At 41.4% G+C, this 144,179-nt stretch overlaps 5 protein-coding genes, 1 long non-coding RNA gene and 1 other non-coding gene across 17 annotated transcripts in view; 3 read left to right on the forward strand and 4 right to left on the reverse strand.

Moving 5' to 3' along the window:
* Nucleotides 1-549: 549 nt before the first annotated feature.
* On the reverse strand, nucleotides 550-6,231 carry LOC141764921 (uncharacterized). The gene is made up of 6 exons (XM_074630613.1): nucleotides 5,756-6,231; nucleotides 4,417-4,532; nucleotides 3,954-4,059; nucleotides 3,107-3,188; nucleotides 2,906-2,984; nucleotides 550-1,963 (listed from the first exon to the last, which is right to left on the reverse strand). The coding sequence occupies exons 1-6, from the start codon at nucleotides 6,119-6,121 to the stop codon at nucleotides 1,723-1,725; spliced, it is 990 nt and encodes a 329-aa protein (XP_074486714.1). The 5' UTR covers nucleotides 6,122-6,231; the 3' UTR covers nucleotides 550-1,722.
* Nucleotides 6,232-7,002: 771 nt separating this feature from the next.
* LOC141764930 (E3 ubiquitin-protein ligase SMURF2-like) lies at nucleotides 7,003-78,265 on the reverse strand. The gene is made up of 20 exons (XM_074630631.1): nucleotides 77,913-78,265; nucleotides 47,622-47,660; nucleotides 45,108-45,216; nucleotides 39,121-39,254; nucleotides 33,020-33,085; nucleotides 32,067-32,151; nucleotides 31,458-31,541; nucleotides 29,737-29,948; nucleotides 26,832-26,916; nucleotides 23,890-24,048; nucleotides 22,904-22,966; nucleotides 16,323-16,536; nucleotides 14,159-14,262; nucleotides 13,957-14,071; nucleotides 13,328-13,506; nucleotides 12,224-12,361; nucleotides 11,840-11,960; nucleotides 11,522-11,723; nucleotides 10,538-10,613; nucleotides 7,003-10,356 (listed from the first exon to the last, which is right to left on the reverse strand). Exons 1-20 carry the CDS (start codon nucleotides 77,962-77,964, stop codon nucleotides 10,257-10,259), a joined length of 2,337 nt encoding a protein of 778 aa, XP_074486732.1. The 5' UTR covers nucleotides 77,965-78,265; the 3' UTR covers nucleotides 7,003-10,256.
* On the forward strand, nucleotides 23,048-39,063 carry LOC141764933 (uncharacterized). Its single transcript, XR_012593322.1, has 3 exons — nucleotides 23,048-23,137; nucleotides 23,285-23,352; nucleotides 38,987-39,063. It is a non-coding gene; the product is annotated as an uncharacterized LOC141764933 (long non-coding RNA).
* A 5,712-nt stretch (nucleotides 78,266-83,977) lies between the features above and the next one.
* LOC141764932 (importin subunit alpha-1-like) lies at nucleotides 83,978-93,452 on the reverse strand. 2 transcript variants are annotated; one of them, XM_074630634.1, is made up of 11 exons: nucleotides 93,434-93,452; nucleotides 92,994-93,111; nucleotides 92,757-92,897; nucleotides 90,340-90,428; nucleotides 89,515-89,783; nucleotides 89,181-89,275; nucleotides 87,856-88,119; nucleotides 86,626-86,859; nucleotides 86,078-86,260; nucleotides 85,026-85,175; nucleotides 83,978-84,230 (listed from the first exon to the last, which is right to left on the reverse strand). In XM_074630634.1, the coding sequence occupies exons 2-11, from the start codon at nucleotides 93,057-93,059 to the stop codon at nucleotides 84,141-84,143; spliced, it is 1,581 nt and encodes a 526-aa protein (XP_074486735.1). In that variant the 5' UTR covers nucleotides 93,060-93,111; nucleotides 93,434-93,452; the 3' UTR covers nucleotides 83,978-84,140. The 2 variants fall into 2 exon arrangements, with proteins under 2 accessions (XP_074486735.1, XP_074486734.1); XM_074630633.1 differs by lacking the exon at nucleotides 93,434-93,452 and having other exon boundaries at nucleotides 92,994-93,179.
* A 360-nt stretch (nucleotides 93,453-93,812) lies between these two features.
* Nucleotides 93,813-93,885, forward strand: trnar-ccg (transfer RNA arginine (anticodon CCG)). Its single transcript has one exon. It is a non-coding gene; the product is annotated as a tRNA-Arg (tRNA).
* Nucleotides 93,886-96,260: 2,375 nt separating this feature from the next.
* LOC141764923 (uncharacterized) lies at nucleotides 96,261-103,914 on the forward strand. Its single transcript, XM_074630615.1, has 5 exons — nucleotides 96,261-96,393; nucleotides 97,177-97,842; nucleotides 99,864-99,950; nucleotides 101,103-101,294; nucleotides 102,042-103,914. The coding sequence occupies exons 1-5, from the start codon at nucleotides 96,321-96,323 to the stop codon at nucleotides 102,227-102,229; spliced, it is 1,206 nt and encodes a 401-aa protein (XP_074486716.1). The 5' UTR covers nucleotides 96,261-96,320; the 3' UTR covers nucleotides 102,230-103,914.
* Nucleotides 103,915-109,767: 5,853 nt separating this feature from the next.
* Nucleotides 109,768-144,179, reverse strand: part of LOC141764929 (nucleosome-remodeling factor subunit BPTF-like) — a 51,728-nt gene continuing 17,316 nt past the window's right edge. For 4 of the 10 annotated variants that reach the window (XM_074630627.1, XM_074630630.1, XM_074630629.1 and 1 more), the window contains 28 exons: nucleotides 143,648-143,824; nucleotides 143,165-143,346; nucleotides 142,330-142,461; nucleotides 141,298-141,427; nucleotides 140,459-140,594; nucleotides 139,720-140,022; nucleotides 136,808-138,884; nucleotides 134,043-134,167; nucleotides 133,461-133,613; nucleotides 133,148-133,298; nucleotides 132,079-132,118; nucleotides 131,478-131,703; nucleotides 130,025-130,168; nucleotides 126,111-126,241; nucleotides 124,896-125,010; nucleotides 124,554-124,756; nucleotides 124,028-124,268; nucleotides 123,569-123,852; nucleotides 123,013-123,126; nucleotides 122,164-122,325; nucleotides 121,666-121,748; nucleotides 117,872-118,097; nucleotides 117,291-117,619; nucleotides 116,203-116,373; nucleotides 115,493-115,685; nucleotides 114,875-114,959; nucleotides 112,767-112,953; nucleotides 109,768-109,944 (listed from right to left, as the gene is read on the reverse strand). In XM_074630627.1, the coding sequence (XP_074486728.1) occupies nucleotides 109,908-109,944; nucleotides 112,767-112,953; nucleotides 114,875-114,959; nucleotides 115,493-115,685; nucleotides 116,203-116,373; nucleotides 117,291-117,619; nucleotides 117,872-118,097; nucleotides 121,666-121,748; nucleotides 122,164-122,325; nucleotides 123,013-123,126; nucleotides 123,569-123,852; nucleotides 124,028-124,268; nucleotides 124,554-124,756; nucleotides 124,896-125,010; nucleotides 126,111-126,241; nucleotides 130,025-130,168; nucleotides 131,478-131,703; nucleotides 132,079-132,118; nucleotides 133,148-133,298; nucleotides 133,461-133,613; nucleotides 134,043-134,167; nucleotides 136,808-138,884; nucleotides 139,720-140,022; nucleotides 140,459-140,594; nucleotides 141,298-141,427; nucleotides 142,330-142,461; nucleotides 143,165-143,346; nucleotides 143,648-143,824 (6,537 nt within the window). In that variant the 3' untranslated portion in view covers nucleotides 109,768-109,907. Of the gene's footprint in view, nucleotides 109,945-109,992; nucleotides 110,895-112,766; nucleotides 112,954-114,874; nucleotides 114,960-115,492; nucleotides 115,686-116,202; nucleotides 116,374-117,290; nucleotides 117,620-117,871; nucleotides 118,098-121,665; nucleotides 121,749-122,163; nucleotides 122,326-123,012; nucleotides 123,127-123,568; nucleotides 123,853-124,027; nucleotides 124,269-124,553; nucleotides 124,757-124,895; nucleotides 125,011-126,110; nucleotides 126,242-130,024; nucleotides 130,169-131,477; nucleotides 131,704-132,078; nucleotides 132,119-133,147; nucleotides 133,299-133,460; nucleotides 133,614-134,042; nucleotides 134,168-136,807; nucleotides 138,885-139,719; nucleotides 140,023-140,458; nucleotides 140,595-141,297; nucleotides 141,428-142,329; nucleotides 142,462-143,164; nucleotides 143,347-143,647; nucleotides 143,825-144,179 lie in introns of those variants that run through there. The other 6 variants (XM_074630625.1, XM_074630623.1, XM_074630622.1 and 3 more) reach the window with 6 other exon arrangements.

Here is a 144,179-nt window from a genome sequence, read left to right on the forward strand (position 1 = left end):
GCTGCTACTGGACCCAAAATGATAAAATAAGGTGTTTTGATTTGTTTATGGATGATGTGGACAGAAAAAACAAATGATTATGCATTGTTTTAACTATCTTGGCTCACATGTTGAGTATTTAAGCTTAAACTTTGGGCCCCATTTACACCTGGTATTAACATGTTATCTGATTACTGACATCCCATCCACAGGTCTTTGTATTTACACTTAGTATTAATAAGCACGGTCACATCTCAATATGCAAATATTGCATCAGTTAGTTTAAAATCACTTTTTAAAAGGGAAGCTACTGCTATTTGTAGTTTTTTTGCAGGGAGAGTTTGGGGACCTTTCAACTTTATTTATACCTGTCTAAAGTAACAATGCTAACCTGACCGCCTCCAGATGTGGTGGCATTATTAACATGCATTACCCAGACAGCGTATCCTGATACAGATTGCCTGTTCACGGCAGGTGTAAATGGGGTCTTGAGTTTAACAACTAACAATGAATAGGATGGGTCATTAAAACAATGTTCAATATTGCTTGAAAGATTGACAACAATCCTTGTTTGAGCTACTGTGTATTGTGAAACGACATATCAACACTGGTATGGAAACAGATCAAAAGCTCAATGATAAGGGTGCTCCGATCAATCGATCACCGATCATTATCGGCTGATGTTCATTCTAAATAGTTTGATCGGTGGTCTCTATAAAGGAAGATCAGAAGGGATTTTTGAGAGGCTAAATGCCAAGAAATATGGATCGAAGCAGAATATTTCGTTAGATAAAAATATATTGTTGAATTTTGGAAATGATTACATCCCTCTTTTTTCAATAAATTTTGACTTTTGGACTTTACAACGCTCTGGAGTTAATGGAAATGTTTGGATCCAACTGGAAACTAATAATACAATATTCACTACCGAGCCTGTTTGTAACCGATACCGACAACGTTATCTTCACTTCGCCTCTTCTCTGCTCCGCTCTCTGTGGCTGCCCCGGCAAACTCGGTGAAACACGAGAGCAGAGCGGTGCTGCAGAATGAATGTAAGAGAAAAACTTAAAGAATGAATAGACATGCAAAAATAGTGAATTAAAATTCAAATGTCGACGTTATGAATGAAGCTTCGAACTATTCGGTACAACCCTTCTGAAGTCAAGCAGGTCTAATGACAATGACGGCCAGTATGAGAAAGGCCGCTGATACCGTGACTCCAGCCGAAAGGAAACAAAAAGGTTGACCGCTCATGACGATGTTATTCTTTATATAGCCTATAACCTATCAATGCTTTTTAAGCTCAATAAAACACAGATAGGTCAAATATTTGACCAGAATTTGGGACTCGCTTCAAATAGACCCATGATCGGCTTCCAGCGAAAGGTGATCAGCCCTAAAAGTTCAGATCGGAGCACCCTTAATTAATGACATCTTGAAGTAAGAAATGTATACAAATAATTTCCTTGGAAAGAAAAGAACAGTCCATCTTTTTTTCAGGGAACCATCCATCTGTCTTACCAGCCAATCAAAATCAAGTATTCTCCCTCCCTCTCACTTGGCTGTGGTATGCAGGATGTTAACAGACAGATGCACCAAGCCGAAGCTAACGCCCTCTCACTTGCATCAGATGGCAGCAGAATAACCAGAAGTCCAGCTGCTTAGTCCACAGTGTCACAGGTTGAAAAACATATTTCTGCTTCAGCATAATCTCAGTACAACCACTGTCACAGTCCACTAGTGTCACTGCTTGGCTGAGTTGGTCTGTCCATGTGCTGTATCTTTCCCATTTATCTGCAAATCGCCATCGTCGTCATCTAGAAGGTTAATCCAGTTACTGCGGCTTTCACAGAAACAGCACACCTGGCTAACCACGAGCTTCAGTCCTCTGACACGTTTTTTGACTGTACATCGTCTGTTGCATTCCCGACATGACTTGAACAGCTGAAGGATGCACTCTTCATCGACGATGAACTCTGACGAGCTGAGGGAGTCAGAAAAAAATGCATGAATAGCAGCGAGCTTTTATTTAAATGAGTTCTGTTAAAGGAGGATTGAGGAAATCTTAATAAGATGCTGTTTGGGGCAAAAATCATACAGTTTTTCATGCAGTATAAATGTATTATTTTCGCCTATTCTAAAAATTATGTGTTTGGATATTTCTGCATACGGGGGTCCCTAAACAGTCTGGAATTATATGAATTGGGTATCACTGTAAAGATGAAACTTGTGGATCCAATGAGCCCAACTGTATTCATGTGTGATTATGTCAGTTTCATTGTAGTGAGACCATTTTACCTCACTGTATAAAATGACCTGTGGTGACCTCTAGGATAATCACAGCCTCATGAAACTTTACAGCCGCAAAGTACAGACCTAGAGCATTCAGAGGATGGATGGCTTTCCTACGTAGAGTGACAATAAGGGGGTTTCTGAGCAGTTTACACAACAGAAGTGCTCGCCATCAAATCACCGAAAAAATGCAATTCTTGTCAAAATCTCAAAATCTCAAAGTTTTTTAAACCAAATCACAGCAAGGCTTTTTCTCTGGTGTTCCTCAAGGTCTTGGTGTCTTAATGTGGTATTTTGGAGGGATTGTTGATCATTTTTATAGATTCTCGAGTGGAAAATAAATGGTTAAATTTAGCACCAAATCTTTGTAATAAATGGTATCAACCCTAAAATTTCTGCAACGACTTATGAGACATAATAGAGCATGGGGATGGAAATCATATACTTGACTATAACAATTTGACACACAGTGCTGAGCTGCATCTCAAATTAATCTTCAGGTTCCCAGCTTTCAGATGAGGTACACCACTTCTATGTGACATCTACTGTTGACCTGCTATCTCCCCATAAAAAACAAACAAAAATGGGTCTATGAAAAAGAGGGCTGCAGTGGAAATGGTTAATATCAGCATACCTCCCCAAATCCACCAGGTGGTGTCCGTCTCCCACACTTAATGAGGTGCTGAATTCTTCATCCTCGTCTTCTTCAATATCTGTGAGTGGATCCATTTAAAAAAATATATCAGTTAATTACTTCACTTTTCATGTTAATCTGCTTGTAATCCTTATTTTTTTTTGGCTGGAGAAGGACGTTGCTAAAGTGAAGGTGACTCACCTCTATTTTCTGACTGGTTGGTTGTCGAAAACTCGTCTTCACTCTTCACTCTCTGACAAGGAACATCTTTTTGCCCTGACTCCTTAAGAATGGGACAAGGAGCAGCAACTCATCAGCACAAAGCTTAGTTAAAAACAGGCAACACAATTTCATTTATATAGCACATTTCAACTTCACACAAATTAAATAAAAACATTATTTTTTATATTGTAAAAAGAATACATTAAAATCTATCAGCTAGTTGCATCACATCAAGGTGATACAGAGGTAAAAAATGTTTTTTTCCAGCTGCAAGCAGCAGCTCAACTCAAAGCGACTGAGTTAAAATCATGCATGCATATTATTATTATTATTATTGTGATGAAATTCAATGATGGTCGATGCGTTCACTTGCAGTGTACAATGTGTGTCAGCCAGAAAGGGCAGCATGTCAGACAGCCATCAACCTTAAAGGTGCTAAATGTGAGGATTGAGAGCATTTCTATTCGGATATAGCCTTCAGCAACATCAGTGCATCTCTAATTCATGCACTTGCATGAATGCGACCATGTGAAATTTTAACTTGCACACTCACAAAATTGGTCTCAGTCTGGAGCCCTGATGGTAGGAGTTAAAATATTCCTTATTCTGAGCACGGAGGAGCATGTAGATATTGAATAGAACAGGCCCGAGAATGGACCCTTGAGGGACTCCACATGTGATTTTTATTCGCTCAGATACACAATTACCAATTGACACAAAGTAGTCCCTATCTTGTAAATACGATTTAGCACAGTGCCAGAAAAACCCTGTGGATCGATTAAGCGACTAACTGTTTGTATGGGAGATGTGTCAGAGTCACATTTACCTTTCCATTTTCAGATGACTGGACAGAAGGAACAGCGGACGACGTTTCCCGCTCATCTTCATTCGGTGAATTCATCATAAATGGGTATTCCTGATCCACACTTTCACTACACAAACAGATTGCTTATACATAAGTAAAGGATCTAGAATATATAGGGCTTAATACTTCTTCCCCCACTGCTAATCACAACAGCAATGGTGGCAGAAGTATTCAGATCCCAATACAGCAACACCACACTATAAAAAATACAAAATTACAAGCAAAAGTCCAGCATGTCAAGTTTGAATTAAGTAAAAGTACATAAGTATAATCGATCAACTTTGTCAACTGACAGAAAATACATGTAAATCGACCATCATTTTCATAATAGATGAATCGTATGCTGAATATATTTTCATGCTTCTAAAATGTAGAAAGTTGTATGAGATGGAAACACTCAAGTAACGTTACGGGAACCTCAAACCTGTGATTAAGTAGCTCCTCGGGTGTCTTTACAGCCGGTTCAGGAGTTACTGAAGGTCTTTCCTCCATGTCTTCACAGTCTTCCGTCTTCACCACTGGTGCAGTGTTGGCTGGTAGCTGAAACATAATGAATTAAGATGAATGTTTAAATAAATATGTTTGATGTAATGCTATATTTTAGTCAAGATAAGATTGGAAATAACATGACAATTATTTATTATTTTTGGGGAAATTTCATATTCATATGAAAAAATTGTCACGAACCAAGCCACCTCCCCTGCATTTTATTAAAGGTCCCTTATTGTAAAAAGTGATATTTTCATTGCTTTTATATTATAAAGCAGGTTTAAGTTCTATATAAATACTGTGAAAGTATCGAAACGCTTAATCCACAGACTGAAAAAACCCACAGCCCGTATTCAGAAACTGAGCTTTTGAAACAAGCCGTCTGTCCATTTGTGATGTCACAAATCTACAATATTTAAGACCATTTCAAAGTTTTAAAAACGTAAACATTCTAAATGGGTCCCAGTTTATTTCCTGCTGCAGCGTATGTGACATGACATCAGGTGACAGGAAGTAAACATGGACCCAAGCTGTTGCTTAGCAATGCAATTCTGTTACAATTCCATTGAAATGTAATAAAACGGAGCGTTTCAGACAGAGAGGGTAAATACAGGTATATTCAAGCAGACAGTACGAGGAAGATAAAGGGTTTTTTAAACATTAAAGTATGTAAACACGTTCTAGTAGTAACCCAAAATACAAGTATGAACCTGAAAATGAGCTTGATATGTCTCCTTTAATAAATTCAAACAATATAGCACCATAATACCCAATGTTAAAAATAAAAAAAGCCATTAAGACTTTTACATTTTTAAATTAATATAATATGATATATGTAATATATCATATTATATTAATTTAATATATATTATATTATATTAAATTAATATAATATAACATGATATATATAATATATCATATTATATATATCATATAATATGATATATATATTATATCATATTATATAGCTAAATTATTAAATTAATATAATTATATTATATTATTAAATTAATATAATATGATATATATATATAAGAAACTCTTATGAAATGTATATGTAAATTGTTTTATTGTCTTGTTAATGATAATGTGTTTAATAAAGAAAGCATTATTAAAAAAAAGTCTGTTTTCAGCTTTTATTTTTTATATTTGTATGTGTTTACAAACAAATCTCTGATGTCACTTTACCCGGACTGACTTTGGTGTGTATTATAAGTAACATTAAGTAAACATTATCTACGTTGCTTTACAACATGCTATAAAACCAGACTCACGTCATCTCTCCGTGGAGCAGCATCACTCCCTCCGGCGGAGGACGAACCAGGAGCTCCTGGTGTTGGTGTCGGTGTGTGTATTGAAGGCACCGCCCCGGCCAGCAGCCTGACCCGGTCCAGACACCTGAACCCCATCCTGGACTCCAGCAGGTCTCCGGGGACGTAGTCCTCCAGTCTGAAGTGAGCGCTGCAGACCACCGTGTTCTTAGTCACAGACTCCGAGGAGAAGTCTTCTCTCTGCTGCTGGACGAAACTCACCCAGGACACAAACACAGCCTCGTTAGTAGTCCTGTTGGGGAAACAGTGGACCCGGTGGCCGGTGTGGCTGGAGTAGGTGCAACCGGCACAAATACAATACTTCACCATGGTGACAAGAACCGTTAAACTACCGAAACTACCCAGATACCGGAGGTATACAGAGAACTACCGGAACAACAAACTCACCGGCACTACCGCATAGTCCGCCATACTCTGCTGTGATTGGCTATTGCTAGTAGTACTGTGCTGTGATTGGCTACTATGACTAGTAGTACTGTGCTGTGATTGGCTACTATGACTAGTAGTACTGTGCTGTGATTGGCTATTATGACTAGTAGTACTGTGCTGTGATTGGCTACTATGGTTAGTAGTGTGATGGGCTAGTGGGCTAGTATGTCTTGTAAAACATAAAATCCAGCATTGACTTTGCAAATTAATACATTTCAGGAAAGGTTAATAAATTTAGTAAAATAAAATTACGTTATGATATTGCACAAATTGCTTTGTGCAATATCATTATCATTATTACTACTCAGGTGTAATTCATAAAGTGCAATATTTTCAGGTGGAATTTCATTTCATTCTCACTGTGCAATATCATTTTCCACTTGTGCAATTTCGTTAAGTCTGTTTGTCAATACTGTATATACTGCTCCTATTTTTATACTTCCTTCTATTTAAATGGTTCATATTTTGTTACACTGTGTTAGCTGATGAATCTTGTTTTTCTGCACTATCCCCTTTGCTGCTATACACTGCAAATTTCCCCACTGTGGGACTAATAAAGGAATAACTTATCTTATTTTCTACTACTACTAAATGTGTGTTGTAGATTCAATATAAAATATAAATTAGCTCCACCTTGATAAGCTACATTAAAATCAATAATATAACGCAACATAAAGTACAGTTTGCTGATAATATGTCTGTATTTTGACTTTCTCTTGTAAACTTTCAGCAGGAAAAAAAAAGACACGTAGTACACGTGGTTCTATAAAACATAATGCTGTGAGGTCCAAACAGCATAGTTTTATTGCTCAGCTTTCTGTAAGGGTACAAGAAGTTTATTACTTTGCTTCTTTATTGTCCTTATGTACAGGTGTCAGTTACAAGCTCACAGAGCAGCTGATGTGAAAAACTATGAACACATACAGTATACTGTAATAATAAATACAAAAACAGATAGGAAAACAAAAGAAATAAAACATGGTGCAGTTTAAAAAAAACGTTTTTTTTCTGTTTTGTACTGAATTCAATCAAGTCATTGACACACATATTTGCACATAATCCTGTAAATTTGTACTTGTGGGGAGAGAGTTAGCCAAACATTACACAGCTTGTTCTGATTTGTAACCAATTAAACCAGCATTAAAGTACATCATTTGGACCAGAAACGGCTCTCAGTCTGTTCAGATTCATCAGATCAATCAGACTAGACAAAAATGTCTTTATATCACAGGCGTTCAAAGCTTGAAAAAGTTAACAATTTAACTTTTTTTTTTTTGCACTGAAGACTGAACCAGCCAGAAAACTTGGTGCCAACAACAAAGTAACAAAGAGCAGAAGTCGACTGTGTGCACTGGACAAACATACATGTGTGCATATCAAGAACAAGTGTGTGTGTATATATATATATGTGTTATCTACTTTAAAAAAAAACTTGATCAGTCCATTAACTATTTGGTAAATAGAAGGAAGTGTCTGATTATAACTTGGAGCCCAAGTATGCATAATGTGTGCAAAAAAAACAAACATGTAATGCATTTCTTTTCTGCCTCTGAGTCAGGTTATTAAAGGTAAAATCAAATAAATTCTGTGCTGTAACTGTACAAAGACGACAATTTCATGTTGTGTTTCTCCGCTTTGTCTCATGACCACAAAATTAAAACGTTTCTGAGTATTAGCTAACAAACTGTTCATGGTTACAAATAAATGCAGGCAGTATACATATATATATATATAAAAAAAGAACATTTAACAGATTTTTCCAAGAGTAATAATTATGCAAATAAATAGGCTTTTATCTCTTGAGCGTCCATTCATGCAGAGGGGTTTTCTTTGGATGGAGGCTGTGGTGATGGTGATGGTGATGCTCCTCACTGCTGCCTCTCTGATTTTTAGTGACTTTTCATTATGGTTGAACATTTTCACCGTGTAGCACCCAGGAGTTCAGAAGCACTCAACCTCCAACATTTGCAGCTCTGAAGGTTTGAGGCCACCATCAGCGTTCAGTCCATTGCCATCGCTTTTAAAAAATTCATGTTGCAAACAGACATGTGCATATGAAATAATATTGTCGTCTGTGCCGTTTGGTACTCAGCGGTGTCACAGACCTCCAGAGCAGCAAATATGGCCATTCACGCCCTCCTATGAGGGTATGTGTGTGTTAATAAGTGAAAGTGATTAACCAAAAGAAAACCTCACTTTAAACTGCCAACTTTTACACTCAATTGTGGGTTTAAAGACAGTGCCTCTGAAATATAGTTTCCATTGCTACCAGTTTTACCCCTCCTCACACACTAGCCTGAATGTAAAATAAAAACAAAAAACTAAGGACAACTTCACCTGAGAATGCAGAGGTCTGTGACAGACGCCAACATGCTTGCATTTAAATTGAACAGAAAGAACAAGCAACCATATACAAAATAGCTATGTATTTGTACATATATATACTCCAAAATTACAGGTGTATAGATATTTTTTTTTGTCTGTATATTTCTAATGAAGTCGCATAGCAAATGAAACATGATATATTTTAATCTAACGTGAAGAAAGCACTCCTGCCATCACTGCTCAGTTTGTAAAGTGCTCAAAAGTGACGAGAGAGAGAAAGAAATACTTCTGCCTTTATAAACTGAGGATGTGACTGAAAATAGACGCCTGCCTTGAATAGCTTCTTATCAAGCCTGGTCCCGTGGACAGTTGTGCCCTTTTCACAATATGATCAGACAGGAAGTGTGCTGGGTTATTCCGGGTTGGATCAAATAAAAATAATTAAGAAAAAAAAAAACATGCATACTTGTAACTGCTGGAAACAAATGTGAGAGAAAAGGAAGACGAACCAGACTCAAAGAGTGAGGTTCAATCAGCTCTGCAGCTTTAAATACAGGATACTGTGCTAGTAGAGATGATGGGGAGCTCATCTATGAACTGTCTACCTTCCTGTATACACATGCAGAAACACGACTAGAAGAGCTGTGGCCACACTGCAGTGATTAAGGGGGAAAAATAAGATTCACACCTCCTTCTTCTTCTTCACCAGAGTCTGTCTCTCATCTCTAAACCCACCACGAGCTCGACTCAAAAACACCACAGAACATCAGACCCACATCCAAGTCAGTCTGCACGAGTTCCGTTTCAAAATGATATATTCACAATTTAAATCCTATGGTTTTACAGCTGCAAAATGACTACTGGTAAGAAAATCTGACTAATTGCTGAGCGTTGTTATAAAAATGAAAGCTTTTCTATTCTGAATTTGAATCAAATTGCGATTAATGCATCGCATTTTGGAATGAAACCCTTCAAATATGGAAAGCATTACACCGAGGTAGGATGAATTTGTGGCGCTCCTACGAAATATAGCACACCAACTCTGCAGCCATGAGGATTGGAAGGTGTACTGGTTGAGGTTAAGATGGCTACTAAAAGGGCAAGATATGGCTACCTGCAGTGTTAAAGATTCAGTAGCATGACATGGATCAATTCAATCAGTTTGAATCGCAAAACAAAATAGTGACTCACTGCTCTCGAATGCTTAGGGAGAATTTTGAAAACACTTTTGTAAGATGTTAAAATGCAAGTTGATAATATGCTTCCTGATTTGATTCAATTTAAAGTGAGACGACCAGGCAGTCTTTTTTTCTGAATGCAAAAGAAGCCGTAAAAAACAAACTGCTCACTCACAACAACTCAACAACAGCTGTTGAAAAGAAACACAGCAGCTCTTAAGTTAACAGCTCTTAACTTGCTCTCTCTGTATTTCACACAAACTACACCAAAACAAAACCCAAACAAATAAATGAATACAAATTAAATGACCGGGGGATGACTCTCTAGCAGCAGGGAAGAATGTGGAGAGCGGTGAGAGAAGAGGAAGACTGCAGGCTGGTCGAAGACGCGCTCATCTGGCTCCGAGCGAGTCTGTCGGTGCGTCGCAGTAACGATAATAGTCCATCAGAGTCCTGCACACAGTCACGTATGTTCACACACACAAACACAAACACACTCTCCAACGAGTCTCTCATTCCACTGCGAAGCCACAGGTCTCCTCGATCGCAGTCAGCAGCTTGTCGTATAGCTTTTCGTAGCTCTCGTAGGGCGGAATGTCGATCCGGTTGAAGCTGGAGAGAAGAGAAAGAGAGTGAGTTCATGTGAATGAAGCTATGAGAGACTATTGTTTTTGTGCATGTTGTGTGTGTGTGTGTGTGTGTGTGTGTGTGTGTGTGTGTGTGTGTGTGTGTGTGTGTGTGTGTGTGTGTGTGTGTGTGTGTGTCTGTGTCTGTAGGTGCACGTGACACACACCAGGTATGGGCTTTGGGCAGGTTGTTGGCGTTAGCATCGATCTGATGAATGGTGAAGAGTCTGGGCCCTGCAGCACCTGCAGTCAAAACACAAACGGGATGCATCAGGTGCAGTTCAGCATCAAATTGTTGAGTTACTCACCAACATCTCAGCTCTCATAAAGTCCTGACTCCTTTTTAATCCGGTCTCTGTTCCGTTAGCCACGACCAGATGAGTTTTTTTTTAATCAGAGGGTTTCTTTTGCTGCTCTAAAACATGCTCCTGTATTCTAAGATCAATAAAATTGCAGCAGATCATAACAGCAAAGAGAAATTAAATTATTTTCTTAGCATTCAACAACATATTCAACAATATACACCATTAGTCTTAATGGGAGCTGCAATTTTTCAATGCCAACGTTAAAGTCTTCAAACTTTACTAACAAGATTGCTAAAAGATGTGTGTTTATTTTAGAATAAAGACGGACTAGAATTACCGCCTCGTGGTTGAATGCCTTCGCCAAGCAGTCTGTCCAAAATGTCATCACTTCCTCATTTTATCCTATTAGACGTTTGTGTGGAATTATCATAATTAACATATCAATTCTAAAGTTATGGCCAAAAAAATCTGTTGTGAGGACACAGTGACCTTTGACCACCAAAATCTAATCAGTTCATCCTTCAGTCCAAGCGGACGTTTGTGACAAATTTGAAGAAATTCCTCCAGGTGTTTCTGAGATGTCGCGTTCACACTGGGTCGTACGTACAGTATGTCCGAAAACCCGAAAACGTTATGCCCCTGGCCACGGCTGTCGCTGGCCTGGAGGCATATAAACGATCATGTTTCAAAGTTTCTAAAAAGAATCCTTCTGTGAGCAGTGAAAGCTAGTGGAACAGAAGCTAAACCAGAAGTGGCGCAGGACCTCAACTCTTTAAAGTTAAGATTGAGAAAACCATTAGGACTGAAGACAGAGACAGGTTAACACACACAGAGTCCGATAAGTACCCTGTAAAGCCTTGAAGCCCTGCAGCGGGACTCTGGATGAGCCAGTAACAAACTGCAGTAGCCGGGCCCTCCTCTCCTCGTCAAACGTCTCCACGGCTTTCCAAAACCACTTGACGATGTTGCTGTCGGGGGTGCAGTGCTTCAGACGGGTGTTGGACTTCCAGTCAGCGATGTCGATCTTTCCCAGGCCGCACACTATCAGCTGAGGGAGATAGAAATATGAACTTGAATTAATACTATACCATAAAGGTGTACCTGAAGTCTTTATTGTGTTTTGGAAGGTGCAGAAGATGATATATTTTTTTTTTAATCTTGTACCTCCAGTTCTTTCTCATCAAAGGATTTGAGCAGGTGTTGAGGAATAACCTCATTGAAGCCTTTCTGCAGAGCCAGAAACTGAGCCTCGATGCCATGCAGGAAACGCCAGTTCACATACAACCTGCAGGGAACATGAGAGAGGACCGAGGGGGCGAAACAGAACAAGTCTGTCAGTTTTATTTAACACTTGAGGGACTGCAAATACAGATTCATCCCCATGACACTGAATTAATGACAATGTGACAGCCTGGACTGCCACAGAAAAGCCGTGTGAAAACAATGATTCATGGTACTTGTGTGGGCTGAAACTGAACTTGGTTGCTTCCTGCATGTTGTTGTCATATCTTTGTGTTTGTGTGTGTGTGTGTGCATCCCTCTCCTTACCGGACATACTCCTTCTTGGTGTCCTCCGAGACGGGGACACTTTTTCCGTTGGGTTTGAGCTCATGTTGGATGATTTCTCCGTAGGCGTTGTGCTCTACACAGAAAGTGTGGTCCAAGACGCCAGTGATGTCATTGTCCCTGAAGAGGAAGGAGGGCAGGTTAGAGAGAGAAGGTGTGCAACAGTCAGGACTCAGCTCTCAGCTTCTGCAGAAATTATTTCTCTTTACTCCATTTTTTCCTTATTCTTTTTAGGATTAAGTCCAACAGAACTAAAACACACAGCTGTCATCTGCACTCAACATCCTGCCCATGGGTTTTATTGCGATTATTTTTGGCAACTGTTGAGTTTCTTTTATTTGCTGTAATTGCTTTTATTTTCATTAAAAATCATCATCCTCAACCTCCACATGGTAATTTATTTAATACAGAGTCTGATCAGAAGTGTCTTCTATTAGTTTTGGTTTTCCACCTCTGATGAAGAGCAGCCGCTTCTCAAGCCTACGGGATCTATTTTAACCATTATATGCTATTTTAGCATATAATTATTAAATCATGTTTATAATAAAGTAATTTTCGATACATTTTGAGGTAAATATTGGGGTAATTTGGCAGTAATTTCAAAGAAATTTCAAATAGGTTACTTGCTTAATCATCACCTAATTACCATGGAATTTGCGGACCTGTAAAATGAAGTGTTGCCAAATCTCTATCAAAAGGAAGATCGATGCAGCGTCCTCGTGGAAAACACTGGGCGTCAAAACATGCAGGAGAAACCAGCAGGGATGTTCATTTTTGAGATCAGATGTCATTAGTTTCACTGGCAGCAGAGGGCGCCACAGCCATTAGAGATTTGAGGACAGTGTGTGCATCCTAAGTATATGTCCCTATTTGTCCTGTCTGTCCTGATGCTTTTTGTGTTTAAATATGTATGATTTTATATCCTGTCCCCCTTCAACCTGCAAGCAACCGCTTTCTGAAGGAAGTTAAATGTGAAAGCATCATCAAAGCAGCTTCAGTTCTACATGCGTTTCCTCTAACCTTGGGTTGCCAGCGAGAAAGAGTTTATAAAAATAATGGGTTGCCTAGAATAAAAAAAATTCTCACAGGATCCAGACGAGGCTGTTGTGGAGGTCGGGGTCGACAGACTCCATGTCGTCCAGCGTGATCGGTTTCCCCAGCAGCTGTTTGTAGAAGGGCAGAGTGAAGCCTCCGTCGATGTAGTGGCCGTGGAACACCGCCATGCCCATGATGCGACCCACGAAGTGGAAATACGACAGGTGCTCCTGCAAATTAAAACAGGGTTATTTACATGAAGGCTTTTCATTCATATCACATCTGTTTAACATTATATCATATCAGATTATACATCTTCAGTTTAAACCCGAGGGGAGTCATTGCTCTATCAAACTGCAGCATGATTTACAGCATGCAAAAAAATAAATCCAAATAAAGTTCTATTATTATGAAATTCTAATTAAAACAACAGATCTCTCAAACCCTTTTTAAAATCCACATGAAATTCATATAGTGTCACATGGTAGGAATTAGCCTGCTGACCTTTAAACTTTGCTGAGCATATTTAAAGTAATTTAATTTATTCTTAAGACATCCAAACTGCATGCTTGTAGAAAGAAAAGTCTTGTTTCTGTGTGCATCTGATGATTGGCTGGATACAAAAATTATCACATGTCTATTAAAAGTTTTTTATGATCATAAAACTATATAATTCCTACCGGGTTGACAGCAGAGTCCGGGTTAATCTGTAGAGTGTAGATGTCGTCTCTGGAGTACTGGAACAGGCCGTAGTAGGGGTTCAGCATCTCGTGGGACAGCAGGTATAACCATTCCCTAACACACAAACACAGATTTACTCAGAAAAATGTACATCAAACAAGCATAAAAAAGTCACAGAAAAATAAACATGTGACTAAATACCTTGCTACTCCGCCATAGTCCAGTCCCTCTTCTCCTCTAAACTTGATCATCAGTCTTTTCCAGAGATCCTTTGGACGCATCTTCATCACCTGCCGGTACGACTCCTACGATTCAACACATACAGCAAATTTAACACAAAAAAAGAGCTTTAATATCACAGATAATAACTGCACATTTGGGGCAGACTTGAGCCTAAACACAATAAACATTAGCTTGCTTTAGAAAGAATAAATTGATTCCAGTGCATCCTGGTAATTCTGTCCGTGCCTCTCATCAACGTAACCCTGCTCCACTTCTAGTTAAACAAATAGTCAGTGTGTTTCCTTTTGACATTACATAAGAGTCATCTCTCTGTCTGTCCTCTCAGAGGAGACCAAAGACTCAGAGGCCATGCCACAGTAAACAATATCCTGCTACAGCACTGCTGCAACAGTGAAAGCATGACGGAGTGAGGCTGCACAGAGTCGGCTGTAAGATGCTGTTAAACACACAAACGTTTTAGATACTCTAAACTGAAGTTATCCAACATGCTGGTGGGCAAAACTATTTGTGTGCAAAGAGTACACAACATTGAAAACCTTTAATCACATGTCAACTTGTGGCACAGAACACGTGTAGATAGAATATCTGAGTAGAACCACTGGAAGTACATGCACACACTTGCGTGAACAGACCGCCAGCGGTTAACTGTAGCACTGGTTCCTGCACAAAAACCTCAAGTGGATCTGCAGGGCTGGTTTTCACACTTAACTTTCCCCTTCCACAGCTGTCACGTCGAAGGAGGATGAAGTCATATTTTTCATTGCTCAACTTGTAGTTATGAAGTTATGTCTGGCCTCGAATTCTTGCCACTGCTGCCTTAGCTCCTTTCCTCACCCGCTCCTTCCCACCCTCCCTTCCCCTCTCCTCTCCCCCCGTTCCCCATCTCTTTAGCTGCTGAAATCATTCAGAAAGAATGCCTTGCCTTGGTAGAACAAATGATTGGGAGAGCAAGAAAAAGAGAGACAGAGGAGGAGAAGAAATCGTTTTTTTGTGGTGTTGTGAAGGCCTTTTTGTTCTGCTTTCCCTGGAAATCATAAAGCGGTTCTGAGTAGTGGTTCTGCGCTGCCCTGGGCCCTTTTCTGGTGCACATCGTAAACGGGGTGAAAAAATGCCAGTAAAATGCAAAGATCTGGGCTTGTGAGCATTCTGCTATTGTTTTCATGGACGTTTTGGAGTTTGCGTGTCAGCACGTGATGCTTTTGTGAATGCCAGATGGTGAAATTTTATGAACACGCGTTCAATGCGTATTATACACATTCAAGGAAAATTCTGTGTTTGCATTCATTTACGGGGCATGTGTTTGCATGCTGCGCTCACATGCCCTTCAACAGTCAACCAAATGTTTCCTTTTATGGCTTAAAGCACATCAGGAATGTTAGGTTAGGGTGTCATGTTAACAAGTATCAAGACTATTTTTAGATGAACATATGCAGTCCTGAAGTGGAGCCTTTCAGACAAATAAAGGTTTCTGGATCATGGTGGTTCATAATCTATAAACATGATGAAAGGAAGTGTTTGTGTTCCTCTTGTTTTCTATCAGGCTACTCAAACAAGTACGTCGTTAACATCAGGGCCGGCTTAAGGAATAGGACATACAGTATAGGCGGTCACCTCTTCAGGGGGGTGCTGGTCGCCCTCTAGAAAAAAATTAAATGAAATTTTGAAAGAAAATGCCAGTGGGCACCCTTCCTCATTTTCTGCATTAAGGTAACAAATGAAGAAAGAAAGAAAGAAAGAAATACACCTTTCACCCCTGTAACTCTTTTTTCATCTGCCCGGCCGCACTTATTTGTTAATAAAAGTGTAAATTGTAGTGAAACTGACTAAACACTTTTAAGCCAACAATATCAGGGACCAATTGTTTATTTATATTATAATAAACACAGTTGTTTCTGAAAATAAAAATCTTAATTTTTGTCTTGAAGCTATGTGATGTCTGATGTGTGTTGCAGCTTACAGGGCAAGGCTTGAGGTTCTGGGGGAGTTGAACCCTAACCATAATCCTAGAGCACCGGGGGGCTCCAAATCCAAATTTCGCCTAGGGCACCAAAAGGGCTAGAGCCGGCCCTGGTCAATATGCTGTTTGTGTGTGTTTTGAGTGTTTTTTTTGTGTGTTTTTTACCTCAAATATCTCCTCTCGGCAGACCTCGATGCGGCAGTGGCCGGCCTGGGGTTGTTGCTGAGAAAGCTCCTGTCGCAGGATCTTCAGCTTCTGCACCAGGTCTCTCTTGTATTTGGGCACCGTCAGGCACTCGGCCTCTTCAGGCAGCTGGGCTGGGGAGAGAACTTGTTGAGGGACCATGGGACCTCCCTGGTCCTTCGACGGAGGCGGATGACTGGATGGATAATGTGGTTGAAAGGGGGAGGCGTAGGATGAACAGCCAAGGAGGGATGGAGGAGGAGGAGGAGAGCAGATGGAGGGAGATCAACAAGGTGTGAATGGGAAGATGAGTGACAAGAAAGACGGGTAGAAGGAAAAAGACAGAAAAGAAGAGTCACATGTCAGTACGATTCACTTTAACAGCAAATATTAAACAGGTTGTCTTGAGCTGATTTCTATTTGGTGCATTACAGCCATTTACTGTCACATGGCCATAAGTATATTTTATCATTTTTCTTGTGTACTGCTTTGATTCCAGTTGAGGCAACATATTTACAGAAGAAGAAAGAGGAATATGTCCTGTAGGGAATTCCCCAACCCCTCCATCTCAAATATCCTCTAACCGCTGAACTAGGGAGTTTTGTAAGAAATTCCCTCTTGAGCCCTCCTCACTCCTCTCAAAGCACTAAACACAGCCCTAAGCCCTGAGTAAATCTGATCCAGACCTGTGGACAGGCTGGGCCTTTGACCAGACGTTTGGTAAATAATACCACCAGGAAAGACAGAGAGAGGGAGATAACCCCTGGGTAAGCAGAGGAAAAGAGATGCACACAGCAGGGAAAAGAAAGAGAGGGAAAGAAATATACAAACTAGAGTGGTGTAAGAACAGCTGGCGCCTCTGGCTAGCTCTCTTCAAGTCTAACATATCCAACTTTAATTATTTTAATTCCCCCTAAATCATTACTCCAGCTGTAGTCTCTTTTCCATCCCAAGACATCTTTACTTCCTGTGGAGCATAGAGAAGCTGACAGCCCAGGTTGTTTAGGTATCCCTGCCCACCACCAACCACAACTGGAACTTCCATCATCCGACCACTGGAGCTGCCACCCTTCCTCATACTTTGAGGTGAAGGTGGGAAGAAAAAAAAACACCAACATTTTTGTAAACTTCCAGTCTTGTTTCCCTTCGACGAGCACAAATACTGAAGATGATTTTCTCTAAGCTGCGAACGATGTTCTGATAAATGTAGATTACAGCAACGGCTCTGAGTTCATGTTAGCCAAAGTGCAGCCTTGTTTTGTGATTTTGCAATTTTCAGGACAAGAAGTGTGGGAAAGGTGTGAGCATGCCTGTTGCAAAGAGGAGCGAGGAATTCAACACAAGGAACTTGGCTACTGAACTTTACCCCCTTTTGCTCTCTTGTCATTCAGGGCCTGTGATTAAAAAAAAAAAAGACGAGACAACTACAAAATGCAATCTTGGCAAAAGTGAGCCATGGTCAATGTTCTAGGTCTGGTCTCCTCCAGCCCTCATTGTGGTGTCGGTGGTGGGATGCCTGGGTGGGCCTCGTAAAAACATAATCCATCCCTCCCTTCAACAGGACAGCAGCCCTCATTTTCCTGCGAGGAGACGCTGAGCCAGCAGAGGACGTCTTTAAAAGACGCTACTGTCCTCCGCTGGGAGAGGAGCGTCCGGGCTGCTGTTGGCCAAACAAAGACTGAATTGGTTTATAAAAAGGAAGGAGAGACCTTCTGAGGTAGCGGCACATAGCCACCCACTTATTCCGACACTTGTACATTTGGGTTCTCTGGTTCAGTGGGTTGAAAAAGGCCTCATCTATTTGGGCTTTCCAAACTAAACGGGTGCAGTGTTTCGCCAGTCTATCCCTGTATAATCAAGTCCGCCGCTATTTATTTTATTGGCAGGCGCTGGGGCTCCTAGCATGTCAAAGAAAGGGTAAGACTGCAGCGGAGCAGTCCTGAAAACCACTTTAGGAAGGAGGAGGGGAAGAAAAGATGGCCTTAAAACAAAATGGAATGAGTTGCTTTTGGCTGGGAGGCTGAAGAACCATATAATAAAGCGTAATTTCAGCGCATTTTTTTTTTCCTTCTGAGGGTACGGTGTAATTAAAAATACGTTTCGACATAGTTCATCGTCTCTGGTTTCCAAACGGGGACGAGCTCTGCATATTTGATGGTAAATATAGAAAATACAAGCACAGCAAGGCTGAAAATCTGCCCGAGCCAAAAGAGAGAAATGGTTCCTCTTGCTATGACAGCTTGGGTAAAATACTACTCGGGGAGAAATATAACTTTCAAATTCAATATAAGAGCCAGAGGATTTTATTATTGTTATTCCAAGGTGGAAGGAGCAGGAGGAAAAGAAGCTGGAGAAGTCGAGAAGAGAAGGAGTGAACATTTGCCAAGACTGGGTCACCTGCATGTGAACCTGAACCTGCAGAGTCATGATAGCCCTCCATCCTCTTACGGTATCTGCAGGGAGGCAGACTGGGTGTGTGCACAAGAGCCCAAAGCTGCGTGTTTGTGTGTGTAAGAGAAAATGTACTTCTTTTTCATGGCAGCTGACACAGGTGGGCTGTAATGAGTGTTGAGTGGGTGTAGTGGTGTTAAAGCCACACCAGCCACCCCAACACACCCCCTACCCGGCCTGGGGAATCAAAGGCCCCTTTATGAGTCTGAGTATCAGCTGGTGCCCTGCTATATAACGCTTGCCTAAAAAGCAGGAGAGGACAGAGAGGTCGGCCAAACACTGAAGCAGACTCTACAGAACGTGGAGTCAAAACTGTGCGCATGCGTGTACAGAACTATTTTTATTTTTAAATGTGTTATCTTTAACATTCTTGCCACCTACCAAACTACCACATCTGCACGCTTCTATTGGTTTCATACAATGCAGGAAGTACAGGAAACCAGCAGCAGACGACAGACTGCAATGATGAGACGGTCTACTGACAAAAATATGTTGCGTTGACGACACTTTCTGAGAATAACGGATGAGAGGTTTGTAAAATGTTGCCATTACAGAAAACAATCTGCTGTATTTTCTGCTTTGATTGGACTTATAAATAGGGCTGTCAATCGATTTAAACATTTATTCGTCATTAAACGCATGATTGTCCATAGTTAATCGCGATTCATTGCACATTTTTTATCTGTTCAAAAGGTACCTTATAGGGAGATTTGTCAGGTACTGACAAGAGTGCAGTACATTGCGCATGCAAATAAAACAGAAGGGATTTGGTGTGAGAGACATTTTTTTGGTATGGATTTAAGGTTTCAACTAGCCACACCGAGGTCCTGTACTCCTGTTCACTCCGAAACAGACAGCCCTTTAACGCACCACATGCAGACAGGTTTACCCTGCTATATATACTGTTTAGACGACTGCAATTTACTGTAGCATCAAGTCACGTGAGGTCTGAAAAGTACAGTATGATATGTCAAATACTGTATATATTGCATATATATATATATATATAGCTGATGATTTATCTTTCACAGGTTAAATACACCACACACCCAACTTGTACCAAATATAATATAATGACTTCTTAAAACATCAATGCAAATGTTGACATAAATGTCATGAAGATTTATAACTTGGTTGGGAAAATACCTGCTGATGCCCACTAAACCTCAATCCAGCGGCAACTAAAAATACCTTCAGCAAACACTGATGTAATCTTGCAGACATATATATACTATGTGCTGGTGCAAAGGGAGGAAGCTAAGTGTGCGAGAGACAGTGTGGCAGACCACAGTAATGTAGCTGTGTCTGACTGTCTGACAACTCAAGGCCTTCATTAGTCTAAGGTCGACGGCAGCAGGGCCGCCGCCTGAGTCACATTCAAACCAAGATGCATCCTGCAGGATCAGTAGACTGAGGTGCAAACTGCAGACTCACAATGTTGTAATGTCTAATCTGTACAGACAAAACACAAACTGGTTCTACAGACACAAGGTAAAAAATATACCCGCTAAAAAACAAAGCGGTACAAGTGTTAAATCCAAAGTGCCTCAAATTAAAAAGCTCTTAAAAACCACCTGTACAGACTGGTGTTTGTATAATATCTTTTAAAAATGTTTTTAATGTTGTTCTTTTACATTTTATATATTGCGATTATTTTAATCTAATGTTAGAAAAACTACAACAGTATACCAGCAGACGTGTAAGGTAAGTTTATAACATGGACAGCAGTCAAACAGACCAACGTTATCACTATTTGAGTTTGAGCTAATTTACCTTTACAGCTGGCCTTATTATACATTCTAATCTTTTTAAGATAACATAATTTAAGTGGCAGTACGCAGTATATTTTTGTCATCATTTGGCAATATTCCATAATAACCTTTCAGCATATTGTAATTCAAGTGTTCTGAGAGAAAACTAGACTTCTGCACCTCCTCATGGCTCTGTTTTCAGGCTTTAGAAAATCTAGCCCGTGATGGGAGACTTTGACCAATCACAGGTCATTTCAGAGAGAGAGCGTTCCTATCAGCTGTGCTCAGGTCATGTGAGCAGAATTTGACATTCCTTCACCAGATTTCACAATGGCGCCAGCGGCACAAACTTTCTCATTTTACAGCTAAACTGTGCACTACAAGATGATTCTGAAAACATTCGAGGAGAGAAATAGGCATTAACGTAACATAATATTGATTCATATTTGATCAGTGCTGCCTAGTTTGACCGTTTGGTTGGAGTTCGCGAGGGATTGACAGCCGGCTCTCATAGACGGCAGCTGGACAGCAGACCTCAGATCAGCTCTTACTGCTTGTTTTCCTCCGGTATGTGAAATCTTGCAGATGCCGTTAGGAGCACCGGAGGACACAGAGGCACATGATTTTTTTGACACATGACATTTTATAAAAATAACTTCTTTTTTTTTTTATCATATTTGCTCTAATCTCGCCTACTTCAGCTTTAACTAAATTATTTCTTGCCCAAATGTCAAGTTCTACTTTTTTACTCTGAAAAACAATAGGCTGATGGTCTTAAAGCCAGAAAAGAAAAATCTGATTTGCTTGTGGATTTATTAGACTTATTTCAAGGATCAGAAATACCATAACTCTAAATTTGGCTAAGTCCGCTCTGATTATATTTCTTCAGAAAAAAGGCCAAATAAAGTATATAGACACATACTTCACTCATGTTTCAAGAGTGTTGGACATTCCACATTTAATGCTATGACACGGACGGCATACAGAGTGTGTTTTAATTTTGTTTTCATTAATCAGTGCGTATCACGTAAAACTGAATTAGAAATTGGCTCGTTAATTTTGACCTTTTCAAAGTTCTAAAACTGTCTGGACTCCCTCAAACGTCTCCTAATAAGGAGTCAGACAAGCCGTTAATGATGCTGACTGGATAACATAGCTGAGCTTCAGCTCACAACCAGAGGCTGTTCTGACACATATGGATACTATTTGACCAAATGACCAGATGTTGATTTCCCAAACATGTCTATCGTGCCAGCCGCTGTTATTGAAAGAGGTTTCGACTGAGAATTTGCACTAAAAAAGCAAAGGGGGAAAATCTCTCTATGTTCCTCTTGTTCTAATGAGTCCTGCCTCACACACTGGCAGGCGGAAAGTACAGGGAGCTCCCCGACAGCCAAAACACACCAAGAACAATCCTACAATTCAGTTAATCATATCAGGGATTCACACACAACTCACAGGTTCCTTCCACACCAATATCACGACTCTGCTTCCTCTAAACTACTCAGTTGAAGAGCTAACGCACTGTTAACGTATGTATCCCATGTGTGTTCGGCGAGGATATGAGGAACTGGTGCTAAGCTAACAGCTGCTGTGCTAACACGTGTTTAGTATTATTTTCCCAAGTGGGGTCGGCTTCACCAGGCCTCTCTGCTGTCGTAGCTGCCTACAAGCTGATCTTCAGTGGCGGCAGACTGCTGACAGACAGCACAAACACACCGAAAGATGGACTGACAGCCCCCCGACACTGACAGCCAGACAGTGTGTGTGTGTGTGTGTGTGTGTGTGTGTGTGTGTGTGTGTGTGTGTGTGTGTGTGTGTGTGTTTGTGTGTGTGTTGAACTTGAATGACATCCACATGAAAGTCAACCCTGAGGAAGGTTATGCACATACAAAACGTAAACACATAATGGACATTGCCCCGTGGAAAAGTATCACAGTCAGCATTTTCTCTCATGATAGTGTAACAGAGTGTGTGTGTGGGTGCGGGTGCGGGTGCGTGTGCGTGCGGGTGTGTGTGCATGTGTGTGTGTGTGTGCGCGTGTGTGTGTGTGTGTGTGTGTGTGTGTGTGTGTGTGTGTGTGTGTGTGTGTGCTTGCGTGTGCGTGTGTGCGTGTGAGAGAAGCTTTTGAGTGACTGGTTGCTGAAACAGCTTTAAACAGACAGCTGGGGCGAGTGTACGAAAACCTGTGTGTGCTGATTGCATTGTTCACATGCATGTTTGTCAGAGACCATGTGCAAGTGTGTGCGTATACATACACAGATTATTGTCTGCATGCAAGTATGTGAACACACGTATGTCTGTACAAATGCATGTGTGCGTGCCTGCATGTGTTTTTGTGTGTGTGTGTGTGCGGGTTACCTGAGGTTAGTGTTTTGGCTGTCCATGGCCACACGGGAACCATTTGGACTTGGACTTGGTGGGCTGCGCGAGAAAACAGGAGGAGAGAAGGGAGGGAAAAGACAAAGAAGGGAAAAAAAAGGGCATGAAAAGAATGTGAATGACAGAAGATGATTGAAGCGTTGAAAACAACATGGGACGTGATTATAAAAAAGAGAGGAGACAAGTAACAGGACACAAAGAAACAGAATAAAGGTAGATTAAAAAAAAAAAAGAGAAGCAAGACAATGAGAAGAAAAGCAGAGGAAGAAGAAATAAAACAGTCAAACAGTGATGACGTCCAAGACATGGACAAATAAATAAATAAATAAAAACAGAGAGAGGAAATGGATGAAGAGATAGCAGCGTCAGTGAGAAAGACAGAAAGAGGAAGATAAGAAGGGACAAAAAGAGAAGGACAAACATATAAGGTGAGATGAATGAAACCAAGACAGTGATGATCTTACAGTAGATATACAGTATTCATTGCTGGTGGATTCATGACTGCAGTGTGTGTCAGTTTTATTCCCTCACTTAAGGTTATTCCAGCATCCCCAGACAGGAGTCATCAAGTCCATTTACAGGACGGATAGTGTGAGTGTGAAGCTACTTCTACTACGTCTGTTCACACCTGGCATTAGAATGCGTCTCCACTAGTGATCGGATCACTGAGGACGCATGTTAATACCGGGTCTGAAAAGGGCCTCTGTGTTTTTGTCCCCACTAGTTTGAGTACTCAGGGTAGAGGAGACTGTTAACATTTGCATGCAGCAACATTATTGACCATTTCTGTTTTGGAAGAGTTGTGTGTAAGTACCCTATTTTTTAGAAAGATACAATTACTGGAAATAAAAAGCTAAATTTGATATGTCCTTGGTAACACAAATCTAAACCACAGCCAAGGTAATGTCCTTGAACATTACCTAATGTCCTGGGGGCTCTAACGCATCAATGATTTATACACCTACTTGAGTACTCGATGCAGGTTAGCGGATAGTCGCGGGTCTGTGAACTGTGTTGTTCGATTGTTGTGATCAACAAAGTAGACGCGTCCTGTGGCTGTGTTTCTGATCTCCCAGCCTGGTGGCAGCGGGCCCAGCTCCTCACAGTTCACATTGCTGAGGTCCCTGAACAAAGAAGATAGAAACCATTAGCAACTGTAATTCTAAATTCAACTATAAATACATACATGTAGGCTAAAACAAACAGGCCTGCAGACCAAACAGCACCGATCATCACACTCTGACTAGCTTTAGTACTATATATAATTGATTGGTCTCAGATGGGAGAACATTTCCTCCCAACATGGATAATAAAGTAATTATGTAATTAACTTGCTGAACAAACTCCTTAGGTGCTGATCCCCATCAGAGTCATTGTCCTTTGTGGAGTTCAGATTTTATTGCAGTGCAAAATTAAAGGTACAGTGTGTACAATTTGGCGGCATCTGTGTGGTTGCAGATTGCAACCAACCGAGTACCCCTTCGCTCACTCCAAGACCGCGGTAAAGTGAGCCGCCGAGTGCACAACCGTGGTAACGTCGTTCGCCTCACTCAGAGGCCATCCTTACCATTGTAACACAACTTTAGGTGCAACAGAAGTCAGACAGCGGCTGGCGGTACCACGGTTTAGCACCAAGCGGCTCACGTTACCGCAGTTTCACAAGCATGTTGGAGAACCACGGTTGGCCTTCAGGTAACGTAAAAACGAGAAAAGGCTCTCTCTAGAGCCAGCGTTTGGTTTGTCCGTTCTGGGCTACTGTGGAAACATGGCCGAGCAACATGGAGGACTCCGTTAAGAGGACCCGCTCTGTAGACTTTTCCTTTACAGCAGGTTCACAGGACTCAGACCACTAGACTGGAGATCTCAACAGACCAAAGAGCATCAACAACATTAATCATTATCCTTCTGACAAAGTACTTGCTCTGATTTCTCAATTCTTCGTCTCTCCTGTACACCGACATTCCCGTCAGTAGAGACCTAATCCCTGATCTGGGACAATGCTATAGCCTAAGGACGACTTGTGCTTGTGTGTATGTGTGTGTGTGTGTGTGTGAGTACTTTGTCCTTGTGTGAAGTGAGGACACATCACTCAGGGACAAAGCACATGCCTCGCTGCACTCATCACAACATACTGGGTCATTTTACAGGCTCTGTCCAAAATGACCAAACCCAGAGGTTGCTGCTGTGAGTTGGATGTTAAATGCGTGAGCTTCATTGCTGAGCAGCAGCTACGCCGAGACACGGCCAAAAAATGTAACGCAATAGCAGCGCCTGAAGTCTCTGGTGAATTAACTAGCGGGCTATTGAGAGTTGGTGAAACAGTTTGATTGAATGCAGAACCACTAGTCTTTGGTGTGTTCAGCTCAACATCTGTCCAAAAGATTTTTCAGCCAACTCCACATCGGACTCAGAGGTCATTAGTTTGGCTGACCCGGACTTGAGCATGAAATATGACTAATACGTGAGAAATTAGGTCTGATCCAGCCCAGTCAAGTCCAGTTTGGTCCTGTCAGTTTTGGTAATATCTGTCAGGTTTATATTAGGATTAAAATAATACAACACTGTCAACACTGCAGTGCATTCATCGTGTGTTTAAAGTCAATGTGTTGTGAGATAATTATGCTCATATTAACCCTAAGAGACCCACATGGGCCTGTTTTTGTCTTTTTTTTAGGGGGGTACAAGGGGTCTTTAGGGGGAGATAGCAGGTCAACAGTAGATGTCACATGGAAGATGTGTACATCATCTGAAAGCTCAGAACCTGAAGATTAATTTGAGATGCAGCTCAGCGCTGTGTGTCAAGTTGTTCTAGTCATAAATCTGAAATAAACATGAATTAAGTAATTAATTGAAATTAGGGCTGTCAATCGATTAAGATATTTGATCTTGGTTAATCGCATGATTGTTCATAGTTAATCACACATTTTTTATCCATTCAAAGTGTAACTTAAAGTGAGATTGATAAGTATTAAGAAGTATTTTCTCCTCTTAGATATACACTTATCAAAATGGAAGTGGGTAAACATGCTTGCTTTATGCAAATGTATGTATATATTTATTATTGGAAATAAGTTGTTGCAGCAATTTTTGGGTTGATAGCATTTGTTGAACAGATTTGGTGCTAAATTTAACCATTTTTTACCACTCAAGAATTGATAAAAATGATCAATAATCCCGCCAAAATACCACATTAAGACACCAAGACCTTGAGGAACACCGTAGAAAAAGCCACGCTATGATTTGGTTTAAAAACTTTTGACATTTGGAGATTTCGGCTAGAATTGCATTTTTCGGCGCTTGGATGGCGAGCACTTCTGTTCCGAAAACTGCTCAGAAACCTCCTTATTGTCAAGCTACCTAGGAAAGCCATCCTCTGAATGCTCTAGGTCTCTAATTTGTGGCTGTAAAGTTTCATGAGGTTGTGATTATCCTAGAGGTCACCACAGGTCATTATATACAGTGAAATCAAATTTTTAAAAAATGGTCTCATTACAATGAAATGGCTTCTATGGGGACTAACATCATCACACATGAATACAGTTGGGCTCATTGGATCCACAAGAGTCTCAGCTTTAAAGTGATACCCAATTTATGTAATTCCAAGACTGTTTAGGGACCCCAGTATGCAGAAATATTCAAATACACCATTTTTAGAATAGGCAAAAACAACACATTTATATTGGATGCAAAAAACCTGCATGTTTTTTGCCCCAAACTGCATGTGATTATCATAAAGTGGGCATGTCTGTAAAGGAGAGACTCGTGGGTACCCATAGAACCCATTTGTCTGTGATGCCGTGGTCTTAGCTCTTAATAACATCAATCAAGAGAAATTCATAAAGTCTTTTACAAATAGATACAAATCTGTACAATAAAGATGGAAAAAACTGGAAAACAAAGGAATTACCTGGGCACTCGGGGGTCATGCCAGGTGCTAACTCCAGTCTGTGTGTGGAGGAAGTAGACTTGACCCTGCTGAGTTGTTCTTTGCTCTAAAACAGAGAGAAAATTAATTGGAATTAATATGTGAAAATGGCAAAAACAGCACTGAAACAAGCTTGAAACTGTTGCTGCGTCTGTTGTTCTGTAGACTAGTCCTGATGGGTACAAGCATGGATAGTGAGTTTGTGTATTTTGGAGAAGGGGAATTCTGTTTATAATTGATGTGACAGGCAAACTGCAGGGACAAGAGTTTCTTAAGGTGTGCGCCAATGTAATCAATTAGTTCCTCTCCTGTCTCCAGTAGGGCTATCCCAAGAGGATGGGGGGAAATAAAATGTGAGGGGAATTTATCAAAGACTTCCATGAGTGTTTTTCCTTGCGCAGAGTTTCTCGGTGCATCCTAGTTGCCTTGTTTTCTCTTAAAGTGTGGTGTGTGCTCTGAAAGTAATCCCTTTCCCATTAATCTCCAAAACCAAAGGAAATGGAAAGGAAAACGCTGTCAGTCATTCCAAACCCACTAAAATAATATATTGTAAACAAACGGGGGGAAGAAATCCGAAGAGAATGGTTCATCATTGGCTTGTTGGATCTCTCGTTCCATCCAGCTCACGGATGAATGGAGAGTGAGTGTGTGAATGTTGGCACAAAGTGTGTGTGCTGCACAGGCGTGGTGTTCATGTGTGTATGTGGACCCGCTAATCCATCACTACCCCCCACCCCAACTTCCTCCTGGCACAACTCGTTTCCTACCCACCTCTCCCTCTCTTTTTCCCCTCACACTCTCCCTCTCTCTCTCTCACGCTCCCTCGCCACACCCAGCCACTGGTTCAGAGGGTTCAGCTGAGGAAGAAAGCTCGCTTGCTGTTGGGCATCAGTGACTCACTTTGTCCGACCTTGGACAGCCTCAGTGGACACAGCAGGACATTTCAAAAGGGGGCACAGGTCCAGCAGTGCCATTCTAAAAATCGCTGGCATACAGCACCTCACTTAAAATAAAAAAACTAATTTTACAGACTCTGTGGGTATTGTGGGGTGCACTGTTGGAAAATGTACTTGTGTAGCTCCTGCATTATTTTCCCAATGTGTTTTCATGCCGTTAGTAAGGTCAGCTTCAGAATTACAGACATAAAAAAATAGCCAATGACCTAAAGTACCTTCTCTGAGCTAAACACCGAGCTATGAATACCCTGCTTTGCCCTCTTTCTCTTCACTCTGGGAATTTCAGTGTACAAACCCCAAACACTTCTCTAGGAAGTTATTACAAACAGGAGAGGAGAGGAGAGGAGAGGAGAGGAGAGGAGAGGAGAGGAGAGGAGAGGAGAGGAGAGGAGAGGAGAGGAGAGGAGAGGAGAGGAGAGAAAGTGTGAGTGAGCTCAAGGACAGAGCAGAGAGACAGAGAGAGAACAAAAGGATAAAAAAAGGGCATTTAAACATCTCATCATTAAAAGAAATCATTACTGCCTCCAGGCTACAAACTAGATGCTGCCAAAAGAGCAGCTCACCATGTCTTTGATTGTGTATTTTTGGGGGTTAGGGCTGAGACTTCACCTCAGCTTGCCTTTTTGATATCAGTGAACAGGTAATGATAAAGTTCACCATGACTAAAGCTGACTTTCTAATGTACCAGCTAGTTAAAAGCATTCACTTTGTGTCCCAGGTGTAAACTAGACACTTTGACCACCAGCAGGAGGGACCTTTGCACTGTAGTTGCACTGAAATATATCGTATTAACATGTAAAAATCAACACTGGTGATGTACTGGCAATCTTTGCAAATGGATGAAACACTTGTGACGAAGCTGAGCTCTGTCAAACGTAACCAGCATTTGTTTAAAACATCAGACTGGGGTCAGTCAGGTGTGTAAATACATTTTAAAGTCAACTTATGGATACCGAATTGCAGAATTTACTTAATATTAAATTTTGTCATGAACTGCCCGAGCAACGTTGAGGTCTTAAAAAGAGCAATACAAATTTATTAGAATCATCCGTTTCCAATGTAACAGCCTACAACTCAAAAGACAGCAGAAACTATTTACGTGCTTCTGAAACTTCCGGACCGTCAGCCAGCCAACACACTCCAAAACGTTCCACAAAAAAACACTTTAATAGGCTCGTTGGAGATGAACTGCGCCTCGCCTGGAAAGTAGACGAGATCAGGCAGCAGCAGCAGGGGGCGGGGACAAAAAGCGGCGGTCAGGTCGGACAGTTTCCAGCAGCCTTCAAAGATTTTACCGGAAGTCACAGGAAAAGTGACATCCTGTTAGATCCGATCTGTAGGCTACTCGTAGTTTTCAGACCACGTTCAGATTTATTTATATTTGGAACTGTGCGTGTATCTGGCATTGGATTCTTTCCTTAATTATTTTTATGTCCGCCTTGTAAAGCACATTGTAATGAGCACTCATTTTGGTAAGTGCTATATAAATAACCTTCATTATTATAATTATTGTTATTATCAACCACGCAAGATGTTTGTTAACAGATGAAACCTTCATTGCACAACATGAAACTAATATCCTACAATCTAGCGTTAAACATTATAATATCAGAGAAAGTTCAGTCTTTCTACAACACGTGGTGTTTGCTGTTCTTTGATCAGGTGAAAGCCAGGCGTTTTACCATAATGCCTTGTGTCTTGCAGTCGTTGGAGAGCAACTGCGGTGCCTGGCTCTAAAAACTGCGGCTGTCTCGATCTCGTGAAGTTATCGTTGCCCACGTGTGCATGACGTCAGAGCAAGTCAGCATCAAGTCGGACACAAATCTAACCGGCATGCAGTAGGCATGGATGGTAATCACTTAACAAAGGGAGTGTGTGTGTGTGTGTGTGTGTGTGTGTGTGTGTGTGTGCGTTGCTGCTCTGTCTCTCACCATAACCCTCAGGAAGGTCAGGCGGCGTATGCAGGTGCGTTCGACTCATGTAGTTACGATGCCGCTGCGATCGAACACGTCTCTCCTGGATCCGCACTTCGCCCGGTGGGCAGCTGGCCTCGGCCCCATTAACAGGCGTCATCACAGGCGTGTTCTCGTCCACCACACAGCTCAGCGGACGCCCCGACGGGCTGGAGTACTCCGACGCTGGCCTGGGAAACAGTAGAGAGTGCGCATGTTGTTTTTGTATATGCAGTGTAAGCTTAGTCTCCATTTTCAAGTTGTAAATTCTAAATATATATTTATATATCATACATAGCCTTTTTATAACACTTTAAATTTTGAAGAGCATTTTGGCTAAAAGACATCTTTCTTGCTGTGGACTAAATGAATAAATTAACAAAAACAACAACTGTTTACTTTTATTCCTTACATGCATGGTGGAGTGTGTTAAATGAGTGAGTGGTACGTTGTCGACTTTCGGTTTTGGTGACTGTGCACTATATTTTCCTCTGCTGGCAGAGACCTGGGTGTGGAAGGTGCATTACTGTGTGTTACAGGTGTGCTAAGGGGTTAAGTCACAGGTGCAACCAGTTTATTTGTTCTTGTGATGTCTAGACATAAACACAAGTATAGTGCAATTATTGGTAAACACCCTGTGTCATCAGTCCTCAAGGAGAAAAATGGATTTCAAATGGTTGAGATTAAAGTGATGTGAAGGATTACGAGTTGCATAAAAGCAAACAGATAGTCCTCACCAGTCTACAGTAAAATCTTTAGTGTGTTTGTGTGCTACCTAACAGCAGGACTTATGGACACATATCTGATAATCAGACATAAACAGAGACAGGCTGACTTTCTCACACTTACTGTATCTTTGTGTGTAAATGTGTGTGTAGCATGTCTGACCACTGTCTGGGTGTGCGGAGTTACTGACGCCATGGCTATCTGAAACCTTGGACCCTTGTCTGTCAACCCACAACCCACCTCCCCACCTCTCCACACACTCTTCCTCCCTCCCCCTTCACTTATGTCCCACCTCTCCTTCCACTTTCCCTGGTCCCTCCTTCACAATATACCACTCAGGGCTCCACAGTGCGTCCAAAACATTTCAGTGGTCGCACCGGTGCACCTGACATTTAGCAGGTCTGTGTATGTGTGAAACCGTGCCCGTGTCTCAATCTGCTCATCTTCCTCCTCAGCTTCACATTTTCCGCCTCCTTCAATGCCCGACCACTTAACCCTTTCTTCACCATTTCCTGTCTGTCCTACGTCGTTCTACTACGCTGCCTGGGGGCCACTGGAGATGTGTAGTAGGAGTGGGTGAGGAGGTGGGGGCGGTGGTGTTATTTGTTTGCTTACTCCCCTCACGGCTCCACTGATATGGGCCAAGTAGGAAGGCGACAGTTGTTTCTGCAGGAACAGGGGCCAAGTAAAACCTAGCTGCCCGACTGGCTGGCTGGTTTATTTAGGTGTATGTGTGTGTGCTTGTGTATGTGTGTGTGTGTTGCGGTGGGGTGGGGGTGGGGTTAAGGAAATTGACAATTCACTCATTAGCGACTGTTATTGTTGTGTTGTGAGTTGGGCTAAGTGGAAGTTTAGTTTTCTGGAAAGGGAAGTAGGGAAAAGTACGACCACTTAAATATATCCCCCGATGCTTTGTTGTAAAAGGTCAAGTTTGTTGTATTTGAAGTCCTATCTGAGGATGTGTGCTGATGTACCTGGTAGGTCTCTCCCACTGCGTGGTACGTGTGATGTGGTTCAGGTACTGTATCCTTCCAGAAGCTGTCCTCCTCTCTTCCCAGCTGATTCATGACAGATTGAGACAAACAGGTGAGAAAAAAAACATCCTACTTGTTGTAAAGCAATATAAAAATTTACTTTGACACCACCACGAACATGCTCATCTAACAGCACTGTAAACAATGAATCCCTCATTTTATAAGTAGCGCGAAAAAAGAGAACCACCAATGTGCACACAGCTGAAAACTACACGTCACTCATTGTACAGGGGGAAAATTTAGATAAATTAGACAGATATTTTCTTCATACAAACCAGACAAAAGTCTCATAGGGAGGATAGTAATATTCACAACAACTGTTTACACATGTTAAATATACCTCACTTTTCAAATATACACAAAATCACAGAAACTAGGCCCCCCCCCCCCCAAAATACACCTCCAAACTATGAATTACTTCACTGATATAATTCGTCTCTGACAGAGCTGAAGATAGCTCCAGAAAAAATGGGAGACTTCAATAAAAAGCAAAGTACTTTGTGCACAAATAGGAGCTCATTTTTAAGGAACAACTGTGATAATACTGACCCATCGGGTAAGTCATTGTCGAACAAGCGACTGCAGTCCACCACCGGTCCTCCTGTCCCGATGCGATCTCTGGACTGAAGACTTACTACAAAGACAAGGATGACTGTAGATCAATGACTTATTCCTACCCATATAGTGCAGCTCAAACAATGACTAATATTTAGTACATTCATCATTTCTTATCAAGTCGCTGTGGTTTGTGGATTCAAGTTCCACTAATGCTTTTTATACATTTTGCGTCTATTTCCTTTTCTCCTCCGACATTAATACAAAGGAACGCAAAAATAAGAAAATTAAAGACTTTTTTTGACAAGTAATGAACTGAATCAGAGAACTGAGACGGAGGATGCAGTCTGGGTCAATTTGTGTTTTCTAGTGTTTAAATTATGCAATGCACTGAGACATCCAGAGTTGTCTCTGGCAGAAAAGGTGTACATTTGAACTTTTTTATACAGAGTAATGGCACACTGGATTTAGACTAGAGCATCAGGAATATGTAATGCTTTGGTTATGCTTTCCACAAGGACGGTCGCACGGACACGAGCTGACGTGGAATCGTGACGAGGAAACGTTTGGATCTTTTATAATACGTGCAGGTTTACCGACATTCTCAAAGCTCCGCAAAGTTCTCCATTTTCTCCACCCATCCACGTAGTTAGAAAGACCAAAACCTGCTGCACGGAACCCCCGTGAAGGGCTGTGTCTGTTGGTTTGACGTCACATTGGCCGTGCAGACACTCACAAATGCAGCAAGCATAAATCAATCAATCAACACAGACTGACATAAGACTATGCGTATATACATATCTTTAGCTCGACTTCCTTACCCTTAAGAATGATAACATTTTCTATTGTGATGTACAGAATGCAACCAAAGGGTATATGTGTGTGTGTGTGTGTGTGTGTGTGTGTGTGTGTGTGTGTGTGTGTTTGTGTGTGTTTGTGATTCTTACCGACTATTTGTCCTCTCACAGTATCATTGTCATTGGGGCCCAGCTTATTCAGGTCAAGTCTCTGATCTGCAGGGAAAAACAAACAAGACACAACATAACCATTGATTAAGCATCGCCGATGAACAACGTGTTGTATTTCACACCAAGTAACTAGGCCTTCAGACTGAAAACATAACTGCAGAGGGTTGCGTTGTGTAGGTGTGCAGTGAGATGCTGAAACACTATCCAGGAAGGTCGGGATGATTAATAGATCGATCAGAATGAAGGCTTATCAGATGCCAGCACTGCACAATGGATTTATAATACATGAGAGAGGATGTTACAACCCTGGAAAGTTATAATTTGTATCCTCTGTTGCAACAATCACCAGATAAACAGTAGCTCTACCCTGTTCATCTTATGTAACAATTAAGTAATCTACCAGGAATGTGCGCTAATACACATGGCCGACATTGCCGGATAACTTCACATTGTGTTGGGGCAAAATGTGAGCCAGGTTCAACATTTGTGTCAGATGACACTGCGTTTTCTTTTGCTCGAGCCTTCTCTGTCGACAACCTTGCAGCGTCAATGCCGTGCCATTGAGAGGAATGGGGAAGCTGTGTGCTTTTATTACACAGCGCTAATGACAGTCTGACTTATGCATGAGTCAAACAGGACACACGGAAGTAGCCAGTCAAAACTCCAATATAATAAATCATGTTTGCATGCAAGTGTGCCTTTAAAGGCATGATGGGTAGGATCTGGCGGCACCTAGTGGTGTGGTTGCAGATTGCAACCAACTGAGTCTTTCCAAGACTGTGGTAACGAGCATCGCTGAGTGCAAAACCGTGGTAACGCCGTTCGCCTCTCTCAGAGACCATCCTTACCATAATAACACTACTTCAGGAGCAACTGAAGTCAGACGCCAGCTGGCGGTACCACGACACGCTTGTGAACTGGCGCCAGTTTCACAAGCATGTCATGGAGAACTATGGTGACCTTCAGGTAACGTAAAAACGTGAAAGGCTCTCTCTAGAGCCAGTGTTTAGTTTGTCCGTTCTGAGGACCCGCTCCCTATGTAGATATGAAGGGCTCATGCTAAGCTAACGAAAACACAGTTTCAGGTGATTATACACTAATGAAAACATAGTTATAAATAATATTTTCCATTTCTGCCAATAGATCCCCCGAAATGTTACACTGTTCTTTTAAAATGTCAAAAATACAACAGCGTTCTCTGCAGAAGAAACGCCTCTGCAGCTTCACCAGTTTTGTGGGAAAAAGATAAAAAATTTGGAGACACAAAATATCCCAAATTTTGGACAGAAAATGTGTTTGCAGTCATGTTGTTTCTGGATAAGTAAGAACGCATTGTCTGCCCAGCACAGGATAGCACTGCCAGACACAGACAGCAGAGAAACACAACACAGGAAGACTCTGAACAAGATCCAGACATAGATACACTCCACAGTCTCTCTCTCTCTCACACACACACACAACCACACACTGAATCCCACAGGGAAACTTGTGCATGACCAGTCCAGCTGACCAGTACAGGAGTGATATCAATTGGTACCAATTAACAATGCAAGAGTCCTGCAGGGGCTTTTGGCTTACTAAAATACAACAAAGTAAAACGTAATCAGACATAAGACAGAGTGTAAGAGAGAGAGAGGAAGAGAAATCTGCAGAAGAGGCAGCGAGAGAGAAATAAGGAGATAAAGAGATGCCCCAGTTCTCCATCTACTAATACTAAAACCAAAGTCAGACTGGATTCGTCATGTCTTTAGCTTTGCCTGTATGATTTTGTATGCACATTAAATGGTCTGTTTGTAAGTATAGACTAAGGACATCTAAACAACCCTATAGCTTGTTTCCAGAAGTGTGTGTGTGTGTGTGTGTGTGTGTGTGTGTGTGTGTGCATCTGTTCCGGATACGTGTCTAGACTAAACAGGGATGGTCTAAGCCTTACATGGCTGGAATAGTAAGCAGATTTTTCTCTTAAATAAGAGAAGGGGGGGAACAGAGAGACAGACCATTTACAGACCTTTAACCACAAGCCCTCACGGCACCATTCAAGTCCTCAGAGCTAGGGGAAATATGTTGCTACAATGAACAAACTACATAAAGGATTAGTGTTGATATGTGCATGTAGCCCCACAAGACTGTGTTTAAGTATAGATGAATATAGCTCATGAACAACTGTATCTGTGTATTTCTGTATGCATATTAGGGCTTCACAATCACAATCCCGATTTGGGCTTCCCATAATTAAATGAACATGATCGCCTGCGATATTGATGTTTATAATATGTGCTCCACTCATAGAAAAACTCTGCTGTATAAATCAAACGCTTCTTCTTCAGTGTGAGTGAAGAAGACATAAAGCTGCAATTTGTAACAATTGCAAGTCCAAAATAAGCCGTGGAGGAACAACCGTAAAAACATTTGGAACAACTAACATAATAAGACTCTTATTACATTGTAATTCATTCCAATGATGCTGCTCAGAGTAATCACAGTGATGATGTCTGTAGACAGCACGGAGCTGAAGAGCTGATGGTGCATTCAAGCTCTGCTGAGTACAAATGAGTATCGGCGATGGTAAATTATAACGCTATCATGATGCGTTCAAATGTAATCTTGTAAAATGTAGTTTTTGGCGGGAAACTTGAATAAGGGAATTATGGCCTGATTAACTTCCTAACACTACCTCTAAGCAGGTTATAATATTTAATCAAAACCATTAATGCCAGGATTTTTTTTAGTCAAAGTAAATACTGTATTTATATAAAAAAACAATCATTTATTTCCTAGTCATTTGAATTGCATGTTTTTATGCAAATAACCACTATAGATGATAATAACAAAGTAAAAGGATAACATTTAGAGTTCTTGACGGTTGGAATGAAGCACAACATGGAAGTGAAATCAGCGCTTTATTTTTTTAAATGTGAAATTTCAATAAAAATATATTATCCCTAAAATCTATAAATAATCAAGATCTCAATATTGATCAAAATAATAATTGTGATGTATCATTTTGGCCATAATCGTGCAACCCTAATGCATATGTAAAAACTGTAGAATCAGCAGTATCACAATCAGCAAATCAGTGAATATAACGAGCAGTTACATCAACACTATAAATGCCACAAACAATAAATAAACATCAGGGATCAAAGCGAGGTAGACTAACGTGTAGTCAGGCAAGACATTTTGAAAAACTGGTGGTGTGTGTGTGTGTGTGTGTGTGTGAGTTCAGAATTGGGACAGAGGACTTTGAGGTTTGTGTCTGCGATGCAACAGGAAAAGGAGCTCAGTGTAGAGCCAGACAGACTTCTAGTAAACTAGAAAATCATGCCAGATCCACTTTTGGTTTGCAAGAATGTGTGTGTGTGTGTGTGTGTGTGTGTGTGTGTGTGTGTGTGTGTGTGTGTGTGTGTGTGTGTGTGTGTGTGTGTGTGTGTGCTGAAGTGAAACAGTTGAATATGACTTCTAGGAATCAAGGCAATTCCAGGAAAGTATTGTTTGTGTCTGTGTGTGTTTTTATGTTTGTCTCAGTGTGTGTGTGTGTGTGTGTGTGTGTGCGCATCTTGGTCAGACCACAGACCGGGCACAGTTCATGTGTCACACAGGACAAGGACAGGGGGATAATGTGAGTGTTGGTGTCTTGTCGTAGATCATAATCCGTCTCCCTGTCTACTTCCTGTGGCTGCGAGAAAGTATAATTTATGCCATGTTGGCCGTACAGTAAGTGGCTGGTCTGGAGCCTAACTGGAGCCTATACTGTCTGTTTCTGGAAGCTGTGGGTCCAGAAGTCGTTTGGCACCCAGTGGGGTAAAAGTATGGCACCATCAAGGTCCCCTTTTGTGGTTTTTGGTGGATTAGGGGGTGAACCTCACATAATGTGCCAAGGATGCCATTTAGGAGCGAATTTAAAGGTTGCTGGAACATATTCTGTAATCTTAAGTGAAGTATTTAGCTTTCTGGAGCGGTTACATTTGGGCCAACCAAACTACAACTACCTACATTCATGGAAGTATCCAACTATGCAGTTTGGAAAGAAAAGCATTCAACAAATGGCAATTATATTCAGACAGACAACTCCTATAATGGTTGTGGGACGTGACTGTGTAGGATGGAAATAAGGAAAAGGCCGGATATATAAAAAGGGGGGAAAATGTAACTTAATGTGGTGGTTCTTGTACTTGTCTGACAATTTTTGTTTAGGATAATTCAGGAAGGTGGATTGAAGGAAAGGAGGGGAGTGTTTGTAAGGAATGTTAATATGTACTATAGTTAAGTGTACATGTGTCAGTATCTACTGACTACTGGTACTGCCAACAAGGCAGACAGGGCTAACAAGCATGAGGCCATGTGGACTGCACAGAAATAATATCAGTTGGAAAGGGCACAACAACACAGGGGCCATGCAGACAGGAAACCAACCAAGAATGTGTGTGTCTGTGCAAAATCAGTGCTGTTCCTTTGTAAGGCCCTGTTCAGACCTGGAATTAACATGCATCCTGTGTGATCTGATCACAAGTGGACAGCTTTAAGTACAGGTGTGAACGCACTCAAGACGCATTGAGATCGGATCTTTCAGACCACATTCAAAGGTGGTCTGGGCCACATATGGCCACATTCCTTGTGGCCATAGTGTGTACGCGAATGTGTGCTGGGCCACATTAAGGACCGCCTACTCAACTGACGTCCCGCTTGGATCCGCTGGTCTCTGATGGTCTCTGATGGTCTCTGATGGTGTCTGCGCTCCTCACGTGAATAGACAGACAGACGCGAGCGCATGTCTGCCTCGCAGCATGGAAACGGCTTCTGTGCTCTACTGTATTCTGTTGGTGCGACTGTATTTTATTAAAACATATCTTATCTAGAGGCTATATAGTCTGCAGACTATCAGACTAGGCACGAGAAGTGCATCATTATCAGACTGTCAAAGATGTGTCGGTGTTTTTGTTCCGCTGCTTTGTACAGAGCTGACGCCCGCTCGCTCTCATCTCCGGCTCTCTGAAGCTCTGTACCCCGCTGTTGCCTGGCAAAGGCAGCGGTGCCGGCGGCACAGAGGTCCCCGGGGACCGCTAGTACAATAACCTTATATTTTGATGTTAATAAAATGTACCTGAATTCACAAATATGTAGGATATTACTACTGACATTCGTGTAATATAACGTCACAACGTCTGCTGTATTAGCCGTGTGTTTACTATGTGATTATTTGCATATAGAGCGGGGAAGTGAGATTGGATCACAAGTGGCCACTCAAGATGCATGTAGAGACACATTCTAATGCCAGGTGTGAACAGACGTACTTAGAGCTGTCCACTTGTGATCGAATCCCCCCAAGAGGCATGGTAATGCCGGGTCTGAGCAGGGCCTATGTTACCCACATTAGCCCAGGATCAACTTTACGGTCACACAACGATCCCAAAACAGCATCCGTCTTCCTCTTTTTGCATCTTGTGCGAAACAGTGCCAATAAGTTTATAAGCAGGACTTTGTTTCCAAGAATAAAAGCTATTGGTTTCCTTGACAGAAAGTCGCATTGCTGTAAAAATGAATTGTTGCTATTGATTTAGTCCCAGGTGCCAGATGTCTACAGCAGCCTATATTTCTGATATGTGTGGCCTAAAGGAGCTTCCTGTATATTGTGCACATAAATCTTATGGCAATGAATGGCTGGCACAAAAGCAGCAGCAGGCTGAAGGCTGGGGATGGGACAGCGACACTGTTGAAGGAGCCCCACATGTAGCAACAGGCTAGCTAGCTATCAAACTGCGGCAGCCAGATAAAACAAAATGCACAGGAACGGTTCACTGAACGTGAAGCTGTTCTCTGTTGTTGGAGACACTAGGTCTGGTCCACACATTTGTCTGACTTTGTGTGCATACATGTGTGAAGAGAGGTTAACATGGCTCACCCAACCGCTGTTTAGTTATTCATTAATTCATTCTGTATTTCCCGCAGAGCCTCCCCATCTCCCTTCACTAACAAGCCAGACGGGCAGCACCTTAAGGTAAAGGTCATGGTAAGCATGCAGAGGGAGAATGAAGAGACCACACAGAGGATGCACTTATGCACACACACAAACAGGTACTTACAGCCAGTGTCTTTGAGTCTGTTGATGGCGTTGGACAGGAGGCGGACACAGCCGAGGAAACCTGCGCCCTGCTTTTTGTGGATCTTCTTGTGGTTCCATACACTGATGGTGATTGAGTCTGCCTTTCCGATGTATCTGACAGGGGAAGGAGTGAAAGAAAACAGGTCAATACGACAGAAAAGAGGAGCAGTTTGTAATCCTGACAATATGATTTTATTTTGTTACGATTGTGTCATGCATAAATAATATGCCCAGCCCAAACGGGCTTACAAGACACCATTGTATTTAGAAAATAAAGAAAAGACAAAGGCAGAAACCAGAGTAGCAGCATAAATTACAAATAATACTTAACAAATAAACCATCTTGACGTTTTTTCCAAGCTTGAGAAACAAAAGTAGCAGGACGAGAGAGAGTTGACAGACCAAGAGATGGCGGAGGTTTTGGTGTCGAAGCGAAAAGCAAACGCACCTATTTGGCCATATTTCGGATTTAAACCCAATGCAATAAGGGAACCATAACGTTAATGAGCAATCACAGACGGTGTGCGCGGCACAGCAGCGCCAGGTAGACCTTTGCGACCCCGCAGCGAAAGCTCTACCGGAGAGGCCAGACACACAGCCACCTGACGGTAAAGATCAAAGTAAGCGCGCTACACATATTGACTGTCATATTTTCTTGAAGAATGTCCGGTGTAATCGGTAACGAAGGTGCTGTCACAAGTTTATTAACCGGTGGGATTTCCTCACTTTCACATACCTCATTCATTTTCAACTTCTCCTAACTCGCATACTTCGCACAACCTGTTGTCCTCCTGGATGTTTTAAGGTCTACCGTCATCAAGGGCCAGAGGAAGGATTCCTGTTCTTAACTGTGCTACTAAAGACCTTTGACTCCCCGATAAGTGTGCTATAACATAAGATTCAGTACAATAACTGTGCTTGATTTGAATATATGTTCGTAATTTTGTTTTTAACAATATATCTTTCAACCATTTTTCCTCAAATCTAGCAGGTAACTTTCTTCTAATTGTGTTCATGCAGCATGATAAATTATTACTATACATAAATAGCATGAAGTTCTGTAGCCCATGGAGCATTATGTGATTTACTCCAAAGAAAAAATTTATGGAATTTCAAAGGGAGATGGTGTATGCTTGTGTACACATTGCTCAAAGAACAGAGTAGGTTTTCATCAAACCACAGGGTATGAAAGATGGAAATTAAATGAAATCATAAGCTACAACGCTCAAGAAATGTTGCAAAACATTAACAAATACACAGACAAAAAACAGAGAAAAAACGGAAACTTGTATTTTGCATTCTCCCCCCGACAGCAAGAGAACAATGCACACCAAGTTTGCGGTGCAGACTTTCAGACTGTGTAACGAGGCCAATTAGCTGATGTTAAAGTACCTTGTTGTGTGTACGTGCTCATGTGTTCGTGCAGATTTAGTGCAGCTGAGGTCAGTCTAGTCGTGGTTGAAGAACAGAGGAAGTCCCCGAGATGTGTTCTACCACTGTCTGAGACCCAGACAGCTCCAACAGTAAACACACAGAGTTCAACATTCAAATTCACAATCACACAGTCACTGACACACACGCATACACATATGCACATGTAATTACAGCCTAACAACCAGCACGGATGCCAAGCTCTACATTATGCTGTGCATCTATAGCGAGGAGTGGGGTTTCCCTACTGAACACATCAAAACATATAGATTTGGTATGTAAGACAAATCATAGAAGTTGGAAAAATTGTTGCACTGAAATTAAATAACAACCTGTGTGGGTTGTGGATCATTTTAAGGTCTCTAGTTGCTAATCTGAAAATCTGATCGGGATGCAGTAGCCGAGGTTAGCATCTTGGCACGTTCACTTTTTCTCTCTTAGCAGATCTGTCTAGGCCTGTGCTCCGTTGCACATGTTTATTATGATCTCATCTTCTAGCCATTTAACATTATTAGATGACAAACGGGTGAAAGAACACACAGCTTTCTGCAACCAAACTTTCAATTTTCTTCTCCAATAAAAAGGTGAGTTAATTAGAGGCTTATTTGCCAAGAAGACTAGAAACCACTGGAGGTGAGATGTGGGATTATACAGAATATTTCACACTTCTATTTGATTTGTGTTTCTAATTAAAGCACTGTTGTTGTTCACTTTGATGAAATCCATTTTGGCAAAGCTCACCAAGCATTGTTATGTTTCAGTTTAGTTCCCTGCGTTTTGTGTGCTGTGGTGCAACTCAAATTGTCTCTCTGAGCACATTATGTGGTTCTAAATTTAATCTCATGCTTTTCTCTTCAGACAGCGTGAGATTAACAGGTCAATGTGATGCAAAGGTGTGTTGTGCAAAGCATCCTGGAGCCAAAAAAAGAGAACTGAAATAGCCGACGAGACAGTGTCTGAAGATAAGAGAACAGGTAGAACAAAATGTTATTTCCTCACTCACGATAACTGCCAAAAACAGTGTTGGGAAACCTTGTCCTCTGACATAACATTGCAGGTACTGTCTGAGGTAATTATTACAACACTGCTATCAACAGCAGATGTGTACAGATCGGGGAGGGCTGAGTAAACTGTCAGCACTGATTAATGGACTGCAAAAAACAGATAGAAGTACAGTATACACACACAAAATAACTACAGACTGAACTGACTCCCTGTCTTCTATAGGTGGTTAATGTTGCTCTCAAAGTAACAAAAGGACACACTGGACCATATTTCTGAACAGGACCGCTGTCTAGAGCCTTTAAAGTAAACTATTTCTCGATAATGTTATAACATATGTAACAAATAGAAATTAATTAAAAATGTGATAAGACATTAGATTCATCTTTTTCATAGGGTATTCCTCTTGTTAATACTGCTCAGGGTTCAAACAGAACAGTATGAGAAGGGTTCACCTCGTGTCCTTGATCTTTTTTCTATTCATTGCGTTAAATTATTCAATTTCCACCATTAAATCTACTTTAAAAACAAGAACAAGAAACTGCCATATGATTAACTATTAAACACTAATGGTCGACCACAGAGACATATCTCTCTCTCTTTCACACGCTTCATTAGGTGGTTACATCAACAACAAAATATAAGGATTAGCACTCACTAATCCTACAGACAACAGCAGAGGAGGGGAGAAAAAAATTCTTGGGTCAAATCCAGATTAGCTTTCCAGGACATACTAAATCCAGACCTGCACGACTTCCCAAACTTTTTCTTGCCAGGGAACGTACATTACATTGGGAAATCAAAAAATAAAAGATTTCTTTCCAGATTGGATATATTTCATATTAATGTTGGACGGCTTTCAGTTGTTAACATCGATAAAGACAAAAATAAATCAGAGTGGAGATTCTGCAGCTCTGGCTCGTCCGTATCAAGTACCTTGATCTGATTTATGTAAATTGAGCTGATGCCAGAGCATTCCTCCTCGATTCCCTTGTTCCTCGCTGTTACATTGAACCGACCACCCCCTTTTCACTTCTCTTCTTCCACTTTTGGACTTTTTCTGTCTCTCATAATGCAAAAATTGTGAATATTTAAGCTATAACATGACTTACAAAGTACAATACGTTCTGGGTGCAGTGGTATGTCCGGAATAAGTGCTTTCTTGAAGATGTCTGTAAGCTTTGCGGACAATCCAAGACTGAGATAGACAAAACACTTATTGAATATAAAACCAAAACCATTCCTGTTTTCAAGTACGGAGCAAACAACTTGCTCTCTGCTAGCGATCTCTCCTGTGTCAGCCCTTGTTTTTACTGTGCCAACTCTCAGCAGACAGGAATGAAGCAGAGAGAGATCTTCTGCAGGTTAAACCACTACTAATCAATGTCTGGAGTTACTCACTTTTTGATTATACTGTAGGGTGGGTATGTCTGCCATACAGGCCTCCAGGGTTGTGATGAAGATAGTCAACTACTGCCAATGCATTTCTAACATGGATGGCCATAGGGAGAGTAAAAACTGACTGTAGCAGTGCTAGTGCCACTGGTATGTTCAACATTTTATTACTGTGGATGAACCAAATCTTGCTCATGCAGTATGTGTGAAGCCCGGTAAGGCGACCCAGTCTCTCTCATGTGGGGACATGGTATGCACAGCACGGCATGTGCAGCATTTATTATAGAGTGAACTAGGCAGAGGGAGCAGAGAGCGAATCTGACCCTCTAACCAAAGCAATGTGAAGAGTTTATACTAAAAAGGCTGGAAATTGGAGGCCAAGCATGAAGAGGCAACATGCCAAAACCAGACCTACATACTACTGTGAGTTCATGAACTTAAACCACTTAGAAAATGTTTTCAAAAAGCTGGCTGGGTCTGTGTGTCCTTAAACATTTTTGCGTAGGACACCAACATGAATTATAGAGCATCTACTGTGGTTAAAAAGTTATATAATTTCTTTTTGCAGGGTATGACTGATATGTAATGTACGCACTTTTATTCCATGGCTTTTGGCTCGGCATGCCTTTTTTAATTCTTTTTCCTTTCCTATTGGCCTTAACGCTTTTATTATTTTAACGTCCTATCGGTTTTAAATCGGTCTTAGTGTTTTATTTTGTTGTTTTTTTATGTTTAATTGTACACCACTTTGGTCAACTTTTGTTGTTTTTAAATGTGCTTTACAAATACATTTGGATTGGATCAGTGTCATGTGAGAACGACCCCACCTCCTAAAGCTGGAGGCTGGAGATGGGGGGTGTGGCGAGGTGGCGATCTGCCAAGCCCACACTCCCATCTGCTTTCTATGGCATGTTAGCCATTTCCTGAAGAAGAGGAAGAGGCCAGGGGTCGCTGGCGGGAAACATGCTCCGCCGAGAGGGTGGGGATCGAGAGGGGGGTAGAGGGGATTATGTAAAAGAGGGGATCTGAGGATAATGTTGACCGGGCACAGGAAGCACTGTGAAACAGGTGTGTGTGTGTGAAAATGAAAGTGTGCCCAGAAAGGCAACATGCATCAGTTGTTATAGGGCTGATGATAAAGGAACAAGTATAGTCACATATGTAATTCAGAAACATATATGTTCTTCTTACACAACGGGGTTTCATTATAATTAGGGCAGCAACTAACAGTTATTTTCATTATTAATTAGCCTACCTATTGCTTTATTGAATAATAGATGAATTAACCCATTTATGCCCAAAGACTATACTTAGTATGATAAGGAAAAATGCCACAACAATTGCTCTGATTGGTCAAAAGACTTTAAATTTGGTAAGGGCTGTCAAAGTTAACGCATTCACGCAAATTCGTTGCCTGTTGGGCTTCAGTTTACCATGTTATGATTTGAGTATATCCTTGCCAGAGAGAGGGAAGTTCGTCAAGAAATGGCTGCTGTATTTATACCCTCCACCTTAAAGAAGGGTGCTTCATTGAGCTGTGAGTGTGACTACAAACGGAGTTCACTCCGCCACGGAGCGGGAGGGTGTAGGGGCCGTATTGGAATTGGGCCTAAATGTGTGTTGGCCTATAGAAAGACACATTTGGCTCAGAGAGAGTGAGCAAGCCAGAAAAAAATTAATTAGACAAACTCCAATTCACAGAGGACATTGTTCAGGAGTGCGAACTATTTAGCAAACTCCATCTTCTAATACCCAAAATAGGAAGAATCTGAGAAAGAAGGAATTCATACCAGTATGAGTCGGGCTTTCCTCCCAAAAAATCTCATATGCATACGTCTGGGTGAGGCCTGCGGTATGGAATGTCTACAACCTCACTCTACAAGATGTTTTGTTCACACGTAAAACGGCTCAAAAGCTTTATAGATGGGTGTTTCTGCTCACAGTAAAGAGCTGCATTCCTGAAACACACAGAGACACTAAAGAGCAAAACCAGTGTGCTGCATCTCTGTGAAAGCAATGCTTTCTGTGCTGTTTCAAATTCCAGCTGGTGAGTGACCTCACACACAACAACGCTGCATTTGTTTCTTAATGAGGCATTAAGTGTTAAACGGCAACATGTCGCAGTCCTGCTCCACTTACAGATCATAATGTTGATTCCACTTTGGGTCCAGCGTATTTCTCACAGTATCGGTAGAGTGGCATTGTCCTGAGCCGTCCACCACCACTTTGGCAAAAGGATCTGGCAACCCTGTAAAAATAGATAGAGGCAAGTGAAAAGGTTGTGTTTAGTAACTGTGCAAACCTGGTGTTTAGGGCTAGGCGTTATAGGCAAGTTTATCTCTATTACCATTCAGAAACAAGTCAAGCAAATACCTTTGATAAAACAAATATTCTAAGTGAAACCTATCTATCTGAAACATCTACTCAGCGAAGAAAGAGAGTTTAAGTGCCGCAAAATGTAGAACAGTTGTAGTCGGGGAGCCGCACCAGTGGCGACCGCAGCTATTTTGCTTTGTTGTTTCTTAGTCTGCCTGACCGGAGAAGGGGGATTTGTTTGTGCTGTTATCTGATCCACTCTCATCTTACTATCACGAAGGTTGCAAGATTTTTTCTTCTGATATTGTTCTTTTTTACAGCCATGTTTGGCCTGCAGGAGTACGACCAGCCTCAGAGACTCAAGTACAGCCGAGAATTTCCCCAATATCGAGTTTTAACAGTTTTTTCTGCGCCTTTGTTACCTGCCAAGAGAACTTCCTCAATTATTTATGATGGTTATTTATAACCACCGTAAAGCAAACGTGGACAATGCAGCATCAGTCATCATAAGAGTGATGCAGCGTTTGCAAAGCATATCCCCTGATGCACCTAACTTTATTATGGGAGGTTTTCATCGCTGCTCTGTGGATAAGTCCCTTAGTCGTTTTTTTAGTACATTACCGGCCCTTCAACACATGGTACTGTGCTGGACCTTTGTTGCGGGACCATCAGGGGAGCCTACAAATCTTATTTCAGAGCTCCTCTAGGTACCTATGATGGTCAAGGTGTGGTGGTCTGAGGACTCTATTCAGAAACTAAATCAATGTTTTTACAAACTTGGCCTTTCTTAAAGAATCCTGTGCAGATTTAGATACTGACACAGCATCAGCAGTATCAATCGATCATCATTGTTGTATTCTTTTTGCATTTACTATTATTGACTGCTGTCTGTGAGCCAAATTGCCCCTCTGGGACATTAAAGCTTTACTCTACAACCATAAGGCAAGTCTCCTCACAGAATCTTATTCAGTTGGAAATCTGATAACGGATTCTTCTTGGTGTGTTCATATGGTGTCCTCTCTGTGTGGCTGCATGTGTGTATTTTAAATGTGAGTATATACCTCTGGGCACCGATACCTCACGCCAGTCAAACCTGTTCAGTCACCCTTATGCTTCCGTGGAACTTCCGTCTTTGTGTGTGGGTGTGGGTGTGTGTGCGGGTTAGACAAAAATGAACTTGCTATTGTCTGTAACCATGACTTCCAGGTTAATGGGGAACCAAACTATTAGCCAACTCCTGCAGCAATTTAGTGCTTTTACCACGACCATAACTGGCAATTAAGGTAATAGATGTGGGTTGCTTTTGTGAGAAATGTCTCATGAGTGGAACTAAATAATAGGTCTCCTCTTACATTAATGCCAGAGGCAGAGGATGGCCTTCTATCCTACTGATCACCTAAACAGAGGTTGAAGAAACAGCCTGAAGCTAAACGTTAACAAAAAAGTAAATTAGAAGCCAGAAAGAAAACAACATACTACTTCGTCCCTTGGATGACCTCAGACTGTCAGCATTTGTTTGTGTGGACTTGTGTGTTTTATCCCATCAAGTCCCATCTCACTGTTACGGTGTAGCATAGGGTTGGGACGATATGCTTACCTCCCCATTTCTACACTGTCATGATACTTGGGTATACAAAGAATAAAGTAATTTCCCTCACAAATTAGTGGTATTTTCTTTTTAATTTATAAGGGACATGTAATGTTTTATACTTCTGGTGAATATATTCCAATCAATATTATTTCCATATATGTATTTTGTATATACATTTCCCTTTGTTAACACCTTATTTTGGACCTCGTCACACGAGTAGACTTCCGCTAACTTCACCAAGTCCGTCGCTAGCTCTCCCATCAGCTTTGTTTTCTTTAAACATCAGCTCCATCTGGGCCGTTTGAATACATTTAACATAAATGGCAGTATATGACAGTACTTACCAACATATATGTCTCTTTATTTTGCTCCACTACAATGTGACGTTTTTACAACAAATTGCAAAATCAGAGAACGAAACGTCTTCTTGACTACACAGTGAAGTTTGCGTGCATTCTCATGTAATTGCCATTAAGGTGTAATTTCTGTCCAGTATAATTAAAGCCTTCTTTAATTAAGTCTAGTGCTTCTGTACTAGATACCTATTACTAGAAGTTAGGTTAGCGGTGGGTCCCTGTGCGTGCTAAGCCTCCTGGTGTGTATAACAGACAGACAGCTCCTGAGGGACTTCATTTACAGCACGGATTCAAAAGCCAGCAACCTGCCACTGCTGACAAAGCCCATTCTAATGCACGAGGGAGGGAATGGGACAGGAATAGAAACATGTAAAAATAGACGCTACTTACGGAAGAAGTCTTTCTTTGCCAGGTTCTTTGCACACAGGACTGTAAGAGAAGAAATACAGAGATATTAATGACAGGTTAAAAATGAGATGTGCACAAATTAGATGCAAAAATAAGAGATTTAAAAGAAGAAAAAAAACAGACCAGACTATGCATAATCAGCTTTCAATGGTATGTCATTTTTCCATTGAAAATATATTCTACGGAATTATACAGTACATCTCTCACCCTACAAGTAAAATTACAAACTTTCAAATAGGGCTGCAACTAGTGATTATTTTCATTGTCGATTAATCGTCAATTAATTTCTTGATTAATCGATTGGTTGTTTGGTCTATAAAATGGTGAAAAATGCCGATCAGTGTTTCCCAAAGCCCAAGATGACATCCTCAAATGTCTTGTTTTGTAAACAACTCAAAGATATTCAGTTTACAGTCATAGAGGGGTAAAGAAACCAGAAAATATTCATATCTAAGAAGCTGAAATCAGTTCAATCAATTTAGACCTTTTTCTTAAAAAAATACTCAAACCGATGAATCGTTTATCAAAATTGTTGCTGATTAACTTAATAGTTGACAACTAATTGATTAATTGGTGCAGCTCTACTCTCAAAAATATTCTACTATTTAATATTATTTTTAAAGCACAGTTGTAATATGTAAATGTTGGGCAACATTTTGATAAGGCTAACTGCTTCTCTTTGGTAATATTTTTAGTAAAAGCCCAGCAGACAGAAAAATTTCATTATTTATAATTTTTTGTCTTAGCTGTACAACTTGACACAGTTTCCTTTGAGTAATTACTGCTGTCTTTTTGCCGACATATAGGTTTGTCCATCCTCACTGTCCTATCTCAGGCAAGGAGACCAGACTTAAGAGCTTTGCCTGGTAAAATATTGAGTAGAGAAGCACTCTTTCCTGTATGAAGCAGGTCGCTAGGGGTTTACATCATAGACAACATACAATGGCTTTCAACAGAGAAAGAGAAAGTAAGAGAGTCTGTAAGTCTGTGTTTGGGTTTGTCTGCTGTTGTCTTTTTTTAATCTTCCTCTGTAAATGTCTCACTTCTTGTGTGTTGGAGGTAAACTGAAGCAGGCCGATGCTTTGTTAGGAGCTGGCTAGACAATCCTGTGATAATTAGGGATGTCATAATACCAGAAATTTAGTCAATACCCATAACAGTGAAATTCCACACTTCTTGATACCAATTTGATACCCCGGTAAAAAACAAAAGTGAAACAATGAATCCCATGTACTTCCAATACTTAATACCTGATGATCCGCCTCAAGTTTATCACCAAAACAACATTTTACAAGATTACATTTTAACTCATCATAACGTTCGAATTTAGCTTCGCCCAAAAGTAATTTTTACTGAATAGAGCCTGAACGCATCATAATGTAAATAGATGGCACCTCCCGTTGATGTTAGCTGTCAGCTCTGTGCAGGACTGTGCTGCTTACCGGTTGCTAACAACTAACGTTGACTAGCTCTTCTCCTGCCAATTTGAACACAGATTTGTTGTTCGTAATGTAGCATTATCAGGGAAAGAATAAATAAGCGTTGATAGTGAGTTTACTGTGTCACAAACATATTTTCTATTGTCCCCGGGACGACGGGAGGCTATAGTACCTACTGTGCCTGCGGTACTATAGAAAAACGAATACCATCACATTTTCAGAGTTTTGGCATCGACTTAGTACCAAAGTATCGGTTCACATCGGTGACATCTAATGACAATTATAGAGCAAGACAAAGCAGGCCAAGTATCAACGATTAAGAGCAGTGGCAGAGAAAAACCAACACGATGAAGGTAATAAATCTACAGTGTACTTAAAGTGATGTAAAAGGGAGTTAAATAAACATTAAAGGCTGCCAGCAGACAGATCAACATCCTAATCACTTCTCTGCCAATGAATTGGGAGTGGTGCTAAACTGTAAGCAAAGAGACCGAATAAAATAGGTCTAGAACACTGTTCAATCTCTCTGCAAGTGCTTCCACCCATCCATCCATTTTCTATATTCACTTCTTTCTATTCATGGTCATGGGCAGGCACTTCATTATCAATGCAGGTACATGTGAACCCTCTTTTTTCCAACCGTATCATGGCTTTAGTCTCTGGGGCAAAGAGAAACAACTAAATTTACGTCAAACGAAAGACGTAGATCAGACCTTCTGCAGAGCAGGCAGCACAATAAAGGCACATGACATCTGCCTGAAAATAGGAGGTTAAAATACAAATCACATCTTTTGCCGCTTGTCACCTTCTTTATCTCGGCATTATTGTCTGCCACTTCCCCTCTACCATTGTCAAATATAGCCACAGACCATAAATACCACAAGATTAGATGTAAAAAAAAAAAAAAAATTCTCTGCTCTAGCCAGCCTCAGATGAGATGCATTATTTCTGAACACCAGACATATAAGGCCTCCAAAGGGAATATGGTCCAACATCTACAACACAATGTCAAGCCTGTAGTGAAAGTGCTATTGTATGCTGCTGTATGCATTATTTACAGCAGCCAACTTCGCACACACTAGCCTCATTTAGAAAATAAGATACATAGGCTGTGAATATACGATGTAGTTTAAAAGATATTCTTATGCAGTTAATATCCAGACAGAGGGTCAGAGAGTTGGTGCGACTTTTTGACAATTTCAGACGTTTATACGAGAACAGAACATAAAGTTATTACATTAAGACCCCTACGCCAAAACAGTGCTGTGCTGGAGACATCATCTACATGGATTACACAATAGATCATGTTAGAGCATGTGAACCTGCCACGAATGAGAAACAAGCACCACTTCCGAAAAAGATATGGACTGCCTGGGAAACCAACCTAGCATTAAACCCATTGAATGTGGAGACCTTGACAGTGACCAAAATGACACAGTCAGACAAATCAGACAGAATCACAACATGGGAACAGACGATCTCAACACAAACCAAATTACACTGACTGGGCTGCCTGGATGAACACTAACCATCAGCTTGTCAGGGGAAATTACACTGCCAAAGCCGACAGTATGGGTGCAAGCCAAATCGAAGGCAGCCAGAAAAGCCTCCTGCGGGACAAAACGGACACTGTGTTGTCGGCAGACAGGAGAAAAACAGGAGAGACAGAGGCCTGAAATCTTGGCGGAACATTTGTGGACAGAGAATCCAACTCTAAGACAAAAATCAGCCACCAAAGTTAAAATGGGTCATAAATCTTAGGCCTTGAAGATATATGTATGAGCCTTTTTTTGTGCACATGTATTCAAAGATATTCACAGCAGAGGGTTGAGAGTGACAACCATTATTCTGTCTGTTGGTTTGGAAATCTTATTTAAAGGGGCCCTGTGGAGTTTTCTTGAAAACAAACAAAAGTTATGTTCACATTTAGTGTTACCAAAACATGTATCCTTGAGGTCTGATAAATGTGTCGAGTGCATTTCCTTCCTCCTAAAACATTTGCAAAGCCCATTTATTCCCAGGCCACTAAAATACTCCAAAAACTTTTGAAAAATGTTCTGTGAAATTCAGCTAAAACATCTGTTATTATTACTCAAATATAGATTTTCTCTATCTAAATTGGGCTATCAAAATTGGCCATTCTAAAATAAACACGTACATTCAAACTATTTGAATATCTATTTTTGCACATTATGTCCATGACACCTTGTCCTAACTGGCCTGGAACGACGCAGCACGGCATTTTGAGCAGAACTTTTGTCGGGACGCCCGGTTTTATTTATTCCTGACGTTTGCTTTGAAAGCGCTGCAGTGGAGGAGGTGATTCGTGAAGTTGAAATGAGCGGTTATCTAGACGATACCTCCTCATTTCACTACAAAAACCTAAATAAGGTGGCAGCTGGCTGGATGGAGATCGCCTGAAAGTTTCCTACTATGTCATTTCTAGTAAACATCACAATATAAAATGCATGTTTTCTGTTTAAAAAGTACAAATGTCTGAAGACAGCAAGTACTGCTCACCCATCTTTTAAGTGGTTACATCTCCAGTCTAATCTCGAGTGCACAGCTGATGGTTTGATTACATGACCTAACGTGACGTTTGGTGGCACTCTCTCTGCGGCAGAGTTCTCTGCCATCATTACGGTTGTTGTATTATTCCTCGTTCAGCTTGACTTAAAGTTGCATTTCATTTTCAATTAACGAAAGTGACGTTGCGTGACTACTGTCATGCGATGCATTCAGTGCGCACGAGGCAGACAGCCACGGTAGTGCTGCTTTTTTCTCACAATGGAATATTGATTTTCATATTTGAATGATTTTTTACTATTTGAATATATATTTGAATTTAGAATATTGTTTGACAGCCCTATTAGCTTGTGTCATTTGGTTTGCTGTGGGTGTTCACGACTGCTGAAGAGGCAACACTGGTAAGTAGCTACTAGCTTAAACTGAGTGTGCTGAGCAATGATACAGACATGGCTCTCTGGTTACCACACTATGCTAATGAAGATTAAGGGATTGACCTGCACACAGCTCCAGTGTCTCAGTCACAACTGTCACAGAGGGGAAAGCCTCTCTCTTTGTTATCAATGGTCTCTCACCAACTGTGCAGCCAGGCACAGCAGGCTGCTGCTGCGGCTGCTGCTGACGATGATGATGAAAAGGTTACAAGGGGGCATAAATTAGACAATGGAACAATAATGACAACTGGGGGGCCAAAGTTTTATGAGATAAAACTACTATACCAGTGAGGTTTTCATGACTTACGGCAAAAAGAAATATGGTTTCTACAAGGTACATGATTGACTCATTGGCGATTCTTCTAAATTAGCGCTACGGCAAAAAACAGTTGACAAGGTACGGTGAGTACAATGTATGCAGCAGCAAGGTGCAAGGTAAAGTCATCTGGTACATGTGTGTGCTTTAGCGTGTTAAGTGTTCTGCATTATAGATGGGCTAATGAACTTCTCATCCCTGAAACCTGGGGAAAGCCTCTTCTATAAAGGGCTACTTGGCTTTGTGTCAGAGAGTTTCTCTGGCCAATCTTTAGCAATTCAGCAGCACTGAGTCGCTATATAAAAAGCACTGCCATCACTACTAGAAATAGAAAAAGAATAGAAAAAGGTGGCCAGAGAAATGTTCAGAAAATGTGCATTTGAGGTACTGTAGCTAATACTACCCGCAAATATTTCAATATCATTTTACAGAAGCCCCACAAGGATTTAGATAAACATGCCTAAAATATGTTGAAAATCTTATCTGGGTTCATGCAGACTTCACCACTGTGGACCCTAGCATCAATGAGGAATCAAATCTCATCTCAGCGCCCTGCGGGGATCCAGCAGCAGCAGTGTTGAATAGCTGCCACGTGAGCAGGCAGGCCATGGTGACCCAGGCCTGGCAGAAGACCAGACTCATTCAGATCCTAACACGGAAAGCTAGGTCAACTAGGAATCAGTAAACGACCAGGACGCCCTGGGGTGAAGCCGCCCTCAGTGTTGTCCGTGGATCGTCATCCCCACCACAAACCCTCACTTTATAACAGCAAGAGGAGAGACAATAAATCTGGCTGCACACCAGTGTCCTGTTAACAAATAAGCAGATGAGTAGATGACTACCATGTTACCATCGTCAGGGACTCTGCAAAGACTTCTGATGCCTACTGGTAGAATAGAGGATTGCAATTCATTCTTGACCTTTTGAATCAAAATTCATCAGAGTAATATTCTTATTTAAGGCTGATCTACCCACCAGGTTAAAGATATTGGTCCCTGTAACTTTACTAAAGCAAGATGAACTAGGCTGTTCTCTTCCTTCTCTCTGCGTCTATCAGATTTCAATCATGTTTTTTTTTAAGTTTGTGAGTCCAGATTACATTCTCACTTTCAAACAAGACAAGAAAATAATAGGACACGTATTTCTTTAATCAAATAAAACCTACATATCCCTCATTATTTGGTCAAAATCTGATTTTGTACTCATATTCACAGTCCATGACTGAGAACATTTATCTGGGAATGAGTCAGCTTCTAGAAGAGAAGAAAACTATTAAGAGCTCACATTAATTTGATGACTAAACATTGCTGATTCAGTCAGATGACCACCCAAAGGTGCCCTCATCTTAAACCAAGATGGGATAGTAGTTAAAGGGTCAAAACAGGGTCAACTCTGCTCCATTGTTTATCAAAAGGATTTGAAACAGCTGCTGTTTTGGGACCATTTGTAGGTGAGTCACCCCATTACACAGTCTGAAACAAGCCATAAATCTAACTGTCACGCCAAACCAAGCCTATCCATCTAAGCCAGTGCATGCTGGGATAATGCTTTTACCACTGTCTGGTAGCTAAAGGAGGTGGAGACAGACAGTGGCCTGTCATGGACCCAGACAATATATCCTTAAGCTTCAGAGATCAGCCATAGCTTCACATCCCCGGGGGAACTGGTAGTGCACCGTTTAAGCCCACACCTTTATTGAGCTTGCAAACAAGCATATAAAAAAAGAGGATATGAAAGTAAAGAAACTATGTTTGATGTCTCAGTACCTTTGAATATGTTTAAAATCAGTTAGAGGCTAATGACTAACAGTTATATGCTTTTCAAAGATGTAATAATCTTCATGTGTGAATATCATGCTTGTCCTGTCGCCTCACGTTAACAGACAGGACACTAAAGAACAGAGTCGTTATTATTTATTCCATTCACAGTGAATCAGATTAACAATTCTTTACCGTGATGAGTGTTGGGATACGCCCCCTCACGCGTTCAGAGACTCACTCATTACACCAGCCACACCAGAGTGGCAGGCAGTCATGACATCTGTGTCAGGGCCCTCCGCCTTTATGACCAACTTTGAATTTGTTAAGTGGATGCGTACGGGCGCGAGTGGCCTTGTGTTCCCCTATATGCGTCTCCTTGACTCCCTCAACAATGTTCAGGGTGCAAGAGACCCTGATTTGAATCGCTCCAGTCTTTACTGGCCGTCCATGCAGACACCCATGGCCTGTCCCGTGCTACAACACAGTTGGGCTCAGGGAAAATTTGTATATAAATATGTAATGTAATAGTATGTATGTGGTATGAAAAATCCCTCTGCAATAGGATTTATACTAAATGATAAATTTGGGCTGGTCGATAATTCAATATGATAATTTATCGTCTTTCAATGGAATCGTATCGTCATGAAATCATATATCGAGATATCGTGATACACAATCATCTGAATTGATAATAGCAAGCACACAAAACTTGTGTTAAACAAAACTTCTTAATCTGCACCAGCACCAATGATGTGATAATGTAATAGCATAAATCACTGCAAAATTATGTATGATAGTTATATATGAACATATACATAAAATATGTACGATATTGTGTATTACAATAAGCAAGGTCCTTAGTATTCATAACAAAATATGCACAGTGGGCCTCAGACCACAAAGAGAGGCAGTTAAAGGGGGTGGGAGCTTTGCATCGTCTCCGTCTGTCTGAATACAAAGGTCAGGCTGAAGGTTAGCATTAGTTCTGGTCAAAAGGTGAAAGGTCTTAAACAGACAGGGCTGGGGGGGTGGCCGTTGTTTTCTCAAGGGAGTCTCCATTTGCAATGGCTGCTTAACGCCTCACTCTGGTTGTTGGGAAAAGGGGTAGTGGGTGGGATAAGTCAGATGTTCCTTTAAATCCAAAGAGGATGTTCTCTTCGGAAGCTGCATCACAGTTTGATGGATCTGGCTATTTAGATTGATACTCCAGATACAGTATAAGTGCAGCACAATTCACAAAATGTGACATTTCAATACTTTTTAAACAGGAACAAATGCTGCTGTGCCAACGCACATTTATGAAGACACTTAACTCCGAGTGGTATGAATCTGTCATTCATTCATAGTGGTATTATTCACTCTGCATAAGAGATGAAAGCTGAGAGAGTTGTGGGAACATTTTCAGCACAAAAGCAAATGTTCACAGCTACATTTTTATTATAAGATAAACGGTACTTCTTTCAATTAATATCAAAGAATATTAGGGATGCACGATACCGATATCAGATCGGATATGCGGCCGATACTGACTCAAATAGCTGGATCGGGTATCAGTGACAATGGGGCCGATCTATTCAGTTCTATGTTTATATACATTATAAACTGGCATTTTAATTCCTGTTTAAGTTTTGAAAAATGTGTTGCTGCATTAAAAGGGTATGCAGAAGAATTGAAGTTGAAGAATTTGAAAAAAATTTACCAAGTTGCTAGTGTATGATTTATCATTTTAATAATAAATATCAATTCAGTAAATTTATATCTATGTATTTATTTGTTACATTTTGTTTTAGGAAAGCGATGTTTAAGTCAAGCCTGATGTTGCCTTACACATAAAAGAATGATCCCAGTCACTTCCACACAGTGAGGCATACGTTCAGATTATTAGTATCGGATCCGTTTTTGGTATTGGCCGTTAACCAAAGCCCAGGTATTGCTGTCAGTATCGGGAGTGAAAAAGTCGGATCGTTGCATCCCCAAGAATAATATTCTAGAAAAAAATATTTTTGTGATAATGGTTGATGATGTCGATGCATAAAGGAGAGTGGTTTAAGTGAGGATAAAGCTTGATCAAATGGCCTGGACAGGTTCTAACACTGTAAAGTCATTGTTGTGGGAAAATAATATATTCTTTGATAAGAAAAGGGATGACAAGACAAAAAGACATGAGCTGTATTCAAGTTCACAATAGTGTATGATTTGCGCTGTACAGTCCACTGAACCACCAGCATGCCTCTAGCCTCTTGCACTCTGTAAACATTATCAAACCACAGCGCTGGGCTGCTCTGCCCTAGACCAAAGGGTTCGGGGTCAGTAACTCCAGTGGACCATTGCGTGATTGTGCACTGACAACTCCACGGTCAAGTACGGACATTTTGTGGTCCATTTGTTCAAGTAATTCTCCGGAAGCGCTACAAGGACAGGAAAGTCGACCTGCGCTGCTACTGCCTTGAAGAAAACAGTTTCAGAATAGTGATGATTCAAGGATCTTTTTATTTCATATTCAGTTTAGTGCATATTTGGTTCAAGTGCAGCTGGTATATAAGGATAGGTTATGACAGAGGGATTAGGTTTGTCATCAGAAATGATTCAAGGGATTGCACAGGTGTAATGTGTTTGTTTAATGCTGGTCTTTAATCAACACAACATTACTCCCAGAAATGTGAAGCGTTACCAAATATTAGCATGGTCAACAGTGTGGTTGAGGGCTGTTTAAAGGGAAATGTTCAACACACTGGAGTGTGACTTTGGCTGTCTAGGAAAAAAGCTTGAGTCTCACAGCTAAAAGCCCTCAGGGCAGCATCTTTCAGGGTGAAAAAAGGCTTCTACTCTCACAGTACTTCAAATATTATTTAGCAGAACATCGGTTTCTTTCCCAAAAAAAGCATTTCTGACAAACAAATACAGCGATTTAACTAATTTCCAACAAAACACATGACAATAGCAAATAGAAAGGTTCAATGACCTAACAGTCAATACTTAGAAACAGGAAGTAGAACATAACCTGGTGGAGCTCAATTAAATGCAACCTAAGCAGAGTAGGGGAGACGTCAAAAGTAAGTCACGAGCTTCTGAGACATAGATAACAGTTCATGTTGTGGTGTCAAGTTTGATCATTAACTAGATTGTTTTAAACTTCACTTTAATGGAATGCATAAAGCCAACTGTGAGAGATGTGGTTGTCTACCACCAGGTTGATCGTGAACATGAATCTTTCCTAGATTGCTTCCTTGAGGCATGCAATGACCTAAAAACGGCATCTACAAGTTCTGATAACAATATTTTAAGCCTCAGGTAGCTTCACCAACACAAATTCATACCAATACACCATCAAAATGGGAACATTAATAACAGGCTGCAAGGAAAAAGTCACACATTGAAGTAACATCTCTACTTTCTCCAAAAATCTAGGTTACCAAGTAATGAAATGTGCATGCGGCCCAAGGCCAGAATTTGATTCCTATAACCTTTGCACACACTTTACCTGATACCAGCCAATGTGGGATCTGTGCAATGACCCAGGCTGTTTCACTCAGCCGTTTCTCAGAGTTCATACACTTTCAATTTTCAAAACATGCTTTCTTTTTAGAGCACAACTGCTTGACTTGAAAACAGCAAAAGTAATCTTCCCTGGACCAAATGCCAAAGTCCCAGAATGTGACGTAGTTGAGGTTGTTTCTTTGAGCAATTTTTTTTATATTAAAAAAAATCTTAAAATCTTCCTTATCTTAAATATAGAGGGATAAAACAAAAGAACATCTATCTGTATAGTAGGGCTGTCCTTAGGGCTGCAACTAGCAGATTGAATTTTCATTATCGAATAATCTGCCGTTGTCGTGCCATCTTTTGATTCATTTATTAATCTTTCTGTCTATAAAATGTAAGAAAATGATGAAAAATGTCCATCCCAGTTCCACAAAGTCCAATGTGATGTCTTTAAAGATATGTCTTTTAAGATATTCAGTTAAATATGACATAAAACAGAGAAAAGCAGGACATCTCCATATGTGAGAGGCTGAAAACAGTATTTTCTGCCATTTTTGCATGAAAAATGACTTTGATTAATCGATTATCAAAACCGTTGCTGATTATTTCGGCGATCGACTAATCCATTAGTCGACTGATCCTTACAGCTCTATCCTTGACCAAAGAAATTCTTAGTCGACTAACACTCATCAAAAGCACCACTTTAAATCTTGGGTTTACCAGAGATGTGCTAATAAATGTCTTGGAAATAAGTCATTCAGCATGAAAAAAGCATAAAAAAGACTAATCGACTAAAGAAGCCTCAATCAAGTACGATCAAAATGACTAAGATGGGGCATCCCTAGAAACTAACTGATTTTGAAGTTTTTAAAAAAAATCTCCTGACACACCCACCGATGTCCCCAGGCTCATTAGTGACAGCCATTCAGATCTGAAAGGGAAGGCCCACATCCTTCGCCTTCGCCCCTGTTATGACTCTTGCTACAGCCCCATGCTGTCTCATTCACAGCATTGTTCAACAGTTAAACAAAACACTTCCTCTTCCCGTCCTCACGCCTCCCTGGCGGGCTCGCTTACACCGAGAATACATGTTGGAAAAATGTCAAGCGCAAGTACACTGTGTGTGACCAATTTTATGCTACAGCGGCATGACCACACTGCAAAAAATAATGATTGTGTGGTAGGAATTAGCATTTATGGGTATCCAAAATTGGGCTATGTTGCCAAACTAATCTAATCTACATTGCACTTCCTCTGGAAAGCCATTACTAGATTTCCCAACCTCCCACCCATTCTCCAGCCCAGTGAATGCTCAGGATGCCAATTATGTCATTCATTTGAGAGGCCAGCAGACTACAGCTGACACTCCCCCTCCTCTCTGCTCCCCGAGGAGACGCCAACAATCTGGAGTCAGGAATCTGGAGCGTAGCGTAGTCACTACACCGAGCAGGAGGAGGAGGAGGAGGAGGAGGGTTGGGTTGGGTTGGAGAGGGGTGAGAAGGTAAAGACGAAATGTTCATCTGGAGGCATCTACGGTGGAACGGAGAAGGAGGGAGGAAGGAATGTGAGGAGGGGAGGGGGGGAGAGAGGTCTATCTAGAGTCACAAATCTGAGGAATGCAGACAGTCGAGGGGGGAGAAAGGGAGAGAAATATAGGAAGCAGAGGGAGGGAAAGAAAGGGGAGAAGTTAATTTGGACCAGGGAATTTTGATAGTGATGACATTCTGGCAACAGTGGAAACACGGAGGGAGGAGTAGCAGGGATGGCGGAAAGAGATAAGCGGAGATGACAGAGGAGAGGAGACGTGTATGGCGTGTGCATGGGATATTTAGCATTTGTCACATTTACTTGTAAGTCTGCACTGAAATCACCTAGTTTGTATTATTAGGAGGATGTCTCAAAACCTTTTGATGTAGTTTGTACAAATCTTGTTGGCTGACATTTACCTGCTATCCAAAAATGAGCTGTGTTGTGTTATTTTCATGCTCTGCAATATCTAGAGCCGTCTCATCTATCAACATGTATGCCTCTCTGAAATACAAGGGACACCTTTTGTCAGTTTTTTCTTTGGTTTATAATAAATGCTTTAATAAATGGGGCCTGGGATCACATCACTATACTAAAACAGAGATGGATAGGAGGTGATGTGTAGAGAGAAGGGCTGTCAAAGTTAACGCGATAATAACGCGTTAATGCAAATTAGTTTTAACACTAATTTTTCTTAAACGCATTAACGCAACTTGCAATTTGTAGTGGGCTTAGATTTAAAGCTAGAGTGCAGATACTGGCATCATATGAAACTAGAAAACCTAAGGAATACATTGGTACCAACCATGTCATACTAGCTTGTCGTGAAGGAGGCTAAATAACACTCAATTTTGGAAAGGAAAAACTGTCATGGCCATTTTCAAAGGGGTCTCTTGACCTCTGACCTCAAGATATGTAAATGAAAATGGGTACAGACATGCCCTCTTTATGATAATCACATGCAGTTTGAGGCAAGTCTGCACACTGACACACTGACAGCTGTTGTTGCCTGCTGGGCTTGAGTTTGCCATGTTATGATCTGAGCATATTTTTAATACTAAATGCAGTACCTGTGAGGGTTTCTGGCAGTTTTTGACATTGTTTTGTGTTGTTAGTTGTAATAAATGAATAGGTACATACATTTGCATAAAGCAAGCATATTTGCGTACTCCCATGTTGATAAGAGCATTAAATACTTGACAAATCTCCCTTTAAGGTACATTTTGAACAGATAAAAACATTGTATGATTCAACCGTGATGAAATATTTTAATCGATTGACAGCCGTAGTAGAGAGACTGAAATTAAGAACACAGGGAATAAGCCAAATGAGTTTTTAAGGTGGAGGGAAGCTGCCACATAATGAACAGATGGAGAGTTTGGATGGTAGGAAACCAAAGAAGAAAGGTGACATGACGCAGAGAGAAAATTACGAAAGGGAAGGATAAAGAAATAAAAGAATGAAGGGGGAGGACATAAGCCGGACTGAGATTCATCTAAAGGATGAGTCACAAAGTAAATGGAATATGCATGCAGGAAGCTAACGTTGGATGTAGACACAGTCAGGTGTAATATCAAACCACAGGAAAGTCATTCCCATATGACTCATTAGGCACACTAACGGCGTGGGGGAGGTGTTTCAGCCACATATTTCAGTTGCTATCATGACCTATTGCATGCCCTACTAATTAGTTTAATCAGTAAACTAAGCTAATACATAAAAATGGAGGACGCCCCGCTTAAAGGTCACATATTATGCTCATTTCCAGGTTCATAGATGTATTTTAATGTTGCACTAGAACATGTTTACATGCTGCAATGTTCAAAAAACCCTTTATTCTTCTCATACTGCAGCCTGAGTCTGCCTGCCTCAGAGCCTAATTCAGCCTCTGTCTGAAAACCACTGATTCACAGCCTGTCTCCTCCCACTCTGCTCTGATTGGTCAGCGTTTTCTGTCAATCAAACGTCCTCAACAACAACAACAGCGTCACCCTCCCCCTCCCTCCCGGAGAAGCTCTCTCTCTCTGAGAGAGAGAGAGAGAGAGAGAGAGAGAGAGAGAGAGAGAGAGAGAGAGAGAGAGAGAGAGAGAGAGAGAGAGAGAGAGAGAGAGAGAGAGAGAGAGAGAGAGAGAGAGAGAGAGAGAGACGAGTGGAGAGATAGCAGCTAGAATAAAGTTTATAAACCACTTTAAAGTTTATAAACCAGAAACTTCACCCAGCGCACGTTACCGGAGGAATCTGATCAGAAATCGGCGACACATGATGAACATCTGCGGTCCAGATTCCAGGTTTTCCTGACGGTTTCTCTCAGGTAAATAATACTATTTATAGCTCTGTTAGTTAACTCAGTGTTTACCTCATGCATCAACTCTGTAAACCGTAAACATACACTCTGTTTTACGTCTGTCTTTACAGATCCATCTGTGAGAAATGACCGACAGAATCATCCCAGAGGAGAGCAGATAGCTGAAAGCAGATGGGAGATACAGAGCTAACCCCATTAGCTACATGCTACCGCTATGACACGTGTGTAAACACAGCGACCATCAGGGTGGAAAATAGAAGATGTGAAACAGTAGTCAGTTCATTATTTCTGCTAAAAGATAAATGTATGGAAGATCAGAGTAATGGTATATTATTTACAGTAGTAGCTGTCTCTGTGTTACCATGACTACAGACCACCGGAGCTTAGCTTACCATAGTTTACCAGAGCTGAAGACTTTCTCCTGTACCATGTCACATAACTAACTAACAGGTGAGATGATTACAAATGCTGTGAATAATTAATATTGTCATCTGTCAACTCAAATAAAGTTTGACTGTGAAACAGAAATGTGTTGTGTTGCTTACAAGTCACTATTTACTACCTGTACTCTGCTACATGCATGACATCAAATATATATAATATATAAATATCATCTGTTTAAACAGTGTAATTACATAAAGCCTTTGTGAAAGAACATGTTATATTTAGATGATGGGAGTACATGAAGCCTGTTCTGCTGGTTCTTGCAGACTTTGCTCAAGTTAGGTTGAGGAGGAGAGACAGTGACGCGCTGTGGGGCGGGGTCAGCTACTGAAGGTTCTCTCTGGTTCGACCAGGAAACCCTTACATGGCTTGCATTTCTGCCTAATGACGTCAGAAGACTAGGAAAAAAGCGAATTTTTATTTCTGCACCCATTTCCGGACAAACGGAGGAGGAGAAAAAGAGAGAGGATGGTCTTTTATGATACTATGGTGGCCTGTAGACACACTGGGGACAGATATTGATGTTTAAAAGACATGGAAAAGTGCATTTTGCATAATATGTGACCTTTAAGTATTTGGAGTTCTACACCTACACTCGATACTGTGCCTGAATGCATCCTGTGTAGACACACGGAGCACTGATGCGGTTGCCGCTGCTCACGCTAAACCTCCTGTGTAGAGACAGTGTCATAGCTGTGAGATGGCTTATTTTATCTGCACGTGCCTTAGCTGGTGTAAGTTGGTCCCGCCTCTTTATGAGCACAGGCCGTTTGATCACACTGTGTATGATTCATGCAACAACTGTCTCAGGAATGCAGTAAAGATGATTCATGTCAGTATCAGTAAGAGCAAGAGACCACTGCTTATGATATGAGGCTAGAGCATGGACAAAAGAAGACAGAAATGACATAGGGAGAGGAAAAACTGTCGGGGCCGTTTTCAAAGGGGTCCTTTGACCTCTGACCTCAAGATATGTGAATGAAAATGGGTTCTCTGGGTACCCACGAGTCTCCTCTTTACAGACATGCCCACTTTATGATAATCACATGCAGTTTTGGGCAAGTCATAGTCAAGTCAGCACACTGACTGTTGGGCTTGAGTTTGCCATGTTATGATTTGAGCATATCATATTTTGTATGCTAAATGCAGTACCTGTGAGTGTTTCTGGACAATATTTGTCATTGTTGTGTGTTAACTGATTTCCAATAAAGAAATATATACATACATTTGCATAAAGCAGCATATTTGCCTACTCCCATGTTGATAACAGTAATAAATACTTGAAAAATCTCCCTTTAAGGTACAATTTGAACAGATAAAAAAATGTGTGAATAATTTGAGATTATTAAACTACTATCATGCGATTAATCATGATTCAATTCATGATTTTAATTGTTTAACAGCCCTAGTTGTAAGCCCTAATTTGGATTTGTTGTCAAGATTTATTGGAGCTTGTTCAAGTTCCTGTGAAATTGTTCTGTATCATATACCGCTAACATTGCAAGTTTCAAAAAGCGTCTTCTTTTACAGCTTTGGCCTTTTCTACAGCTGTCGTTTAAGGATCAAATCTATTTTTTCACCCACAAATCCATGTTGTCCACAGACCACAAATATGTTTCAGACTCAAACAAATCGATGTCGTGTGAAACTGGCATATATGGGAGTTAGACTATAGTGAAAAGAAACTGAATCAGTAGTCTGCTGTCTGAAACAGATAGAGTGCCATATACATGTAGACACTGTCTGCTCTTGTACATATGGGCATATGAAAGCCAATATGAAAATATGGCCCAGCCACTGGAGAAGTGCCAAGTCATTAGAATGCGTCTCCGTCTTAAATACGCCAAACACACTGTAAATGTTGTTTTTCAATTCACTATCCTGTTGACAGATGAAGAGGGCCTGAGGAGCAACCTCAGAGGCAGGTGGTAAGAAGTGTGAGACAGAAGGGTGAGAGACAGGCAGCTACTGTGAAGACGGAGGTAAAAGAGGCAGACAGCGCAGCAACAGAGAGAGAGAGAGAGAGAGAGAGAGAGAGAGAGATGGCCATGTTTCCTGTCACTCTGAGTATGAATGACATGGAGAGAGGTTACTTTAGGCTGCAGTAGTTTTCCTCATCTCTGTGTACACATAAATATTCAGCTGAGGATGGTGGAGTCTGGGGCTTTTTGTTGTCTGAAGGGTGGAGAGTGGTGATCTATAACAAAACAGCAATAGAGAGCCTAAGTCCCGCCCCTTCCGGTGGACCACCGTGGGACCTTATTTCGGGAAAAAATATGAACGGTAGTCAACGGCGAGAGGCAAATATTTTTTTTTATCCCGTTTGAATTGCGCCATGAAGCACACATATGATGTTTGTCAATTTAAAACATAATTTTGCAAGTCAAGAAATTTGCAGTTTGCTGTAAAACTGTTGAAATATCAGACGAAAATACGCAATTAGAAAGACTACATACCCAAAAGTCGTGTAAGTGACGTCTCTCTCGCTGAAGCTACGATGCCTGTGTGTTTCATACTGGGTTGTACTCACATGAGCAACAGGTATCACTCGTTCTTTCTCTTCCCGGCTGATAAAAAGACCAGGAGTAGCTGGATAAAACACATCGGGTAAGACAACGTTTTATTTGTGCGTGGTCATAGCTACGTTAGCTAGCTAGTGCTTGTGACGACCACATTGAGCTTACATGGACGGCAATAATCCAACTACTGAACTTCTGAGGAGGACAGTACTTTAATTAGCATGGGGGAACATCAGTTGCATACAAAACTATCAACTCTAAAGGCCCTCACAACAGGGTTAGCCTGCCCTTGTCGGCGGCTTTTCGGCCGATTCAGCATGTTTAATTAGCGACGGAGCCCATCGGTGAGAGAAAACACTCCGATTGGCCGTTCAGCTTAAGCGAATCAGTGCATGAGAAGAGAAACCGAAGTGAGGAAAGCAAGCAAATGAGTAAAGCCAAGAGGACACACACAGAAGGCTCTTCTTCATCTCATCTGATCATTCTAATAAACGGATATTTTCACACCGACATGGTCATCTGGAATGAAGCTAAGTGGTGAAGGAGAGTGGTGTGAAAATGGGCAGCAAACGCTGCTTTGTTTCATGATTGTATCATAACAACAACTTGTATATCCGCAGTCCTTCCGGTTTCCCTTTGTGAACGATGAATACAGACTACCGCGACCTGCTGGTGTGGAGAGTTATTTCATCTCACACAGGCACAAAACGTGCTAGTTGGCCATTGGCTGAAGTCTTTGCGGTGTGTTTGAGTGCAACTTTTTGACACAGGCGACACAACAGTTGGCCTCTGTTTCCGCTAGTACTTTGATGTCAGTTTGGTGTGTCTGGACCTTTATACCCATTTTCATGCAACAGATCAGGCCCTAGTTACTGTGCTACACATTATGTCAGCCAAGTTTCTTTCCAGTATCAAACTCTATTCTCTTATGATGCACAGTCTACTCTTATGCCTATAAAAGTTTGAATAAAGCACTGCCTTGGGCAGTTGTTTTTACAGCTATATCGAGAAACAGATTCAAACTGTAAATTTGTCATTAAGCTGCTGGATTGCCATGTATGTTGCAAAATGTTGTGAAATCTCTGACAATCACTGATATGAAAACAGCCTTTAAGAATGCAACAAAGACTCCTCAGTGTCTATCTACCATAAGCATGTGGTTTCTCTCAAAATAAATCAGTAATTCCCCTGATTCAGTATCATAACATGCCTATTGTTGTTTATTTCTAACGCACGATAGTCAGCATCTTTCTTTACTTCTGGACCTTCGTAAACAGGTGGGAAATCCTGCTGTTATTGTGATTATGTTTAGAGTGGAGTGGGATGGTGTGGCACACCGGCGCCGTTCGAGCTACTTGATCCTCATCTCCACGATAAAAACCACTGCATCACTCACATCCTCTGACTGACTCTCTCCCACATTGAAACTGAAAACACAGACTCAGAGAGAGCGGGATGCAACTTGAGTGGCAGTGTACGTCAGCGTGTGTGCGTGTGTGTGTTTGCGTATTCGTACAGTAGACATGCTGAGTGGTCTACCAGACACACACACACACACACACACACACACAGTGGTGGGCAGTCTGACCGCAGGAACAGTAGCAGGAGAACAGTGAGGGGGAGGAAAGTGTGATCATTAAACTCTAACCTGCCTTCCTGCTTCAACTGGGTTTAAAAAAGCCACCACTGAAAAGTGGAAAGTCTTTTTCTTTATTCACAGGCAAAAACCTAGTTAATATTTACAACTCTAGCCCGGCAACAGTGATAGAGCTGCGGACGCTGTTTGACATTGCACTCTTGACATTTTTCATTTCATTCTGGACAATATTTGTAATTGTTTTGTGCTGGTAATTGATTTCCAATAATAAATATATACACACATTTGCAAAAAGCAGACATATTTCACCACTCCCATGTTGAAAAGAGTATTATCTCCTTTTAAAAAGGTACATTTTTAACAGATAAAAAATATGTGATGATTTGCAATCAATCATAATTATCATGCTATCAATCACGATTAAATATTTGAATCAATTGACAGCCCTAATTTCAATATACTTGATCATTTTTATTGATTTGGTATAATGTTCTCTGTTGGTTTGGGTATTAAATTGTATAACTATTAACACTGTATGAGGGTTAATGATAGTGATAAATAAATGACACGTACGGCTAACATTGTCAGTTCTATGCATACTCTTTGCTCGAGGTCGCTGAAATCCTCTAACAGACTCCTTGGAGTCCCCAAACAAACACTGACAAATATTAAGTACTGCACTGTGGTAAGGGACCGGTACAGGAAGTGTGTGCGCACATCACAAGTTGAGAACAGATAAAGAAAAAAACTACACCAAACTGGAGCCACACCAGCAGAGTCGTCTGTCAGCTGTCTGGACTAGATCCGGGGGTGAGTGAGGGACAGGAAGTAAGAGAGAGAAATGATATAGAGATGAGGGACACCCTGTTCAACAAAGAAAAGAAAGTAAAAGACTGAAGAGAAAAATACAGAGACACTGATGTTGAGACGATGCAGTGGGGGGTAGAGGGTTCATGCAGTGAAATGAAGAGGGCTAGGCAGGACGCGGTTAAGAGCAAGAGCAGCACGGCAGAAAAATCACACTTTGCAGACCAATTACCTGCCTTTTCACATGTTCCAAATTAAGTTTTTAAGACTCAAGTTTTCGCCTCTCCTCATAATTCTCAGAGGCCGTCAGAAATATTACGCTCTTGGCCTGTGAAAAGAAAAGGTGATATTTCTTCTCCATATTCTGCAGGAAAATCCTCCTGAAGCACTTGGAAAGTTTAATGTATTCTGCATATTGAAGACCACCTCCTTTCCAGTCAGAGGCTGTTATGCAATAGTGAGGTGTTCAGTCTTTCCATTTTCCTGCTCAGAAGTACGCTGATGCCACCAAGTTCAAAAGTAATTTGAAAAGCAGATAAAACCGAGGGCTGACTGAAACAACCAAAGTCTAAGAACAAAGTTGTACAAAGCTATCTAGAGAAATAATTATGTAGCATACAAGAAACCAATACATAGTAACATAAATGCATGCCATATACTGGTATATACATTGTGTAATTTGTATTAAATTGATCCGTTCTCCCTGAGCCCAGCTTTCAGACAAATATCCTATGCACAAAAGGTTTTAGTCCAATAGAAAGCATATAAGCTCCCTGTGTGTTGCGTGGTAAAACGCAGGTCATGAGTGGAGAACAGTAAAGCTGAGTTATGAGACTGGCAGCACCCTGTGAGATTTCATTACTGAGTCAGTCACAGCCCTCCTTATATGCCAAATTCTTCCTAAAACACAGTGCCGTGTTGAGATACACAGACAGCGTTTGAAAATGCTAAGCCAGCTGGAATTTGTCTTTTTTTTAACAGTAATGTCTCGAAGCAAATCATTACATCCCAATCAGATATCAAGTAGTATCCATCTTGAGTTAATAGAGGGTTGACCAGCTGCACACGGCTGACATCTCTCCAGAGCAATGCTCCGTCGTGTCTGCTTTGCTGTGGTTGTGTTAAATGTGCTAAACCTAATAGGAAAATCCACAAGTCAACTGAAAACAAATGTATCAATGAAACGAAGGGGTATAATTCGACACACCAGAGACCCGGGGGTTCCCCCGCAGCATGAAATATGAGCACAGAGGAGAAAATGAGATGACCACAAACTTTGCCGAGCTCTGCGCTCCCTTTTCACCCGCATTATGGAATTACATCTCCGTAAATCAGCATCAGCAATGCCAAAATCCAAAACAAAAACACATACCAAGAGCTTCATTTCATAGAGCGATTTAAAGATGAACAGGGTAAGGAAAGGGGTGGCTCTTGATAAATCCTTGGATTTGTTGGCTGCGATAATAAAATATCTGTTCGATGTGGAGATGGTAGTGCTGTCAAAGTTAACGCGATAGTAACGCGTTAACGCAAATTCGTTTTAACGCCATTCATTTCTTTAACGCATTAACGCAATCGATCTTTCAGAGGTTGTAGGGGGCTCTGTTTTAAAGCTACCGGTCTCATATGAAACTAGAAAACCTAAGGAATCCATTAGTACCAACCATGTCAGACTAGCTTGCTGCGAAGGAGGTTAAATAACGCTCCAAAATTGCACAAAATTTTGGCGAGGAAAAACTGTCAATGTGAAGTTAAAAAGAGGCTATACAGACAAAGTCATATGCGTAAAACAACTTAAACAAACATAAGCATCCTCTTACTGATAACCCACATTTCTTGAACTTGATAGTGTTGCGCTAGTGTGTCCCATGCCGTAACATTTAGCAGTAAAGCAACTGAGACGAAAAAGTGCTCGACTTGACAATCAGGATAACCTCATCTGTAATCACACAGCAGGAAAATCAAAGTGTGCACACATCAACGTGTACATAAGTACAGTTTTTTTTTACAGAAATTCAGATTATCATGAATACAAAATAAATGAAGATTAAAAGGGACATTATAAATTTCAACCCCAACTTAAGAACAGTCGGTCCCTCTTAAAAAAAACATGGACAATAAGCCACATGTATTTTTAATAAAAAGGTTTTGGAAGGTTACATGAAGATATGTGAAATTAAAATTATATGATGACATATACATAATGTTGTGTGGTCTGCTGCATCTGAAAACCGTTAACCCCTGTATTTTCCTTTCAGATATACTGATAACAGAGAGGATAAATACAGCTGGAACAGCTGCATCATGGAGTGAACATAAATGTTTCCATATGATGACATGGGCCACGTGAACACTGAATGAGTGTATAGAGCCAGCATAGTGTGTGTGTGTGTGTGTGTGTGTGTGTGGTCAATTGAAGTATGCACTAGTGATGCAGACTAAACAGAGCTGGAGGAAGTTTGGGTATGGAGCCCTACAAAACCTAACCACAACACAGTGACCCCAAATGCTAAAGGCAACATCAAGCAGACATTCAGACACACGCAAATTCAAGAGCATCATCTCTTTCTTGACGAGGACTGTGCACACAGACTAATCCATAGTGCTGGATATTTACACTAGAGGATTATTCACAGCAGATGATTCAACCGAGTCATTCTGCAAATGAAACAAAAGTCATTAACTAGCCCAATTATTCTTGCCACAGACTATGCATTTTTATACAGAGGCATGCATCCCATAAACTAAGACTAGTTTACACTTTATTAAAGAGTCTACCACTGCCTACTGCCTCAGATGCCCGGGGCAACGGATTCAAACATAGACCGACAGCCTTGGAATTTAAATGCAGCCTATTAAGATCATAAAAAATTGCATATCATCAGTGTTAAGGAGTCTTTCTTTTGCCAGCCTAATGTTAGATCGCTACCCAATGTTGTATTTATACAAGTACAGTATAGTATACTTATTTAATACTCTTATCAACATGGGAGTGGACAAATATGATTGCTTATGTAAACGTATGTATATATTTATTATTGGAACTCAATTAGCAACATAATACAAAGAGAAATTTTGTCCAGAAACCCTCACAGGTACTGCATTTAGCATAAAAACATATGCTAAAATCATAACATGGCAAACAGATCCTCAACAGGCAACAACAGCTGTCAGTGTGTCAGTGTGCTGACTTGACTATGACTTGCCCCAAACTGTATGTGATTATCATAAAGTGGGCATATCTGTAAAGGGTAGACTCGTGGGTACCCATAGAACCCATTTTCATTCACATATGTTGAGGTCAGAGGTCAAGGGACCCGTTTGAAAATGGCCATGACAGTTTTTCCTCGCCAAAATTTAGCGCAAGTTCAGAGCGTTATTTATCCTCCTTCCCGAACAAGCTAGTATGACATGGTTGGTACCAAGTTTCCTTAGGTTTTCTAGTTTCATATGATGTAAAATGATGTAAAATGTTTGAGCTGAAGCACATAAACACAGGTCACCAAGCAAGAATGTACAGTACACACACACACTCTCGAAAAACATTTATTCTCCGACTCTCACACGCACACATGTCTGAAGAGTAACAATGTGCTACACTGCATGTTCAGAAATCACAGTGACAGACGGGCTCAGAAAAACAACAAGGAGTCAAAGAGGAAGTATCTGATTCTAGAAAGAGCAAAAGTCAGAGGTAAGCAGTATGGAAATGAGCTTGAACACATCATGCTTTTGTGCATGCTGTCTTAAACAACACAAGCACTGAACCTCAAGCTTCAAAAAGGCAGTGGACTGCAAAGATGAATCGCCCGCTGCCCTCCCCAAACAATACACTGCTTTTCCAATGTGGCAGTAGCGGTGCATACTGAACAGCTCTGGCTTACTTATCTGAGTGTCTGGGTAGCTCAGGTTTATGAGCAACCTTCTACGTGGATCCGACCTTATGCTAGGAGTTTGAATCTGCATCACATTAGCAGATTCGCTCATCTTTCCGGGGGCCAGATGTGCGGTTTTGTTTTTTTAAATGCACCAGTTAATCATCAATGTTGTTGTTGCAGCCCATATTTTCAAGGCAAAGATTTTCACCTCATTTTTCTCATTGTGTGTGGGGTAGCAGGAAATGTAGATCGGTGAAAATCTTAAGAAAAACCCAGTATCTTAGAGGCGATTTCTGCAGGAATAGGGAATTTTGAGCAGTGCCTATTAATTCCCGCATAACTGGGTCAAACTGCACTTTCTGCTGGAGCATTGGTCGTTCCTAAATTAAGCTGGTGCCAGGGATACATAAAACAGAGAGCAACACCACAAACACGTCACAGTATGACTCACGTCCATTGTGTGCTGCTGATGAATCATAATCCCTAACTCTGGTCCACATTTCAACTGTCAAAACTCTGTATTGTTTCAAGGGGAGAAAAGCCACTTGGAAAAGAAACAGCTTAGTCACGTAACAAAATAAATTACACCACGAGCACATGCATAGTCCAAGTCCCCACACTACCAGCAGCTCACAATGTGTTGATTAAATGTGACCATCTATGTAATCAGCTTTCATTCAAATCATACGGGGAGGCCAGCAAGGCTGGCAAGCAGAAATAATACTACCAACTTAATCCATTCAAGGCGAGGATGAAGAAGGGAGTCGGAGGAAAGTAGGGAGACTGATTTTAAATATAAAGGAATATGTATAACACACCTGCCAGATTAAGGCAAACAGAGAAAACTTATATTTTATTTCCTCTCTTTTCAGAAAGCTTTACTTGATCCAACAAAAAATCCAAAAAGGCAGTAAATGTTATCTATTTTGTAGAGATTTCCTCTCATCATACATTTTCAAATTATTTTTAAAGTTTATCCATAATGCACAATTGTCCCTCAACTCCATGTGGGGATCACAACTTAAAACTTGACAACTTTTGCAGGTTTCTTTCCATTACCATAGCACACTCTCTATGTAACATTCATTCCTTATATTCTAGGAAGCCGACAGCCCTAATTTAGCTCAACATCGCGTGCTGACAGTACATCCTGTGGAAGCTCAACCGTGTATATGAGTGTGTCTGTGTCTGTGTGTGCGTGAAAGTGTGTGTTTTTCTTCTGTTTTGAGAACACACAACATTGCGCTTGCACATACAAACACGCGTATACACACAGCTGTACTTTCTGAGAGCTGACGGCGAATGCTGAGACAGTGGTCCCTGATAACTTCCCTGAAATGCAGTCTGTCCCGGTGCTAATGCTGAGCCGGGGAAGGAGGCTCCGTCTGCGGTTGAAAAGTCAAGTAAATTGTCTTTTCCTCACCACTTTTCCTTGACCTCGATGGAAAACGTCATGAGGTCAAGGAAAGATGTGTAGGATAATTCATAAAGACTTAGGAAAAGACAACCGTGGTATTAAGAGAATCTGACTACACTTACACTAGGCTCCGTAATTATGATGCGATGGCGGCAGATGTTGGTGACGCAGTTCTGCCATGATGAAACTACAATGTTCCGAAGATGGACTACAAAAGGCGCAGCTTCCCCCCGTGCGTTCTTAAATAGCATTTTCAGCACACACACAAAGCATGACAGTAGATGAAAAATGTACATGTGGATTTCCTTGCTTGCCTGTGTGTCACATCCTCACACAGAACAGGAAGAATCCTGAGATGATTCTTCCAGTCGCTCCCTGCTCGCTGCGTGCCAACTGGAGGCTAATGGGGGAAATGGATCACATAGACAGACTCCCTTCCTCACAGCAGAAGCAGTGACAGCATAGTGCAGCCAAGAGGCCATATTTGAAAGGGGGTGAGAGATGGATTCATCCCCTTGTACGTCTCATGTCATTCACCTTTGAGAAACTCCAGATTCCATCCAGTGAAGCAAAGCAAGGGAAAACACCCTGTTCCTGTTCGTTTTCAGTAAATCATACACCAACTCTCTGCACACGAGACAGTGGGGGAACTACACCAATTGTCGGCTCGCTGCAGTGTTAGGAATAACAGCTCTCAAAATCCAACGTTGCTCGCTTTTACAAGCTTAGCAGCAAGCTCTGTGGGGACACAACAACACACCGCCTACCACCAAACTGAAATGTTTGTTTTTTTATTATTATTAATTTAAGCATCAAAGAGCATCTGTCCCAGATAAATGTTCCAGACGTCAGGAGGAGCTCCAAAAATGCTTTTGTGAGAAGCTAGAAGGTGGCGTTTGAATGCAGTGTGGGATGACTAAACTGGGATGAATTCGGTCAAAATCCTGCAGTGTGTGTGTAAACCCACCCTACGCAAAATCTAATCCACTGCCTTGACGAGAGGGCATCCCAGTGAGGGTGGCAAACTATAACACCAGCACACTTCAGATTAAGCTGTCTCACATATTTGTTAAAAGCTTCACTTTGGTGGAGGAAAATTTCAAGAACAAATCCAGTCCAATTTTATATCAACGTGAGGAACACAGCCGGAACTGAAACAAGACTCGGTCAAAACCAAGTATATGTCTGGACCGTGTATGGTCAGTCTGTGAATTTGTGGCTCAATTGTTACACAAAACAGTCAGTGGTCATGTCTATAATGTTAAATCCAGCGGTACATGTCCACCAGGTCCGGCGAGGACTCTAGGGGACGTGCTGCTCCACTCAACTGGCTGTTCAAGTGGTGACGTATATGATCAGAGAATGCACCTGATTGGTCCCTGGTTTTCAAACAGGAAACAACATGGCAGCCTGCTTGTAAGCTTTCTGTTATTCCGTCTAAACAATCCACCAAAATCTACTTCTGAAAAAATTTTAAGCCAGAAATAGACTACGCCACTGCTGAATCTCGTTTCATTTTAGAGCTAGATGGCCTAGTTTGACAGCTTGGTCCAAGTATGGTGAGCCAGGCGCGTCGTGCTGGACAGAATCATTTGTATGAAGGACTTTTCCCGTCTTTTCATTTTGAAAGAGCTCGACACTCGGCCGACCAATTGTGTAACTTCATCACACAGTCGATCACTCTGTGACAGACTTTTGCGTTTGTAGGGCTGGCCCTCTGCGGTCCAGTACCAATACTGTTGTTTTTTAAATAAGACTTGCATCTGAGAAAAATTGCAAATAAAGTGCAGTGGGCCTTTGTGGCTGAAATATCAAAATGCAAAGAAATAAAGCAAGAGCCTCTGCATGGGTAACATCCCCAGTTAGAAACGGATGTAAGCGTTATTAGTGACAACACAGTGATAAGCCTTGGCAGTGCTTCTGCAAAAATCTTTAGCCACATGAAGAAAATGGGCAAAGTTAGAGGTTAAGGCAATTTACTAACGAGGTACTAACAAGATAGAATAGAATGTTAACTATAAAATTCACAATTATGTAACAGAATTCATACTGACATACTGAAGAAAAAACCCTGTTTGATACAGAGAGATAGTTTTACTTTGATTTGACTGACTCATGCTTAGACACGAGCCTGCATATAACAGTTGCATTTACAAGTCACCAATCAGCACGACACTGGGGGCTTGCTTACTATAACATCTCCAGCCAAAAATTCATATTGCTTATCAAATAAACTGTTCCATGAACATAAGCCCCAAACCCTGAGAAAAACAATTATAAAGCACAACAATAGTTCTCTTAACTTCCTTTGGATCCAAGCTTTTGGTTTAGCCAATTTTCTCTCTGACAGAGAAAAAACATGCAAACTATGAAAGAGACCACAGAGCAGACGGAGTAAAACTGGACTTCGGCTGGTATGCAGTGTTAGCGGTCTCAGACATATAAATCAAGTGTGGCCACAACTAAACACACATGTAAAGTTTAAATGAATGCACAAGTCTAAATGTAGACATAGCATCACTGATCATCACTGTGTGAGCAGCAGTTCTGGTCGCTCTCAGCCGTGTGAACCCCAATTTCTTTCTCCCCACACACACACACACACAGAGTTTCCCTTATCCTTTCTCTCTAGTGAAGGACAGACAGAGGATGTGTCTATAATCGGGAAAGACTCACATTTCCTCTCTGAGGTTTCACATTCCTGGGATTCCGTCTGAAGACCACTGCAGCCCATTTAAAACCATTCCCCATATGGAGGGGGAAAAAAGAGACCCAGTGAAGGCAAGCTGGGTCGCTTTTTGAGCTTTCAGAGCTCATTTCTCTTTACAGTATTACTCTACCTTTCTAGGTAAATGAACATGTTGTTCACTTGGAGCACACTGTGTTGAATGAGAAGATACTTCATTCACGTGATGTAGCTTACGCTACCAAAAGTCATACCATGATAGAACACCTGTCATTATGCTATAATGTGGGAAATAAAAGCTATATTGCACTGTTAAAGCAGCAGTGGGTAGAAATGGAGTAAATATGTTTACTTTTTTTTTATAAAACAGTCACTACATCCTGACTGTAGTGCATGAGACAGGTAATCTGAAAAAAAAACATGTGCCTCTGTGTCCTCTGGTGCTCCTAATGGCATCTGCAAGATTTCGCAGACCGGAGGAAAACAACCAATCAGAGCCGAGCTGGAGCCTGCCGTCTCTGAGCAGCTGTCAATCACTCGCAAACTCGATCAAACGGTCAAACTAGGCAGCGCTGATCAAATATGAATCAATATTCTGTTACTGTAATGCCCATTTCTCTCCTCAAATGTTTTCAGAAACATCTGGTAGTGTACTGTTTATCTGTAAAATGAGAAAGTTTGTGACCCGGCAGCCATGTTGAGATCAGTTGAGGAAATATCAAGCAGCTCCAGCCGGAGCACAGCCAATAGGAACGCTCTCTCTGAAATGACCTGTGATTGGCCAAAGTCTCCCTCCACGCCATGAGGAGGTGCAGAAGTCTCTCTCAATACACTTGAATTACAATATGCTGAAAGGTTATTATGGATTTGTTTTCCCAATGATGCCAAAAACATTCTGCCTATTGCAGGTTTAAGTCTTAAAAGAATAACAATGGTCTATCACCAAATACAGGTCAAGAAAACCTCTTCAAAATTACACAATCTTCTCTCCTTCAATTCAGCAGATGTACCTTCTGACCACCATCAGATTTATCATTTGATGTGACTGCCACCAGAAGATGATTGAGGGTGGAATGCTGGAAATCTGGTCCCTGCATAAATCCATTCATGCAACATAAAATACTACAAATGCTTCAGAGCTTCAGCATGTGCCTTGTTACAAAATGCATATAGTTGCACATAATAAAGTGGTATTTCTATAGAGATGAAGACAACTGAGTAGTAGCGCTGCTGGGTCTTTGCGGTCTCCATCCTTCAGTACTGTGCTTATTCAGTCTTGTGTATGGCTCATTTCATGGGTGGAATATGTTCTCAAAAAAAGTGCAAAATGCAGGTCTCCTTCAAAAATGATCCAAGGCACAATGTAGAGTTTGAACGAAATTAAAATGTCTTTATTTTCCATGGAAATAATTGTTTAAAATGAAAAACAAAAGGTCTTCATCAGGGTCATTGTCCATTGTTGAGTCTTACATTTTTGCACTTTTTTGAGAAAATATTCCACTCATGCAATGAGCTCTTCACCCGATTGAATAGTGGTATATCTATTTTATGTTGTCCCGCTATTCTTCTTTATGGAGCACAATGAAAGGCATTATCTAAATACTGTACATCAAGGAAGGCTATTGGGGATGGCATGTGCGATAAGATTTCGGCTTTTTTTTAACATTTGTAATTTCACATCCACTAAAACCCAACTATGAAGCCCACACACAGTCTGTCCTCTATATACCTCCTGAAATGGTCAACATGACAACACAGAACAGAAGAGGACAAGTCCTAATGATTGATGATTAGCTAGCTGGAACGTTAGTTGTGTTTCAAGATACGGATAAACAAGTGTTAATAAATAACCATATAAATCCCGGGGAGAGACTATAGGAACAGATGGACTTTAGCACAGACTTACTGATATTAAGCTATTTCATCTAAGTCAGGGGTCAGCAACCTGCAGCTCTGGAGCCACATGTGGCTCTTTAGCCCCTCTCCAGTGGCTCCCTGTGGATTTATAAAAACGGAAATGAATAACAGTTTTTTGTTTCCATTTTCATTTCTATTTATCATTGTTGTAGGTCTATGGTACGACGGAGTATTAGGGCCACATTGAAGGAAAAAAAATCTGAAATTTCGAGAATAAAGTCATAATATTACAAGAATAAAGTCAAAGGTTTACGAGAAAAAATTCGTGGTATTATGAGAATAAAGTCATAATATTATAGTAGTAGTATAGTAGTAGTAGTATAAGTAGTAATTTTACATGTTATTTTCTTTTATCTTGTTAAATTAGGACTTTTTTCTCGTAATATTATGACTTTATCCTCGTAATCTCAGATTTGTTTTCCCTCATTGTGGCTCTAATACTCCATAGTACATTTGCCCTATGTTCCTCACTGCATTAGACTTATATACTATATACTTAGACTATAAACTGTGTTACCTTCATCACAATGCTCAAATGCTTTGCGGCTCCAGACAGATTATTTATTTATTCATTTTTGCCTAAAATGGCTCGACACAATTTATACTTAGTTTTATTTATCATTATTATTTTTAATTTATTTATTTTTCTGAGTTTTGTTTTTTTGGTCCTTTCCTTTTTTTGTACTCTTTTTTTCTTAATTTTTTTTGTTTTTCTTTGGTATATGTTTCATTTATGTTGTTATCGGATTTAATTCATTTATATGTGTAAATTGTAATTGTTTATGGTGCAGTAATATTGTTATAGGTATATTGTTTGTACAGAATACCAATAAAAAGACTTTGAGCAAAAGAAAAAGGTCTCTTTTGATAGTAAAGGCTGCTGTAACTCTTGATCTAAACTAACTAACCTTTGAGAGAAACCCATATTAGTAAAAGATGCCTGGTAACGTTCAGCCAGCTTAATGCAACACACTGTTGTTACAGCTCATGTTTGCTCACGAGCTAAGCTAATTGACCGTTAGGTTTGATTGAGGTACGTTCAGGTACAAATGGAGTAATTAAGTGCGATAAAAAAATAAAAAGGAGTATAGAGAATATGAAATTAACATTTTTATATATCACACACGAGCCAGTGTCCAGCAGCAGCACCATGTTAGCCTGGTTAGCTTAGCTTAGCATGCTAACATGCTAACGGAGGAGGGTTTAAATGTGTCTTACCTGTCAACCGCAGCTTCACTGGGCCGTTTCTCCTAACTCCTTGGCTAGACATCCCCCTTTGTGTTCCAGCAACAAAAAAAAAAAAAGCGTCTAATTCATGTGTCAAAAAAGGTATCTCCCCAAAACAATCCCTCTGCTAGCATGGGCTAGCTGGTAGTATCACCATATCACACTGACTGCAACATAATGTCTATTATAACATCGAGTCATAACCTCGTGTGTTCGTTAAAAAGAAAAGCAAATTACGTCTCTTCACGAGGTACTGGTACTAATCAAATGGACGGTTCAACCCTCCATCCATCCATCCAGACAGGAGTCTAGTCTAGTCTGCTCTGCTGCTGAGACTGAAGCTGGTCGTGATGATGGTGGAGACTGAGCTCACTGCAGGCAGGGGGGAAGACTATATAAGAGCACATCCGGTACGAGCGTTCAAAATAAAAGACATATTTGACTTTTCCCAAAGATATACATCAGTCCTAAGGGTGTCGCGTTTGAATTGTTTTGTAAAAGTGAGCCAATGTGCATTGAAAAATAGTATCTCTATTTTTTTTACCTGGTTACAGTTTAACAAATCATTCGATGATTTTATTTTGCCTCTCCGGGAACCATCACCTTACCGTGGTGGAGAGGTTTGTGTGTCTCTATGACCCTGAGGGCTGTGTTGTCTGGAGCCTGGTGCTCCTGGTAGGGTCTCCCATGGCAAATTGGTCTCAGGTGAGGGGCCGGACTAAGAATGGTTCATAAAACCCCAATGACGAAACGAGGCAGAGGAGGAGTTACCTGGCCCGGAGGAAGCCCGGGGCCCACGTCTGGAGCCAGGCCCAGACAGAGGGCCCGTCAGCGAGCGCCTGGTGGCCGGGCTTGCCATGGAGCCCGGCCCGGGATACCCCGAAGAAGCAACGTGGCACCCCCCTCCTCTCCATCCTGTGGGCTCACCACCTGCGGGAAGAACCGCTGGGGTCGGGTGCGCTGTCACACGGGTGGCAGTGAAGGCCAGGGACCTCGACGGACCGGACCCGGGCGGCAGAGGCTAGCTCTGGGGACGTGGAACGTCACCTCTCTGTGGGGGAAGGAGCCGGAGCTTGTGCGTGAGGTGGAGCGTTATCAGTTGGATCTGGTAGGGCTTACCGGTCGGCACCAAAGTGCTTCTGGAAAACCGTCCGGCACCTCAGGAGGGGGAAACGGGGAACCATCCAAGCTGTGTACAGTAAGGATGGGACACTGTTGACCTCAACTGATGAGGTAATCGGGCGGTGGAAGGAGCACTTTGAGGAACTCCTGAATCCGACCAATACGCCCTCTATTGTAGAGGCAGAGCTGGAAGCTGATGGGGGACCATCATCAATTACCCTAGTGGAAGTCACTGAGGTAGTCAAACAACTCCACAATGGCAAAGCCCCGGGGATGGATGAGATCCGTTCAGAAATGCTGAAGGCTCTGAGTGTGGAGGGGCTGCCTTGGATGACACGTCTCTTCAACACTGCGTGGAAGTCGGTGGTTCCCCTGTTCAAAAAGGGGGACCAGAGAGTGTGTGCCAATTACAGGAGTATCACACTACTCAGCCTGCCTGGTAAAGTCTACTCCAAGGTGCTGGAAAGGAGGGTTCAGCCGATAGTCGAACCTTGGATCGAAGAGGAACAATGTGGATTCCGTCCTGGCCGTGGAACAACGGACCAGCTCTTCACTCTCGCAAGGATCCTGGAGGGGGCCTGGGAGTATGCCTATCCAGTCTACATGTGTTTTGTGGACTTGGAGAAGGCGTATGACCGGGTCCCCCGGGAGATACTGTGGGGGTGCTGCTGGAGTATGGGGTGAGGGGGGCACTTCTCAGGGCCATCCAATCCCTGTACGCCCAAAGCAAGAGCTGTGTTGGGGTCCTCGGCAACAAGTCGGACTCGTTTCCGGTGGGGGTTGGCCTCCGCCAGGGCTGCGCTTTGTCACCAAATCCTGTTTGTGATATTCATGGACAGGATATCGAGGCGTAGTCGGGGGGATGTGGGTTTGCAGTTCGGTGTGCTGAGGATCTCATCGCTGCTTTTTGCAGATGATGTGGTCCTGTTAGCATCATCGGTCTGCGACCTCCAGCACTCACTGGATCGGTTCGCAGCCGAGTGTGAAGCGGTCGGGATGAGGATCAGTACCTCTAAATCTGAGGCCATGGTTCTCAGCAGGAAACCGATGGATTGCCTACTCCGGGTAGGGAATGAGTCGTTACCCCAAGTGATGGAGTTCAAGTACCTCGGGGTCTTGTTCGCGAGTTAGGGGACTATGGAACGTGAGATTGGATATTGGACCCGATCCCGGATAAAAAAATAAAAATAAAAAAAACTATATATATATAAAGTATTGATGTAACTGTCTGATCGCTATATATATATATGTTTTTTTGTTTTTTTAAATAGTCTGCCATCCTGTCTTGATGGCAGACTAGACGCCTGCCATCCAGACAGGCGTCTAGTCTGCCCGAGCTGCTGCTGCTTAGACTGAAGCTGGTCGTGATGATGGTGGAGACTGAGTTTACTGCAGGCAGGGGGGAAGACTATATAAGAGCACATCCGGTACGAGCTTTCAAAATAAAAACAGACATTGATTCAAGATTCAAGAGTTTTATTTGCATTTGCACCTATAATAAGTACATTGGAATTCTGAGCAGTTTACACCGAGTCAGCTTTAAGAAAAGAAAAAAGGTAGAAAAGGCACAAGGAAAACAAACTGGGTGTTTATGAGGAAATATGGAAATCATTTCATGATTTCATAAAAAGTAGTGATATTGGTGAGCTTCTACAGGAGGAATAATTAAGATAGGATACGTAAAATATTCACAATAGTGTTAGACCCTCAGAAGGGAATTGACTTTTGTTTTTGAAAATCTTTTTAATGTATTTATTATTTATTTTCTATATATTTATTTTCTGTTAATGTGTATCTTCATTTTGTTAGAGATACCATTTAACTGTTTAATTGTATGATTGATACTGTGAAGCTGTATATTGATTTTGGCCCTGTGAGAAGGGAAAAGTTAAGAGAGAACGGGTGGGTGTGTGGGGTATGGTATGTTTGTTAAAGTAAATACTGTATTGAATATATTGCATAATAATGCTGATGTTTGTATAGAAAAAACAAACCAATAAAGACATTGTTAAAAAAAAAAAGAAAAGGCACAAGGTAATTACAGTACAAAATAAGTAGCACATTCAACTCAACACAATAAATAAATAAATTATTAAAATATAAAAGCGCCCTCAGTGTAGTCAATAAATAAACTAAACTACCCTCTTCATAGAAACGATACCCCCAGAATACAAATGCTCCATGACCATGTTAAAAGAACTTGTAGCTCTCATAAAAATATTTAAAAAAGAAATAATTAATATATTTCATTCATTTTTTATATTAATATAGTTGTCTTGTTTGTACTTTTTTTGTAAAAGTGAGCCAATGTGCATTGAAAAATAGTATCTTTCATACACACTATTTTTCACCTGGTTCCTGCTGCTGTCAGACTCCACAAGCAGCACTGCTCCCAGTATACCACTTACACACCAAAAACTGAAAATAACCTGATATTTTCAGGTGGAATTTCATTCATTCATTCATTTCATTCTCAATGTGCAATATCATTTTCCACTATTGTATATATTGCTCCTATTTTTATACTTCCTTCTATTTAAATGGTTCATATTTTGCTACAATTTGTTTAGCTCTTCTTTTATTGTGTTAGCTGATGCATCTTGTTTTTTGCACTATCCCCTTTGCTGCTGTACACTGCACATTTTCCCACTGCGGGACTAATAAAGGAATATCTTATCTCTTATCTTACAGTTTAACAAATCATTCGATGATTTTACTTTGAAGTTAAAATTGTCTTCATCCGGCCTTAATCTGGCTGCTTTGACACAGCTTGTGTAGACATGAGCGATCAGACAGTTACATCAATACTTTTTCTTTTTTTTAAATAATAATTTATTTCAAAAGTTCAATACAATAGATTCATATAAATGTTCAGATTTTTCATTACAATTCTGCTAATTTATTTTCCAGTATAAAAATAAATTATACAAAAAAATAAAATGTAAGGAAAGGAAAAGATGAATCAAAATAAAAAACAAACAAACAAAAAACATTTGGGGTCTGTTAAACAATTGTAATACATTTGAAATGTCTAAACAATTTAATAGTTTTAGTCAATTTAGAATTTTTGTTGTTTTAAGTTATCAATCATAGTCAAAATGTTTTAAAATCAGTATCTTTAAATATAAAAAAGGAGGGTATAGTTACATCAATACTGTCATTAATACTACTCAAGTTATTTATGTTGGAAAAAAAGTTCGGAGTCTCCCATAAAAATACTTTTTGCTTAAAAAGGTAAAAGAAGTGTGATTCCCATACTGAAACTATTGTCCATCTGCTCTGGAAATGTACACTGTGGCAAGATATTTGTAGATTTATCTTGGAAAATATCATCTGTGACTTTGAACTTCTACTGGCAAATTTTTTTAAATTTTTTTTTAAGGTTCAACACAATATATGAGAGAATATTTTCTAATCAATCTCATCATTGTCACAAAGTTTTACATTCATAAATGCAAATTCGCGAGTTAAAACTAATTTTTATGTTTTCTAGAAAGAAATGGAACTATATATTAAGATAATATCTTCTGCAAAAAAACACAAAGGCTAGTAAAACGGTGAGTTTGTGCTCCCATTTTAATACTTTTACTTAAGTTACTATTATTTATTTATTTATATTAACCCCCGGCATGTTTTGTGTTTTTTTTACGTTTGTTTGTTTTTATTTATTATCCCTTTATTTCATTCATTGTTTACCTATGTATTGATTTAATTGTTCTTTGTATTGTTTACAAATTTAAAATAAAATCTATTGAGAAATAAAATACTATTCGAGTTGAATCACTAAAGAGCGGGGTAATAGCAGAAGTGAGCATTTCATCTTTTTGGGGGCTCATTTATACGTTATAAAAGAGAACTGTGACATCCACAATCTCGGAAGGCTATTATTATACATATCTTCACGAATGTAATGTCTGTGGTGTACATGATAACCACCAGGGACCAAAAATCAAATCAAAATCACAAACTTTCATTAAATATAAGGCCAGTTAACACTTAGGATCTTCCAGATTCAACCAATAAGTACTATAAGCAAAATACTGGGGTTAGATACTGTAGATACAGGTCTACAGTGAGTAAAATGCTCTTAATCCTTTATGCATGGCTGTCTTCTACATTTTCCTTCGCTTGCCAAAACCTTCACACAATTTGACTAGTTGTCCTTCATTGTCTAAAAAGGACCCTGCCAGTATTTTTGCATGTCTTATCTAATTTATTTCAAATCAAGTCTGATACTTCAAGTCTCACCACAACCCAAATCTCTGGATGTTATTTAGAATTTATATTCAAGATAAGATCATTTTCAGGATGGAAAAGATGTATTTCGTAACCAACTTTTTCAGGTTCACTCATCTCTCGTCTAGCGATTTGGTGTACTGTGACACGAAAGATTTCTTAAAAATGCTTTGGTGTAGTTAACTGTATTTTAGTGCTTTTACAACTTTATTGCTACACAATGATCCTATAACCTTGACAGAAATAATTACAGATACTGAATAATGTGTACTGTGATACATTATCTATAACTTAATCAAATATAAATTGTGTGCATTTTGATTTTCACTATTTTCATTTTCAATTGTGAAAATGACTGACATTAGGTTTCTGAGTCTGGTTCTGCTCCTTCCTGCACCCTCCTGACTCGTCCTGAGCCATCGTGGTTATATAGTATAATATATTGTGAACGCATTGAAACACAGTTTCATTCATAAAATAGTAAATCTACTATAGACACAACATGGTCCTTATAACATGTAGTCTCACAACAAGTATAGAGAATAACCACAGTGTCACCTAGTGGCGACATGGACACAGAATCACCAATTTTTCTCATAGGAATGAATTCTTAACACCAAATACATCAGGCACATTTCCCTGTTGGTAGCCTGCTTACATAAAAAAAACAACTCAATGAATCAAGAAAAAAAAAAAACTTGTGCGCGAGTCACATTTATTTACAAATATTTCTTTAAAACGGGGAAATTTTTTGTCTTTGTACTGTCACGTACAAGGATGAAATGTCTGCAAAACAAATACAAAAATATTAACAAGGTATGACTTTTCTTTTTTTATGTTACAAAGAAAAAGCTGGATATGTTAAAACTGAAAAGTGCTTTGGTCTCCATGGATCTGGAAGTTATAACAGTCTCCAGCAGCTTCAGGAACCACAGACTCATCTTCTTCATTCTGAAAGACAAGAGGAACAAGAGGAGAGAAGCATTGGAGGATTAACCGAGTCTTAGCGTGTTTTGGGGATCGTTTCATAGATTAAGATAGAATCTGTGGACTAGGACCATTTCTGTCAGCCATTAAAGGGTCTGTTGTGAATTGAGTAACATTAAAGACGAATCATGTAAGCAGCAGAAAGTTTTACTTTGAAATCATTTTGTCAGCGACTACCAGGAAAAGCAAAACAGAAACCTGCAGAAAGCCAGCCAACATCTAGCTCAGGCTTCTGTATCGTTGCATCACACCCCACATTTATGCTTCGGCAACAGTAATTCACGAGGAGTAACCACACAAGTAACTCCTGCCACCTCTGCCAAATCATTTAATCTGTCATATAATTGACAATGTAGTCATACTTCTTCTGGCAATCGTTTAATTCTTTCCATGTTTGTGTTCTGCTTGAATTGTTGAAGGAAGTGGTTAGCATCACAACTTCAACAAACTATCCAATCACACTGAGCAATATTCCTTGACAAAGTCCTTGGAAAATTCAGCACATTATGAAAAAGACATAAGCAGATCCTAGAAGATAGAGAAGAAAATCAGGTCTAAACTCCTCAAAAGCCACTGTGGTCATTCAAGAATTTGAAATGCAAGTTGCCTTCGTATGCAAATCTATACGGCTGTTTTCAATCATTGAAATGATCATGTCGTTGTCATCTCAACCATCCTCTGGACTCATTTATCCAAATTTGGCCATGATTTCTGCGTGGCTGCTAGTCTGAAGGGACCCCTGTTTTCAGTAACGCTTACCTCATCAGAGAAGAATCGGTCTATGATGTTGACAGAGGACTTGTAGACGGCTTCGTTGTCATGGGACTGCAGTGCCTCAATCTTGTCCAAACCACCCAACTCCTCAATTGTTAAGCACAATTTCTCAATCTCACCAGCTTTGTATGCCATCTGTGGAGAAAGGAGGGAAAATAAATCTGTAAGACTAATAGTTCCCTCGCCAAGAGATGAACCTGTGACCATCCATCTTAATCCGTGACAGTCGAGAATCCATCTGCGTCATTCAGACTATAATGTGACTGAGATTAAATTCTGCAAATCTTCATGTTTCCTAATTTCAGAAAGCCACAGCGTTAATAGCCATTTCCTCGGGACCTCAAAACTTATGTCTGCTGTCAGAGGAGAATGCAAGAGCACATGTAAAAGCTAATTTATCTTAAATGTATTTAAATTATTTTCTTTCTTGCAGTTAAAGGCAGTAGCCTTCCGTCAGACCGTAATCCGTTATGCATGACTGGTTGGTTTTTACATTTTCCTTCACCTGCCAAAACCGTCGCACAATTTTACTAGTTATCCTTCATCGTCTAAAAAAGGACCCTGCCAGTGTTTTTCATGTCTTATCTAATTTACATCAAATCAAGTAGAATACTTCCAAGTCTCACCACAAACCAAATCTATGGATATTATTTAGAATTTCTTTGCGAGAGAATTTTTTGGACGGAGAAGATGTATTTTGTAACCAACTTTTTCAGGTTCGCTCATCAGGTTGCTTGTCTCTCATCGTACATACACATGAATAAAACTGAAGAAGTTGGAGCCAAATGGGTCTTCCTTATCACATCTTATCAGAAATATATTTCTGAGTCCAGTGATTTGGTGTGCTGTGAAAACAGCAGTTTTTAAATTTAAATTCATCTAGTTACACTGAGATGAATGGATAAGCTATACAGTAACAGTTGGAGGAAAAATCTATTTGACACACAGCATTTTGATTGCACAAGAAGACAAACTTGAGAAAATCTGAATTGAAGAGACTCCAATGCAAATATAGCAACCGGCTCTTGGCAATATACCTGTAAAATATTGCAGATTGCATCCAGGATGACCAAGATGATTTTGCTGTCTTTTGCTGTCAGCAGGTTGAGTAGAGGCTCCAGCACATTGCATTGGACCAGGAAGGCCACTTGCTCAACAGTTCCACCACTGGTATAGTTGGTGACAGCCCACACTGCCTCCTTCTGACTCTTGTAGTCTCCCTAAACAGAAAGGACATCTGATGTTTTAGGCCAGAGAAAACTAGAGAGATAAACTAGAGATACCAAAGATATACTTAATGAGCCTTCATGAATAAACGCAAATTTATTATATTAGTTTCTCAGAAATATTTGTTCATAAAATAGGAAAACCATGCATAATCTGCAGCAGGTAGGAAAGCGAAGTTGGGGAAAAAGGCAAGTGAGCCTAGGTGCTGCCCTGTAGCTGTCCATGTTTCAAGGAACAACAATTTTCCCCACACCGATCAACAAACTATAACTTGAGTTATTATGACTTAATTAATCACATGTGGACTATTAAAACAAGCCAGCTATACAGTATGTTCTGTCTGCTCTTGTGTTCTGACCTGTTGGAGGATCTCCACCAGCAGGGGCATCAGGCCTGCATTCACAACCTCCTGGATCTGGGTCTCCTTGCCAGCAGTGATATTGGACAGCGTCCAGGCAGCCTCTTTCTGGATATTGGGCTTGTGGTGGCGCAGCAGGTTGGGGAACATAGCCAGGGCACCTGAATTCAGCACACACTGCGTCTGCTCGTCTGTCCCAGTCACAATGTTGCCAAGTGACCGCAGGGCTGGAGTCTGGAAGGTGAAGAAGAGTAATTATCTGTAGTGTTCATCATTTAGGAATAATATACAGTACAGAAGGGATGATGGGGATGACAATGAACAGGATATGATACATAAATTATGTGTGTTAACGTTACAATTTGACACATCTATCTGAAGCCACTAACGATGATAATACCAATGATTTTCAGTTACAATGGTTCACATCTCACTGCACACAAGACTTGAGCCTTTGTGAAAGTAACCTTTCCAACACTCAGCCAGCACCCAATAGAAAGATGTTCCAGTCATGGATGCATGTACCTGTATGTATATCAAGAATAAACCTATCGATCGGACGCCGCTCGACAGTGAACGGTTGTCAGCTGATCAGCCAAGATCAGTCTCATATCAGATTTTTTGACGGTCAAATTTTTACACACAATGGTTTTACGTCGCAGCCACACACTCACAACATGAATGTGGTGTGGAAGTTCTTCAGTGCGAGACATGTTTTATTATGAGCATATAATTGAATTTCAATTTTCAATGGAAGAAAAGTTGCAAAAATGTTTGTGTATGCTGTCAATTACTTTTTAGAAAGAAAGAAAAAAATCGGAATCGACAGGTCAGACTTAAAAACAAAATCAAAATTGGCCAAGAAAATTGCAATCGGTGCATCTAACGGAAACAGAAGTTTAAAAAAAATACCTAGACAGAAAATGTTTTTCTTCAACTTTGTTGTTGTTGAGTAAAAGATACAGGAGGATGTAGACAAAAATGGAGGATAGCGTGGGATGAGAGTAACATCTTGGAAGAGAGACGGTATTTGTGACCATATTATATTAAGCAGTTATATTAAGGAACTGAGACTTTCATCAAACACTGTTATGACTGCAGAAATAGAATCAAGAGAGCAGCTGCTGCTGATGGATGAAGCTATGAACATTGTAGACAGTGCACTAACTGCAGTTTCAAATGTCACAAATAACAGAACCTTTTGACTAAAACAAACTCAACACCACATACCACAATGGAGAGCTCCCCACAGGCCAGCAGCTGTACCAGTCGGGGCACCAGGCCAGCCCGCACCACCACCTCTATCCTCTCGTTGGCGCCGTCGGTCAGGTAGGACACGGCCCAACAGGTGTCGGCCAGGATCTCTCTGTCGTCGTGGTGCAGGAGGCGCACCAGGCCTGGAAGCAGCTGCTGCACCGCCGACAGAGGAGGGGCCGGGTTCTTGTTCCGACACAGGTTGGACAGCGTCCAGGTGACATTGCGCAGGTAGCCAGACTGGTATGGTGGCGTAAGAGACAAATATTATTTTACGGCATCGACATGTCATAACATGATAGTTGTTTGAGGAACTGATACTGACAAGACTCAAGTTTCTTCAAAGACTTCTCCGAAGAGATTGCCATCTCCAAACAGAATCAGTTTAGTTTTCAACTCGACCATTAGCTCTCTCTAAAAAGAATTACGTCAGCTATTTGAGAAGTTTGTACGTTGTGATGATTAACCTCAGTAAATGACTGTCAGTCAAATCACTGAATAACACGGTGCATAAGCAAAGTCAAATAAGGACCTCTCTGCTGTGTGTAGAGGGCTTCTCAACTGTGCATTAACTTTTCAACAGGAATAAATGGCTTCACACCACATGCCAGGCTGATAAGCCTTGTTGACACTAAAATATGTCTCAGCTAAACTAATATTTAGCTAAGCCTGGTCTGCAAGTATATAAGCAATTAGCCAAACCATAGAAAGGCTATTAATCCTGACAAAACAAAATAATAATAATAAAAAAAAATACAGCACAAAATGTTTTTTTACAACACAGATATTAGGCATTATTACAATGCATAATCTATTTGGCATCAAACGTCACAGTAAACATACAACGTACATTTTTTAAATATTTGTTAAGTTTCTTTGTTTCTCTTTTAAGCGTCAAAAAATAAACCTGTTGTTCATGTCCTCACTGCCACTTAATGAGGAGTTGATCAGCTCTAAATACAGGTGTAACTGCAAACACATGGAAAAGGAATTTGGATCTGATTCTAATGTGGTAGGAGATAAATATGTCTACAGATGCACACATGTACTCCACCTAAGGACAGACTAGTATTAACTACATTACAAATCTACTAACAGCTTGATCCAGTTGATTTGCCTACACTGAAAAAACATTTGAATGCCAAGTGTGCACAGCAGTCCGTCTCAACTGTACCGAAACAGTGTAGATGTACAGTATATATCTGAATAGAACATGCTAGGGGTTAGCAGGGCCATAGTGCTGTGTAAAATAAAAATGTATCTTAAAACCAGCAGTGCAATAATGTTTGCTGGAAACTCACAGGAAACACAGACAGGTCAGGGGCTGCCAGCAATGCTAGGAGTGGATGGAGACCGCCATGTTTGATCACCAGGTCTCTGTAGTTGGGTCCATCACCTAGATTAGGGGGGGAATAGACATTCACTTTCATGCGCTATCAGCAGTGCAATCAGAACAGAAAAAATTGCACCATAACTAAATGAAACTACAGTCACATAGATACACACGATTACAACAACAACAACAGCTCCTCCCGTCACAGCTATCTAGGTCAAATAACAACATAGCAGTGCAGGATGTAGTAATGGAGCAACAGAATTAAAACAACAGTGTTGAGTGTCGTCAGCCTGCAGTACCTGCGATGTTACCCAGGGCCCAGATGGCCTGCTCGCTGATGTGCGGGTGGGGTGATGTCACCAGGGTGATGAAGGCTGGGATGGCCCCTCCTTCCACTACGGCAGAGGTCTGGTCTGAGGTACCTGAGGCGATGTTGGTCAGGGCCCAAGCTGCCTCAAATTGGATGGGGGGGCATTCAGACAATGCCAGAAAACTAACAAACCTTGGAATGAGGCTAGCAGCAATGATGCTGTCGATAGGTGGATGTTTTTCTCTGGAGAGGAGCCTCCTGTATATCCAGAAAATAAACACAGTTGGGGAGTTAAAAAAAAAGAAAATGACTTCAAGGAAAGTTAATTTGTAGCGTTGTTAAATATCATTAGAGTAATAACAAGCTGGGCGAGGTGATCATGTTTAACAGGTTGGGGAACAAATTTGTTTTCCAACTCAATGAAAAACAAGCAAGTCCACAAAAGAATATGCTTGAAACCAGGTGTGATGGACACCTCGTCATGATTTAGGAATAATACATACTATTGGAAGATTATGAAAGATTGGAGGAAAAAAGTGTGCACCATGTCACTGGTCATCTTCAAGGATTTATTATTGTCATTATACAATACAGGATTGCACAATGAAATGTAGTTGTAGCCCCCCTCTGCTACATACACACAGATATTCAAAATATATTAAAATTAGAATAGAATATAAACAATAAAATAGACTGGTGGTGGTAGACTTACGGGTTAGTGTGTAAGCATAAAATGCCAACGTAACATGATGGGAGTTTATTACATTAGCACAGCAAAACTCATCAGTCAAGGTTCTTTTCAAAAGGAATTTACCTGGCTGCCTGCGTGGCCTGCAGCTTATGATCTACATTCTCGCTGTTTACACCTCCTACGATCTCCTCCACAGACCAGTGCCGAGGAGGCTGTGGGAACAGAAACAAACAAGCAGATTAATTACCTGCCTAGTAAACCTGGGTCAAAGAGAAGCTAAAAATAACCCTCAACAGTCCGAGGAACCTGCTTGGAACATGTTTAGGTCAGGGTTACAGGATCGGGACATTCATTATCCATCATCCATTATCTGTAACCGCTTATCCCATTCAGGGTCAGGGGGGGGGAGAGCTGGAGCCGATCCCAGCTGGCATTGGGGCGAGGGCAGGGTACATCCTGGACAGGTTGCCAGACTATCACAGGGCTGACACATAGAGACAGACAACCATTCACTCTCACATTCACACCTATGTACGTGCAATTTAGAGTCAACAATTAACCTAACCATGCATCTTTGGACTATGTGAGGAAGCCGGAGAACCCGGATAAAACCCACGCTAACACGGGGAGAACGTGCAAACTTCACACAGAAGGGACCCAAGCTGGATTCTAACCTGCGACCCTCTTGCCACTGTGCAGCCCAGGATCGGGACAATTCAGTTCAATTGTAAAAAAAAATATTCTTATTCCCCATTTCTCTCTCTGAGCAACACAGAGAGACTGATTCATGCTTTCATAACTAGCAAGCTAGATTATTTTAACTGATACATGAGTTACAAGTAACAAGCTAAAAATTAGATACAAAAAATTAAATAATATGTTCTACTACTTTAAGTTTAGTTGACAAGAAAAATGTAAAGTGACAAACTAAAAATGTATTCAAAATTGCAATGCAATGCAAAAATGAAATGCATGCAATCCAAAATAAATTCATACATATACAGTATATGAAGTGATCAAGTGGCCACCTGTCTCTCATATTGTGGTAAATAGAAAGATAGTAACTTTATTGATCCCGAGGGAAATTCAAGTTTCCAGCATCACAGTTCCATAGTGCAAAATATGTTAGTAAAAAGGCAGTAAAAAAAGTTAGTGGTGCAAAGTACAAAAAAAATATACCAGATATAAAAATACGAGATGAAGAAAACTGATAAAACTGAATATATTGCAGAGTAACAGCTGTGATACACGACTATTAAAAAAGTGAATATAGTTCAGAAGAGACTGTTAAAAATGAGTATAGTGCATGGTAACTCCAGTAGCTCAGTCTATGAAAGTGCACCGTGTGCATTATTGTGGGGCTGGCAGGTTGTCCACCAATCGGAAGGTCGGTGGATCGATCCCCGGCTGTTCTGGGTCACATGCCGATGTGTCCTTGAGCAAGACACTTAACCCCAAATTGAGGGCATAGCCATCGGTGTGTGAATGAGTATTTAGATTAGATCCTGATGGGCAAAGTTGGCACCTTAGCAGCCTCTGCCATCAGTGTGTGAATGCTGACATGTAGTGTAAAGCGCTTTGAGTGGTCGGAAGACTAGAAAAACGCTGCATAAATGCAAGTCCATTTACCATTATTATGTGTCCTGCAGACCGTCCTCCTTTGTCCCCCCCCACCACCCAGAGAGGTGTTGTACAGTTTGATGGCTCGGGGGACAAAGGATTTCCTGACCTGGTTGCTCGTTTCTCTCGCAAGATCTGGCAATCAGATCTGGTTTGAGCTCATTCATAGCACAACTAAATGATATAGTCAAATGTTTCAGACATGGAAAACACAGATGTCCTGTTGACTTGTCCCCAGCCAAATCAAATAGCTAGCTAGTGTGCGACAGAGACTAGTAATCTTACCTGTGCGTTGGGATCTGTCTCTTGGAAAGGAAACGTTGGCTCGTCCACAATAACCTGATATTTTCAGGTGGAGTTTCACTGTGCAATATCATTTTCAAATTGTGCAATTTTGTTGATAGTCTGTTTATTTTGCAATACTGTATACACTGCTCCTGTTTTTATACTCCCTTCTATTTAAATGGTTCATATTTTTTTACACTTTGTTTAGCTCTTTTTTTTTTTACTGTGTTACCTGATGCATCTTGTTTTTTGCACTATCCCCTTTGCTGCTGTACACTGCACATTTCCCCACTGCGGGACTAATAAAGGAATATCTTTTCTTAAAATAAATGCATACATATTCAGTATATGAAGTGATCCGCCTGTCTCTCATATTGTGGTAGTTTGATATGGTCGCTTCTTTTGGGCTTGTTTCTATAGACCTGGGTGCTTGTTTCTCTCAAGATCTGGCAACACTGGTCACTGATTTCGGTGTAACGCCTGTCACTGAGGCTGTTTGAGCTCATTCATAGCACAACTAAATGATATAGTCAAATGTTTCAGACATGGAAAACACACGGATGTCCTTTTTACATGTCCCCAGCCAAATCAAATAGCTAGCTGTGTGTGTGACAGAGGCAGTAGTCTAGTCTTACCTGTGCGTTGGGATCTGTGTCTTGGAAAGGAGACGTTGGCTCATCCAGAAGGCTCTCAACGTTTCTCCTCTTCAGGATCTGATCATCCTTCTTAGCTTTACGTAGCTCCATGTTGACTTCCGCTCTCCTGCGCCTTAGCTCCTGAAGAAGAAGACACCCATTTATAAAATATATATATATATAAGACAGCATTATTCGCTACATAATTTATGTTCCTAAATGGTGTCTGTTACTTACATTAGCATCTTTCCCTTTGTTTTTGAACTGGGTGAGTCGAGCTCCGTTGTCGTCGCCAGCTGACATTCCTGACCGTTGAAACAAGACACTCTATTCCAAAACGTTATATAGACACTCCCTGTTGGAAAGACGACAGTTAAAAAACGGTTAAAAAACAGTCGAACCAACGGCTGCTTTCAACTGCCGTCCGTTGGGTTAGCTTGTTAGCTATCTAGCTGTTAACTGGCGGCTTGTCTTGAGAGGCCGGTTATCTAACACCATGTGGATCGTCGACGTACACGGAGCCTTAAAAAACAACACCCACAACCCGCTGAAATTCATAAGAAACCACGACAAAATACACTCAAATTATGAATCAAAAACAAACATTATAAACCGTTAACTACCGTTAAAGAACGTTAGTTTAAACTGTAACAGCATGCGCACAGCAACGTGCTTACCTTAGAGATTTTCTCTTTTCCTTTAGACGTGACGTCATTTATATACGGCCCTGTTTTTTCCTGCGTTCTGATTGGTCGGTTGACCTACAAGCCCCTCCCCGCTTAAATCTATGGTTTAAAAAAAGAAGCGCTTCAGACAACACAGCCGTTGTCAAAGGCAACCGATGTTTAGTATCGCGAGATTTCAATTAAATATTGTGTTTTCATTGTGTGGAACGCTGCGGCCATGTCTGAAATACCTATCATACCATGGGTAACATGTTCTCTACATAACAATGTGTAGTTGAAAGTTTAAATGCTTGAAAACACATCTTATCACTGGTTTGTGATTCAATCTTTCATTTTGATAAAGTTTGTTTTCCACATATAACTACGTAATGACCCAGTGGCCTAATGGATAAGGCATCAGCCTCCGGAGCTGGGGATTGTGGGTTCGAGTCCCATCTGGGTCGCATTTAGCTCCTTTTCAGGGTTTAAATACAAGTGATCTGGATGTCTGGGTAAATACTGAAATCATTAATTGGTCCATACTGCACTAAATCGGATGTGCAGTATAGACAACCATTCATTCCGCATTAATCCTCCTATTCTGCAAATAAGAGCAGACACAATTACTGATATTTGAGTTGAATATATTGTAGCTAGAAAACAATAATTCTAATCTAAGCAAATGTCTATAACACAAAAGCACAGAAACTCATCTGGAAGACAAAAAAAAAAAGAAAACAAGAAATATGATATAGTAATTAAAACAAGAAATATTTGTGAATCTTATGGATATTTGTTTGACATTTGTATGCAACCATAACTATGTTTGTGTGCATTGAAAATTATTTTTGTGTATTTATGTATAAATCACAAAATACGTTTGTGAATCATTCCGCATTAATCGCCTATTCTGCAAATAAGAGCAGACACAATTACTGATATTTGAATTGTGTATAGTGTAGCTAGAAAACAATAAATCTAATCTTAGCAAATGTCTGTAACACAAAAGCTCAGAAACTCATCTGGAAGACAAAAAAAAAGAAAACAAGAAATATGATATAGTAATTAAAACAAGAAATATTTGTGAATCTTATGGATATTTTTTGGACATTTGTATGCAACCATAACTATTTTTGTGTGCATTGAAAAATATTTTTGTGTATTTATGTATAAATACAAAAAAATATGTTTGTGAATACTTCTGTGTGCATTCATTAATATTGAGACTGATCTGACTCTATACTAATTGCAATTTGAATTGTATATAATGTAGCTACAATACAAGAAATCTAAATGCATAAATGCAAATGTCTGTAACACAAAAGCACAAAAACTGCCACTCATCTGGAAGACATTGTGCAGCACGTCACTGTCAATTATTTCTCTATTTTTTATTATAACTCAAGCAATTTATTTCTATAATCAGCCTCTGTAATCAGCCATTTGTCTGATATTAGCATAATGTTGAAAATGGAAAAATAAGATCAACTGCGTATAAAATGTATGTTTTTTCTGATTGTTCCACCGTATGTTTTTATAAACATGTAATAAAGAATTAAAAAACTATGACCACAACTGAACAATGTCTCATTTCATGTTCATTTGTATGGAGGATCACAAGAGTCACATAAATAGTAATAGAGCATTTAATTGATAAATAAACTAATTGTACAATAAAAATAGGCATTTGTTGCAAGCGTCTCGAGATAACTTCTGTTATGATTTGACGCTATATAAAAATAAATTGAATTGAATTGAATTAATAAATTTGTTTACAAATGTATTTCTTAATCTGTGAATAAATGGACTAATTGCAGAGGCTAAATGGAGAAGCCAAATGACTCACATTAGCTAATACATTTAGTAAAAGCAGCAGGGAAATGCAAATGATAAAAGAAGTTGCCCTTTTTAATGTCTGATTAAAACCTGTATTCTTAATTCAATTAGTGAATCCAGTTATTTATTTCTCTTTTTAAACTGCATTTTCAAATAGAATTTTAAATTCCATTATTTATTTATGAATTAATTCATGTATTTTTAAATGATATACTTATTGTTTTATGGTGTTTTTGTAAATCCCTTTTTATTTATTATCTTTTTTTCTATTTATTGATGGATTGATATTAAATGAGTAAATTATTTTTATAATTCTTCTTTTTATTGCAAATTAAAATGTAAAATAATGACTTACTTTGTAATTCAGTTAATTTATTCATAGGTTAATAAATACATTTGTAAACAGCCTAATTAATGCCTATTTTTGTTGCACAATTAGTTACCAATCAATTAAATGCTTTATTACTATTTACGTGACTCTTGTGGTCCTCCATACATTTGTGTTCTTATTAGATTGCTTTAGTTTGGAAAGATGCTAATTTGACTAATTTAATGATGTTGCAGTTCCCCACTGTGGCCACCAGAAGGTAGTGAAGACTCATTGATAGTAAATACACCCAGGTACACCATCACCTCCACCTCACTGTTAGCTGAGTAGTTGCTATCACTTTCCCTGAAGTGGAGGGTATTTTAGCTTATATTGTACACCAAAATATCCCCCCCAAAAAAACAATCAATACAGAATATTTGTAATAATCTGTTGGACACCAGATACCTGAAGGTAAACCTAGCCCTATAGTTATACATACAGGCATACTTGGTTAATAACAGAGAATATCTACACACTTCCCCTCTTATATTGTGAACAACAATGGGAGCCTGTTAAAAATCATTTTATGAATGAAAGGAGTGTCATGTCAAAGTGTTTACTTCTGTGTTAGGGACGTCCCACCATCTCTTTTCCACCCCATCCCATCTCATTCCTGAGCGGCCCCGTATAAAACTCCCAGGAATCCCCTCTTCTGTAGCAGACGTTGAAGTGTGTCCACACTGAGCATCCAGGATGACTGGGATTATTCTGTTTCTCTTGTTTCTAGCGTTTCCTCTTTACAAGACAGAGGAGCATGTTGTCAATGGTGAGTGCACTTTTAAAAAATATGTATAAATTTTATGGTATTTGTAGTTTTGTACATTTTTAGTTTATGTGTTGGAGAAAAACTGATTTTCTTTTACCTATTAGAAGAAAATCTTTACTCGTTGCCTTCTTTTTAATGTAATTGTACAAGTTTAATTTCACAGCAGCATGCTCTGTTGTCATTTATTATTTACTGTTCTGGATCTGCAGCTTTGGATCTCACTAAAACAATACCCATTACATCAGTGTTATTCTGTTATCTGTCAAAATATATATAAATAAGATAAAATCAAAAAGGTGAAATGATCTGAGGCAATTTTGTCTGCGTTATTTCCATGAGGAAATATTAGGCTACAAATAGATAATGTGATTTAGATAAAATGCTAAGTGAGTAATAGTTGGCATCATTTCATAGCTTTGATGGATTGGGGACTTTTATGGTTTGGTTCATTTTTAAATCTAATATCTGAGTTGTAGATTCTCCATCAAGTTAGACGTTTCCAACCGACTCATGCCAAGGTCAATGAGCGTCATACTGTGGAATAAAGTGTCAAGTTCCCACGATGAAAGTTACTTATAAACCTCTAATTGATGTACTATCTGTCACACTTTATTGGTTAAAGATCCTAAAGTTTCAAGGAGCATCTACAGTTATCATGTAAATCAAATTAATCCATTGTTGTAGCTTACTGTAGGAGCAGAGAAGTTTTTAAATGACATTAACACACCATATCAAATTAAAGGAAATGTCTAAATGAAGTACATTTTGTTTGTGTCAACCCAGAGCTGTACACCCTGATAGAAAAGGGTCAGACCAGCTTTGTGGATCCAGCTCCGAGCAACCAGAGTCGGATGGTGGTTAAAGAGCCCTCCCTGCCCATCAACGAACTTCTAGAGAAGAGCAGCAAGAGCGGAGAGTCCAAATTCGCCCTCCATCCTCTTCCCTCTGCTGTCTGGCCAAAGCACAGTGACCTGGGCCCCATCCCTCGCCACCATGGGCCCCACAACAAGAGCAAAAAGGGCCCCAAGAGCGACCGGCTGGTGGAGCACAACAGCGAGAAAACCAGAGGAGAAGTCGCTGGTCTGCTTCCCAAAACCCCGCTGACGGGAGCCGCAGCTGCTGCCACCAACCGCACGGTGCAGAAAACCAACCAGGACACCCATTCCAACATCAGTCCTCCTCAGCAGAGTGAACCAGATGGACACCCCAACTCCAGACCCAGAGGTCCACCACACACACAGCCTCAGGCCCAGCCGCCACACCAACCGCCCCCTTCCCCACGCAGGGATCCCCCCAACCGACGGCTGGACCAAGAGGAGAACCGGCCGGGGAAGTCCAGCCTCTATCAGTCTGGTATCGGTGCAGCGACCCGGAACAACAGCCGCCCGCCGGTCGTCTTCAACCGGCGCTCCTCCAGCCTGCTTTACCAGTTCGACATCCTGAGGCGAGGTATGGGAGGATTTGTTGTGTCCTGACCTTTGAGGTGACCTTTGTATTGATAGAGTTGTCCACATATTCAGCATCTTTGATTTTTAAACTCCCCTTTTGGGATTTTTTCAGAAGATTGAAATTATGTTAGAGTTTAGCCATCTGGGAAAATCTTTGATGCTCATTATAAATAACCTTTAAAATATGACACAATCACAGTGACAAATGACTCAAACCAATTACAACATTTTTGTATTAGTCACTGAATGAAAAAAACAAAACTTGCATTTGGACTTAAAGGGGACCTATTATGAAAAACTCACTTTTGCAGTGCTTGTGTACATACATTTGGGTATCTGGAGTGCCGTCCAATGCACAAACTGTGGAATAAGACAACCATGTTAGTATTTTTGTGGGCTGCCTAGATCAGAAAACATGTGATTCAACAAGCCATTCAGATGTGGCTCCCCTTCCTATGTCACATACAGGCTCATTAGAATATAAACTCCCAAGCCAATCAGAGAGGGGTCTTAAAGAGACAGGCGCTAAAAAGTTGTAGGTTTCAGACAGAGGGTGAATGCAGGTATTCAAACAGACAGTATGAGAAAAATTGTGTTTTTTGAACATTAAAACATATAAACATGTTCTAGTAGAAACCCCAAATACAAGTATGAACCTGGAAATGAGCATTATATGTCGCGTTTAACTTTAACATTAACAAAATGCCTTTGAACAAAAATGGAAAAAGTGCTCAAAAGCCAAATTGTTTGGTCCATCCTGGTGACTTATGGGTTTAACATACTGACTATGTCATAGAGAGCCTAAGTCACACCCTTTCCGGTGGACCACCATGGGACCTTATTTCGGGAAAAAATATGAACGGTAGTCAACGGAGATAGATAAATATTTTTTGATCCCATTTGAATTGCGTCACGAATCACACATATGATGTTTGTCAATTTAAAACATAATTTTGCAAGTTGAGAAAGTCGCAGTTTGTCGTAGTATCATTTAGTTTTGTGTGAAACCTATAAGGGAACTAAATCTCTCGTCTCGCACAATATACGTCACCACAACACTAGCTAGCAAGCTAACGTAGCTATGACCACACACAAATGAAACGTTATCTTACCCATTGCTCATGTGAGTACAACCCAGTACGAAACCCACAGGCATCGTAGCGTCAGCGAGAGAGACGTCACTTAGGCGACTTTTGGGTGTGTCGTCTTTCTATCTACAGATTTTCACAGACTGACACTTCAACAGTTTTACAACAACTTTCTTGACTTGTAAAATTATGTTTTAAATTGAAAAACATCATATGTATGACTCATGGCTTATATCGGGATAAAAAAATTACTTATCTCTCGCCGTTGACTAACGTTCATATTTTTTTAAATAAGGTCCCATGGTGGTCCACCGGAAGGGGCAGGACTTAGGGTCTCTATTGCAAATGTCCTTGGTTTGAGTCCAGCCTTTGCTGTATGTCATCCCTCATCTCTGTTCCCACATTTCCTGTCACTCTCCACTGTCTCCTGTCTAATAAAGGCTACAAAATACCCCATAAAATACCTACAAATATATAAATTTGTTTACACTTCTGTGGAAATAAGTCAGTCATGCAGTGATATCATGCACAGAGTTCATAGAGTTCATAGAGTTCACTCAGAGAGTGATAATGACAGTGCTGATTTGAACCCTTCCACTGGTAGTTAGTGAACATCCCCCACCACTAATTACAACCACTTCCCTCAAATCTGGCTCCTTTGTGTGCAGTGAGGTCGTAATGCAACTGACGCAGAGCAAGTGAGAAGGTCCTGATATTGTAATTAAAATGGAAAATGTAATATCCCATCACACAGGCCGCCTCCTCCAGTCCCATGTGGAGGAATGCGACGCCTGGGTTTTGTAATGACAACCTTGTTCTTTTTCTAATGACGCTGGAATGAGAGTCTGGCTCCGTACGGGCATGGCAAGCAGACAGTCACTCTCTCTTTTCCTCATCCCTCCATCCTGTCCTCTGTTTGTCTTCTCCTCCACAGAGTCCGACTTCACACATGATGCCTTCTGCATGAGCGAGTGCAGGAAGGAGAAGGACGAGAGAGAGTATTACTGCTACAGTGAGTTTGGTATGTATCCAACCAGAGACAAAGATAGAGTTAGTCAAAGGTAGAAAAACAAAAGTAAAAAGCAGGAATAGTTTAAGAAGCAACGTAAACTTCAATATTTTGGTACTTTGATAATAAACTACTGTGTGTAAAGCTGTGGCAGTGAATTTTGAGGCTCTAAGTAAGAGTTTAAAGGAATAGCTCAACATTCTGGGATTGGGAAGATTGATACCACCCTCTTCTATGTACAATATGAAGCTACAGCCAGCAGCCGGTTAGCTTAGCTTCACGTTAAAGGTACAGTGTGTAGGATTAGGCGGCATCTAGTGGTGTGGTTGCAGATTGCAACCAACTGAGTACCCCTCCGCTCACTCCTCCCTTTCCAAGACTGCGGTGACGTGAGCCGCTGAGTGCAAAACCGCCTCGCTCAGAGGCCATCCTTACCATAATAACACTACTTTAGGAGCAAACGGAAGTCAGACGGCGGCTGACTGTACCATGGTTTTGCACTCTGCAGCTTACGTTACCACAGTTTCACAAGCCTGTCGGAGAACTACAGTGGCCTTCAGGTAACATAAAAGCGTGAGAGGCTCTCTCTAGAGCCAGTGTTTGGTTTGTCCATTCTGGGCTACTGTAGAAACACGGCAGAGCAACATGGTGGACTCCGTGAAGAGGACCCGCTCCCTCTGTAGATATAAACGGCTCAGTCTAAGCTAACGAAAACAAAACAATTCTTAGTTTCAGGTGATTATACATTAATGAAAATATAATTATGAATATTATATTCCATTTCTGCCAATAGATCCCCCAAAATGTTACACACTGTTCCTTTAAGACTGTAAAACAGCTAACTGTCCAAAACTAACAAAAGTCTGACTACCAGCACGTTTAAAGCTCACCAATTAACTAACAAGTTACATCTTGTTTGTTTAAACTTGTTTTATTTCACGTTTTCAGTCTTTGTGCTAAGCTAAGCTAAGCTAACAAGCCGCTGGCTGTAGCTTTACTGGACATAAGAGTGGTATTTTTCATCTCATTCAAGATGGCAAGAAAGCAAATAAACATACTTCCCAAAATGACTATATTCCTTTACAAAACATATGTACATACACTGTATGTAGGTATGAATTTCCAACATTTTGACATGTGATGTATGTCATGTCCCTTTAACAGCTGTCAACGGGATAGTTCACGACATCGACGTGTTGCGTAAAGGAATACGCCTCATTACACTGATGGTGAGCAGCGACGGCTTCTACAAGATGAGTCGTCTCTATGTGACCCCAGACAGCTTTTTCTTCAAAGTCCGCCTGCTGGTCCTGGACACCTACAAGTGCAGCAAACCCTGCCCTGACATCAAACTGGGTGAGTGCAGAACGGTCGCTCAGAGGCCTCAAAAAACAAAAGTTCGGATATGAACAACGTCTTAGTTTTGTAAAACAAACTGTGAAAGTATATCTATTGAAGTATAACACATTGTTGTTATTCATTGAGTGGTTTATTAAAGAATAAAAACAATATTTTCAGATTATAGATATCGCTATAACTAAATCCATGATCAGATTGACACATGTTCTAATACACAGACTGGTGACGGTTATGGAAAGTTGAAGTTACATCTCCTCTCTCGTACAATTCCCAAGCTTCCGGCTGCGCGACCACTTCACTCAAGAGCAGCTGTCAATCACAGCTGCCAATCATGACGTCTCACCCCCTTCTCATAGCATCAAATAACTAATTATAATCAAACTTATCAGAAAGATTAACACTTGAATAAACAACATCAGTGTGATAAAAAACTACCTAAACTGACAGAAACCATCTTTGGAAAAAATGTATCTGACTTTTTAGTTTGGCCCATGTCCTATCCGCTAACATGGAGGAGGCGGGCTTTATGACCTGTACTGCAGCCAGCCACCAGGGGGCAATCGAGATGTGTTGGCTTCACTTTTGGAGAGCTGTCATGTCGTCTATCTTTATAAACAGTCTATGGTCAAGTACCATAAATTAAGAAGTCTATAACAAGTTTCCACCAAAGTATTCTTGTGTGGGAATCCTGTTTTCCTGAGGTTTCTCCCAGTCACATTAACATTTCCCCTATTTGTTTCCAAGGGACCAGATACGTCATAATGGGCCAGATCTACCACCGGCGTCGCCATCTTCCCAGTGACCTCCTGAACCTGCTGGGGGGTAAACTGAAGCCCGGAGACGGCCTCCTGCGAAGCAACAACTACGTCAAGAGGTTCAACAAACGGAGGCACCAGAAAGCCCTGGAGGCCACCCGCTCCAGGTGTAGGTGAACCAGAGAGAAGAGACTATCGCCCCCTGCTGCAGGGGAAGAGACACTGCAGCTTACCTGAACTGATCGTAACCAATCCCTCAGTATTGTGCAAGACGGAAGACATTTTGCGGAAGGCATGGATTTATTTTTCATATTGACTGCTATGATAATCTTTGATAGAAAACATAAGCAGCTTCAATTAAATGGACTTTCCATTTCAATTTTGTAAAGTTTGGGGCATCAAACGAGGGTGTTCCCACTATTATTTTCTCAATATAGCGACTCCACTTAAACTCCTCATTCATTCATGGCTGGCTCATGAAGTCCCTAAAGTAAAAAAACTGGCTCATTTTTAAAGGTTGTGTCGAGAAGGTAAGCCATTGCGAAAAGTTGAAAAAACGTGCAAAAACTCTTGCATGACTCGCTGCCCGACGACCTATGCTAACCTTAACAATTCAAGGTCAATGCCTAACCTTAACTATTCAAGGTCAAAGCCTAACTTTAACCATTCAAGGTCAATGATTAACCTTAACTATTCCAGATCAATGTCTAACCTTGACCATTTGAGGTCAAAGCCTAACCTTAACCGGTTTCCCAAATTGTGGGTTACCTTCTAGACACAATCACTTTTAAAGGGAAATTTGGCTCGTCTGAAGAACATTTAGCTACGAAAATAAGTTTATAGAATGGGTATATTTTATCATCTTGCACCAGCATTCACCATGGCGTGTTTCTGTTTTATTTCACATGCGTTCAGCCAGCCAATATTTGTTGCTGAGAGAGAAACATAGTCAGATCCAGCCTCTTTATTCCCACTATAATCCAAGCAACCAGAAAACAAAAATAATGGCAGTTGTTTAGTGCCTTTTAGGACCTGATCTCACTGTACAAACCCAACATTTTAATTAGTCATGTTGATTCCTTTGATTAATCAATGATGCTTCCAAATGGATATGAATGCTAAATGTTGTATTGCACCGAATAGTATTGTTTTGTAACACTCGGTCCCGTGCATGTTGTCACTGTGGTTGTTATTGGTGAGCAGGAAATGCACTATTATTGTAACAAGGACCAAAGGGAGGGGATGAAGGGCCTGTAAAAGCAGCAACAAACCCCCAGTGGAGGAGGAGGAGGAGGAAAAAGGAAAGAGAGAGAGCACAGGACCTTTGCTTGTCATGAGAGCGGCTTATTTTTGTAACTTTAATTATGTGTCCACGATGAAATATCTGCCCCAGTAGACTGGGACATCAAACAGGGTCTTGCTGAATGAGGAGGGGGGAGGGGGGAGTGTTGTTGTAGGGACTAAGCCATAAATCTAATCATAGCAATCTGATCCTCTCCGCACCTGGACACATGACTCGGAAAAGTGCCTCCGTCACAGCTCCACCGTTGGGGATGTCTCTTGTTTTCTTGCTTACACACAAACACGGGGCCAAAGCTGAAAAAAAAAGAACCAGGTATTTAAAGTATTTAGGCAGGATCAGAGAAAGAAAGAGACGGAGGCAAGGTGGAGGAGTAATAAAGAAGTCAAATGACACAGGGAGGGGATTGAAGCAGGAGAGGAGGGTGTCCGTCTTTCTAAAGGGATAGCTTCTTATTTAATCAGAAATCCCTGAGCTCATGAAAGGGAAAACTTGCACTGAACGCTTACATTGCTTTACTATACATGGACCCAATAAAAATGTGTATTTGTTTTGTACTCAATGACCCCGTGAGAAATTTATTTGTCTACTCAAGCTATCACATACATCTGCTTACTGACCGAAACATTGATCCTCATTATGTTTGATTGCATGGCCCCCAAAGTAAGACACTCTAATTAGAGTTTAACAACCATGGTCTCTCTGTCTGGCCTCCGGGAGGAGAGACTGACTTGGGAACTTGGACGTGGAGGCAGGCAGGGCTAAGCCTCTTTTCTCCCTCTCTGTCCCGTCTGTCAGCTCGGCCGGTCGGTTCCCAGGCTCGAGGAAGCCTCTATCTGGGATCAGCGCTGGAGGGAACAGATGCAGGCGGGCAGGAAACAGGAGCCTGCTCCACATCTTTGGCTACTATCGCAGCGGGAGGACATTCCTCATCGCAGAGGATGTAAAGGAGGAGGAGGAGGGAGAGGTGGGAAATATCTCTTCCTGTGTGATAGCCCCCAAGCCACAAGGGGGGAGAGTGAGAGAAAGAGACGAGGGTGTTGGTGGTGGATTGAAACCACTTGGGGCTTGTGGCCATCTGCGGCGCTCGCAGCGTCCGTGCGAGCCTCTGGATTCATTTAGCGGTTTGAGTGTTGGGAGTGAAGAGAGGGAGGCGGGGGGGGAGAAGGGTGTGAGAGGAGAGGTGAAAGGTCAACCCTGTGGAGGTGGCTTTTATGCGTCATGTTGGTAATTTGATCACAGGAAGAGATTGTGGGAGTGTATCGGAGGTCACGACCTTGTCCTTCAGCACTCACAAGTACACACACTTTTCTGTTAAAGCTCCAGATAATTGACAAGAGTTAAGAAGATTGAACTCGCCGTTTAGGGCCGGATTAACTCACTAAGGGGACCCCGAGGGAAACATGGGCCCCGACTGAACCCCCTGTTTCTCCCGGTCTCTGTGCATTGTGTCGGTATCAGATAGTAATTAGCTTGTCGTTACTTGATTAAGCACAAATTTATGCCATAAAATGCACCATGTAAGCACATTGTATATAATGTGCTTACATTGTTTTATAGGCTACATACATGAATATAAATATCCATGTATATATTAAACAATAGGCCTTAAAACTAGACTTGTTTGCCTCGTATATGCTTCTCCTTGGGCAGATAAGTCTTTTTAGGGCATTTTTGGTCTTTTTTAATTTTTTTTATTAAAGACAGAATTGACAGGACTTGAATCAGGCACGTAGCAGTTCATGGTAGGGGTCTTAACCCCTAAGACACGACGACGCTCCATAATGCGTAATTTTAAAGGTATCTCCTATCACCGTTATGCAGACGATGTTCAAGTATACATCTCACTTAAGCCTCATAATTTGTCTATTTTACATAACTACCTAAACTCTATAAAAAAATAGATGCCAGATCATTTCTTCAACACTGAAAAAACAGATGTTATTTCTGCCAAAACCAGCCTATAGACCTTTTCATTGCCATTCTGTTGCTAAGGCAACAGGTTTGGTCCAATATCACATCCTGACAGCTGCGGTTGTGTCTAGAAGGTAACCTGCAAATTGCGAAAACTTGCAAAAACTCTTGTGAGAGACTCACTGCCCGACGACCTATCCGGACCCTAACTATTTGAGATCAATGCCTATAACTTGACCAATATCTTGTGTGTTTGATTCACTCCTGCTTTTTTCTAGCTCAGGCCCGTTGAAATGGAGATGATTATTCATGCTTTCAATCCATCTAGTCTCAGCAATTATAACTCCCTCTTCACCTTTCTTCACCAAAAACATACCCGGATCATCTCACAAGAGGTCCAAAGTGGTTGCTAAGCTTGATCTTGATTTCTGTACACTGCCTCCCCATCACTTTTAGAGCTACCTTAAAGGGAGATTTGTCAAGTATATAATACTCTCATGGGAGCGGGCAAATATTCTGCTTTATGCATATGTATGTATATATTTATTACTTGAAATCAATTAACACACAACAATGACAATTATTGTCCAGAAACCCTCACAGGTACTGCATTTAGCATAAAAAAATATGCTCAAATCATAACATGGCAAACTGAAGCCCAACAGGCAACAACAGCTATCAGTGTGTCAGTGTGCTGACTTGACTATGACTTGCCCCAAACATAGTTTTTCATCACAAAAATTTAATGCAATTTAGCCTCCTTCGTGACGAGCTAGTATGACACGGTTTCATATGATGCCAGTATCTCAACTCTAGCTTTAAAACTGAGCCCGCTGCAACCTAAAAATCGCAAGTTGTTTTAATGCGTTGAAAAAATTAGTGGTGTTAAAAAGAATTTGCGTCAACGCATTATTAATGTCTTAACTTTGACAGCCCTAATGTAAACATAATGCAAGGAATGTGCAAGAGCTGTATAATAATACAATGCACAGTATCAAACTGGGATATGTTGAGGTAAGAAGATAAACTGTGATGAGCTGAGACAATCAAACAAAACTCCTGAAAACTGGTGTCAAAAACATTACTTTATTATCTAGGATGAAATGTCCTATCAAGTACAAAAGAGAATCTCTTCGGAGTTGCCACAATCAGTTAAAAACATAGAGTATTTTTATCTGCAGTTACGTTTCCTCGACATTACTAAAAAAAACTGAGAACTTTTCATTGATATGAATAAATAATACAAGAAATGCAATGTCAATATAGAAGTTATGTTGAACTGGTTGGTTTCTTACAAAAAAAAGAAGAACTCTTTACAAGAGTTAGCTGCGTCACTCTACCCCCGTTCAAAACCTTTATGCTCACAATATGCAGCACTTTTAATATAAAGGGCAATTTCACCTAAAATGTAGAGTTCACTTCAATTAAAGAGAAGAAAAAAAAATAGTTACAATATACAGGCGGGCTTAGTTGCTGGTTCAAAGAGTGAACAATAAAAGTTTCTACTGCTCTAAAAATCTTTCATCTCTACATATTTGGACAGCCATAATGTACAATAGAGATTACAAACGGTGGATGAAACATCAGATTACAAAGTGACGGACAATTTGTGTGAGAGACACACAAACACAGTAAAGAAGACAGCAGCTACATTATCTCTCAACTCTGCGAACACACACACACAAACCGATTGAAACCGAAACATTTGCTTAATTTTAAACTGTTTTTAATAACTTAAAGACAACGTGTCTTATGACTGCTCCCCCTCCTACAAAACTGATAATCACGGATTACAAAAATGTTCCCAAATATGATAAAAATGCAGCTATAAAATGTTCATACAAACCCCACGGTACAAAGACTCCCCAGTTCCCACTCAAAGTTTACTCCCAGACATGCTGCCGCAGACCGCAACATAACTGAGTTGATGCTGAGTGGAAAAGTCCATTATCCAATTACTTAACCATGCTTTGAGGGCGAGTTGAGAGACATATGTGAGCCAACCTGTCAACTTCAATGAAATATGTTGGAAGAAGTGGCTGATAGATAAGGGGAGAGAGACTTACAGACTCAGCCAGTGACAGAAACTGAGCTTTGGATGAGACGGTGTGTGTGTGCATGGAGGGAGGTACAATACATTTGGGTTGGTTAAGCCTTCTACAAGTTTCACCTTCTCTGAAGGCCAAACAGTCTCGCTTCCTTGTCCTTGACCTCCTTCAAAAGAAAGGTCACGTTTAAAAGGGAGCACAGAGCTAGTTAACATTCTTCACTTGCATTTCAGAAGAACACAAAATGGTAAAAGGTCAGAGGAGAAGCAGGATGCGGTGGGATGGGATGGCCCGTCCTCGGTGTTTCCCTCTGGAAATTTAAATCGGACGAAATGAAGACCCTTGAATTGAGTGAGTGCCGTCTACAGAAACAGAAAAATAAATCACCTCTTGACTGTTTTTCAGAAATCTAGCTTCTACATATAGTGAAACTGAATGTGAATGTGCCACCAAGTGGGTTTCGTGAGGCTGGTTCATGCTTTGTGCAGGGCTGCACAACTGAGGGTATAGAGAGGTGAAGTCCCTCCCCTTCCGGTGGACCAACATGGGACCTTATTTCAGACAAAATATGAACGGTAGTCAACGGTGAGATAAATATTTCTTTTGATCCCGTTTGAATTGCACCAGGAATCACACATACGATGTTTGTCAATTTAAATTTTTTTCAGGTTAAGAAAGTCTCAGTTTGTCGTAGGATCATGTAGTTTAGTGTGAAACCGCTCAGTGAACTACATCTCTCGTCTCGAACAATAAAACTCTAGCTAGCTAGTTAAGCTTAGCTTTGCTCCATGCACAAATGAAACGTTATGTTACCTGATGTGTTTTATGCAGCGACTCCTGGTGTTTTTATCAGCCGGGAAGAGAAAGAATGAGTGAGACCTGTTGTTGCGTGTGAGTACATCCCAGTATGAAACACGCAATACTCATCACCTTTTGGGTGCGTCGTCTTTCTAATTACGTATTTTGTCTTATGCTTCAACAGTTTTACAACAAACAGAGTTTCTTGACTTGCAAAATTATGTTTTAAATTGACAAACATCATATGTGTGATTCATGGCGCAATTCAAACTGGATCAAAAAAAGGATTTGTCTCTCGCTTTTCATATTTTTTCCCCAAAATAAGGTCCTATGGTGGTCCACTGGAAGGGGCGGGACTTCGCCTCTCTATAGTGGAGTTAGGTGTGAAAAATGGAAAGGTGACCCAGCGCCTGAGATCGGCTGCACAAAGTGGATCTGAAAACTGATCGGCTTCAATGGGGTTATTTTTTCTGGTGGGGGGGGGGAGACAAAGAGCGACGTTTGTTCCTACAGCACCAATAACATGCTGCTTTTCAGGCATACTGTTAAATATGAGAAGACTTTGGGGGTGGGGTGGGGTGGGGAATTGATGGCTGATGCCGTTTGTGTTGATTGTATTGATGTAATCTTAATAAACTGTTTTTAAAAAAAAAATATGAGAAGAATGAACTCCAAGATACTGTACCCGATTCGTTATCAGGCCATTAAATAGGCGTCATCGGCCGCAATAAGCACCATAGATGTGGGTCATTAGGGGCCTACTATGCCTACCACCTTGTAAAAGTGAAAGTGAAACTTAAATGCATCATGTTCTACCACGTAAAACTGCATCAAACGATTTGAACACAAACAAAAAGGCTTCTTTAGGTTTAGGCAACAAAACTACAACCTTTTTAGGTTTAAGCAAAAATAACACTTCGTTAAGTTTAGGGGAAAACATTGTGTTTTGGCTTAAAATAACTACTTTTCAAAAGTGAAACTTAACGCTTGTGAACACAGTGACCGGCTCACTGTACATTATCCCTTACATATTGGGTATAGTAGGCCCCTACTGACCCACATCTATGGTGCTTGTAGCAACCGATAAAACCTATTTAATAGCCTGACAACAGACAACAATCTAATCGGCTGATGGATGCGATGTCTGCCTTTAGCCACATGTGAAGCATAAACATTTTGACCTCATATGAACATCTCCATGTGAGGCAGGGGGGGGCTAAAGGCTTTAATGGGGTGTTTGTTTGTGTCATTAAAATGTGACAAGATGAAATGAAAGTTGCACCTCTGGGTGGGAAGATCAAAGCTGACACTTTGCTATATAGGACACACACAAATAGTGATCAGCTACAGAACTAAACACAACTCTTTCAAGAGTCCTGCTGCTGACGTGAGATCAGACTGAACATCCAATCGGCCAACTTTATCTGCGTTTCCCATCTTGATCCTTTGTTCTCATGGATGGGATGCTCTGGTGGGGATGAAGCAGGCTGCCAGACAGTCCGTGGCCGCCCTGCCCCTGGTCTGAACGTAGTGGGACTTCTCTGCCAGTATGTCCCAATGACACTTTGGATGAAAAGGGACTTCTCTCTCTCTCTCTCCCCTTAGCACTGCAATGGAGGTGTTGGAGGTTGGGCGCTTTGACACCAGTGCGAGCTGATGTTCAGCCGGGAGCGTGCTCTCCCCTCAGAGAGGGCTCAGGTTCGGATGCAGCCCGACTTGGACCACGGGGCTTAATCATTCAGAGGAAACCACCACAAGGCTTGTCTTTTTTGACACTTGGATTTTTAGGAGGGAGCTAAGAGGCTGCTGATTGTAGTTTGTTGTTATGCGACCTACAGAGACAGGCAAAGAGAGGAGGAAGAAAACAGTTGGAAAACTTCTTGGTGTTTCCTTTTTTATTAAAAGCTTTACAATATGACAAAAATATGCACTAGGGGGAAATACAAAAAAAAAAAAAAAAACATGAATTGGATGCCAGTGGGTCAGACACTTTGACGAAGACAGAGCAGCCATGTTGGTGAAATGTTATCGAAGTGTATGATCGGCCCAACAGTATGTACAAGGACTTTTTTATTTCTTTAAACTGGAGACTGTCGAGCTTTCCATATTTAGAACAGGAAAGCTAAACTACATTTTTTCTCCAATTTATCTTTACAGATCCTACCATTATTTCCTTTAGAACATAAAAATAGTCCTTCACAAAAAGATATAATATGCACATAAAATAACACTATACATGGGTACAGCCAATAAAAAGAAACTAATAAATGTTGCATGCTTTTTTAAAAAGATTCTTGGCTAAGAAATGAGGTAAAAATGTTCTGCTGCAGCATGTAATGACCAATATGATATACAACAGTTCTGTCAAATTAAAAGATAAGTTATCCGCGTGTGTGTGTGAAGTCAGATTTTACAATCAAAATCCATAGCTTTTTGTTTTTTATAAACTGAATCTCAAGAAAGAGAATAACACACTTCATGTTTTTGTCTTTTATATCCAACTCAAACATAAACAAAATATCAGTCATCTGTTGCAAGAAGTGTAAGAAAATACATTTTCCCTTGAATGCTTTGTGTTACTAACATGGCTGCCATTATTAGACAGTAGAAACCGTGTTTTATTTCTGTCCTTTGCTTCTAAAATAAAAAAAGGATCACACCTACAGTGTGGCTTAATATATGCACTTTCTTACAAAGTTTTTAACGCTGTTTTAAACAAGTAAAAACAGCAATTTGTTTGTTTTAAGAGTGACCCCGGCACCCAGGAGTTTGACATCACAATCTGCAAGAGAGAGAGAGAGAGAGAGAGAGACAGAGGGAATGGATGGTGTAAATAGGTGAAGTCACATCACGCAGCGAGGGCAATGCAGTGAGGTGAGTTCAATAAAGGCACAACCAGATAGTGGAGTTATTGGGGCTTATTTGCTGCTTCCATACTACAGTATGAGCAGGAACAGCACTAAGAGCATTAAAGGGATAGTTCAGGTGTTTTGAAGTGGGGTTGTATGAGGTACTTATCCATAGTCGGTGTATTACCTACAGTAGATGACGGTCGGCACGCACCCAGTTTGGAGAAGCAGACAAGAGTTACGCACGGAAAACGGGGTCGGCAGAAAAACTTATTTTAGCCGCCTAAAAAAATCATTATCAGTTTAAGTGTACACTATATTTAGAATATTTTCACCGGTTTATCTTGCCGTCTGAAAGCTATACAGTCTATGTTTCTGACGGGGAACTGAAGCCATTATCTATGCTCTCGCCAAAGCCACCAGACTACCTCGCAGAAGAGTTGCTTGTCTACCGCTGCCTTGATCGGATAGTTTGTTTGTGTTACTGGGAGATTTTGGTTAGTTCAGTTTCACCAAAGTCACACAAACCCCTGTGTTCTGCAAGGTAAACTCATTTTTTATTTTATTTTTTTTAAATGGAGTTTGGTGAGAGCTTAGATGGATACGACGGCTTCAGTTCCCGTCAGAAAGGGCTGTCTGACGGCTTCAGGTAAAGCGGTGAAAATATTCTAAATATAGCGTATACTTAAACTGATTTTTTTAGGTGAACTTTTATTTTAGGTGTCTAAAATATGTTTCGCTGCCGGCCCCGTCCACAGCAGTACATTTGCTCCTGTGCTAGTACTCCTGTCTGTTTCTCGGGCGTGCCGACCGTCATCTACTGTAGGTAATACACTGACTAAGTATAAGTACCTCATACAATACCACTTCAAAACACCCAAACTATCCCTTTAAGGCCATAAAGAGCAGGATAAAACATTGCTTCAATTGGATTTGTAAAATGCTTTAGATGATATAGAGCTTTGGGTCTCAGCCTGAACCTGAAAATCCCAGATTGAGCAGAGTTAATGCTTACTAGAGTTACTTCACCAGCCTATATGGTACAAAGTTTGGTGAAATAGTAAAAACTTAGCTTTTCATTTTACTATACTTTACTATTCCTTATCATAGATGGTAACATTACATAACTCCACTAAAAACAACAAAGCAGAACATGCACCTTCATTACACGATGAAAAGCTGAAGCAGATATGTTGTTATGGGTGGAAAAATCAGCCGACTGAAGGCTGAATGAAGATACCACCAACATGAAACTGTAGATGAGTGTGAGTGAAAGCTCATACAGTCTGGAGTAGGGAGGGTGAAGGGAAAGCCATGCATCCGGCATCAGGCTTTTAAAAAATGTTACACGGTATTTGTGGAGATTTAACCGTGTCAGTGTTTTATGCTGGCTTGTTTCGGAGACGGGTGAAGCTTGCTGGTTGTATGAACATTCAGTCAAATAAACAAACAAACATGATTTACATGTTTAGAGGAAGGTGGTGACCCGGGAAATGAAAAGGAAGAAGGAGATAATGAACTCCACTAGCGTCTGACATGTATTTTTCCATGAGAAGTTTCATTTTATTGCTCTCACTGGAGAAAGTGTGTATCTACCCAGCCTCCAAGGAGGTCAGAGGTCACAGTCAGCTACACAGCTGGAGCGGCTAATGACTAAATGTCTCTCTCTGAAAGACACTTCATTCGCTGACCCAGGGGGCTTGTAACACTACTTCCCTTCTCTCAAAAGTCACCCGCTGCCATTTTTTGGGGGGTTTCTTTTCCTCATCAGTGCTGATCATCATCATCATTTTTCCCCATCTTACCTGCTGGCTTTGAACCCTTTGAGTTTCTGGACGAAGAAGGTCTCCAGAACCTCGGCACACTGGTAGAAGGGCGAGTCGCTGGGGTTGTAGTAGCGGCAGTTGTCGAAGATTTTGGTCATGTCCGCTACAAACTCTGTCAGCTTGATGTACTCGCGCTTCTGTATCCTCTCCTCCATGGTGGAAAGGTCTGAGAAAAGAGGATTTATAAAATAGATTTGGTTAACGATTGTGTGTACAGCACGTAATAGAAATCATGAACTCTTGCCAGAGACAAACATCACAGACGCAGCAGAGGAATATCTGGCTTTTCTAATCAACTTTGTTCCACAAATCAGCGTGCCTGCTTCAAAGTAATTGCAGCTCATGTGGCATGTGTTTGACAGACGTTCAAATATGTTTCCTGGGAGCTCAGTTCATCACTTTATATGTGACAGCAAAAATCCAAAACGTCTGCCAGCTTTAACCTCTATCTAGTCAGCCTTCCAGATCAGTTACTGAGATCTGACCGATTAGTCATTCCTGAGGAGAGCCTCATTATCTGAGTGTCAAATTAGTGCTTCCAAATCTCCCATAAAAAAAAGAGCTTTCAGTATTACTAACCTGGTTAAATCAAGTTAGAAAAAAAAATAAGATTGAGTTAGCGGAGAAGCTGGCAACAACCGAGGCTTCATATAATCTGCTGCTGCCGGTGGTTTGCTCTGCACGGCGTCCCCGGGGCTGCGTTTTAAACAAACACATCCCACTCTTAACCTCCTTAACCCCCACCCAGCTGGCTTACAAACCTCATGGTCAATATCAAAGACCTCCTTCTTCTCCGTCATCAGATTTCATCTCAAAACCCTCCAAAAACTACCAACGGCTGCAGCTACACCAGCCAAATGCTTTTTTTCTTTTGAAAACCAACAAGGTCTTTTTCTTGCAGTGGAAGGGAGAGGAGAGGACTAGAGTTTCCAGGACCGGGCCAACAGGAGCTAAGTGTGGGGCTGGTCCCTTTCCACAGGGAGCCCGGCAGACCCGGACCAGCTCATTAACGGTTTGTTTGTGTGGAAGTTCAAAAAGGCCCTGCTGACGTAAGTCCCCATTTACATGGCCGGTTTGATCTGAGTTGGAGGGCTTCCTCCCTGCTGGCCTCCTGGTGGCTGTGTTTTAATGTTTAAAGATACAGAGGCGGGGTGTTGCTTCCAGTAAACTAAAGCAATTATGAAATGAAAACAGCACCACTGAGGCAACTTTATCTTCCGAATGGGGATTGCTCTCAATCCCAGTCTTGGTAATCTGCTGATTCATGAGTCACGCTTTTAATATTTTCCTACATAACGGAGCCACAAAGCGCAAAACTTAAAGTCATCAGTAAAGCCGATCCACAAAACCATACGATGTTTTAAAGAGCTCTGCATTCAGAAAATACAGCCTGGACCATTGCTTTCATTTGATCGTTACCTCTACTATGTTGTATTATTAACTTTATGGACCATTTTCATTATCAGTTAATCCATTAATCATTTATCATGTTTGTAAAATGTCAGAAAATAAGGAAAACCTCTAACAAAACCCAAGGTGACGTCGTCAAGTTGCTCATTTTGCTCAACCAACAGTCCAAAATGACAGACATTCAATTAATAATGATACTAAAGAGAGAAGAGCAACAAATCCAAAACAGTCAAGACGACTGAAGCAGCAAATATTTGGTATTTTACTTTGATAAATGACTTGAGCGATTGCTCGATTATTAAAATTGTTGTTGATAATTTTGTCAAAATGTCACTGAAATAGATGCCAAGGGATGCCACAGATACTAAAAAATATCAACAAGCAAGTTTTGAAAAAAACAAAAAAACAAAACTGGACTTCCAACTGAATTAACCTGCAGCAACAGCACAGACAAAAAATAAAGCCTAAGTGAGTAACATTGAATTAATATGCACAATATGTGCACAAATAGAGGCACTCAATGTCATGAAGAACATAGACAGGCTCGAGTCCAGAGTAGTTGCCAATCCAAATGGGACCGGAGGCTAATTCAAGCAGCTGGGAAACATTCAATTACAAACCTTGTTGTCGGTATTCACTACCGTGTTTGGGTGCTTTTACACATTTCCTCCACTCACCCATTGGTTCCTTGATAACCCTGTAGTAGTCCGGGGCGTCGTTTGGGTCCACTGGCTCCAGGAACGGCCACGCCATTTTATGCGCCTGCAGGGGAGGGAGGGGCCGTGAGGGGAGAGATAAAGAGAAAGACAAGACACTTGAGAAAGCTGAAAACCGCCGAAGGAAAACAAACAGCGCCATGAAAATGACACTGGAAGCAGGTGGGTCAACACAGATGTTCTCTCTTACTTTCTTCCACACTTGTATCTCTCACACATACACAGACCGCTGGAGAGAGGAGGACAAAATGAGAGGAGAAGAGGTAGGAGGAGGAGGAAGAGGAAAAGAAAGGGAAAGGAGTAAAAATGCTGAGGCCAGGCAGCGGTCCAAGTAGCGCTCTGGGCAGCCGAACCCATCAGATAAGACGCACACAGAGGACTTTTGTTTGCTGCTCTTACACTGTAGTGCGGCCACGAGGAGCTGTGTTACTGTGTGCGCTCTATCGCTTGTAATAAAACTACCACTACAGTGCTGTGAGCTACTGCTGAGCGTGTTCAACCTCTCCGAAATTCCCACCGTTTTGGTTTGCAGAATAGAGTTTCACACGTGTTTGTTCAGCTGCAATAGATCGGTTTTACCTGTAAGGAACGCAGAATTCGCCGCAGGCCCTCGTAGTCCTTGTCAGTAAGCGGTGTGAAGACCGTCATGGCGTCCTCTGTCGACTGACATTGTGGACACACGTATTCGTCGATGTGGTTCGCCTCGCTCTGCAGGATGCCCACACAGCGACCGTGGTACCAGTTCTGACACCGGTCACAGCCGATGTAGAACCTGGGAAGGAAAGAAGAACCCTTTACTTGTGATGTAGGGCCCACTTATATTTCAATGTGCTTTATAAATAAAGAAATTAGGTAACACTTCTTCATAGTCAAGTCAACACACTGACAATCTGACAGCTGTTGTTGCCTGTTGGGCTGCAGTTTGCCATGTTATGATTTGAGCATATTTTCCATGCTAAATGCAGTACCTGTGAGGGTTTCTGGACAATATTTGTCATTGTTTTGTGTTGTTAATTGATTTACAATAATAAATATATACATACATTTGCATAAAGCAGCATATTTGCCCACTCCCATGTTGATAAGAGTATTAAATACTTGACAAATCTCCCTTTAAGGTACATTTTGAACAGATAAAAAAAACGTGTGATTAATCACGATTAAATATTGTAATCGATTGACAGCCCTAATATAAAGCAACAACAGCCCGGTTTTGCCAAACATCAGAAGATGTACCAACAGAAGCAGAGTGAGGCACACAGACACACACTGCTGCAGCAGCTCCTTACTGGGACTCGTCGTATGGCGTCTTACAGATGCAGTACAGCTCCTCCGTGCTCTCCTGGCCCCGTTTACACTCCACGCAGATGTAGTCGTCCATCTTCTTGGCCTCCTTCTCCGTGATGCCCACACACTCGCCGTGATACCAGTTGGTACACAGGTCGCAGCCGATGTAGAACCTTTAGAGAGAGAGAGAGAAACACAAAGGTGAAGATACAAAGGTGTTGTCACTAATGTCTCGCAGTAGACACTGTCTAGTTTACAGTACAACTTTATCATGGTTATTAAAACATTAAATAAGGTTGTCATGCAATAGTTTGCAAATTTTTTTTTTATTTCCACCACATCTGAAGCACCGTGTAGATTGGAAGAATTTGCTGTTGTTTTTCCGCTTTAGTACATGACCACGTTGATAAAATTAGCAAACAGGGCTACGTTGTTTTTTTTTTTACTTGTCGGGAAGTTGGCTGTATGAGTGACGCTTAAACATCAACTTTAAACGAAATTCCATCCCTCGTCCTAATATTGATTCTTCAACCAGTGCTTGCTCAAAGGCTGAATGAATGCTCTACGTTTGCTGCTGCAGTCTGGAGGGCTTGTGTTTGACCAGTCAGCAGAGTTCAGTAACTCTACTCTGATAGTTTCTGATTCATTGGAAAGTACAACCTCAGGAGAGGGATGTTTTTTTTTAAAAAGATTATTTTTATGGGGAACTTATTAGATCATGATAGCGGAGAGACAGGAAATGTGGGGAAAGAGAATGGGGGAATGACACGCAGCAAACTGTCCAGACAACTGGGAATCGAACTGGAGACTCACTACTCGGGGCATTTGCAACCAAGTGGTATGCGACCTAACCACTCGGCTATCGGGTCGACGTTTTGGCAGGCAGGAGACAAAACTGAAACCGTATTTCTGCAGAGTTCCTTTAAAGGTTGATGGAAAAGTTCCACCTGTCAAATTGGCCATTAAGTTGTTCTTTTTTGGGGATTTTTAAATTTAAAATTGTGTTTTACTGTGCCTACTACTGCCATGCCTACCCCCCTGGGTAAGCTAGTATTAAAATTCGAGAGTACTCCAGAGAGCGTTGTCATACTTGGTCTCGTCGTAGGGCGTCTTGCAGATGCAGTAGAGCTTGGTGTCTTTTTTGCTCTCCTTGGTGCTCGTCGTCGAGATCATCTTCTTCTTCTTGGATTTGGCCGACGTCGCGGTCTCCCTCTCCTCCTCCCGTTTCCTCTTGTGTGACGACGTGACGCTCGTGGCGAGGTGGTGTTGAGAGGCGATGCCGTGCGTGTGTGTCATAGTATGTTGCTGCTGGTTGTGTGCGGCGGTGGCAGCGGCGGCGGCGGCAGCAGCCTGCTGGGCTGCAGCCTTCTCCCTCTCCTTCTCCCTCCGCATCCGCAACAGGTCCCTCTTTAGCTCCTCCTGAGGAGTGTGATGTCAGGACAGATGGGGGTTTAAATGGGTGGAGAACGCCTTTAGAAGCTGAATTCAGATTCTGTCATTTATGTTTAATAATGTTTTTTAAGGGATAAAGGTGTTTCCAATGCCATTTGTCACACGCTCTTCATAATTATGTTTTAAACTTCATGCTGAGTGTGTAAAGCTTTATGCATTCTTGACACGTTGGATTTCATCCTAATGTTTCTGCTATTTTGTCCCCCCCTGCCGTCATACCTGGGCCTCTAGCTGCAGCTCCTTGTCGAGAATCGCCCGCTTCTTCAGGATCTCCATCTTGAGGCTCTCTTTGTGCCGGTAAAGGAGCGAGGAGAGCTTGCTGGCGTTGGCCAACCTCCTCTTTGCCTCCATCACCTCCTCCTTCTTCTTCCTCTTGGACGCCTGCCTCTCGTCCTTGTCTATCCGGTCCAGGATGAACTTCATCACCTGGTTGCATACGATCATCCTGAACAGACACAGACAGGAGAAAGGAATTAATTACAGACTTGTATTCTCCCGACCTTTTAGAAGTTAGAGGATCATTAAAAGCATATTGTATAGAATAGGGGATGAACAGCCCCTTGAATACGGTAGAAACATGTATTAGTCTGGCCTAAAAACACAGCTCAAGAAATAGGCCTGCTGAATCTAATGAGGACCCATGTGAAATAGGGCTGTGGCCCATTCAGAGTATTTTCTAAGACATAAAATACTCCTGCTGAGAGAGATGGATGAAAGCGCAGGGAGGGAGAGGATTATCACATATCTCAATCTTGAATTCAGAAAGTCGGTACAGTCACAGAGGAAGAAAGTTATCCCTCTGACACACCACTGGAGTATTAATCCAAACAATGCTTCAATGTTTCAGAGAGTACAACCTGCACGGCGATTGGCTACTTCAAAACATCTAACTTTCCACATGTAAGAAATGGCAGAGCGTGTCAATGAACAATGAAAGCAGTTCTCTCAACACAAGTCCTTGAGGTGTTCTGGTGGCTCAGTTGCGTGAGCTATGTAAGTCCAGGGTTTGACTAAGACTCTGGACTTTTCGGTAACTCTTCATTTTACAGGTCCGCAAATTTCATGGTAATTAGTTGATAATTAGCAAATAACCTTTTTGGATTTCTTTGGAAATACTGTCAAATTACCAATAACATTATTTAATAATTATATTCCGCTATTTCCCCAATAGCTGGTAATTTATTTAATACATTTCCAGGAAAAGAATACAAAGTTAATTGATATGCTTTATATTTAGGTGACATTTGTGTAGACAATAAGTCACACAATGGTGAGATTTGTGCCTGATCAGAAGTGTCTTCTATCAATTCTAGTTTTCCACCTCCGATGAAGAGCAGCGCACAGCCGCTTCTCAAGCCTAAGGGCCCCTATTTTAACCATTATATGCTATTTTAGCATACCACTGGTACAGACTTTTAAAATCCCGAACCTAACATGGCTACTTCCTGAAAAGCGATGCTGTTGTGACATCATCCCTGTGAGAACCAAGCTGTCCGCCACGTGTCTCACAGATGTTAGAGGGGGTATTTGGTTGTCCAGTGTTTATTTGTATGAGACTCAGTAGCATGGGAGTGGAGCTGCGGGGTTGGAAGAGGGGGTGTGCTGGGAGATGGACAGATAAGACGACAACTGGGAAGCCACACTGCTCTTGTAAACACGGGAGAAAGAAAGGTCATGCATGCAAATTCTAGCAAATAAAAATGTGCACATGGGGGATTCAGGGTCATGTGTAGGGATCCTATACTGTGTGATGATATAACTTCCTGAAAATCAGAAAGAAGTACAAGAAATATTGAGCAATGAAGAAGGAAAAAAAGCTGGGAGATGCTATAAAACATTTTGTCAAAATTGAACGTCAGTATATTACAGTAAATCAAGATAATTCATGGCTCTGTTTCCCCCGTACGTTCACTTGTGTTCGCTAACATTCACAACTAGTTCGCGTTCAGTGCACGTTTGTGTGAATAACGCACAAACACATCGGTGGCTGCGGAGGTCAAGGATGGGCCAGGGTTCCTACAGCGCGTACAGTACACTGAAGCAAACACTGCAAATGCAGCATGAAAGTGGAGGAGACTAATGAAACGGGACACACAGACGCACGCTGATGTCAGAGTTCGATGTTATTACTAACAGTCGTGTTTTGAAGGAAAAGAAAAGGATGACATGAAGAAATGGAAACAGGATGGAAAATAAGCAGAGAGACAGACAACAGACAGAGCTGCTGTAGTGATGTCACGGTAGTCTGGGTTTGGTATTTCAGGTTTGTGTGAATGGGTACAGTGTTGACACACCGTCTGTGGACATAAACACATGGTTGTCAGGGTCACCTGTAGGTCAGAATATAATCTATCTACAGCGTATAAAACAGCAGGGAAGCCTTTCTAAACGTTCCACTACGTCGACTTTTATGTTATAGATTTATTTTTTATTTTTATAGTTGTACTAGTCCTAACTTCAAGGTAAAAGTAGGCTAACAAACATCTTGACACTGTGTTCTGGTCTTCAGAAAGACTCTAGGGAACTACGGTACCTGGCCCTCAGGTACGACTCTTGATAAAACAGTGCCAGTACACCAACAGTAGTATTTATCAAACGGCTCTGTTGAATACTCGATTCTGATTGGTCAATCACAGCATTCTACGGTCTCTTATTTCTTTATAGCACACCGTTGCTATGCATAACAGACCGTTGCTATGGGCGCAGTTCTGATGTTGGACTCTGGCGGGCCGTTTTTGTGTCAAATTATTGATTTCAAAAGTAAGTAGCCGTGTAATAAGCGGGATAATGTACAGCTAGCGGGTCATTGTTTGTGAAATAAACCATGACAGGGGCTCGCTGTACATTATCCCTTACTTAGATCCTTTCCCATTGGACAAAAAAACACCCACTAACACCCACAAACATCTGGCTTTGGCCTTCAGTGGGAAAAGTTACATACATGTATAATAGTTCAAATCAACTGGGATTTGGACAATTATTATAATTTATTAACGTACAAAACAAACAGTTAATATGCTCTCCTCAAAGCCACCAGACTCCATCCCAGAGAACAGTTATTTTACCTCGCAGATCGTCACAAAACTTCCTTCAAACTCGACAGAAACAAAATCAAAACCGGTTTGTTAGTCTTTCCACTGTTCCAAGAACCACCAACTCTGGTGAAAGAGAGACTGAATAAGTAACGGATATAAAAAGTAACCTACGAAACATTTTCACTGTTTACTAACCCTGCTTCCACTGCTGGCCGGCGCGTCCTTGTCGTTGAATGTGACACAGCAGGGACAAGAACCCCAGAAAGGCCAGTGCAACAGCACGGCATACCCGCAATGGGAGTATCGCCTATATTTAGCGGGGTTTCCTGTGTTTAAAAAACCTGCATATACTGTATGCGCTAATTTTGGTGGAAGAAGTGGAGTGATGATAGCTTTAGCAGACCATCTGTATCTGAGAATTCCCCCAGCATCCAATATCAAGAGCAATGCATGAGTAATGAAAGTGAGGCTACTTCATTTTAGACAGTGTGTACTCAGAGGGACGCTGCAAAGAAGAAATATTTTATCTTCATTATTTTGTCAAACGCTGCTAATAGACTTTTTATATAGAGAGGCGGAAACTCGCTACATCCCTTCAAAACGGTGTAGGGCTGGAAGGGCCTTGTGTGATTTTATTGTGCAACTCCTCTCATTTATACGTGGCTTTGTCTTTGTGTTCTCGCTTGTAGGGTCACAGTGAGTACATGCAGCTGTTGGGTGGTTACACACCCTAAAGTTCCCACGCTGTGTAGTACCTCCCTACGTGGTGTTTGGACAAAAGTCACACGGAAAGAGGAGAGGATAGTGTGTAAAGACTGCCCAAGTGAGATCCATATGATCAGAACATGGATTCATAAGAATTCAAAGAAGGACTGTCGCACAAATAGCGAACCTGAACATCATTTCTGTGCTGCTATTGTTTCCATTTTTATAGTGCTGCATATGTTCAGCGTGATTGATGACAAACTGGACACAAACCTCTGATTCTCTTCTCTCTCTGCAGGCGTCAAGGTCTTCTTCTGCTTCAGGTGCTCGATCACAGCATTTTGTTTCATCACCACCTGAAAAACACGACGTAGGAAGATGTCACAACAAACCAAATGTTTAACTACAGAAGAGATGTTTACAGTTTGAGAGGTAGCATCTACAGTGATGCAAAAAAAACACAAACATATTTAAACCAATGAGAGGCAAAAAAACTTTGCGTTGTAACTTTAGTGATGTTTAATGAGTACTACAAATATCTGCAGAAATGGATTATTATGAAATGTGACCAGACAGTGTAGTGTGTCAAATAGACATGGAGACATGTGAAAACACACACATTAGTAGTGGCAGTATAAATAAACCCAGCCTTATGGAGGGTTGGAGGATGGTGACTGTTTATGCACTGAGGGCGGGGGAGACAGCGAGCCTTGGACTGAGACGGGTGACCTGGCTACGACGGGTGCACGAGCACGCTCACATCATACACACCTGTTTCTGAATGATGTCGCTCTGGCTGGCTGCGTTGAGGGCTTGCTCTCTCTTGGCCTCTGCGGCTTGTCTCTTCTTCTGCTGTTGCTGCTCTCTGAGCTGCTGGATCCTCTGCAGCTGCTCCTGGACAGAAGCTGCCTGGATGGTCACTACGTTCCCGATCTGTGCAGACAACGTAGTGCGATGAGGGATAACATTTTTTAATGCTCTAGTCTAAATGTGTGAAGCAGCACACAGAAAATGTCTACATTTTCAGATTTGTTTCTTATAATTTTAATAGGACCAAACTCCTTAGCAAGGTCCTATGAAGGTGATATAAGTTAAGGTCTGGGGTCAGTTGCATAAACTTAGTTTAACACTTGTCTTAGCCTTAGATTGTCAGGTTAGACTAGTCTAATTAAGCCTGTCTGTTGCATAAATATTAAGACTGACTTTCTCTGAGGCAGGAAAGTTACCTCACCTCTCCCCCTTGCAGCCTTGTTGCTATAGCAACAATCTGTTAGGTCAGTTGGCATACTTTTAGCTAACAATTTCAACTGTTTATCCATAATTTTTCGGATTCTTGTATCATATTCTTGAATTGTTTCTGAACATCTTTAACGGCTCTAACGACCGTTGGATTTATGCTGTTTAACTTTCCTGTTATTTTCTACCATACTTGTGTCTTATTTCACCCATAATGCATTGCGTAACAGGCAGTCTTTCATCAGTCACTCATAGGAAAGCTTTATGCAACAGGTACATTTAAATGTCTGTAGCAAGTCTGACTTAAAGTTATACTTTAAGAGAAAGACTAGGTCTATTTTCATGCAACTGGCCCCTGCTGGGTTGGCCGGCCTGCTGCTCTACCTGTCCTCCCTGAGCTGAGGTGGTCCCAGTCTGTTGTATCTGGATAGGAAGCTGCAGTTTGATGTGCTGTGGCAGTGAGCCTCCACCCTGCTGGGCCTGCAGCTGCGCCAACACCTGCAGTCACAACACAGAAAATACACAAATTTAACAAAGCTGAAAAGAAAACCAGGGTTGTGTTTGTACATTTATATAAAACTTGTATTTAGATTAGTTAGATCATACTGCCAGCTACATTACCATCATCCCCTAATATAAACAGGGCCCCACCTTAAGAATGGCTGGATAGATTTAATTAGCAGTTCACAGAATGACCCGGGTTTAATAGTTTGAACATGCACATTACATCGTTTTTTAAGTCAGGCTTGCTGCAGACTTATTTATATTTACACCTGTTTTGCCCAGTACTGTAAAGTCTACTACTGCTGGACACGATGCATGTTCACCTGAGCAGTGCTAAATTGCTCAAGGTCATCTCAACTACAGCTATTCTGGGAAGTGGAGCAGGGTTGTGGCTAATGTTACAGTGCAGATCACAGTGTTGCTTTGCTAATCATACCTGTACCTGCTGTTGCAGTCCAGACATGCTGATGAGCTGTGGCGTCTGCTGCAGCTGCAGCTGGGTGGTTCCTCCCTGCGTTTTCACATGCAGCGAGGTGGGAGACTGGATGGGCATGTGAGCGTGCGTCTGAGGGGGTAACTGGCCCTGTGGGGTGGCCGACGAAGGGGTGCTGGTGGTGGCCAAGGGGGTCGCCCCTGCCTGGACGGGGGCGGCAGCCTGCTGGGCGGGCTGGGCTGGGGTTTTGGTGGAGGTGGAGCCGGGCTGGCCGGCAACAGTGGTGGCTGGAGAGCGAGAGAGAAAGAGGGTCAGAGATGAGCAGCAGAATGTCATCATAAAAATGTCACCCAGTAGAAACACATCATATTTTATTTTCACAATTATTTAAGAGTTTGCCTGAAAGCAAAACGCCCTGAAATGCACATCTGTCGAGTGATCCACGCTTGTTTCTTATAGTACCTGTGCTTGACGTGGGTGCGGCAGCTGAAGCTATGGGGGTGAAGAGGAAGCGCTGCACCTGGCCGTTGGGCAGCGCTGCCTGCATGAGCTGCTGACCGGGTCCTGGGATGACGGTGACCCCGTGAGGTATGACCTGCAGCTGACCGGTGGTCTGGCCCTGGCCCTGAACCATCACCGTCAGAGCCTGTTGGGTACCACCGACACCAGCCTGCCGATCCACACCTGACGCAGCCTGCTGCTTCTACAAGGGCCAGAGAAGAGAGGGGGATATGAATCAGTGTACGGTCCAGTCTAATCCAAAAGAAATTGCCTTTAGTGAAACATTATGGATATATCCCATAATCTAAAGCTGTATGTACAGACCAATATGATATATGTATCTTTCAAAACCAAGACTGTCCAAAGAAGTGTATATAACTGACATACTCAAATAAGTTGTCTAAAAAGTTACAGGTCAAGGTATCGTTTATATTTTAAATCACATTTAATGCTTTTTGGGAGGTGTTCATTTCAAGCTCTAACTAACCTGTGTGAGTTGGGTGAGCTGCGCCAGGGTGAGTTTAACCTGGCCCTGCCCTTGCGGCCGTGGGATGCTGGGTGTTGTTTGGCCTGCTGCGACGCCGGCCGCCCCCTGGCCGGTGACCGTGGCGACGGGGCTAGCACCAGATATTGCTGTGGAAACTGCCTGGCCACGAATGATCTGTGTCACTACTTGCTGTCCACCCTGACCTGGAAGAGAAAGGTGTACAAAAATGGTAAATTTTAACTAGACTAGAAACAAGTTACATTTTAGCTTGTTTCCAATGTGCAGTGATTCTTTGAGGGTGAGATGCTATTTGTCCATCTGAAAATTATTACACTACATTACCTTGCTGGACCACGAGGGGTGTGCGGAGTATCGTCTTTCCCATTGCTCCCGTCTGCTGGATCGGTGTTCGGATCACTGTCATTCCTGGACGGATCTGACCACCAGCTGCCAGAACCTAGAAGGATATTTTTTCATGAAGATGTTACTAATTAATTGTTTCAAAGCCGGCATCTTCTTCCTAAACTGTCAGAATCTGACAATAAAAAATAGAGAGGTCAAAGATCAAGGTCAGGTTTAAAGGAATACAGTCGGAGCTGATTATATTCTATGGGATAAAATAATGTAGAGAAAATAGATATGTTACCTACTTTAAACCAACAGCACAGGCAACAAAATCAGCAATGTGAAAGCTTTTTGCAAACATAGTTTGCAGAAGGCAATAGAAGGAAAGAAAGCAGAACATGTACAGACTGCAGATGTGATCACATAAAAGGATGAAGAAACTGATTAAGTTAAAACTAGGGCTGTCAATCAATCAAAATATTAAATCACGATTAATTGCATGATTGTCCAAAGTTAACTGTGATTAATTGCAAATTAATCACGCATTTTTTTATCTGTTCAAAATGTACCTTAAAGGGAGATTTGTCAAGTATTTAAAACTCTTATCAACATGGGAGTGGGCAAATATGCTGCTTTATGCAAATGTATGTATATATTTATTATTGGAAATCAATTATCAACACAAAACAATGACAAATTTTGTCCAGAAACCCTCACAGGTACTGCATTTAGCATAAAACATATGCTCAAATCATAACATGGCAAACTGAAGGCCAACAGGCAACAACAGCTGTCAGTGTGCTGACTTGATTATGACTTGCCCCAAACTGCATGTGATTATCATAAAGTGGGCATGTCTGTAAAGGGGAGACTCGTGGGTACCCATAGAACCCATTTTCATTCACATATCTTGAGGTCAGAGGTCAAGGGACCCCTTTGAAAATGGCCATGACAGTTTTTCCTCACCAAAATGTAGCGTAAGTTTGGAGCGTTTTTTAGCCTCCTTCGCGACAAGTTAGTATGACATGGTTGGTACGAATGTATTCCTTAGGTTTTTTAGTTTCATACGACACCAGTATCTTCTAGCTATACCCTCCGAAAGTTGCTTTAATGCGTTAAAGAAATTAGTGGTGTTAATACTAATTTGCTTTAACATCCTTAGTTAAAACAACTGTCTGGATACTTCAGAGCCGGGAGAGAAGGCAGATGTACCTGCTGCTGGGAGCCTGGGGTATTGGGCCTGATGTTGAGCGTGGTGGTGCGGGGCTGGAATGTGGTGTAGGTCTGGGCACCGCCTGCTGTGCTGGAGGGGATGATACCCAACACTTTCTGCTGAACCACACCTGCAAAGAAAAGAGAAACAGAAAGATACCAGAGTGAACAAACGAGAAGAGAGAGGCACGCAGGGTGAAGATAAGGTCTGTCGGGAAGCAGCTTTGTCAATTCTCATTATCAGTCGATAACAAAAACACAACTGGTGGAAAGATGAGAGAAGGACAAGGAAATATTTTAAGTGATGACACAAATGGCATGGAGGAAAGAGAAATACTGCAAGGAAGGGATAGCTCATGTAAGTGTTGACGTTTAAAGAAATGGACAGGGTTCATATGTGTGGTTTTACTTTTAATTGTATCCTCATAGGATTGCTTGTAAGCTTATATTTTTAGAGATCATTGATATTTATTTGTCAAATTCCTACCTTTTACTACATCAAACACATCCATCGACACATTTTAAAATGCTCAAACGTTCCTAATACAATTACAGATGTGAAGCGGTGGCCACATGTTTGCGTGTCACAAGCGAGCAGTTGTACAGAGGTCCTGCATTGATACAACTCAATACATTATTCGTGGGCTTCTCCCCGCGCTTGATGGCCAGCTTTTGATCACGGCTACGGTAAATATTAGTTGAGCAGGTAAACAAAATCTTCAAAGGCTCACTGAAAGCTTAGTTGGGTTTCCCCCAACATGCCTGAACCCCCCCTCATAAATTATGCATGAATTGAGATCCTACTTTTTAACTTTAATCTGACAAAGGGAGCGTTTCATGTTTGTTCGCCGGGCTCTGTGCCTTAATGAGCTCACGTGAAGCCGATGGCAGAAATGGAAACCACGAGAGTGTCGTTCTTTTTCCTCTGCCGCTGCTGCCTCCTTGCTGCGGTTTTTCAACCGCAACCGAGCAGGTAAACCTATACATCAAGGGTTTCCCTCTTCAAACAGGGACGTTAAACCCGGTCGTAAGACCAGGGGAGTAGCTGCTCTGGTCACACACATCAAACACGCTTCTCTATGGGCTGGCTGTTTGGAGAGGTCGGGGAGTTGGGACTCCGGTGAGTTGAGAGGTACACTTTTATTCAGAAAGACGGAGGGGAAAAAAAGGAAAATGGAATCCCGCTATAGAGGGCTACCTGTCTGGGACGCAGACCTCAGGGTAAACTTGTTTTCCTGCCTAACTTCCTTAAGCCCTTCCAAAACAAACAGGGCGCCCAACAGTCATGCTGGATAAATACACATGTCCATTAAATGGTTACACTCCACCTGAACTTAGTTTCTCCTTCATGGTGACTTCAAAGGTAAGAAAAATCACTTTCTTTGTATCCTCGGTGAATATCATTCTCTTTATCTGGTGAATGCAATGTTTTATTTAAGCAAGTCTGTATTAAATTATACATTTCCTGCACACCGAGATGCTATTTTTAGTGGCATCATCGTATTTGAAAATTAAGATCTCTGCAGTTGTTTCTTTTCCACCTCTTTCTGTTAGTTGACAGATTGGATAAAACAGGAAACTGTTAAGAGTTTAAACCTGAAAAAATTTAATCTGTAATCAGTTGGAAGAAATGTGGATACATCTTAGAAAGTTCTTTAATTTCCAGAGTCACTAACCTTTCCTATGTGATGTCTTTGTGTTTTTCACTGAAGCATATTTTAAGCTTGAAACAGCCCACTAATATAAACTAGAATTACCGCCTCGCGGTTCTATGCCTCCGCCAACCAGTCAAGTTGCAGTTTACATCTACGTCGTTCACTTCATCACTTTATCCTGTTAGACATTTGTGTGAAATTGTCATAATTAGTGTATGAATACTTGAGTTATGGCCAAAAATGTGTTTTGTGAGGTCACAATGACCTTGATCTGTGAACACCAAAATCTAAACAATTCATCCTTGAGTCCAAGTGGACGTTTGTACCAAATTTGAAGAGGCGTTTCTGAGATATCGTGTTCACAAGAATGGATCAGATGTATGTACGGACAACCTGAAAACATAACGCCTCCGCGCCAGCGACAGCCGTGGCATCTTCACGAGAGACATATAAAATACATCTAACGTATACAGCATGTAGTCAAGTAATTGATTTTGTGAAAGCTGAATCTGACCTCTAAAACCCTCACAAGAGCCGTCCACAGCTTTAATGGAACACGTCAACAGGACAGACCACCTCCACTGAGTGTTGAGCGATATCCATCATCCAGTAATTTGACAAGACCACAGACAGGCCAGCTGGTGTTCGGTACAAACCGTCGCCTCATCCGTGGTGTCGATGTTGACATTGACAAAAAAAGTTGAAACGCACCTAACTTAAGATAGTACAATCCTCAATCCGCAGTCTGGATTTGGAACCTCAGACTACACAAGTCTACCATCCCCCAAAACAATCCAACCAAAATAACAGCTTTCTATTAGATTACCATGCCAACAGACATGATGTTCCCACACCAAACTAAGCTGCTGACTCATGAGGTTGGCACAGAGTGGACACCACAACGGGGTTGATGCAGACCAGGCTGCCACAGTAGCACAAAACACAGTGAGCGGCTGGTAGCACCTTTTACTTTTGTTCAGCTGCAACCAGATGGGACAAAAAGCTTCCTTAGAGCACAAGCACACTACCAGAGCTGAACTTAACTAAGCTCAGCTCAGCTCAACATTTCTTCCTCTCTTGTTCAGACATGCTTTCATTTGGAGTTTATTTGTCCACCTGGTGAATGAGAGCCCAATAGCCACTCCCCTTTTAGCTCCGTTTTTGGTCTCCTCCAACTCCTGAGAGAAATATCTGTCTCTTTAGCTGCCAAATGCTCCACCATGTTCACATGCTAGTTGCTAACTTTGTCTGTCTGCTGTTTGGTGCTTAGCAGGTAAGTGTACGGTGGGCTTATCAGAGCTTTTTCGTTATGAACACTATTATGAGAGCGGTGAGAGTGACCCAAAACATTAAAGTTGCAGGCTGGAAAAGCAAAACAATGAGCTGAAAGACACTATAAAGATCTGCAGAGGTGGTGATTATTATTGTGGGTTCATCACAACAAGCATTCCTTTTCAAAATACACATTCACAGTCATTTGATTCATTGTTATTAGCAAAATATTGGTTATAGATGCTTTTATTTAAATTGAACCTATTCCTTAATTTAGATATAATATTAATTAATAAAGCACAATGTTTCAGGGTAAACCTATAACATCACAAAAGGACAAACCAAAATAGCAAAATAAAGCTAACAGTCACTGAACAAATCAGGGTTGTGGGTGATATTTCTGAGGTCTGGAACGAGGCTAAATAAAGTGCTTAATTTCAAGCATGTAAAGAAAAACACATTAGCTACATTAGCACCATGGTGAAACTAACGCTGACAGCTGTGTGACTGATTCAGAGAGGCCAGTGTGTTTAATGGAGCTGAACACTTGAGCCCCATAGTTCTTCTAAGTTGCGGGCCTTTAAAAGCCACCGTCTACTTGTGTACTTGGCTCACTGACAGTGGCAATCAAGGACAGAGGAATGTCTAATTTGTGTCTAATTTGTAGACTTCAAAAATATTTGGGCCTGCGGTAGCTGGCACCAACAATATTTAAAATGAATGAAGACAGACCCAGTCCTTCCAGAGCGCTGAGTGCGTGGTTGGCACGCTAAATTGCTTACAATGGCATCCAATTAATGAGCCACATCTAATTTGGCTCCTTTGACACATTTGAAATATCTCGGCTGTGGGTCCGAGGGGAAGCAATGAAAACACAAACACACATGCATCCGGATATGGTGGCGGATGGAAAGAAGAACACTGAATAAATGTAACTTGTGCCCTCCGTCCACCTCCGAGGTGTTGCCTTATTAAAACCTGCCCTACCTCCTTGTGAAGTTGGCACGTTGACTGTGACGATCTTGCTGTTGGCGGGCAGCGGCAGCTTCGTGGTCACTACCTTTCCGCCCACCGAGGTTCCCGTAATCTGGAAGGTGTGCCCACCGGACGTGGCCACCGTGGTCTCCGTGCCTTAATAAAGCAAACAAACAAACACTGTAAATCCAATAATATCACTACTTCTAATAAATGTCGATAACCAACACGGCGATGCTGGCGATCAACACACGTTAATTAGAAAAACAACACATTTTAAGGAAGCTTTACACTTTGTTGGGCAAACATGTCAACATTGTCTAGTTTGTTACAGCCAATGGACTAAGGGGCCGTGTCCACCGAAACTTTTTTTCCCAGCTGAAAACGCCAGGCGCTCTTCTGAAAATGCTCTGCTGGGAGCGTTGCACTTTAAAGGCGATCAATGTGATCTTCCGCTTCCATTGGGCCCATAGAGCAGGTGCAGTAGCGTTTTCTTTAACTTTGCCTCCCAGCCTCGGTCCAGCCTCGGTCTGGGTCTCATTCACACGAACAGAGGATGGGGAATTACTCTAGATTTGGCTATACAAACAGACGTCTCTTTCCCAATGTATTCTATGGGAAAAAGTATTTTTGGGCCCAATGGCACCAAATGACGGACACAGAAGTTGTAGTACCGCTGTTTGGCCACTACGAGAATTTTCTTCAACGCCCGGCGCTCTTCCTGTTGCTTGCTCTGGATGAAGAGAAGGCTGGAGCAAGTGGGGAAAGAGGACGGACGCACCGGTCATGTGGGTTCATGAGATTTGGTAAGCGAGGAAACATCTCGGCGAGTAGGATCGTTTGGTTCAGATTCAGATCAACTTGCTCCAGACATGAGGACGTCAAAAAGTCCACAGTAAAAACAATAGAATAAAACCATAACCTATTCATAATAATAATAAACACATTTGATCATGTCTTTGTTGGTAGGCCATTTGTCCCACCCCCCCTCCACTTTGATTGGACAGCTGGGTAAAAAGGGACAGTGACAAGCGTAGCATTTTACCCACGCTGTCTGAAAAAAAAAAAGCCAAACGTTCAGCGCTCGGCAAAGAAAGGACGCTCAGCGCCTCGTCACGCTGCTGCCATTTTTACCGTAGCGTAAATACTCAGAATTCCCATTGCAAAGCATTAAAAAAAACGCTTTGTAGGACACAGCCCCTAACACACCTTTAAACTAGCACAGCTGCAGTGAGTCACACGCATTTGACAACACAAAAGAAGATGTGCGCACATAATAGTACAGTATCTGGTAAAACAATCAGGGTGAATGGTGTCTCTCTTGTGAACACTCGTGTTATGATTTGTTTCGACATGCTCTGCCCCTTAATTTAGGTAAGAACAAAGAGTACACTGTACTTCTCTGCTGCTCCACCAAACTACAGCACAGCAAACTGGCTGTTAGTTACACTCCTCTGCAACGTACCTTGTGTGCTTTGACCCTGCTTGACCCAGGTGGCGAACGACTGCTGGAAGTTTTTGTTCTGCTGGAATGTGACGGGGGTGCCCATCTTGGTGGACAGCACCACCTTGGTGGTGGTGGTGCCCTGGCCCGACAGCGTGCCGACGATGACTTTGGGTGTGGCGACGGGTGTTGCGGGAGTCCCGGCTGCGGTAGCTGTGACTGAGCCTGGTTTCTGCTCCAGACGTTTCTGAGATGGTAAATCAGACAGTACATTAACATGACAGAAGTATTCAAATCAGTTGAGTAGAAATGAGCTATTACAGTGGTATAGAGAGGGATGTTTGTGGGTTAGCTGCCTGGTCGAATGATACCATCAGTAGAAATGAATGGATCGTCTATCCAGTTTTCACTCATTGCTCGAAAAAGAGTAATTGTGTGTAAATCCCAGTAAACAGAGTCCTCTTTAGAAGTGTCTACTGCGACGTGCGCTTTTTCCTCGCACAAAATTAGGATGTCAATCTCAGTTGAAAATTTTTTTTTTTAAAAGGCTTACTTATATAATTTCTTTAAAGATTGATGTGCCTCATTTAAAGGACAGACTACTGAGCTGAACCACACTCACCTTGGCCTGCTCTGCTGCCTGAGCTTTCTCTTTCTCCACCCTGTAAACGAAAAAAAAGAACCTCAAGCTTACAACACAGCTGACATCTGTGAAAAACAAAGAAAGTTGCACTATGGTAATTTAAAATACTCTACAATCTTTCCATACATTTTATAAGTTAGATGTGATTATGTTGATGAAAGGTACATATCATGGATTAAAAACATTTTGAGCATCTGCCTCAGGTGATTTACCTTTAGCAGAGCAAGGAGACAGTAAAATCACCATCCCAAATAATATCTGACTCCAGTTTGTTCTTAAGTCGTTCTGACAGATTGCACAACTGACGCTACATGGCAGGTGTAGGCATAACATTAGGGCTGCACAATTAATCGAATATTAATCGCGATCACGATTTTGGCATCCCACAATTAAATGAACATGATCGACTGCGATATTGCCGTTTGAAATGCTCCGCTCATAGAAAACTCTGCTGCATAAATAAAAACGCTTCCTAAACTAACAGCTAGAGATGAAACGTCAGTCAGCAGACGACCGAAGCCGGACGGTTTTCAGCAGTCGCTCTAGCGTTTGAAAGGAGACGTTTTCACAGCAATATAAAATAGATATGAGAGAGGGCTTTATGACCTATTTAACTTCCTAACACTATCTCTAAGCAGATTATGATATATAATTAGACCTACTAATGCCAATATTTTGATTGAATAAAACCAAGGCTAAAATAAAAATACAATTATTTATTTCCTAATCATTTGAATTGTGTATTTTCATGCAAATAACCGCTATAAATGTCAAAAATAAAGAAAAAGGATAACATTTAGAGTTTTTTGACGGTTAGAATGTACCCCAACGTGGAAGTGAAAACGGCGCTCTGTTTATTTAAATGTGAAATTAAAATAAAATATTTTATGTTATTTTATTATATTAAATATATATATATATTTAAATTATTGAATAACCGTGATAAATAATCATGATCTCAACATTGATCAAAATAACCGGGATTAGCATTTCGGCCATAATCGTGCAGCCCGTAGCATAACATGCTTGACCCTTGTGACTCTCTGACCTTTCTGAGAAGGCTCGGATCTCCCAGAGGTCCAGCTCCTCCTCAGCCACCCAGGACTCGATCACCACCGGGCCCGTCTGCTTGGCGGGCTCAGGCTTCTTGGGGCGCAAGGCACTGGAGCGCAGCCCCTTCCTCTGAGGGGTGTGGGTTTCTGGGATGGTGGATCAATAACAGATCAGTGCTATTGTGTCTGATTTTTAAACACTGCGATACAAAAAAGGAGCAACACTATTGATGGATAGAAATAGACACAAGTTCATCCTCAGTTACTTTTACTCTTTCTTCAGCGTCAGGAATAAAAAGTTGATCTAACCTTTCGGAGTCTCCGGCACTCCGAGCGGGCAGATGATTTTGCGGATGCAGTACTCCGAGCGAATGCCGTAGGGTCCCACGTCACGGCGCTTGATGATCTCGGTGGTGGTGATTTCCGTATCTGACGTCTCTGTAGCAATGAGTGGGGATAGGGCTGGGTTGGTATGGTGATGAAGAGGAGGAGAGCCCGAGAAGATGGAGGAAAAGCACTCCAACATAAACACAGTGACACCCACACGAGACTGACGGCTGTGTCTTTTTCAGACAAGCATTTTTGGTATGTTTCTCTGAGCCAACATCGAGATAAGGAGGATACTATTGCGTTATTGAATCACAGAAATGCCACAGTTTTTTGTGGAAACACAAGCTGCATATATCCACCGCAATATAGGTAGGAATATGGGTATCAATAAAGCAGGAACAAATACAGGAAATTAGATAACGGTGCATAAATATCCCAAAGTAAATCCCTTCTATATCTCATATATCAAACAACACAATTCATTCCCTCAGAACTCAAATTTGAGCAGTTCTTCCCCATCCTCCCAGGGTGACAACATCTTTATTTAGGGGGGGGTTCTACCTGTCCGCGTGGTGCCGACAGCGGCCGATGGTTTGACGGCCATGTCGTCCCATCTCAGGGCGGCCCACAGGAGCCTCAGCATCAGACTCACACCAGCCAAAGACTTCACCGTCTGCAGGCGATACCTACAACACAACCCTCAAGCTTTAGTCATATAAATATAGCTGCATGTAAACATTTGTCCAAGTATTGTGTGTCGTTCACAACTTTGCACCTGTAGGTAACATAACAAACAGCTCCTGGAAAATGGAAATGTCTGTTGGGTACGTTTTGCTGGAATAACTGGAATACAAACACTACTGACAGAAAGAATAGTTGTTCTACAGCTACGAGCTGAGGTTTTTTTTGGGCGTTCCCCACTGCCCTGGTGTCATGCAGTTCATTAACACAGGGCAACTGACCGCCAGTGACTCCCTCAGTGTTACAGAAGACACATTGCAGCACGACCATGGGACAGGAAGAGGCAGAGTAAAAACAGACTGAGGTTTTCGGTGATGCTGCTCTCCCCTCATGACCGTTTCCATGAAAGGCCGACCGGCTGCCATATTTAATAAATCATGTTATACGTTAATTTGGTTGTGGGATAGATGCTATCTCTGCCTCCAAAAGCACATAAAACAACAGTTTTAACTCACAACGTTCAAAGTGGAAGCTTGTGCATATTTCATTTGGTCATTTTTAATTTAACAGTTTTTGGGTGTGACAGACCGTTCTAAGTGTAGAAATGTTCCTTCCGTGAATCATTATACTGCTGTTCCGACGATGAACTTGGCGCTCATTTAAAACATCTTTAACATCTACAAAAACATCATCACATGGTTGTGTGTGTGTGTGTGTGTGTGTGTGTGTGTGTGTGTGTGTGTGTGTGTGTGTGTGTATGGGGTTTGGTTGATATTCCCTTTCCCATGTGTAACCACAGGCGGGAAATATCTCGGGGTTGCAGGGCTGGGTCAGTGCACAAAGTTAACATCCTGACACTTGTTCGCCGGATGATTCATGACTGCTTCGGAACTGAGGGTCCGGTTAAAATAACCTGTGTGACACCAGGCTCGAAGCCACAACATCTCGCAGCGCCAAAGCCACGGACAGCAGACAGGGAGGGAGAAACAATGAACAACAAAGCAACAGGACACTTTGACAAAACCAGGAGAGGGTTTAAAGGTGGATGCTGATCAGCCTCTGTTGTCTTATGTTAACATCACAAATGTACATTTTAAACTATAGCTGTTGAAGAAGTACGTGGTTGTAAAAACATTTCAAACTAGAGACCATCTTCCAGCGCCCTTGCTCAGACAACCACCATCTTCGAACAACATAATAACCTTTCAGCATATTGTAATTCAAGTGTTCTGAGAGATAACTAGACTTCTGCACCTCCTCATGGCTCTGTTTTCAGGCTTTAGAAAATCTAGCCCGTGACGGGAGACTTTGACCAATCACAGGTCAGTCATTGAGAGAGCGTTCCTATTAGCTGTGCTTCGGTAATGTGACCGGAACTTGGCGTTCCTTCACCAGATTTCACAAACTTTCTAATTTTACAGCTAAACCGTGCACTACAAGATGATTCTGAAAACATTTTGAGGGGAAAAATAGGCATTAACGTAACATAATATTGATTCATATTTGATCAGTGCCGCCTAGTTTGTCGGAGTTCGCGAGTGATTGACAGCCGGCTCTCATAGACGGCAGCTGGACAGCAGACCTCAGATCAGTTCTTACTGCTTGTTTTCCTCCGGTCTGTAAAATCTTGCAGATGCTGTAAGGAGCACCGGAGGACACAGAGGCACATGATTTTTTTCAGGTTACCTGTCTCATGCACTACTGTCACGATATAGCGACTGTTTTATAAATATAACTTTTTTTAAATTATGTTTGCTCCAATCTCGCTTAATTTCAGCTTTAATACCCAGTTGGGCAGAACTGAAAGTGAAAATATTCGGTAAATGTGGATAATCCTGCTCATATACTACTGAGTACCACAGCCATATGTTTTGATTCCCCATTTGACAGGTTACAGACTTTACATCCACTGCGACACTGAACACACAAATCCTTGACGAATATGTGGCAGAAAAAAAAACCTCTTCAAGACCGGATACACTTTCTCTGGCTGAGTGCTCTGCTACAAAACATAACTCAACTTTTAAGAAATCCAAGAAAAACACAGGGGGTGTCCTCTGATTAAGTTTTATCTTGAAATATTTTACTCTGAAGTGGCCATTTATAAAATAATACTGTTCTAGTCTAGCCATAATTTTTAATTAAAACTAAATTTGGGAGTGCTTCCCTCGCAGGGTTTTAATGCATTTTTTTGGGGGGGGGAGTCAGTACATACAAATCATGTCTGACTGACTAAAAATTATAGATTCTGTTTGTGATTTGTGCTTTCCGTTTTTTGGAATTTCCCTCTTCATTTGCAATAAAGCTATCTGTGTCTAAGTGTGTCAATGTTAGGACCATCGTCGTTGCATGTCCTCTGTATTTGCATTAGTTTCCTCTTCCTTTGTGACATGCGTGTTAGCTATCAGTTACACTACAGCCACCGCCGCTGAACAAGACGCTGGCCCCAAAACTTGAGTCGCTCCCCGACTGCCACAGAATGCTTCCCACTGATCACTGTAACAGCGAAGATGGGTCAAATGCAAAGGATGAATTGTGCTACTTAACCAGCGACTTTGTCGGTTGATAATTATGTGTAAAGTGAGCTCAGGGGCAGAAAGAAAGAAAACTTCCAATAGAAAAATAAACAGTGAGAGCGAGCTTACCTCCAGGTGATGCCAAACGTGGGCCTGGGTGAAGGGTACGGCCAGATATCCAGCGCCGGTTTGGCGTTGTAGCTAAATATGGACACCTCACGGAATCCACCTCGCCTCGCCAGCACCTTCAAGTCGTCATGCGGCAGAACAAAAATACTCCTGCGGCTGCTCTTGGTGACAAACTTGCGGTAAGAAGGAAGGGCGGTGTCCGAGCGCGTCTTCTTGGTGCGGGAGAACTTGAGGAGGCGGACGCGGCCGTTTGTCAACGATGAGTCCTCTAGGCTCACGGCGACAGATGACACTGAGGTTTTACCACTGGTGTCCGTCGTTGACTTACTGACAGAGGCCGAGAGCGCCGTCTTCTGTTCTCGTGTCACTATTTCACTCTGGCTGTCCTCTGACTGACCGTCGTGCCCGGGGGAACAGATTTTGGTCACAGTTGTTTTGGTCATGGTAGTAAGGGTGGACACCGCGCTGTTTTCTGTTGCTCGAGGCGTCGTCACCACTCCGGGTGGGTTCGACGGCGCCTTGGCTATCCTCGTCTCCGTGGAAACTACCGTTGTGGTGGTCGTGGAGGTTGTGGTTACCTGGGTGACGATGCTCTTGAGCGGTTCCGTCGTCCCGCTGTTACTGTTGTCCTCTGCAAAGCCGTCGCTCAGACTGGACTCTTCCGCTGAAGGTATAGGAGACGGCGCCATCCTGATGATCTTGACCGCAGAACTGGGTTTGGTCTGCACGGACTGAAACGGCGACGTGCTGCTGTGCTGCAGCGTGTTAGCTCCAAGTGCATCTATGTTGTTCTCCAGTCTCGTTATCTTCGGTGGAGGTTTGTAGTCCTGGTCTGATATCACTACCTTGCTCTCTACCTCCACCTTAGAGGCCAGGCTTTGTTCCTTGCCCCCGACCTCCGTACAATCATTGACAGGCGCCACATCTCCGTTCACTAAAGGCTTTTGCTGCGTGCCGTCCTTCAACGAGACAACCAGCCCTTGTTCTTCTACCTTACCAATGCTGTTCACCTTGGTCTGTGGACTGTTGGTCAGCACGCCATTATTTGAGCTCATTACAGAGTTACTCAGCGTGCTTTCACTCCCCGAGCCATCGTTACCATTTACCTGAGGGAGAGGAGAAACTGGCTCGGGAGTGCTGTCGCTTTCAGTTCTACCTTTTATACTTTCTTGGTTCTCCTTCGGCCCCATGCCGTTTTCCTCCGTACCCGAATGCGCCGAGCTTAAAGTTTCTGGGTTTTGCTGAATACCTTTAGAAGGAGATGTGTTTTGACTGCTTATTTGGTCAAGAACACCTGTAGATGTCCTTAGAGAGTCCAATTTCAAGTTGGGTACCTCAGACCCTGTATTTTCAATATGCGCAGCCTTGGTAACATCTGATGGTACACTGGCTGTTTGTCGCTCTAAAGAGCTGTGAATTCCCCCTGCTGTTGTTTCAGGTACATCAGGCAGCGTGACGCCCTCTTGCCCTGAACTGTCTGTATTAGTTTCTTTTGGCCCCATAGTCCTTTCCACTAAGTCTGCCTCCAATACCTGGGGTACGGAGGTGGTTTGGTTTTGTGTACCTGTACTGCAACTGTCTTTGGGCGTGGAGTCCGGAGCAGGAGAGGGAAGAGGAGGAGTCTCATCTGCAGTTTTTGAGAGTTCAGCCGCCCGACTCTCCCCTTCAACCTCTCCTCCTCCAACTTTTCCTGGCCCTGGAGTTTGTGTTGTGGAAGATGTCTCCTCCACTTTCACAGCTTTGCCCAGTGCAAGCTGTGTCTGAGCGAGAGCGTGGGGCTTGAGCGGTATCCGCGGCCGGACTGGAGTGCCCAGAGCGGGGTTTGAAGTTAATGAACCTAGTGTAGGAGCCTGAGGGTTGGTGGCGGACACCTGCTGCCTCTGCTTCTCTTCAATAACGTGCTGCTTCACTCGTCGCTCCAGCAGGATGTCCAGCTTGGAGGACTTGACCCTCTTCTTGTAGGCGATGCGGGTGAGGAAGCCCTTGCTGACGTCCACTACATCGTAGTTAAAGGGTTGCGTAGGGCTCTCCGTAGGCTCCTCCTTCATGGAGGCCTTTTCCTCCTGAATACTGGACCCTGGAGAGACAATAATTCAGACTTTAATCTGCAGTAATATAAAAATGGGACACTTCATCACATTCTCCTTAAGGCACTGACAAACCGAGTTGATGGTTGGCCGTCGGACAGTTTGGGGCAATCGGAGAGCGTCTGTCGGCCTAGTTTTGACGGTGTGTCCCGCACCGACGGCTCTAGTCTGCCCGTGTCTGAGGTTTTTCGGCCGATTCGGCATGTTGAATCGGTGGCGGAGCCCGCCTGTGAGAGAAATCGCCTCTGATTGGCTGTTCAGCTTTTAAGGAACCAGTGCACGAGAAGAGAAACGGAAGTGAGGAAAGCAAGCCAACGAGTAAAGTCAAGACGGCAACACAGGAGGCTCTTCTAATTTTTCATCTTCATCTTTTTCACAGCGACATGGCCATGTGGAATGAAGCTAAGTGGTGAGTGAGAGTGGTGTGAAAATGGACGTATCATAACAACGGCTTGTTTATCCGCCGTCCTCGGTTTTCCTTTTTGTATGACGGATACGGACTACCGCCGCCTGCCGGTAGGGAGAGTTATTTCATCTCACGCAGGCGTAGAATGTACGTGGTAGTTGGCTGTCGGCTGTAGTCTTTGCGGTGCGTTCGAGTGTAACTTTTTGGCTGAGACAAAATGTGACATGAGGTGACTCAACGGTCGGCCTCCGTCGACGCTAGTTCTTTGATGTTAAGTTGATGCGTCTGAGCCTTTACAATCTGTCAATCAAATTGAAAAAGCGTGTGAAGGATACACAATAATAAAGTAATTATAAAAGTTGTTTAAGTTTAAAAATTAAGCACAATGTTATGAGACACCAATTCGCACTCTGTCATACTTTGCTCTTCATCCGATCGCGAGTCAGTGGGGTCCACCTCCATCTTCACAGGCGATTCATCCGCTGACAATTTCTCAGACTTTTCCTTTTCATCCTCCACTTCTTTCTTTTCCTCTTCCATCCTCTCATTAGACTTCGAATCGTCAACAGACATCGGATGATCTGCCGCGGGCTTGGAGAGAATGGAGGAGTCTTTATCTTTTTCCTCGCAGCTTAAGACGGCAGCTCCCTGAGCTTCTGGTGCAGCGATGCTGGGACGTCGACTCAAGTCCAAAAGCGTGCATTTCTTGCCAAGTTTAGCATCTTTGGAAAAAAACAATGACAGTGAGAGTTTATTTTTCAAATTCAGAGATACCAATAATTTTTATTAATCAGGCTGTTTTGGAACACAACCCATCAGTTATTAACAAAAATAAACAAAACTTCTGCAACATAAATGTGTTTTTGACACTGCAGTTACTAATTAGTAGCAGTCAAAGGTAAAAGGATAAACAAGAACATAAACTATCAGTATGAATAAACAAGAATCTAAACTATTTGTGAGGTCTTTGATTAGCTCAACTCACTGACATCCACAGGCACATCAAAAGAGAGGCCTAATTCACAGAGTGTCAACCAAACACAGCACACAATGACATCGTTGAGATTACTGAACGAGAGACTGATTCCCTCTCAGAGTCAAAGAGACTTTAAATTATAGGAAACCACATTTCAGGCCCCAGAGTCTCCCGTTCCAGACCTTCCAGTTCTTTGCGGTAGTTGGCGTTGGTGTTGCCGGGAAGCCTGGGGACAAACCGCTGCACGTAAGTCTTACTGATCCAACTCCAGCCCCCGTAGCCCGTAACGCGATACTCCTCTCCTTTCTGCTTCCACACCTTCAAATGAGACACGAAAGCAGAAGAGGAATGAGGAAAAGAGGGATGCAGAAACAACAAAAAAATGAATTTGGAGAGACAGAAAACAGAGAGATTAAACGTTTAGAGGTTATTCACACACTGATCACTAATTGCTGAGGGAAATGACTCATAGCAGAGCTCAACAAGCTGCATCAAAGAGCCCTTGATATACACACACACACCAGTGTTTCCCACAGCAATGCCTCACTTTTCCAGGCAGCAAAGTCTCAATCTAGAGTAGCCTAGATTTAAATAGTTTTGACATTATTGTCAGTATAGTTTCACGAAGAACTAGAATAGTCAGGATGGCGGTGTCTTATCAAATCAACCCTCTTGTCTCTCATTCAGTGGTGCATCTAAAAAGTCATGTCATGTCCTGTACACTGCTCATTTACATAAGGAGTGGATTTTTTTGTATTGTGCATAAACCTAAGGTTGTGATGACAAGAAAAAATGTCAGGCATGCAGTCAGCAGTCACATGACAGGGCAGGGTAGACCTCTGCATAAGTACAAATGCTCAGTGATGGTGGTCCAATCTCAATCTGATATGCATACTATGCAAGAGGGCGTTCCTTGTGTGCACGAATGACAATGTAACTTTTGACGTATTCAATTCACCTTTCGCCAGGTATTAAATAATCAATTGAAAAGCAAATATTTGTGAGTACGTATGCGACCTACCTGGTGTTTGATCGGAAAGGTGTACTTGACCCAGGTGGCCTGTTGCATTGTCTCCTCATCCTCCAGCTTCTTCTCCCTCTTCTTCACTTTCTCCTTCTCCTCACGCTCAATAGATGTCATGCGGTTCAACCTGAAAAACGTTTTATTTTATTACTATTTTTTTTTATTGCCATAAAGTACAGCCTGCTGCTCATAATTGTAAATTGATTCTACTTCTACAAAGACTGGTAACGTAGAAGAAAATACCCTCTATTGTGAAGTCTGTAATTCTGTGTTCATGGTGTGCTGCACAGACAACATTGTGATTTGTTGCTTGCAAAAAAACCTGCTGTATGAGGTCATCGGTCACTTCACGACAACCACGCATATGTTTTCAACCCTTCAGCCATTTGGAAAAGCTTGTGAATAATTATTTGTCTTATTAGTAAGTGCAAGTGAACAACTGGAAAGCTTCTTGTGTAAAGTAAAAGTATGATTAAAGCCCTGACTAAAGATAAGACGTTGCTCTTGGAACAGAAATTAAACACGAAACACACACACTTGTCCTACAAGTTGCTGAAAATGCTCTCTCTCTTACTTTGCTCACAGTTCAGTCACACACACACACATACACACATTCTGATCCCAACCTTGTGAAATCTTGGACAATCGCCTCTTTAAAAAGAGGCGTTGTGGTGTTGAAGCAGTAGCAGAGGCAGAGGTGGGTGGCACTGGTAGTGGACTTGCAGTCTAAATATTATGCCTCACAGCTAGGGTGGGCCTTTTGATCTGATCGGCTACACTGACCACACACCCCCTGTGTTCATGCACTGAATGCTTGTTTGAGTTTTGATCTTTTTTTTTAAGTATTTGAATGTCATTTAAACTGAATTTGTAAATGGATCCTATAACTATTATTTTGTTTACGTGTGTTTGAGAAATGATATCGCTGGGTAAAAGCACAGATTTATGAACATGTGTAGTATATGTACAGTACACACACACACACACACACACACACACAAACACAGTATATATACACTATGTGTGTACCTGGTATGGCCCAGTGAGTCCTTCCAGACAGGCAGCATAGCCACAGGTTTGATGGCACACTCCAGGATGGCCAGAGCCAGCGCAAACTCTCTGGCTTTACTGCACATCTGAACTGCTTTGATCCAGTTGGTCCTAAAAAACAAGCAAAGAAACATTATGCATGTTTAAACTTCTCTCTTTACTCTAGCGCTTTCACTTTTAGGCTGTATTTCGATTTACCTTTTGGAAGAAGTACCTCAATTCTGACTTTTCTTTATCCATATCTACACATAAAATGATTTAATCGGTGAAGGGCACCAATGCCTTCATGACTGACAACGAGGGCTGTCCAAGTAAACACGATAATAACGCAATAGTGAAAATTCGTCTTGCGATTTTTAATTAACCGCTTAAAAATCAGACGGCCGATCTTTCGGAGGTTGTAGCAGGCTCAGTTCTGATACTAAAAAACCTAACGAATCCATTGCTACCACCCACGTCATACTAGCTTGTCACTAAGGAGGCTAAATAATTAACGACAAACTTGCGCTAAATTTTGGCGAGGAAAACTTACTTCAAAAGATCAACTAATTGATTTCCAATAATAAATATATGCATACGTTTGCATAAAGCAGCATATTCGCCCACTCCTGTGTCGATAAGATGATTAAATACTTTAAGGTACATTTTGAACAGATATCAAATGTGTGATTAATCGCGATTAAATATTTTAAATCGATTGACACTAAAACAAATACCCACTGAACATTTTGTGTGATTATAAAACACATGGCGAGCTACACAAGTATCTGAACTATAATACATAATTTCCATATCACAGGGTCTGACTCTGTACCTGTGTGAGGCCCAGTTAGGGTGCATGAACGGTGCTGGAACGTTGTTCTCCAGCTGGATGATGGTGATTCTCAGCGTGGAGATGGTCAGAAGCTTAGAGCCATGAATAGACCCATTCCACTTGAACTCTCCTGCTGGTGTCATGCAGAACTTGTGGGAGAGATGCCGCCTCTTGTCGTGGTCCTGATGAAAAGACAAATAAAGTAGGTTTCAGTCAGGAAGTTTATGCATCTGAAACACCGGGGACATTTCACTGTCAACTTCATATCATCTTTGTTAATGCCCCGTTCAATCATCTGTTTATAATTTTGTTTATTCATAATCGCCAATCCATGTGACTTGGATGTCTTTATAATAATGGGAGAAACTCTTACAAACACGTTGAGAAATAAAGATCCACTGAGCCACCCTGCAGCTCTTATTTAATGTTGGAGTATTTCTGATCATTCAAACGGCAAAAACAACGAGTTGTCGTGCTACTTGCCTCTCGGTGCTGGTGCTTGTTGAGGGACACAGCATTGGAGCTGTACTGGTTGTGATAGACGCGGTATTTTCCCTCCTGGCCAAGCTTGAAGTATTGGCTGAGCGTCCCCTTCATCACCACCTCCTTGCCTCGCGTGCTGACGCGGGTGACATCACCTTGCGCATTTACTACTAGTACCTGTAGAGGTTGGGGGAAAAAAAGATATGAGTCATTCAGATTTATTATGGCAGCGAAGGTCATATTCCAATCTATAATATAACGTACAGCTGCTCAGAATAAAATAATCGTCCTCATTACAGACGCTGACGTTGCAGCCTTGAATTGAGCTATGGTTTTCTCAGAGTCCTACTACAGAATTATGTTTTACTAGTTGACAAGTTAATGAATTAAATAGTCCGAAGATTGTCAGGTAAACCACCAATTCTTCCCCTATGCCATTAACCTCATCTTCATACATACATCGGTCTCTGTGCAACTGTGTGTCAGACATCATACAGGCATTTTTCCATTTATTGTCTGAAAGAGGAAGCAA

Source organism: Sebastes fasciatus, chromosome 3, assembly GCF_043250625.1.
Source record: "Sebastes fasciatus isolate fSebFas1 chromosome 3, fSebFas1.pri, whole genome shotgun sequence".
Lineage (NCBI taxonomy): Eukaryota > Metazoa > Chordata > Actinopteri > Perciformes > Sebastidae > Sebastes > Sebastes fasciatus.

Coding starts and splice junctions, on each gene's coding strand:
- LOC141764921 (XM_074630613.1), bottom strand. CDS start 6,121: ATGGTGAAGTATTGTATTTGTGCCGGTTGCACCTACTCCAGCCACACC. Junction 3,189..3,953: donor AGTCATCTGAAAATGGAAAG/GTAAATGTGACT, acceptor CCCATTCTTAAG/GAGTCAGGGCAAAAAGATGT. Junction 1,964..2,905: donor CACCTGGTGGATTTGGGGAG/GTATGCTGATAT, acceptor TGACTCCCTCAG/CTCGTCAGAGTTCATCGTCG.
- LOC141764930 (XM_074630631.1), bottom strand. CDS start 77,964: ATGTCTAGCCAAGGAGTTAGGAGAAACGGCCCAGTGAAGCTGCGGTTG. Junction 31,542..32,066: donor GACAATGACTTACCCGATGG/GTCAGTATTATC, acceptor GTCATGAATCAG/CTGGGAAGAGAGGAGGACAG. Junction 29,949..31,457: donor CAGTGGGAGAGACCTACCAG/GTACATCAGCAC, acceptor ACTGTTTCCCAG/GCCAGCGTCGGAGTACTCCA.
- LOC141764932 (XM_074630634.1), bottom strand. CDS start 93,059: ATGTCAGCTGGCGACGACAACGGAGCTCGACTCACCCAGTTCAAAAAC. Junction 89,784..90,339: donor CAGGCCACGCAGGCAGCCAG/GTAAATTCCTTT, acceptor CTGGATATACAG/GAGGCTCCTCTCCAGAGAAA. Junction 86,860..87,855: donor GTGGGGAGCTCTCCATTGTG/GTATGTGGTGTT, acceptor TTCACCTTCCAG/ACTCCAGCCCTGCGGTCACT.
- LOC141764923 (XM_074630615.1), top strand. CDS start 96,321: ATGACTGGGATTATTCTGTTTCTCTTGTTTCTAGCGTTTCCTCTTTAC. Junction 97,843..99,863: donor GTTCGACATCCTGAGGCGAG/GTATGGGAGGAT, acceptor TCTCCTCCACAG/AGTCCGACTTCACACATGAT. Junction 101,295..102,041: donor CTGCCCTGACATCAAACTGG/GTGAGTGCAGAA, acceptor TTTGTTTCCAAG/GGACCAGATACGTCATAATG.